This window comes from Amblyomma mixtum, chromosome 4, assembly GCF_055824585.1.
Source record: "Amblyomma mixtum isolate Tamu chromosome 4, ASM5582458v1, whole genome shotgun sequence".
NCBI lineage: Eukaryota > Metazoa > Arthropoda > Arachnida > Ixodida > Ixodidae > Amblyomma > Amblyomma mixtum.
In genome coordinates, this window is record NC_143015.1 from 78,484,194 (window position 1) to 78,628,372 (window position 144,179).

The window sequence follows — 144,179 nt, forward strand, 5'->3', positions numbered from 1 at the left end:
AAAATACCGTCTGAAAATCACTTAGTTTTTCCTTCAAGCGCAGCTCCAACAGCGCAGTAAAGAGGTGTGTTTCTTGCATGGAGGCAGCCTAACCCAACGCTGCTAGAAAAATCAGCGAAAGCATTGAACGTGCTCAAAGTAGGAAGTATTTCAATGAAACAATTAACGCCTTCAACAGGCGCAGCTATAATAACACGAGAGCTTAATTTAATTTTAGGCGCAAATAAGCGGCGAGTCACATCGGCGCTTTCGTAACGTAGCTGTCTGAAATCAGAAACACATACTTTCCCTCTCGCGCAAATGGTATTCGAGAAATCTGTGCACGCGTGAGCGGGATTCATGAACGAACCACTCGGAACGAAATGTAAGCCACCTCTTGTCGAGCCGACCTTTACCCAGCTTTCAAAATGAAGTGCCCGCAAGCCAGCGGCGGCGGCCAACGGCTATGATGACAGACACGGACGAATCCATACGTGTGCAACGAAGGGGAGATGGGATGGAGCTCGTGGGTTCTTCGCGGTGTTAGAGCACGCCGGCCATTCGCGCCGGCAACGAATTTTATTCACCCATCACACTACAAGCATTTCTCCAGCGCCGCTTGAATACAACTTTGACAAACGTCTCGCGCTCCAGTCTATAGCGTTACAAGACACCTTTGCTGAAACGTCGCCGTCCACGACGCGCACCGAGCGAGCCTCCATACGTAGCAAGCAATGCACACCTCAAAAAGAACAGCACTCCATGGTCCAGACAGGCGATAACACAACGATAAGAAAATAAATGTAATCCACCACTGAACGAGACTGTATGTAAGTACGTTTTCGGAGGTGCAAAGTAAATTGAGCTCACACGGCGCTAACTAAAACACAGTTCCATTTCGACCGTTATTCACAGGCTAAACGACATTCTGGCCGCGCATCTACCTTGAAACACGAAAAATCTAGTAGACAGCTCGCGAGGAGCGGCTTATCATCAAGGGCATCGCACAGACTGCCTTTCCGCGCGTTAGTAAAGACAGCGGGACAGAGATAAGCGGCATTAGTCGAGAACCCGATGGCTTCCGCCTTAGAAACGAAGATAGGACGTTTGTAACTGCGCACATAATCTGTTCTGCACACACAGCTCCGCTTAGAGTGGTTTAGGAGACCAAATTAATAAAATATAAACGTGTAGACTTACCGTAAGCGGACGATGAAGCTGGATTTTGAAGAAAACGTAATCCGCGAAAAACACTCCAACGCCTTTGATGCAGCCGCGCACAGGGTTGTTTGCAGCCCGAATGATTTTCCGCCGTCTCGCGGTAAAATGGGTAAAACGTGAAACAGAAACCCATTTCACGGTCGTATCTTTATCGCTCGCACTCTTGCCGTGTGCAGCTTGATCTGATAACCAAGACCACAGAAGGAAATTGGTTTATAAGCTTAAATTCTTCGCTTACCCTCTAAAAATCTTATTGTTTTCGTGAAAACAGAACCGAAATATAACTTCTTGTCGGTATACGCGCCGCATCTCCCACCGAATAGTATGTGGTACAATTCTCAAATAATAATTATAAGGTTGCATAGCATAACATCTTTTTTGCGTGTGTTCGTGTTTAGAAAACTGTTATGCGCCACATCAGCGTGTCATCGGCTCTGAAGCAACAGGTCCAAGGGTAGGAACGAAAAAATACTGGCTTTGTGATTGTTGCGTCGCAGCACTTATTCACGTGAATACAAACTGCAAAGGTAAAAATGGCAGATGTTAATCGCACAGAGGACCAGGCTCTTTGAGATTAATCTAGAATGTTTCTAAGGGATGGGCGCTTCCTTGAATTCTCACACCCGTATTTCCCCCTTTATTTTCAGGACGTTTCAAAGAGAAATGTAGAAGCGTTGATGAAATGTTTCTGATTTCAGCGCGTTGGACAGTAACGATCGAAAGATGGAATGGAATTGTGTAGAGCGATTCCTTTAAGGGACAGCGTATTCGTTCGATGTAGTACAGTTTGCGGGCGCCCTTACTTCAAGAACGGCTGCCTTTCCTCGGCTTACTTGTTAGCATTAAATATCTAATTGTATTGACAAAATACGTCATGGTATAACGAAAAGGAGCTTGTCAATGCTCCTGAAAACAATATACAGGAGGGTGTTGTAATGGCCTTACGCAATACTTTTTAATTTCCGTAATAGCGAAGGAGGTGGGGGACTCCCGACATAGTTGCGGTCACTACCCAGGCAGCACAACAACATTGGCCGAACGTCGCGCAAGTGTTGGCAAAACTTGGCACGAACATCGGTCCTACACTGGCATTTGGGCCGAGCGCTACCACTTCACACATTGGCCTTACTTTCATGCCAGTTTTGGGCCAACGCTCGGCCGATCAAGCGGCCAACGCAGTCCCGATGTTCGTTCTGCAGCATGGACCAGCAAAGGTCTCATACTGGCATCCAACTTTCAAACATTGGTAGCCAACTTTCAAACATTGGTAGCCAGCTTTCGAATAATGGTTTCCAGCTTTCGAATATTGGCATCCAGCTTTCGAATAATGGTTTCCAGCTTTTGAATAATGCCATCCAGCTTTCGAACGCTGGCACATGCAATTAACCCACTTGCCAATGACCGGCACTGTGGATGGATGTACATACATACCATTCTACCTAGCAAATATTCATAAATGAGGTTGCGAAAGAATTCCAGAAAAAAGACCCGTTTATTGCTTTGAGTTACAAGAATCACGCTTCTAGCGCACACAGGATGGTTTGCGCTACCACCAGCCACCGTGGGGAGTAAAGAAAAGGGGCCCAAGAGCATGGTGGCAGAGGCTGTGGGAAAACAATTTATTTTCAAGTTTGGTGAGTGCCGATCAGGTTGGACAAAGCATCTCGGCAAGCTGCTGCGGCACGGCTAAGGCATCCATAAAGCGCTCAACGGAGCTGTCCTCCAGTGAACTGATCAGACATAACCAAAGTAATCGTTGCACTCCACTTGCAAGGGGACTGCTGGACTGCATTCAAACAAATTCCTCGTCCAGTTCTTGCACGATGGCCTCACGAAGCGCCAAGCCTGCAAAGAGATGCATGATGTCATGGTAAGTTGAATTATGGCCATCACAGAACAAAAACAAAAATGATTAAATAACACCGAATTTTGTGAAACACAGTCATCGTGAAGACACTAGCAACATATTTTACAGGATAATTTTTAATTTTTTCTTAAGAACCAGCGCCACATTAGTTGCACAAAGTGGAATTTAATTTACTAAACTTCCCTTATACCAAACGGTTTAATTTAGTTTAATGCGTCGTGTCGCACTCCCAGTAAATATATTCAATGCGAGATAAGCAAATTAATGTGATATTGAAAACAGATTAATGTATTATTTTGTTTTAATATAACTCGTATCTCTAAATTGCGAGGTGATTTTTTATTCCAGTAAATATGCACAGGTTGTAGCGTCTCTTCCACATGGACGTCAAAACAACATTTTTGATTAGTTTTATTTAATGGGGTTAAAAATGCGGCTAGCGATTTTTGACGAAATACGCTGAACGCAAGGAACTCGGGGCACCTTTGTTTTACCTTAGTTGCTTCGCATGCATGCTATAGTTGGATTCGAAACTGCAACTTGAAAACCACACAAAAATACTAGTCTGATAGTCAAGAGTAATGCCCTTTTTCATTGCGAGAGAACTTGGGCAAAAGCTTTAACCAGTAATTGCGGATTTTCTATTGAGTCTGCAAGAGTAGAAGTCAAAAAGAAACACTACGGAAGTATTACACATATCCTTACCAACTAGTCTGCAGTGGAAAATTAATTAAGCGGTTCTGATTTCCGTCGTGCATAAGCGGTAAAGGACATATTCCCGAATGCATCCTATCTCAAGTCATATGAGTTCAAACCCGCTGTTAGCCAAAGTAGTGAATCTTTAGTGAGTTCATCTCACCAAAGACGAAAAATTAAATTCTCACCATTCGGCCACAATTCCACTGCGCACGACGTCAAGCAAGCCATTTCGCAATGAGAGTGGGTACACAGAAGTCGTCCTCGTGCTTTTTGGCTCGCTCTTTTCTCCTGCCTAAAAAATAAAGGCGCATGTAGTCAAAGCAACATTTACTACAAAAACCACTTTAACTTCCAGACGTATATCAAGGTAAAAGAGTTTTAGTACTTACAAAAGATCTTGCAGGCGGTACGAACAGCGTCGGAGCTCTCCTAATATATGAGTGTGGCTTTTCGCGTGCACAGACTATGAACGGTGCTAGCTCGAGTGTGCATGCATTTTCGTCGCGTTGGTTGTGCACGTGGTTGAGCTCCGCCGTGCAGTCAAGAATGTCTTCCAAGACGAGCAGTGGAGACGATGGTGTGTGTGTGGGGGGGGGGGGGGGGTTGGCTGGAGGGGAGAGAGTAATTTTCCTTTACACAGGTTTTGTGGTTCCGAGAAAAGTCCTCGAGCTGAAAGGGGGAGACAGGGAGGTGGAGGAACAGCGAAGCGCGTAGCTGCGTGCGAGGGAAAACAGGTTTGAGAAAGTGACAACCAAAAAGAAAAAATAGCGCTTCGCGGGGTGGGGGGTTAGCCCGCTCCCTGGAAAAGGGCACGGCCGGGAGAACAGGTGGGGAGATATTGGACTTGAAGACTTGAAAGAGAGAGGGAAAGAGGCCAAAACACGTGAAAAGGGTTTGGAATTTTTGGAGAATGAGTCACATGGCCACAGGCAGTACAGAAAGCAATATCTACAAGAGAGAAGTGGATGGGAAACACGGAAGCGTCAAAGTATTGCTACAAAGCTGCAGCAAAAGCCTGAAAATTTTGAAGTGAAAAACTTGGAGCTTCAAGATGCATTTCGCCAAAACGACTTGAGACACTCGCGTATTTTGTGGGGCCGTATGATGTGGCTTCTGTTAGTTCAAGATAGCTTAAAATGTTACCACATAACAAAAATAGAAAGCAAGAAAAATATCCAAGCAGAATGCGCGCTCTTTCATAGTTTCATGTACCGTACATGCGCCAAACAAGCTAGGTTAACATGCGTCTAACACCAGTTGTCAGTCCATTTATTCAGTGGTCGTCGAAGAATCCTCAAATTGATTGTTGGGGTGGAAGTTTCGCGCAAAAAAAGCAAAAACAAACAAAGGCATGTTGAATTGTGGTTCGCAACTACTTTCGATGGTTTTCATCAATAAAGGTGATGTTCGAAAGAAAAAAAAACCTGCGAGTAAATATGCAAAGACGTGAGCAAGAGCTATATAGCCCCCAATGCAAATTACGCAACAGAAGAATAAAATGGTCAAAAACAACAATTTCCAACACAACGATTTGCAGAAAAGGAAGGAAATAGCAAATCAGAAAACACGGGAAAGGCGCGATCACAGGGCAAGACGTAGGGAAGCGTAGGAATCGCTTAGCACGTGTCCGCGTGCGTTTATGAAGCACCCGCCTAATATTTCACGAGCGCAACGCATAATTCGAAATTACGAGGCGACTGCTTCGTTTCTGGACGTTGCCAAAACTGAGCACAATTTCGGTTTAGCGAATGCACTTGCGCTAATCTATTACGTTTGTATCGCGATCTCCCTGAAGCAGACACCAGCTGCGTACTGCGGCAGTGAATTCCTAGAGCGAATAAAAAAAAAAGTGATTTTTTTATTCCAAGAATTTAATCAAATGAAACTTATTTGATTTTTGTTGAAGGCACCTGTTGACAATTTTTGTTGAAGGCGTGTCGGGTGTAATCAGAACGTTAATTCTGATCAACAGGACTTCGATCGCAATTCTGATAAACGTATTATTGCTGCTCACTGCGCAACCAGAGTGCAGCTTTTCCAACGGAATCATGGGCAGCTTTGCTCACAAACTGCAAAAGTGTTCGGTTAAAATATAATAATAAATAAAACCAAATCTTTGAACTCGCATGTTTTAGCGCGTTCGAAAATTATGAACTTTCGATATGGTACTCGACAATAAAAATAATTTTGAACCCATTTTAATGGATGACACAATGTTTACCAACGTTTGCCAGTATACTTTGAACACTGGATAAGCGGTGGCAATCTTAGGCCAATATAGCCAGCTCCCGGAAATGGCATAGCCAATTCTGGCAAAGAGTGGAACAACACTGGCTAACATGGCCCATGATAGCCAGGATTCGATGATGGCACAGCCAGCAATGGCAAACAGTGGGGCAATCCTGGCTAACCTGGCCCATGATAGCCAGGATCTAATTATGGCTCAGCCAATACTGGTAAAGCGTTGGACAACCAGGGCCATTGTTGGATGTGCTAAGGAGTGGCACAACCAATATAGGATGCTCACTGGCAACTCTGGGCCTAGTTAGGGCCACGCTTTGCCAGTGGATTTCCAATATTGGCCCGCTGCCGTGTGCTACCTGGGTAGATGCAGGTCCCCTCAACATGCAGTGCAAAAAGAAATTGACATTGTTCTGGACTTAGCCGAAAGTCAGTGTATCGAACATAGTTAGATAAAATTACGATTGTTATAGACTGGTCTATAGGCAGTAGACTATCTATAGTGTATAGTCTATAGACGAAAGGAAATTGAGGTAGTTGTAGACTGTAGTCTATAGAGAGTCTATAGACCGCCTATAGACGAAAGGAAATTGAAGCAGCCATAGATCGTAGTCTATAGAGAGTCTATAGACCATCTATAGACGAAAAGAAATTGAGGCAGCTACAGACCTTGGTCTATAGAGACTCTATAGACCGTCTATAGACGAAAGGAAATTGAAGCAGTTATAGACTTTAGTCTATAGAGAGTCTATAGACAAAAGAAAATTGAGGCAGCTATAGACCTTAGTCTATAGCGAGTCTATAGACCGTCTATAGACGAAAGGAAACTGAAGCAGTTATAGACTTTAGTCTATAGACAGTCTATAGACAAAAGGAAATTGAGGCAGCTATAGACCTTAGTCTATAGCGAGTCTATAGACCGTCTATAGACGAAAGGAAATTGAAGCAACTATAGACTTTAGTCTATAGACAGTCTATAGACAAATGGAAATTGAGGCGGCTATAGACCTTAGGCTATAGCGAGTCTATAGACCGTCTATAGACGAAAGTAAATGGAGGTAGTTATAGACTTCAGTCTATAGAGAGTCTATAGACCGTCTATAGACAAAAGGAAATTGAACCAGCTATAGACTTTAGTCTATAAAATGTCTATAGACAGTCTATAGACACAAGGAAATTGAGGCAGCTATAGACCTTAGTCTATAGAGAGTCTATAGACAGTCTATAGACAAAAGGAAATTGTGGCAGCTATAGACCTTAGTCTATAGAGGGTCTATAGACAGTCTATAGACGAAAGGAAATTGAAGCGGCTATAGATCTTAGTCTATAGAGAGTCTATAGACCGTCTATAGACAAAAGGAAATTGAAGCAGCTATAGACTTTAGTCCATAGACAGTCTATAGACAAAAGGAAATTGAGGCAGCTATAGACCTTAGTCTATAGCGAGTCTATAGACCGTCTATAGACGAAAGGAAATTGAAGCAACTATAGACTTTAGTCTATAGACAGTCTATAGACAAATGGAAATTGAGGCGGCTATAGACCTTAGGCTATAGCGAGTCTATAGACCGTCTATAGACGAAAGTAAATGGAGGTAGTTATAGACTTCAGTCTATAGAGAGTCTATAGACCGTCTATAGACAAAAGGAAATTGAACCAGCTATAGACTTTAGTCTATAAAATGTCTATAGACAGTCTATAGACACAAGGAAATTGAGGCAGCTATAGACCTTAGTCTATAGAGAGTCTATAGACAGTCTATAGACAAAAGGAAATTGTGGCAGCTATAGACCTTAGTCTATAGAGGGTCTATAGACAGTCCATAGACGAAAGGAAATTGAAGCGGCTATAGATCTTAGTCTATAGAGAGTCTATAGACCGTCTATAGACAAAAGGAAATTGAAGCAGCTATAGACTTTAGTCCATAGATTTTCTACAGACTGTCTATAGACAAAAGGAAAAGTCTATAGGATGGCTATAGAGTCTATAAAAAGTCTATAGAAAGTCTATAGACCGTTTTTATAAGGGTACTACATTCAAGACAGTGAAGTCTGAACTATGCCAACCAGGAAGTAACCTTGCGTCCATCAATAGTGACTTCATGATGGCTGGTTCATATCCCTGAATTACAGGCTAGTCTTGGAGTCGGCTCACGGCTTCGTCATATACTGCGACCTGCGGCTGGGACTGAAGATACTGTTACTGTGGACGATTGTCATCATTACGCCAGGCACCGTACTTTCTGCGACTGAAACGGCGCTCCCATGCTCGGGGAGGGGGCGGGGGAGGAGTTGGGAGGCGTCGTTCTAGCGCAACTCGCTGACGTCAAACAGAGCTTAGGATGTCTCGAGTGGGCGTAGGATTGCGCTCTGCAGCTGCTTAAGTCATGGCTTCTGCTTCCGTTCTGGTCTTCAATGTGAGGGAACCAAGTGCATGATGGACTTCTTCGTGGACGATGTCTGTAAGGGTTGCTTCCTGATGATGTTAAAGTCATCGTAGCAGGCGACACAGCTCGGAAATCCTGCTGGTCGGGTTGGAGGGGTCTTTCGTCGCTGACAATCTCGGCAGGTTTTCACATATGTGCGACATCGGCAGACTCACCGCCAGTAATACTTGACTTGAATGCGGCGGAGAGTGCGAGAAAACCCGAGATGTCCAGCTGTCGGCTCGTCGTGTGAAGCTTGAAGAACTTCTCCGCGCAGATTTGCAGGTACAAAAAGGAGGTAGGCTGTTTTCTTCGCTGCAAAGTTCTTCTTCACGAGGACATCATTCTGTAAACAGAACGAAGATAATCTTCTCTTGAACGAGGCGGGGGGGGGGGGGGGGGGGGGGGCTGGCGAAACCTTGCCTTCCAAATACTCAATGAGGCATTTTAGGTCGAGGTCCAAGCGTCGCTGTTGTGCAAAAGAGCTGGAGCTGATGGCTCCCAGGAGGGCGTCCTCATTGTCGTCCGGCGGCGGTGCATCTACATGGGCTCGTGACAGGCAGTCGGCGTCAGAGTGCTTGCGTCCCGACTTGTAAACGACGGTAACGTCAAGCTCCTGGAGGCGCCGGCTCCATCGAGCGAGGCCGCCGGAGGGAACCTTCAAACTGGCAAGCCAGCACAGCGCGTGGGGATCTCTGACGACCTTGAATGGTCGTGCGTACAGGTAGGGGCGGAATTTCGACGTAGCCCAGATGATGGCAAGGCATTCCTTCTCGGTTGTCGAATAATTAGCCTCGGCTTTGGACAGGGAACGGCTAGCGTATGCGATTACTTTTTCTACTCCGTCAGTTTTCTTAAGAGGACAGAGCCTAGGCCCCCACTACTTGCGTCGGTATAAATTTTTGTCTCGCCTTTTTCATCAAAGTGCGCGAGAATCGGCCGGGACTATAAACGACGCTGAAGTTTCTTGAAGGCTTCCACTTGCGGCGCTTCCCATTTAATGGCACGTCTGCTTTTGTCAGGTGGGTCAGTGGCTCGATCGGCAATGCGCGAAAAGTTCTTGACAAATTGTCGGTAATACGCGCACAGTCCGAGGAATCCGCGCACAGCTTTCTTATCGGCCGGTGGCGGAAACATTGCAATAGCAGCTGTTTTCTGCGGGTCTGGGCGCACTCCCTTCTTTCTAACGATGTGACCTAGAAAGAGGAGCTCTTCATAGGTAAAGTGGCCCTTCTCTGCTTTTACGTTAGGCCGCACGATTTGATTCTGTCTAGTATTGTTCGAAGCCTTTTTAGGTGTTCCACAAAGTTCGAGGCGAAGGCAATGACGTCATCTGAATATACCAAACAAATCTGCCACTTCAGGCCTGCCAGCACTGTATCTAATACACGCTGAAATGTCGCTGGTGCGGAACAGAGACCAAACGGCGTCACCTTGATCTCTAAGTGGTCATCCGGAGTGATGAATGCGGTCTTCTCGCGATCTCTTTTATCGACCTCAATTTGCCAGTAGCCGCTCTTGAGGTCCATCGATGGGAAATACTTAGCGTTGCAGAGCCGCTCCAGTGTGTCGTCGATGCGGGGGAGGGGGCAGACGTCCTTCTTTGTGATGTTCAAGCGGCGGTAATCAACGCAGAATCGAAGTGTGCCGTCTTTCTTTCTCACTAGGACAACCGGTGCGGCCAAGGGGCTCATTGTAGCTTGGATGACGTCGTCGCGAAGCATTTCTTCCACTTGGCCCGGGATGGCTTGTCGTTCTCGCGGCGACACTCGGTAGGGGCTTTGGTGGAGAGGTCGGGCGTGCTGGTGGGTTATAATGCGATGATTGCAATTGGCGTTTGTCGGACCTTCGGCGAGAACGAGAAGCACTCGCTGCAGCTTCGAAGGAGATTGCGGATCTGATCTTGCCTGTTCCGGGGCAGGGCTTGGTTTATGTGGAGAGCGGGCGAGTTCACTTGGTCAGGCGAATCTTCTACGGATGGGACGGAGAGGGCGAAGAAGTCTCGTACGTCGGATATTTCGTCGAGGAAAGCAATCGTCGTTCCTCTTCTAACGTGCCGGTATTCTTCGCTGAAGTTAGTCAGCAGTACTTCTGCTTGTCCTTTGCGGAAATGTGCGATTCCTTTTGCGATGCCGATTCCTCGGTCGAGAAGCAACGGCCTGTTCCCCTCGATAATGCCTTGAGTGTTATTAGCTTCCATGGCGCCTACGCTGACCACGACGCTTTAGCGGGGTGGGACGCTCACTTGTTCCTCTAGGACACTAAGTGCAACGTGATCTTCCGGAGTCCTCATCGACGGGATGGGCTCGTCCGTAGAAAGGGTGATCAGCTTGGATCGCAGGTTGATGATTCGCCTGATGCTCATTTAGGAAATGCATGCCCAAGATCACTACCCGGAGGCGTTGCCACAGCACGAAGAAGGCCGCTGGATAGGTATGCCCCTTGAGAGTCACTCGCGCTGTGCATCGTCCTGATGGCGCAATGAGGTGGCCCCCAGCGGTGCGAATTTCTGGGCCGTTCCAAGCGGTCGTTACTTTCCTCAACTGTGCAGCGAATGATCCATTCATCACCGAATAATCGGCTCCTACGTCGACTAGAGTGGTAACTTTCCGGCCATCGATAAGGACTTCTAAGTCGTATGTCCTAGCTCTGGCGTTGCGCGTCGTCCTCGGCGTCGGGTCATGGCTTCGTCGAGTATGTGAATCGTGGGTGGGGCTTGTGGTCGAAGCTTTTCTTGATGGCGGCGTAGTTTTGAAGGCGGTTCGCTTCGGGGTCGAGGCTGTTGTATGCGTTGTAGGCGTAGTAGGTGCGGCGTCTTCATACGACGTGGTCACTGGAAGATCTTCGTCGTTTCCTCGGCAAGCAACGTGACCTCCACAGGTTACATTGTTTAGTTTGCTGTACGAGGGCTAGGGGATCTTCCTCGGACATCCGCGGCGTAGCTGCGGCCCGGTAATGAAAAACGTGCGGTGGACGGTGACGGGGAGCGGGAAAGACAGCTTGACAACACGTACTCCCCTCTGCGCAGGTAGCAATCGATTTCCCGTGGTCGCTGGCCGGGGAGAGGTCATGGGGCGTTGATGGCGAAGCCTCGCAGGCCGATGCGTCTCTATGGGCAGTGGCGAAGTATGTGCCCGGCATGGCCACAATGGAAACAAAGTGGACGCTTGTTGAGAGTCCTCCAATGGTCGCATTTTCTAGTTCTATTGCTCCGCTCGTAAGAGGGGCGGGCGGGAGCCAGGGGTCGTCGTTCTTGTAGAGCTGGTGCCCGTCGAAGAGCGCTTGGGGGGTCTCGTCGGGGCGGAGGAATGCGTAGTGCGGCGGCGTAGGTCATGACTTTAGCTGCCGTTGGTGTCGTCTGTGACGGGGAGACAAGTGCTTGCTGTATTTCTTCGCGGATGATTTCCTTACGGGTCGCTACTTGAGGCTGGTTGAAAGATGCTAGCAGGCGACGCAGCTCTTCCAGCACAATTTCGCGGATAACATCCCGCTGGCAGCCTCCGAATGCTGTGCCATCCAAGAGGGCAGTCGAGGTCACTTCGGGCTGTCGAGGGAAATGACGGGCTCGTACTTCCAAGGTTTTCTCAATGGTGACTGCTTCAGTGGTGAATTCCGCGACTGTCTTCGATGGATTGCGGGTCAGACCGCCTAAAAGTGCCTCTTTAGCACCACGCATCAAAAGCTCCAGCTTCTACTCCTCCGTCATGTCAGTCTCATGTCAGAACTCCCGCTTGAATGGTGCCTACGTCGTTAGGGAAGCTCCATGGTTCTCGAACCAAATTCTGGCTGGTCCTTCCAGGGAAAAGAAAACATGGCCTAATTTATTCTAGTCATCCCAACTGTTGAAGACGGGGACACGGTCGTACTGTTCCAGCCATTCTTCAGGATCCTCGGGCGGTGAACCGTTGAATGTGGGCGGCAGTCGGGGCTGGTACAAAATAATGGGGGCTGGTGTCGTAGCTGTGGTTGACGTCGGAATTGAGTCCTTCTTTTCTCGCGTGCGGTCCGGCAGTAGTCCGTGTTCAGGTGAACGCCGCTGGACACGACGGCTACTTCGCACTTCGTCTTCGGTTGGGGCGGCTTCTGCAGCTTTCTCGTAGTTTTCTTCGAGACGACTCGGGCTTCTTTGGCAGTTCTCAGAGGGTGAGGGCGATAGGGACATCCGTCAAACCTCCACCACATGTCACGTAGTTGTGACAGCAGTCCTGCGAACAGGAAAACAGCGAGACTCGCTTCTAAACGAAACTCTTTATTTGGGCTGATTTGCGCCCGCAAAGAACTTAATCACTCGGCGGCGGCGTAGCAACAAGCGTGCTCGGTGGTCGTCGAACAGAATCCCCGCCGCTCTGGGCTGTGCTTTTTTTATAGCTGATAGCCAACTCTCGAGATAAAGCTTGGAAAGGTGCTAGAAGACTCTGGAACAACGTAGAGACGGCTCCGCCTGGATGCGATAGATCGAGATAAATCTAGGTGCGTCTTTGCATCGCAAACAAAGCGATAAAGCGGTAAGCCGGCAGCTTTGGAGAATGAACAAACAACACTAGAAATATTCGCGGAAAATGTCCACTCATTCTATCCCTGCATTGCGCTTTTATGAACACATGAGTCAAGTACACGCACGAGAGCTCAGAATCACGCACGAAAGTTGGCAGGCCCTTTCCGGAGACTCTTATCGTGACAGTGTTATAGCCCCCGTTATCCAGGAAATCTGGCGTTGGCGTTGCCGGCGTTGTGAGTCTCAAATAGGGTGGCTCAGGTGGCCACCTTGAGAAGTAACCTTGGTGAGTTAGCACCAAATCTTTTCCAGCGGATTGTAATCAAACTCACCAGCGTTGCATACGGATGTTAAATTAATGATTGCTCAAGAGAGGTTGCTCGGGTAGAGCAACATGGGTCGTACAAGCCTCTCGGGTGGCATCGCCTGCGATCGCATGGCAGGCGCATCGCTTAACCGCTGCACCATTGCTGACTGATTGGTGTGAGGACTCCCAGGGACCTATGACTGTAAAGTTGAGTGATCAATTTCGCATATCTGGCCATTAACTCATTAGCGCTATAGCGTAATATTCTTAAGCCGGAGCTTAAGTGTGTCCTCTAATTTTTCATGCATACCCTCCTCGGTCGCACAGTCTTGCGTAAACCGCTTCAGAGATGGCTATTGTTACATTATTTTTCACGACAGGCCGCCATCATGGCCATGGAAGCTCCGGCCTCGGCGATGGGGCAGGTGGCTGAGCGCAGACATTTCAGTTTACGAAAAGTGACGAGAGGAGAAGGAAAGGTGCGAAGACGCTGAAAATCAAATTTCGACTAGCTAACACCGCTTCTATAAAGCGCATTCAAAAATTCTTCCTGATGGATAATTGTGACGTGTTCTCCTTTAACATCCCAAAGATACCGCAAGCTCATTGCAGCCCCTTGCAGGGCCCCTTTCTGTGCAAAAGTTAACACTCACTGGACATAACTCGCTTATATATACTGAACTTACTGGCCGGGATCGAACCCGCGTCTTTCGGGTCAGCAGCCGAGCGCCGTAACCACTGAGCCACCGCGGCGGGGCCCTTCAAAAGTAACCTTCTACCTAGATGTAATTTCAGTTAATTACTTGCGGGGTGGTCTTCTATTCAATTTAAAGCCTTTGTTCAATTCTGAGTTTCTGCCCGTTCCTGCAGGTTTCTGTGTAATTCAGGGCTGACTGGTGCGATTGCATGCGGGTGGGCCAGCTTGATGGAAAGCACGCGGACAACGTTGAGATGCTGAGCCCGAGCTCTGTACTTAAATGCAACTTTACCTACAGGCTTCATTCATTGAATTTATTCAATTTTCTGCAATTCTGAAAAACAAAATGGTTATTGTTGCCTGTATATAACCTTGTTGTAGAGCGAAAATGTACTTTAAGGGAGGACCCAGCATCCTGAGAATTTTTCGTTTTATGGGTGAATGGGAAAAGGGGGAATGCAAGATGTGCTTCTTGATTTTAGAACAGTGAACTTTCACGTAGGCTGCTTGATTTCGTTTCTTAGCAACTTTGTGCGGTCTCTGTGTTAAGCAGGTAAGCTGGCCAATTTTTCAAAAAGGAAAGTCTCTGCTCCACAGGAAATATCCTGCACACCTTTCGCTGCAGATGTTGATGCATGATATACAGGTACGTCACATTCGTTCCAGTAATGAGGTGCACACGGGACCCTGTACCATCTGTCTCTAGCTATTCGCACACCTGGCTGACACGGTGAGCGGTACACTGCTGACCCTACATCATGCATGGATGTTGTTTTCTCTTGGGTTCCGATCAAATAAAAACCATTCTTCTGCATAAGGGTGTAATGTTCTGTCGTCGTATTTTTAATAATGTTAATCGGTTGTTTTATGTTTCCTTTTTATCTTAGACACAGTGCTTTGTGTTCGACGCAATATGTTTTGCTGAAACTGGTCAGAAATCCTTGCGTATTTGGATTCTGGGCTTTGTTGCCGCTGAAGCCACTACCCTCATGCAGGACAAAATTAATCTGTTTTTTTTTTTTATTGAGCCCTTTCACTAAGAATCTGTAATGGGCAGGCTGCATCGCTAGCAGGCTTCCTCTTTTTCTGCTATTTTACAACTCCTCATCCTCATTCGTATGAATTTTTCGTCATTTTGCTGAGGGGGCGCGCCGGTTAGTGGTCAAAAGCGTCGTGGGGCACACCTCCACGGTATAAGAAGCACTGCTCTCAATGACGTGCGACCGTTTTCAGGAACGCTATGCTTCCACTGCTTCGCCAAATCAGCTCTCTTAAATCGTCAGTTTTTACAGTTATACAGAGCGCCATATTACGCTTAAAATAAATTCTTTCAATGCGACATGCTCGCTTTACACCATAAAACAGCATTATACTACAACGGCACTAGCTTAGAGAGCGCTCGCTGAAAGGATGCCTGCATGGCTTCAGGTCAATTCTGTGTTCCACAGCTTTGTTTCCAGTGCACAGTTTCGAAAGTCATCCTGAAAACTTTTTTCACTGCAGCATCGGGCACGTTCTCTGCAGCAAGTCTAATTGAGATGCAGACATATGCAACGATCAGAAGCGAGGAAGGCACTTTCACCGTGCATGATCGTATTTAGACCTGATATTAGCCAGTCCTGATAATAACATTGTGAGCCACATGGGACTGCAGCCTACTTCACTCTTCTCATTCTCTGCTTTTTCCTTTTTTAAGGAATATAGCTGGACATTAAAAGCACCTACTGACTGTTTTCTAAGGCATTTGCTTGAAAGGCCCTTTCGACAAATATCCAAAACGTCTATATTTGATTGTTCTGTCTGTATTTAATGATGAATCTCGTGATTTGTCCACTTATGCACACTTGTTCCCACTCTCTCTCTCTCATAGATGTCTTTGCTTTCCTTTGTGTCTTCTCGCTCCAAAGTAAATAGCGCGAAAAGTTCGCGCTTCAGCCCCGGATGCCAGGCGATCCTCTCCTGCTGAATATCCGAAAATGGTTCCGATATCAGTTCCCACTGCACGCTAAACATTCATTGCGCGCAAGGTTTTGGTTTTTCAGGACGATGGGAGTGGACTCTACCAGCATTTTTCATTTCACTATGTACATTGCGTGAGTTCGCTATCTGCAGTCTCCACTCAAGGAGGTACTTTCGTTGGAACTCAAGAACTTAGAAGGTGAATGTGTAGGCTAATGTAAAGGTTTTTTTTTTCATACAAATCCAGGCTAGTCCCTTTTTGTCCAACACTGAAACTGATCAAGCCGCAACGTGCCATTACATTTGAAAAGCAAAGTTCTCTCTGTAAAGTTTGTGCCGTAGTTCTCTGCCCTTAATTGAACAAATCCAGAGAGGAGCATCTTCTCTACGTGTACGGTGAGTGGCGTCGCCAGTGACGCGGCAATTCACTGGGAATCTTTTCCTCATGGAGGATATCTCTCCTCGCATGAAGGCATCTCGTCAGTTCTCTGGTGGAACAAAATGAGGTAGAAAAGAAAGCCTAGCAGCTACATGTGTAAAAATGGCATAGAAATGCTTAAGGAAACACTTGCGACAAGTGTGAGTCATTTACACTCCTCTAATTTGCCTACTTATATATACTTTTTTATCTAAGTGCAAATATGTTCTCCAAAACGAAACATAGGACAGAGGTCTCTCTCGATGGGAAGGACCATTGGGAGTTAGACGAGTACGTCAACCAAGAAATTTCCAAGGATGATTACAATTCTGCCAATGCGAAATTTCAGCCCATCTCTGTCGGTGTCTAAAGCACCCCAAGTTAACTGTTTTGCTTTGCAGGGTTGTGGGCAAGTCTGGCGACAATATTAGTTCGTTAATAGCATTATTTGAAGAAGACGACGATGTGCAGTGCACAGCACGAGAGTATGTTGCAGTTTAGCACAAACTTGATCGGCTGCGGCGAAGCCCAGTGCTCTCCTGCAGTTGCCAGCGAAGGTGTCTAAAGCACTCCAGGTTAACTGTTTTGCTTTGCAGGGTTGTGGGCAAGTCTGGCGACAATATTATTTCGTTAGTAGCATTATTTGAAGAAGACGACGATGTGCAAGGCACAGCACGAGAGTATGTTGCAGTTTAGCACAACACTTGATCGGCTGCGGCGGAGCCCAGTGCTCTCCTGCAGTTGCCAGCGAAGGTGTCTAAAGCACTCCAGGTTAACTGTTTTGCTTTGCAGGGTTGTGGGCAAGTCTGGCGACAACATTAGTTCGTTAGTAGTATTATTTGAAGAAGACAACGATGTGCAATGCACAGCACGAGAGTATGTTGCAGTTTAGCACAACACTTGATCGGCTGCGGCGAAGCCCAGTGCTCTCCTGCAGTTGCCAGCGAAGCTGACCCGCTTGCTGCGCTACGGTGTCGAAATGCAGTCGTGGCAATGTTTTTATTTATTTATTTATGGTTTGCTCAGACACACCGACGTCTGCGACATGGGCCAACCCAGGAACGGGCCCATGAGAGTTGCGCTGTAAAAGTGGAAAAACACGACGTTTCATTATCAGCACGGTTCCTTCATCAGGAGTGACTACGGACGAATTGCAATATGTTCTTTTTCTTTTATTATGCCAAGATGATAATTTATCTCAGTGAAAGTCTTTTGTTCAAACTTTGTGCGCTTATTAATTCGTTATCGGGGCAAATAGTGTAATAGGATTATTGGATGTTGTTAGTACTTTTAATCTTGCCGCCTGCTATCCAAAAACTGATCCTTGCAGAAACCCTAGTTTTGTGTACGGAATAGGTTTTTCTGCTAAGTGCGTGCGAAGACATCCGACATTTTATTCTATTTAGTTGCAGTGCTGAGACTTAGACCTATATAAGTCACAGTTGGCGTTTGAGGCAAATTTGGCGGTTTTCAAATTTTCAAAGTTGGACGTGTTTAAAAAAGTACAAAAGAATTTTCGGAATCCGTGTACCCAGTGATGAGACTAACGCGGTACACATTAAAAATAAAACACGCTAAAAAGACTCTTATTCCGTAAAAAAAATCTGTCCTTCAATGTGGAGCTTCTAGGTCGACGTTATCAGGGTCCATGGCTTGTAGTGCTGTCCTCAAATTATTTTGAGGGCTTTTAGTTCAATTTCGAGTTTCTGCTTGTTCCTACAGGTTTCTGTATAATGCAGGGCTAGTTGCTGCTACTGAATTTGGGCAGGCCAACTTGAAAGATGGCAAACAGACGAATTTCAGATGCAGAAGACTTGCAAGGTGAAACAAGGAAAAAGGAAGGGCAAATTTACCCACAGGCTTCATTCGCTGGATTTGTTGAATATTGTGCCATTATTCTTCTCTTTCATTGGTGAATGAAAAAACGGCGGATGTAAGTTGCGCTTGCTGTGAATTTTCACACGAGTCGCTTGAGGTCGTTTCTAAGCTACCATGGAGGATGTCTGTAATAAGTAGGGAAGCTGGTTAATTTTCCGTCATGTATCTCTCTGCTCCCTAGAAAATTTTGTGCAGGACATTGTCTGCAGATATTGCAATATGCTATACGTGACATCCGCTCCACTAATGAGAGACACGTGGCACTGCGTACCATCGGTATCCAGCCCTCGGGCCACCTGGCTGCCAGTGTGAGCACTGCACTCCTCGCCATGCATTAGACGCAGTTGATACGTTCTCTTGCACTTCAATCGAATAAAAACCAGTCTTTTGCGCTAGTGCGCAATGCTGTGCCTAGTATTTTTATTAACTTTACGTCATTCGCTATATGTTTCGTTTTTACCTTAGGGTGCTAGGGTTCTTAGATCGGTGCAGTTTTGTTCGCTTCCAAATCAGAGCGCCTTACGTACACCACGCCTTCTGGGTTTTGTTGCTGCTGAATAAACTAACACATGCGCGACAAAAAAAAAAAAAAACTCGATAAAGGCTTTATCGGCAAAAAAAAGGTTTTAATTCAACCTTTCACAAACAATCTGTTAATGGCAGGTTGCATCATTGCAACATTACTCTGAACTTCCGCGTATATTTCTGTTGGACTATTGCGCACTTTCATTCGCGTAAATTTGTCCCCATTGGGTTCAAGAGCTGAGCGGTTTGAGATCAATGACGTCGTGCTGCGCACCAATAGAATATGGAAAACATTGCACTTAATGCGATTCTCTTAAAAAAGGCTAAGCGCAATTCTCTTCAGAAGCGCTACCCTTGCAGTGCTTCGTAAAATTAGCTCTTTAACATCATGAGTGCTTACAATTATACTGATCGCGATATTACGCTGCAAAAAGGTTCGTTCAGTTAGACATGCTAGCTTTTGAATATGAAATGGCATTTGAGTACGGCGACGTCAGGGTTGAGGAGCAGTTAAATCAAGGATGCCTTCTTGACTTCCGATGGGTTCTGGGATATAGTGACGTGTTTCTGTACACCTTCGAAAATCATGCCGATATGAATCTAAAACATGGTTGGAACACTTTTTTTACTGGAGCCGCGGAAACTATCTCTGCAGCAAGGCTAACTGGTGAACACAGATATGCGCAGAATTAGCAAGGAGATCAGAAGTGACCAAGGCAGTGCCATCGCGCATGACTGGATTTCGAAGTGAAATTAGTTAGCGAGTGAGTACGTTTAACACTGTAAGCTACGTGGACTTCCAGCTTTGTTCACGCTTCTCCATCTCTACTTTTTCCATTTTAAGGAATATAGCAGCTTCTTCGAATTCTCCCATTGAATGGTTTTCAAAGCATTCGCGGGAAAGGCCCTTTCTACAATAACTGAGACCTCTAAATTTGATCGGTCTGACGAGTTTAGAGAGCGTGTTAACCTCGTAGATGGACGGGTCAGGCGATGTGCTTAGGGTATGTATTGTATAATATGTAATACTTCTAGAAAACGACGCTGCCTAGCACATTTCTCACACACAGAAGTGAGGCAGGTAAGCAGTAGGACTAAAAACAGAAAAAAACTAATTGTTAGATTTTTTTAAATATAAGCAAGCGCCCCGCCGCGGTGGCTCAGTGGTTACGGCGCTCGGCTGCTGACCCGAAAGACGCGGGTTCGATCCCGGCCGCGGCGGCCGAATTTCGATGAAGGCGAAATTCTAGAGGCCCGTGTATTGTACGATGTGAGTGCACGTTAAAGAACCCCAGGTTGTCGAAATTTCCGGAACCCTTCACTACGGCGTCCCTCATAGCCTTAGCTGCTTCGGGACGTTAAACCCCAATAAAGCAAATATAAACCAAATATAAGCAAGCTCTCGTAATAGCTGGAACACAATATAACAAAACAAATAATATCCACTAAACCATTTTTTGCCGGCACAAACCGTACACAGAAATGATCTGCCAACAAAATGTTCAAGCACTATGATGAGTTAGTTGTGGTCAAAAGTGCACTAAACTAGACTGAAGAGACGATGATTGCATAAATCATTGCTTTGCCTGATCTGGCCTTTGGTTATTTAGATGTTACTACCTTATGCCTATTTTCTGTGCTGTTCCAGACTTTCCATGAGGAACACTCTTTAACCAGGATGTTGATTATCAGTGCCTAATCCGCGGCCGAAAAACATGACCGTTTGAGTCGCGACGGCTGCAGAGTAATCTAGCTACGGTCAACATTGCTTAGACGTTTTCTTTTACTTTTCATTTGAATCCTGGACCAATGTTCCCCACGTTACCCTCCAGCCCTGTCGTTATAGCCCCGCGACTTTTGCGGAAGAAAGCGGGTGAGCAGAGAACTGCTCCTCTAAGCCCCACCAACAGCTTTAGCCGCATCCAGGCAGCGAAAAGAACAACACCGGAGCCAACCAATCCGGCATTGAGAATAGGAACAGTCGCCGGCTCCAAGAAAGCTAAGCCGGGCACGCAGATCGGCCAGGCCGTACCATATTCGAAGAAATTCCTGACTTGTATTTTGCATTGCGGCGGTCACCATGTATGTTCGGCACTGACACACGGCATACCTTTATATAGGCAAAAAATCTTCAATTTCACGCATGTCAACTAACAGGCCTCAGAAAAAGACCGGCTTAATTTTGTTTTCGTTTATTTATTTATTTATTGAACCTCACAGGCCCCAACGGGCATTGTGTGAGGGGGGTTACAATATCAAAAGGATTTAAGTAAGAAGCGGCAAACACTGGGTATATCAGTATCAAAATAGAACAAATTTCACAAGAACAGAAAACTAAATCGTATCTACACAACGCAATACTTACAGGTGCATACATACATATACACAGAAAAATATGTCTAACATGGTAATACATGTACGCTGTACAAAATAACACATGTACTTAGTGCTAGCAGTACAAGTTTAACACATGTTCACGGAATGACGCAGGGTTAGGTAACGATGCAATTGCATCAGGAAGATCATTCCAGAGTGAAATGGCACGAGGAAGTGCAGATGAATTGAACTCTTTTGTACGGCCGAAGATGCGAGAAAAACTAAGATGATTATGCAAGTGTCGAGACGTGCGCAGTGGATTGCTGAGTGGCAGAGGCGATGGTCTATCTGTGTACACGTACTTCTGTATCAAGCATAGAAGCGCGATTTGGCGGCATTTTTCTAGGGGTGGGGGATCGTGTTCTTTTTTCATTTTAGACACACTTGATTGGCGGGTATAAGGGCTAGAAATAAATCTGGCAGCTCTGTTTTGTATCGATTCTAATTTTAAGTTCAGATAGTTCGGATGTGGTGACCATAACGGAGAAGCATATTCAAGCTGGGGGCGAACGTAAGTCACGTAAGCTAACTTGCGAACATGCGCAGAGCATTTTTTAGGTTACGGCGGAGATAACCAAGGGAGCGAGATGCTTTAGCACAGATGGAAGTGATATGCTCGGTCCATGAGAGGTGCGGTGATAAAAGAATGCCTAGGTATTTGTACGAGGTAGTCTGAGCCACAGGCACGTTGTTCAGTGAGTAGCAGAACTCAGAATTGGAGCGTTTACGGCTGAAAGTCATTGTTTTACATTTGGAGAGATTGAGCGTCATGAGCCACTTTTCACACCACCTAGAAATAATATTAAGGTCCTGCTGAAAGAGGTGATGGTCATCAGTCGATTTTATTTCCCGGTAAATTATACAATCATCAGCAAACAAGCGCACAAGAGAGGATATGTTAGTTGGTAGATCATTAATATAGATAAGGAACAACAAAGGACCAAGAACACTACCCTGAGGAACACCAGAAGTAACAGATGAAGATGGTGAAGAATAATTATTAACAAAGGAAAACTGTTCGCGAAAGGAAAGGAAGTTACGGAGCCATGATAAGGTTAGGGAATCAAGACGAAGTGCTGACAACTTGGAAATTAGACGGCAGTGGGCTACATGGTCAGACGCCTTCGAAAAATCAGGAAAGATACAGTCTGTTTGGTTATTTTTATCCATATTAAAATTTAGATCAGCTGTTAGCTCGAGCAGCTGAGTGTCACACGAATAACCTTTTCTGAAGCCGTGCTGGTTGTGAAAGAAAAAATGATTAGACTCAAAGTGGCGACGAACATTAGAAGAAACAACATGCTCAAGTAGTTTACAACATATACATGTGAGCGATATTGGTCTGTAACTGTCAGGAGAATTTCTATCGCCGCTTTTATAAACCGGAATGACTTTTGCCATTTTCCACTCTGCAGGGAGTTGACCTGTCTGGAGAGATTGCTGAAATATACGACATAATATATCGCTAGAAATCGGCTTAGTATTTTTCAGTACTTTAGAATTAATATTATCAACGCCCCACGAAGTGGAAAGGTTGAGGTTGTCTATTAGAAGTGATATTCCTTCAGAAGTAACAGTAATGGGTTCCATATACGGCCAGTCAAATTCGGGGAAAAATGGTACGCTGGAATGATCTTACTTAGTGAAGACGGATGAAAAGAATTTGTTGAACTCAGAGGGGATACCATTATCAGGAACAGGAACATGTGCGTCTGTACACAGAGAAATGTGATTACTATTTTGCTGCGGCACAATCAACTGCCAAAAATTTTTAGGCGCGGATTTTAACAATGCGGGGAGATCATCAGAAAAGAAGTTATCCTTCGCGTCCCGTATGGCAGCACAATATGATTTGACACAGACCTTGTAAGTCGTCCAGTCATTCTGATTGCTAGTCAGCAAGGCCTTCTTATATAATCGTTTCTTTTTATTTCTAAACCTTCCAAGGGACTTGTTAAACCAAGGATTGAACTTATCATTGCTCACATGGACTAATAGGTCGTGCAAGTCAACCAACCCACAGATCTTTTCCCTAAAAAGGGTCCAGTTTTCATGCACCGTTCTAGAAGAAAAGTGTGGCAGAAATGTGAACCGAAAGAAAGTGTCAAAATCAGTGTTAATCCGAGAGTAGTTGGCCTTATTGTAGTCCCGCATATTTTTAGTTTCACGACCGGAGTGCCTATGACTGATTCTGATTGGTAATTGCATCAACTTGTGATCACTGAAGTCATCAAAATATGTAATATCGCCTATGGAATCAGGAATACTACTAAAAATTAGGTCTAGAGTATTTGAGCCACGTGTTGCAACCATGCACTGCTGAGGACAGCGTGGTATAGCTTCTCATTTCGACAAGTTGCCTATATACGTATTCTTCATGCAGTTCTCGACAGGGTACATAAAAGCGCGGAGTCGTACACTTTTCCGCCGTATTACTCTGGCTGAATGTCATTTGAAAAATGGGTGGGGGGAAACCAACAAAGAAACTGCTCATTCTCAACATCCGTTCTGCAGGCAGGCCCATTAGCAGCGTGCAACGTGTGCGAAATATGAGGCTTATTTCTCCACTGCGGATTTCTGTTAAAACTCTAGAAGTTTTACATTAAAAGCTGATGTACACCACGTGATGTATCGCAAGCTCCTGATAAAGATAGAGATCCTCCGGAAAAAATCTATATGTTCTTAGACTTTTCAAACAAAATTTGCTTTAGCGACCCTGGAGAGAAGGAGACAGGTTAAAATTTAGCAAGAGGTTTCCAGTTATTTGTGATGCTTAGGAAATCTGTGTTTGTTGCCAAGCCTTTCAGTCCTCTTCGAAAGGCTGTACTAGGGTATCCCAGGTGCCCGTTAAAGAAAATCAGCTCTCTTTAGCGCTTCTAAAGACTGCTAGCTTCACTATTTCAAGCAGAAATTCGTCATTTGACATCTTAAATACACTTAACCTCTTTTCCTCTCATTGAATTTTCGCTTTCCTCCTTCGTTCCTTTTCGCTACGCAACAAATATCAGTTCTTCAAACTTCAAACTTCAATCTTCAAACTTTTTCTCAAAGTGGAAATATGACCGTTTTTTCCGCTATGCCAAAAAGAGCAGTGTCTCTCAGGTAACATTTTCTATTCAAACCGCACAAAGACTAATGTCGATCAATGCAAGCAGTCAACAAGGTTTGTCGAATGGCAGAAACATTTTTATCTTGCAGCCTGCTATTTGAAAACTCCTCCTTGTAGAAAGGCAATTTTGTGTATAGTTTACGTTTTTACTGATAATTGCCTGCAAAACCATACGTCTTTTTATTACAGCACATTGCACTGCTAATACATAGACCGGCATAAACGCGAAAGCGTTACTCTCAACTTTAGTTTGTGTGAAAGTTATAGCTGTTGGTATTAGACGTAAATATAGGAGTTTTCAACTTTTCAAAGTCACACATGTTTAAAAAAATACGAAATATTAATTCGAAGCTTTATACCCGCTGACGACATTAATTTGGCACACCTAACGTATCAGGCACGTTAAGAGTAGTTATCGCTCAAAAAGACGCGATGCCTTCAACAGTGACCTTCTACCTCAGTGTTAATTGTGTCCATCGCTTGCGGCACACTCTTCACCTTAATGAAGTATTTTCGTCCATTTAAGTGTTTCTGCCAGTTTCTACATGTTTCTGTATAATTGAGGGCTAACTGATGTGATTGCATGGGTAGGCAGACGTTCTGATGCAGAGGATTCACAAGGTACAACTTGAAGAGGAACTTCAACCACAGACTTCATTCTTTGGATTTTTTAAAAGTCCTACAGTTCATAAACCAAATTTCTGCTTCCTTTTAAATACACCTTCTTGTTGAGCGAACGTATTTTTTAAGTAAGTACAAAGCATCGTCGGAATATTTTGTTTCATCAGAGAATAGGAAAACGAGGGCATGTAAGTTGTGCTTCTTGCATTCAGAAAAGTGATCCTTCACATAGGCTACTTGATGTAGTTTCTTAGAAAAACTGGTATGATGTCTGCGTTAAACAGGTAAGCCAATAAATTTTCCGTTGTGGAACTCTCTGCTCCACAAAGCTCTCTTGCGCAATTTTCGCTACAGATATGGAACATCATTTGTGTGACATCCGTTCCAGTAATGGGGCTCACTCGGTACTCCGTGCCATCTGTCTCCAACCCTGGGGGACACGGCTAGCGCTGCAGCGCTTGCTGTGCATTAGCCACAGATGGTATGATCACTTTCAATCATATCAAATAAAAACCACTCTTCTGCTCTTGTGCAGAATGTTTATTTATATTTATTACTCTTCCCTCCTTCGTTTTTATGTATCATTTTATCTTTTGAGTACTAGGTCTTTGAGTTCAGCCCAATTTCTGACGGACAGAACCAGTTAGAAGCCTTTGCCTACTTCCGGTGTTGCTGGGTATTGTTGCCGCGAAGACACTATCGGCATGCAGACATAAATGCTTTGCTCTTATTGATCCTTTTCACAAACAATCTGTAAATGGCATGCTGCATCATGAAAACATGACTCTGAACTCTCTCTTTGTGCTCTAGCTGGGTGCATAAAGTACGAATCGTACTGAATTTAGAGACCAGCTCGTGAAGAGTAAATAAGGCGGGCCTCAGTTCATTTTGCGGCGAGTGTAGCGAACGCTTTCAATAACAAGGTTTATGTGATACAACTATGACGTCGTAACCTGAAGTCTAACAGGGGAGAAGCATGCCGTGGACGCTTTTTCTACCTGGCACTTCATTTAACTACGCTGAATGCGCCAAAATGAGAAAGCAAGAACACTGTTATCATCAATCCTGCCTACTCCTAGCGATTTCATATTTCATTCGTTATTCAATGTTGAAAGTTCATATTCGATTCGTATTCCATGAAGATGTTATTCGCATACTCCTTCCGACATGTGGTTGCTTTTCTTGTACTTTGTAATCATTTATCATGCAGGCACAAACGATGACGCTGCTAATTTATCACTCACCTATACCATTAATAAAAAAAGAATTCCCCTATGCTTTCCAAGGTTTCGTTAACAGTTGGCTTCTTTAATTTCTGTGTCACAACGAGAACCTCATATCCCTACCCTTGTCTGATCAATGGCTCAAAGAGGCCTCTAGTTCTGGTGTCTTGCCGTTTGCCACTTGTCTCAGTGTTTTGCGCTGATCCATCACAAATGTGTAACCAACATGCCCAAGCTGCTGTCCTGGCTGATAATACGCTAGTATCTTTGTGGAGACAGAACACAGAACCATCGAATTAATTCGGCTAATTCTCCAGAAATGCAGGCAGCCTATATTTAACTTTGTCAAGATATGGCCCAAATATTAGCAGATTATGAGTTCTATTTTCAAATACTGTTTGACGTAAGGGATTGGAGCCCAATTTCTGTCACTTTCAACCCTCTTTGTTTAGGGCATCGAGAGCAGCATTTCTATGTCGCAATATCCTCTCCTAAATTATTTTTGCTCTAAATACTTTTGTTTCGCCACTATATGAAATAAATGCGGTGTACAACGACGAAATGCCTCGCACAGAGGAAGCTATTTGACCTAGAAGGAAGTAGAAGAAAAATGATCATGGTACAACGATGGCTCAAGTGCCGAAAGGTACAGGTTGGTGAAATTATGACGACATTATCCATTTAAAATCCTGCACGCAAGAAATACACGCAGCCCACAGAAAAGGCCTAGCGAGATGGACCAGTGTACGCTAATAAACCATTCATTTAACTTTTATCATCACTGTCAACATTCTGCTTTGGTCCACTGCATGACAAATGCCTGTCCATTCATTTCCCATCAGCACTGTCCTTTGGCTACCAAGGCCGCTTGTGCAGCTAATTTTCTATTCGCGCCTCTTGAATAATAATGGAAAACTCTTGGAAATATTGGAAAACTACGCTACACCCAAGATGTTAGAAGTAGCATAAACAGTATGAGCACCTCAAGGAGCGCAGCTATTAGCTACCACAGTTACCTGAGTGCTGCTTCTCGCTGGAACACTCAGGGCGAGCAGGAGCACGTTGGAAAACGCTTTAAAGGTGCAATCCTTGACAGGTCGACAGAGCGAAGAATATCAAAAATTCTGTCCCATATTGCCATATACTCCCATGTTTACATCCAGATTAAGTGACCGATGTTTCCTCTCTGAGTGAAATAGGTGACTTAGAAGAGGTCACGTCGCGTTACGATGCGCAGCTGACACGCAGAAACAATCACGACTGTCATTGGATAAATACTGTTGGGCGACTGCACTTATTACTGTTGCAATAGCCATGAGCAGTTTAATTGACCCTTGGCTGCAAATGAAAAGCGGGTCGAGCAGATGGAGCTGGCAATTGGAGGGGTTAGCTACAACCATGGGCGCAATAGGAAATAACTAAAAATTTGTAACCGTATATGTGACTAAAAGGAAAAAGAATACGGTCACTGACCAAGTGAAGAAATTTGTGAGACGTTTCGGAACCTCGTACGGGTTCCTCAAACGTCTCAAAATTTTTTTGACTTGGTCAGTGACCGTATTCTTTATCCTTCAACTCAATTCCTGACCAGACGTATATTCGTCGAACTATTGATTATATATGATACTAATATGAATAGCAGCAACTGGTCTGAAAGAGGCACTGAGCTTTCTTTTTCGTTCTGTATCATAGAAAGAATAAGTGACGTAAATCCTTGACGTAAAACAAAGCAAAAAGAATGCATGCGTCGCAGGCTATTCGAGCAACATTCCACGGCGCGATAATAAAGAACTCCACTTCGTATGGCCTAAACCTGTACATCCTACAGGCGAGAGCGAAAAAGAAGAGTAGCACAAGTGAGATGCCACGGCAGCGGCACGTGGCAACGCTAGGCGCTGCAGCTACGAACATTCCGATAAGAAAAGTGCAAGGCGTAATCGAAAACCGCGGCGCCACGTCAGCAACGTAGTGCGAATTCGCCGCTCCGCTAGCGTCGCTTGTGCTCATGATTTTTTTCCTAGCACCTGTACCTAAACTGGCTCAATAGGTCGTGATAATTTCATAAGAGCAAATAAAGAAAAATACTAGAACGAAACGGGGACATCAGGTCTGTGTTCATGTGAAACATGTGCGCAAAAATGAAAGCCCAACAGCAATATGCAATAAAGAACATTTCAGCAGGGTATCATGCAGACTGTATGCCTAGGATACATGGTATCGAGTATAGTTCATTACATTCTTTGGACGCTGCAGGTGTAGGAGTTGTTTTTCAAACAATTTGAGATAAAATAGGCTGCTAAAGGTCTCAATTTCCTTTGCTTATTTTGTGAATACCAACAGCGGCCCAAACTACTTTCTTCGTGCGTTTTCGCAGCAGTGTCAATCAACATTGACTGGTAGTTTCTTCCGACAGCAATGGCGTGGCTCAAGTTTGACGACTCGACGAGAGCGCACCGCTCCTCCCCAAGCGGCGAGCAGCAAAACTAGCGGGGCATAACCAGTGCAGCCGCGGCCCTTCTTGATGCAGAGGCAGCGAGCAGGTGCGCATGCGTTCCTCTAATGTATGGCTTGGCGCAGAAGGCGACAGCACCGCTCCAGTAACACGGTGTGCTCTTTGGAGAGACGCTGTACACGGTGCAGCATTTTAGCGAAGGCCGAGAGTGCGCCACTGTTACATGAGGTTGAGAAGTTTTTTGGCTTCATTGTTATATGGCGGCTTAACGTCCCAAAGCGACTCAGACTATTAGAGACGCCGTAGTGAAGGGCTCCAAAATTTTCGACCACCTGGGGTTCTTCAAGGTGCACTGACATCGCACAGTACACGGGCCTCTAGAATTTTGCCCTCATCGAAATTCGACCGCCGAGGCCGGGATCGAACCCGTGTCTTTCGGGCCAGCAGCCGAGCACTATAATCATTGGGCCACCCTGTAGGCAACGAACAAACCGATGAAATATTAGAGGGCATGATCTGCCTAGGCTGCACATCATCTCTTGGTTATATTTCTTCTTCCATTGATAGAACACATCCAGTATTTCCAGGTAGCTTGTAAAGTATTTACAATGTGTGCGGAAATTTCGCGCAAAACATTTCAGCCTGTAATTGCATCTTGAAAGGACTGGTTAAAGACGGGACACACCGAAGCTCCACCACGTCACCGTCGGAGAGCCCATGAAAGTTTTAACTGCCGGTTACCCAAGGCACTTTTCTGTATCATTTACACTTTTGTGCAAATATAGCTCTTTTGTGGTCTTTCCTTTGTATAGAAACCGCTACTTCAACTGACAAAAATATAATTGTTGAAACAGCAGATGATATAGGACCTCGCCATCAGAATCTTAAAATATGACCTCAACATGAACGGGTAGCTGGGCGAGTTGGTAATTGTCATTCATTTTGGGTGGTACAACGTGAAACGGACGAAATACAAAGGAGGAGACGACACGATACATTTCGTCTTTTACTTTGCCTTTCACTCGTTTCGAGCTGTACCATCCACAGTGTGACCTTAACCATTGTTTAATCAGAAACTGACTTTTGAAGACTTTTCTCCGTACCTGTCTCCATCTTGCGCTCCTTCTTTCTCTCAGAACAGGTTTGGTTTGGTGTATGGGGTTTAACGTCCCAAAGCGACTGATGCTATGAGAGACGCCGTAGTGGAGGGCTCCAGAAATTTCGACCACCTGGGGTTCTTTAACGTGCACTGACATCGCACAGTACACGGGCCTCTAGAATTTCTTCTCCAAAGAAATTCTAGCCGCCGTGGCCGGGATCGAACCCGCGTCTTTCGGGTCAGCAGCCGAGCACCATAACCACTGAGCCACCGCGGCGGCTCTCAGAACAGGCCTGAAAGACTACCAATGTCAGAACGGTGTGCACGTGGTTTAGCGCAACATCCTCTTCTTCGACCCTGTCCTGTGTGCGCTGGAAATTTTCCAACATCTCAAAAAACACCTTGTGTGTTACAATGTTTTGTAACACAACTTGCGGTTATTACGGTGGTTATTAAAGAAACAAACCATCATTCTTTTTGAAGCGTTCATGCAAAGCGCAATGCAACTGCGAGCTTTCGTAAGCTCTATGAAGGAGGGTGTGCAACAAAGAACAAACAATTGGTGGTAGTCGTATTTTGCAGAAGGGCGCCAGTGTGTTCAAAATATAAGTTAGGGAGAACAAACTTTTTCAGCAAGGGGATCTATCATTTTATTTAAAACAATATCCGTTTACATGCTCTTTTAGTGATTTTGCGGACAAGAAAACATATAAAAGCAATATTATCATTGAGTCACTCCTAATTTAACAAGCCAAGTTTTTTAGTTGACACTGTTTCTGTGTTCCAGCTTTCGTACAACTGCGCCCTTTCGCAGATACATTTCTCACGAATCATGGTTTCTTCAAGTGGAAAATTCTATCAGTCTAGCGCGCGGCTTTCTGGTTTTTCCGCTGTTTTGTTGTATTCCTCTACTCCTCTCTTCTCTCCGTGTTTTCTTCTTCCCATCGCATCTTTTTGTACTTCATGCATTCTTCCTCACATTAGCTAGCCAATCAAAGGTGCGAAATGACGCTCGCACGTGTCAGTTGATTATGCTTTAGGGCCAAAATTAAGTTCTTGTTATTCAATGCGGACTTAACGAATATTGTTCATCTCCACGAACACAAATAACGAAAACAGAGAGATTGTGAAACTGGACAATTTGTAGGTAATAAATTTAAGTATGGAAAAGGAGCTTGCATTCGAATTTCGACTGAATGAAGTTAACATCCAGGGCTACGTTAACCGCAGTGTGACAATAAATGTTACCGCAGCTGCAACTCAAAGAAATTGCGTTTTTACTGGGATTGATAAGAAAGATGTTATAGCTGGAAATCACAAATTAATACCCTCATCTACGTGGCCCTTATAATAAACGCTAAAGATAAACCTGAAAAATTTTGGCTTCCTCTCCGTTATTCGTAATGACTAAATTGAGTGGCATATAAGGCACACGGAGATTTGCTTTTAAATTTCTACAGAGACAAGGTAGCCATGTGGATTGGTTGGTGTGGACCAAGCGTAATGTAACCAGCAACAAAAAAGGAACAGAAAAGTATACAGACCACCGCTGTTCTGTGTACCTCTTCATGTATTCCCGTTTTTGTTGCTGGTGACATTATGCTTCAAATCTGTGGCAACCATATAACGAGGAGGATGCGAGAATGAAATAAATATGACTGGAACACGGCGCTAGCCGATGTTCCCCTATATAAAACTAATTGATTAAATTTGTTAGCGCTTTGCACTCTGTCAAACGAGCACGTGGCGAAATCACCAACGCGAGAATGCGGTACATTTTGGCCATTAGCGTTGCTTTTTAGAATAGCCGTAGCGGCGGAATATATTCTTCGAAAAACCGTTCCCAGTTCTACTTGCTTAGAATGTGGGCACGTTGTGTTTGTAGCAATGCAACGCTATACAGCGTGTTTCATCTGAAATATTACACAATTCGAAAAAAAATAGGCTTTTTGAGTCAGAAGTGTGCTTTTTTCGACATAGCATTGGAGACAGTGTAGTACATCAGAATACAACTAGGACATGCTAATTAGCAGGCTGGTTAACAAATACTGAATCGTCAACTTTTTAACTATGTTCGGCTCCTTAATTATCAAAAGCCGTGTAGCCCACCATATGTACTATCCATATCAATTTTTTAGAATTTCAGAAACGCGAGTGGCGCAGTGGCGCAACAAATTTTGGCTACACCGCGCCAAAATACATGCGCTTTCGAGAAGCTTGCAGGCAAAGAACTTCTCCAGTGCACCTAACTCGTCGAAATAGCCACAATTTGTTGGCCCACAGCGCCGAGGATAACCCAGTTTTCGAAATTCTAAAAAGTAATGTCGATATTTCTTATGGTGGGCTACGCGCCTCGTGATAATTAAGGAGCTTAGCAGTAAGAATTAAAACATTAACTATTCAAATCGGTTAACAAGCCTGCTAGTTAAGACCGCCCAGCTGAATTCTGATGTACTACAGCGCTTAGTATGCTGTGCCGAAAAAAATGTATCTTCTAAATAAAAAATCTAAATCAATCATATTTTTAAAAATTGCGTAAAGTCTTATTTTAGCACCCTGTATAGCAGTTTCAATAAAGAAGCTTACTCTATCCAGCCTGGCAGTGAGGCTGCTCAGAACTGTATGTTCTCTGACACGTCACACGTTCTGTCCCACTATTAGAAAGACGAAATTCAATTGCCGTTTGTATTAGCCACTCTACTGCAGTTCTGGCCTGCTGCTGCAGCGTCTCGTATTAAACTCTTGATCTATTGCATAGATCCCCTGCTGTCAGGGTTGGCGTCATTGCTGTCATGCCGACAGAGTTGCGACTGTGTTCCTTAATGAAACATGTGGCGTGTGCCGGCCGTGCGGAAGGAATTATCTGTGAAGTTAAATTTAAAAATTGCCGGGCGTTAACTTTCAGGTGAGTGTGCGACAGACCAACATTCAAAATGTTGTTAACCACAAACAAACGTTCCAATCGCCTGCACGACGGAGGGACTGAATGGGGCCGGAGCAAGTGTTAGCAGTTATTTGTGCCGGAGCTTTGACAAATTATTCCTCCATACCATCGCGAAAAATGAAACGAGGATTCTTACTAAAAGTCTTGCATGCCCCCTCCACCCAACATCTCCTTTACAGAGGTGGATCGCAATGGGGAGTTTATATAAAAAAATTCAAAATTCATAACTCCATGCACATGCATGGATGATCGAGATAGATAAAAAAGAAATTGCTCAATAGCCACAACATTTTTGAGTAGTGTGTGCATGATAACTCTGGGCCATCTCGTAATCCCTGTTCACATATAAGTACGAAACGAAGTGCGGCATCAGGAGCATAAACATTGGGTGAAGCAAAAAGAAAGAAAAGACCTGCGGCTTGAAGCTCGAAGCTGGATTTCATACGCATACGCGCTAAACTATTTCGTGTCTGCCCTTTCCAGAATAACGATGACAGGTGAATAAAACCAGGCTGAAGAGCATGTCTTCCGCTATTTAACAGCACTGCTCCGACTGGTAGTCCGGCGCAGTTGTTTGTACTCCGTAGGTATGCAAGCATCAGTTTTATTCCCTAAGCTCTTGTTTTTCTTTCCGCAAAGCCACTTTGAAATCTTTCCGCTCTGAAACAGCTGTAAGCAGTAGTCACAGAACAGCCCTCGTAAAGCTCAGCAACAATTTATTCAACCGAGGGAAAGAATGGGATTACTTTTTTTCGAAAGCGGAGGCATTCGCCAGTTTGGTTAACCTACCGAAAATATTATGTGTGTAGGAGATGAAAATACCTGGAAAGCGGTGCAAAAAAACTGAGAAAAATGTGCAAAAAAAAAGTGAAATAAACAATAAATCGCAGTCCCGGAAATTTGGTAAAGACGTTAAAGTAGTTGTACGAAACTAGGTTAGAGAATTGATGAAGAGCCAAAGTCCTCATCCAAGCCTTATATAGGTAACGCTGCAGATATGTCTGGAAGTAACCTTTAGCAAGCTCAGGATAACTTTTGAATGCTTCCACAGGAAATGTTATGTCGACTGAAATAAAATGTTTCATGTGCCATATTTTTTAGGCCGGTGTGCCTCATAGCTCGGTTTCCTCCATTTGGCTGAGTTGTTTTTGTGTCGGTTCGCTGATAGGCAGAGAACGTCAACCGGCTGCAAGCAATATACACAGCTGGAACATCACGCTATACTTGTTTTAAGTAAAAATAAAGAGCATAAAAAATTGGGATCATTTCATTTAAACTTTTTTTTTATCTCATGTCTACATTTCAGATATATCACGCTGTTTCTCATCGTCATTCTGGCGGTGGACTCGTATCGACGGCTGAGCCATAAAAATAGTGCGGCGCAAAAGCGGCAAAACCTCTATGGCAAGAGACACGTACTTTCATTCCTGAGAGCCCGACGCAGGGACGTGAAAACGTGAGAGATGGTACGTATGGGATTCCTGGTTTCGACCAACCAATTTTGTGTTTAATTGATTTAAATTACATACATACTTTCTAGTAGTTTGCTGCAATATATACTTTGGGCAAAATTCTACATGCGGTCGAGCGCATAACTTTCCTTCTTAGCGCCAAGCTAATTTCAAACTCTCAAATTATTGCATGTTTCGCTTAAATGACCTGCCGTCTGTATAAGAAGACCAATTAAGAAGATGAGATTACCTTCCATTAAGGAGCGAACAGAATTCCGGGTGTAGACTTCAGGAAGGAGAAAAACACTGAATAAAAGGGAATTCTGGGGCGGCGCTTATCTCGGTACGGTGCTGTGCAAAACAAAAAAAAATATCAGCCTCCTGCACTAACTTCTACATGTTATTCGCTACATTTAGCTATGCGTATTAATATTTGAAGAATTAGTAGGTATTGCTTGTCGCATTTTTACGTTAAATCCGCCCAAGATTGCATTTCTACGGCCCGCCAGACGGAGCCACATTACTGGTACGAAAGTAAAGATCGCCTGTTATGACGTTCTCGAAAGCTCTTCCTTTGTTTTCACGTTATATAGGATGGAGTGTAACCGGCAACAGAAAGACACTGATTGCTAATGAGCATAAACAAGGCGAGGAGAAGGTTCAGGAAAGTGTAAAGCGGCACCGGTGCCGTATATATATCCAAAATAGACCCACTACACAAGAAAATCACCGAATGAGAATAGTAGCAGCTTCACGAAGAGTCTTTGCGATAAAAGTCGTTTGTTCTTTCGTACCACCAAAAATGACTATACAACAGATCGGGACCATGAAGAAAGCTCGATTCGGTGTGATGTACAAGCACATAAAACATCGCTTGTTAACGTGCAGCAAATCGAAGAATACCGCATATCGATTCTGTAGGTTTGTAGCGCAAGACGAACACTTGTGCCACTAAAGGAGAAAATAGTGGAAAAGAAGGTAGGAAATTCAAAGCGAACGTGAATCCTAGCTCTAAATCCTGACTGTGAAATTACCAAGCTTCATGCGAGCCATAGAATTGGGATAGCATTTAGATAGAGTAGTGTAATTTCGTCTACACATTTCGCATCCAGTCTATGTCCTTCTGGGTTCAACTGTTCCTCTAAATATTATTACATTGTCCGCACGCGCTAATTATCAAGCACCTCATGGGGGTAGTCTACGACGGGTACGTAAAATAGCGTTGGGCTCTTTATGCTCTACTAGGATTTAATAAAAATCTATTTAGCCCAAGCTAGAGGTATTCCTCTGAGCGAGAAATACTAAGTTTTATGCGTGAATAGGCCGTGAGTTTTATGCCGAAATTCACGGCATTTCTTGTACGAAGAGGTACATATATGAAGGGTTGATACCTAATGAGCCAGTGGAATTCGCATTAATAGGCCGAGTAAGGTGTTTATTTTGGAACAGTGTCCAGTATTCCCTCGCTCACTTCCTTAATTTACACTGCGGGTTTAAGCAAAGTGTAATTTTGAGAAATTTTTATTGTTCCAAAATGTGCTACTCACTGAGGGCGATCCTAAAGCCGTAGAAACGAATTCGCTAACATTTCTTTGTTAACAGTTATTAAAATAATATCAGTTGATTTGAGAGAAGCCAACAGCCACAGAAACCAAGGGGCACAGGGGTTTTTTAAATTTATTTATTTATTTTTGTGATTTTTGTGGTGTTGATCAATTTATAATATTACTGAATATATTATCGCTTAAAGCTAATTGATTAGAAAAGTAGAAGAAAAAACAACCACATGCCGCCGGTGGGATCCGAACCCACGACCTCCAAATTACGCGTCCGGTGTTCTACCGCTGAGCTACGGCGACGGCTGTCAAACCTTCTGCTTTCGGGGGTATTTATGTTTACAAATAACCTAACGTTTGGAGTGTTCACCAGCGCCACCCACGTTCTTAAGCGGCGGACGTAGCACGTCCTGAGTTACGGCTGATGTGACGTAGAACGTCATCGAACGGCGAGGGTGGAAGCTGTGTGCGAACCCTCTTATGCTTCCTAAGGCATCAACTAGGTCAAATGCGGATATGTGCGATATCTTGATGTGTTTTGGCAGTGCGTTGCTCTACTAGGTTGGGGGGCTCGTTCGCGTTCGTGTTCTCCCAAGCAACACCTGCCATACAACCTGCCTTCTGCCACAGCGCCACTGCTCACCTGCCTACCGGCTGCACATTGGTAAGTAAGCCACCCAGTTGGCAGGTGAGCAGTGGCACGAGGCACATGCTATGGAAGGTGTTTCCATCAGTGGAACTTGGGTTGCTTAGATTAGGTTGCGACCCAGGTTGCTCTTCTCGAGCAACCTCTCAAGAACTAATGGGGATACCGGCTCATACGGGGGAGCGGTTTCCCACTACCCGGTGGGCAGGGAAGCAACCTGCCATAAAACCGGCGTCAGACAAAGAGACCGACCAACAAACAACCTTTAAATGCTGGGAGACCACTGTAAGTCCTAGTGCACTGATAGAAATAAGGCGAGACGTTGAATATTTCTGTCACATTTTTCTTCTCTCTGACCTTCAAGAAATTATTTACATACTGAAACAACAAAAACTCGTTCAGTGTCCTAACTGCGCGACGCTTCCCAACAACACAGCTCGCTGCTATTCCTCTCAATCGGTACCTCAGTGGATGAGCACCGTTTTCAGCGCTCGGTGCCTGATAGGAATGTGTCCAACAAAACTTACCGATGATGGCATACTTTGTGCCTGGGACTGCGCACGTCTCTAGCCATTTCGGGAGATTGCCTGTGACGGAGATAACCGTGATTTCCACTGGCCCCCTTGCGGAAGGATCGAGTTGTTCAAGGCGATAAGCTCGAGGGCATTCGCTGGCGGCGTGATGCGGACTGGAAGGAGCGGCAGAAAGTGCAATAGGCTTTGGGGTACAAGCAGATAGGAAAGAATGCAACATATTTCTTGAAGTCATCGCACCTGGATCTCCAAAACTAGAGTTCGGAGAGTATGCGATAGTCTGGTGATCCCTCAGGTGGCAAGATATTGAACAGTATTGCGCAGTGTGCATACAGTCGACCGCAGGGCATTGGGGACGAGAGGAACCCAGTCATCCTTTGCCGATGAATTGTGGAAAAAACCCAGTTGCAGGCAGCAAAAGAACAGTGAGGCCGCAAGTCTTGCATGACTTGAGATCCTGCTTTGTGAAAACAGGTAATGTTGAGCAGAGTGATATCGGTCCCTTGGGCATCAGCTATCTTCACTACGAAAGATACGGTTCTGACGTTCAGTTGGACTTCGGAAGAAAAATAGGCGTCCACATGTGTAGAGCCGCTGCGATGCAGGACAGAAGTCGTAAAGCTGAAGTTTAATGGTTCAGTGCACAAGTATTGGTGTGAGTGAGGTTCTGCTTCGGGAGCAGCAGTCAATGCAGGCAGAGCTCTCAGAGACTGCAGCGAAATGGATGCCGTTAACAAAAGCGACAAATTTTTCCACCATGGCTGAACTGCGGTGCTAAGAGGAACGCCACCGAATTTTAGCCTCTATGAGTGCGCCGATTGCATACGCGAAGGCATGCTTTGCGCTGTCAGGACCACCGTGAGCTGAAACGGGCTCAATTCGAAACCCCTTTCCTCCTGATGGAGGAACGTCTCGGCGCCCTCGATAAAGCGAGCTAAAGTCCGAGGCTTTACAGCAGCAGATTTCAGATCCTGAAAGCTGTGATCGGAATCTTCGCCCCTGCCCAAAAGCAAGAGATCACATTTTTTCAGGAGAGGATGCCGGAAAGCACTTGAGTATGCAGCTAAGTGAGGAATGAATCTCGGAAGTTGTAACAGAAGCGCAGCATGCTTGGTTATTTGGAAGAAGTGGTGGTTGAGGATACTTCGAGGGGGCGTTAATTTTCAGGGTCTGTCCTTACGCCATCCTTGCTGAAAACGCTTGTTAAAGCCGAAACAACATGTACAGCGCTGCAGCTTGATATTAGCGACCGATCAGGCAAGCAGAACACTGTCAATGCCGTGGATGTGCTTTTCGAAGCCGTGGTTTTACACATCGTCGCGCGTGCCCGACTAAGCCTCGAAGGAGAGCCCCCCACGGCAGCAAGCATCGCTTTGTGAATAGGGAAAACAGGGTACTCCAGCTCGGTAGACGAGCGCCTTAACCACTGAGTAACCGCACGCACTGATCGTAAAAATACGTCCTCCGCTAAGGTCCTCCTGGTTAGTTTTCCGCGTCATCTGCGTTAGTCGCAAGGTCGGTATTTGTATACGAGCTGTTCCGTGACGTGATCAATCCATTGCCACGTGCTCGACAGGACAGTACACCTGAGAAGCTTAGAATGATGCTGCATACTAGAGCGCTTACAATGTAAAAGCCTAAAGCGGTCATGAACCCAGATCCGTCAATTCAAGACAGAGACAGCCGCATTACAGAGGGCTGCTACCAGAGTTACATTATGCTCCACCGGCTGTAAAGACGCGTTCAGTGAAACAGATGAACGGCCGATGAGGCTAACTTGTAAACAGATGTGGGCAAGGGCCCCGTTAAAGTGACGTACAATTTGAGTTGAAATTGTTGGCAAACTGCAGAGGCGCTGGGCAGAAACAACGAGGAGGCTTCGCGTCCAGCAATCACAGTTGCGGCTGCCGGCAGTTCTGTGAGAAGAGCCTTGGCCCTCCGTAGGTGGAGCAGCAAGGCATATATGATCCCTGTCGCCAAACCCTCTGTTCAGAGGCGACGATCAGAGAAGCTGGGTACTTAGACGAAAGGCGGCTTCCGTCTCGAGCGCAGTGGTCAGCGCCGCCTGAAGAATGCTCAGGGCATGGTAGCCGCAGCGCACGTCTCACGTCCAGCCATACAATGGCATCGGTAAACGAGGCCGCAGAAATCGTCGGCACGGTCAGCTCTGGGACACCTGGAAACGCTTTCGTGAGAGCCTCTCGATGTAAGTAGCAAGGTCAGGGGAACTCCTTCGATGTGCTCGAGGCTGGATGTAATAAATTTGCTAGCGGTGGCCGTCGCCAAAGCGCGAAGAAACTCCAGTGCCATCGATGCGAAATCTGGTCCCAGAGTGCTGCCACGCAGGTGAGCTACGAGCGTGGTCAGCTTCTACAAGTCGTTTCGGCTGCTTAGTAAACATATAGCAAAGACATCTGGGAGGTAGGAGTCAAAGTCGGTCGAAGCGTCATACGTTTGGGTCTCAAGTACGTTGACGGCATTGATTGTAGAGCGTGTGGTGAAGCTCTTGGCCGAAGTCCGGTATTATTTCTCCGGGACCATCCTCTGCAGGCGGGCGGCTGGTCGACGATGAGGGCTCCTGGCAATTCGCTCCCGCCGTAACTCAGGCACTTCACGCGTCCGGTCTGCTGTCGCGCGTAAAGAAAAGCAATGCGCAGAGCAGCAGAGAGTACTTATTCTCTTATCCCTAATCGCTGAAGTAGATGCCACTTCATCGTGAATTGCTCAGAGATCAGCAGGTACCTTGGAACAATGTTGCTGAAAGCCCCTGGTGATGCGTACTTTCTGGACTAGAAGCGTCCTTTTCATCTATATAAGTGTAATGGGCACTGTTGTGTTTCACTGCCTTCGCCAGGCGGAGTCGCTACACCAACGAGGGCTAACTTGGTCTAGTCTTTGCTCGGGTTCAGGGTTGGAACATCTAACTTCTGACAGCAAATGGAACGACCAGAAATGAGTTATCGAAGCAGCGGTCTTGTCGTAGAGCGTACACCTCGCAGTGGTGTGGCGCTGGATTCAATACCAACGCAGCCGGGTGCGTACTTGTTTTCTAATCGGCGCAAGATTTCTCCAGGGCCCGAAAGACGCAGGTTCGATCCTGTCGCAGCGGTGGAATTTCGATGGAGGCGAAATTGCAGAGGCCCACGTACTATGCGATGTCAGTGCCCGTTAAAGAACTCCAGGTCGTCGAAATTTCCGGAGTCCTTCACTACGGCGCCCCTCATAGCCTGAGCCGCTTTAGGACGTTAAACCCCATAAACCAAACCCATTTCTCTAGGCCTGGCGGTTTCTTTTTTTGGGGCGTGTCTCAGACCGAACCGTGTCACAAGAAAATGACAGATACCATTTACATCATTCGATGCAGTGCGAAAACACCGGCTTTTTTTGGCAAAGATTGCTTTTACTGATTTTGCATGCACTGAGCTGAGGCACACACATGTTGATAGATTCAGTTTGCGTCTTTAATAGCGATGCCTCTACTGATGCACAAACCCAGCTCAACAGCGCGTTACCTGTCCGCTGTCTGAATTTAACCTTCAACCTAGACAATGTCAAAATGTGCGTAGGTGCGAAAGAATTATCTTCATAGGACGCTGCGCGAGACCACTAGGCTATCGCCAAAGCAGAACACGACTCGCGGTGAACTGCACCGCTCTGTTCCGCTGTGCATTGCAGAGCGTCGTCTTCATTAACTTCCATCTAATGACGATGATGATGATGATGATGTCCTTAGCCTTAATGGCACATACCCACTGCCGGGGTTTGGCCAGGATGCATGTACAAGGAGTGGAGTATTTTGATAATTTTATCTGTTCGGCTACAGTGCCAGCTTATCATCGTATTCTACGTAACACAAATCCGTGCTTTCACAAAGAATGCCACAGCCAAAAGTAGATCCAGCTCCAAAATTTTACCTTGCCCCATTCGGACCAAAATCGATCTCCAAAACCATATCTTATAGCATACACAACTGAATGCCAACCTCGAAATTTTGCCCGGGCCTCTGCCAAAATGCTTTCGCTCGACCTTTCGGCATAAGCGCTTTAAAGCAATAAATTTTTTTGATAGCAAACGATTTTGCTTGAGTCAGAACCGCCGGATTAGTGCTGCGTAGAAGACGACGATGAGCGGGCGGCGCCCCGGGGACGGAGTGCTCACGTTACACTCTAAACAGAGTGGTGTAAAAAGGGAGTAAACCGTACTCTAGCGGACTCTCTTTTTTACAAGAGAGCTCCCTAGGGGACAGTTTACTCCGTTTTTATTCCAACATAGGCGTACTCATGTTTAGAGTGGAGGCACATACTCTGGGTCTACACGCAAGAGACAGTTTTTAAATGCTCTGAACGCCCGGACTAGGGCTCTCGCACTGACAGGGCTACGTCGCTGTTGTCATCTAGCTGCGTTCCTTAGAAAAATGGCTGAGGCTTAACTTGGTTAAGCCTGGAGAATGCGAAGCATCAGCGTGTCGCGTAATGTGGAGGCGCACAACCACAGCGACGATGCGAGGTGGGCCCCCGTTTCTCCACTGTCGTGACGTCATCGTGTCACATGGTGTGACGTCATGTATCACGTGATTTGGAGGCGCACAACCACAGCGACGGCGCGAGGTGGGCCCCCGTTTCTGTACTGTCGTGACGTCATCGTTTCACGTGGTGTGACGTCATGTATCACGTGATTTGGAGGCGCATAACCACGGTGAAGGGCTGAAGTGGTAGCTAAAGTAGTATGCTTCGCATAAAACCGCCGCCGCCGCCGCGGTGGTTCAGTGGCTATGGCACTCGGCTGCTGACCCGAAAGACACGGGTTCTACCCGGCCACGGCGGTTGAATTCCGATGCTGGCCAAATTCTGGTGGCCTGTGTACTGTGAAATGTCAGTCGCGTTAAAGGACCCCAGGTGGTCGAAATTTCCGGGAGCCCTTCACTACGGCGTCCCTCATAGCCTAAGTCACATTGGGACATTAAACCCCATTAGCATATAAACCTAAACCTTAGAAACACAGCTCATTTATCCTCTTTGTCTCCCTTGGGAGATCTCGCATCAACATCCTCGTCCTAATACCATGAGGCGTCATATTTGATTGAAATTGTCCGACAATGGTGCTTCACCAAAACCTTTACCGGCGCACAAATAATTCACGGCTAAATAGAACGATTAACTTTTATACTACTATTCTGCTTTCAGAATTGTTGGAATGGATTGCAGGAAGTCTCTATGACAGTTGCTTGTGCTGGTTCTCGCGGCATTTAAAATTGTTGGTGCCAGCTGAGAGAAGTCGGTTCGTGCAGAAACTATGACGGCCTTCTAACAAGAAAGCCTAGCCTGAGGACGAAGTTCATACATCGTATAGATCCCGATATTCCTTGAGTAATTAGCAGCGCGAAAAACGCAAGGACGAAGGAAGACTAGACAGGACAAGCGCTGTTTAACCCCCAAGCATGCCAGCCAAACAAGTAGTATAGCCTGCAATTGCTACCTGATATTCCTGCTACTCCATACTTCTCTTATTACTAACCATTACTTAGCACCCCAGTGTTTGCGTGGTATTCGAAAGCCTTAGTTTGTGCTCTTGCCTTGGCACACAGACGCACTGCTGTTAGTTGTAACCCTGCTGCTCAAGTTGCGAGTGCCTCTGTGCGAGCAACATAGTAGGAAAAATTAACGGGAACCTTAAATGCGCCCTGCGTGTGACCATGTTCGGATCTCATATTCCATTTTGAAAGGAATGGGGAAGTATAGGCTATCTGGCGTAGAAACACAAAAGGCAAGTCGTTGCAAAAAAATGTCGGCAAATACAAGCACAGAGAACATGGTCGAAGAGCTTATCTAGGTACTAAAATTACAATCTGAAAACTTTTTATCAAGAACTGAAATATGATGGAAGCGGTGTTTGATGCTCGAGCCAGAGGATAATTGGCCCTGTCTCTTCTACTGAACAGGTAGTTGATTCGGCTCGACCTCTTTGGAAGAAGAGCAACGAGGACATGACACAGTTTTAGGCATGGATGCACATACTTGCAGATGTCGGAAGGAAATCCTGCTTTTGGTGTCGAAAGTAGGGCAAAATCTGTTCTTGCGAGAGTTAGAAAACAACAAATATTGATTATTTTCTAAAAATATATATACCTATCCTGCTCTGAAAGATGAAGTGGCATACAACTGACACAGTGAGCCGGGTAGCTCATTTTATGAGCGCCCTCAAAAGAGGAGCAAGCTGAGTGGTTTTTGAACGACAGCGTAAGTTTCCTGCCGGCTCTGATGAACTAATAGGAAAGAAAAGAGGACGTTGAAGTTGCAAATAGTGGTCTCGTGGTGATCGAAACGGGTTCCGGGGTTTTCCGGAGGCAAATACCTCGCCAGAGTTGAGGCCTTTGAACGTCTTGCATTCTATAATGGCCCAACGAGGAGCCGAACAGGCATCAAAAGCTGCAGCGACAACCTGGCAACAGCACCGTGAACCAAAGACATTTTCTGTAATAGGCGGAGATTTCGGGAATGAAATGCTCATCACCTACCATCAGGTGAGCTAGTGGAATCAGCAAGGTTGCACTGCTAAACCGGAGCATGTTACATTGATACTGGAAGTGAGCGCTTAGCGATAGGGCGCATTGTGGTAGTCCGAACCGTTGCCTTGTCGAACTCCGTACGCGCAAACGAAAAGCAGAGCGAGTGCATAGCGTCAGTCATTTAGCATCGGAGGAGCTCAGTGCTCATAGAGCGATGCTGATCTTGTATACGGGGTTTCGAACATTCTTTTCTCTCAGTAGGCAGTTGCGTAGCGGGCTAACGAACTTCATATACGCCTGCTCTCACGCTGTGTAAAGCGAGAGCGTTCAAGGCCGTGCTCACCAGAAGATAAGGTACCGGTGTTGATGGTGTCGGCGTTGGCGGTGTGAGCGACAAAATCACGGGCATGGCTCTGGCAGGTGGTCCCCAGAGAGCAACGTAGGAGGCAGGTGCAGGTCACGCGACCTTGCGACTTTATCACAACCTGCCCATCGGATCGTGAGTGAATTGCCCACCGTGGTGGGTGGCTGTTAAAAAGAGCAACCCGCAACCTGCAACCTGCAACCTGCAAACACAAAGACCAACGCTGCGAGCACTTACCATCGCAGAGAAGTGGCGCATCGCTTAACCGCTACACCACTGCGCCAGGAGGGGTATGAGGACTACCAGGGATCTGTGAATGTAAAATTGAGGATGAGCTTCATCACATACGGGAATAAACCCACAACCCTATCTCGTCAAACCTTTAAGGCGGAGCTAAAGTGCCCCCTCAAATTTTCCTTCGCGACATTTGCCTTCCACTTCTGCATTCTGAAAGACTCGTATTGAATTGTGGTTTGGCCGCCTTTTTTTTTTGATTTTCGAGTGTCATACGATTGTGCTATCCTGAAGTGACAATCTCGGCATTGCAATTTGTTTTTATCACATTTCTAATAGTCTCTTAGCATGTGGTTTTGCATATACGTCTCTACCGCAAGGTTTTCGGTCACTTGTTGCAGGCTACTGGTTCGACAATAATCTACCCAGACGCTGAATGCTACTGGTTCTACAGTAATCTGCGCAGATATAAGTTTTCGGAATGATGGGGCCTGGACGCTGTCAGCAATATCCATCATCACTTGGGGGAGGTGGGAGACATTCAACTCTCTTGAGCCATCGTAAAGAGAAGGAATTAAAATAGGATTCTTGACAATCGAAAACAAAATTATAAAAGGTCGCGGGGAGGCTAAGACCACTACCCAACGTTTCGAGAAAAACTATTGTACCTGGTTCCAGTATAATAGCAACATGAGCCCCTGGAGGGAATGGACGTCAGTGTTCTTTAATACTCGTGACTTGTGGTATATGCTAAACATAAGCACCAGAGTCGGTGATGTCTTGGCGGTTGTGATACAACGGGGCGGTTTTTTTAGCGAAGAGACTTAGGGCTTGAGAAGGTAGACGCCCTTGCTATTCCATGTGTTATTTTCAGTTCTACTTGAAAGTGGAAGAAGAACCACGGTTGGTGGAAGGAAGGAAGGGAAAACTTTATTTACACTAATGGTTTTTCCTGCGGTTTGGGGGCATCTTCAGAGACGTCTTGGTTCTACCCCCAGGAGCCTTCTCTGTCGAAGTCGTCCGCCTCTAATCAGTGGTCGGTTGCCCTCAGTCCAGAGCTCCGCTGGCCACTGCCGCCCGTTGAGCTCGCTGTACCAGACCTTGTTGGTGTTCGCAGCGGTCGCTGGACAGCAGAGTCTCCCACTGCTCCTCACTCGGGTTTTATATTTTAGGGACCACGTCTATGTTTTGGCAGGCCCATGTGATGTGGTATAGAGTAGGTTTTTCGTCGCACCAGGTGCATTTGTTCGTGTATATCATAGGGTGTATTTTGTTTAGTATATGTAGGTTTGGGAAAGAGCCTGTTTTAATTGTCTCCAAGTGACAGCTTCCTCTCTGCTGAGAGATTTGTGCGGTGGGGGATATCGCATTCTTCTGCCTCTATAGTTTTGTAGCATGGCCGAGTATTCCATGGGTGCTGGCGCGAGTTCCGCGGTCTCGTCGGATGCTCGGAAAGTAATGTATCCTCGAGCTATCCTGTCGGCCTCTCGGTTCCCTGCCACCCCCGTGTGCCCCGGTACCCACACAATTTTGTGTCGGGTCTAGTCGTTTTGTTCTTCCTGGTTTTTAATTCTGTCGCTCGCTGCGAGGAGTATACGGAGCGCGTGACGACCCTTCCTGCCATTCATGTAATTTCGGCAGGCTGTTTGAGAGTCCGTGAGTATTGTTAGTGACCGCCCGGCTCTATAGCCCTCCGCCACCGCTAGAGCAACGGCTACTTCCTCGGACTGTGCAGCTGTGCAGCCTCGGAGAGACGCGCTGGTCGTAAAGACGAATCGACCACCGCCGCTACAGCGATTTTGGTATCTCCTCCTCTCCAAGACGCGTCTGCATACACGGTCGTGGCTTGAGGAGCGTATGTTTTCTCGATGAATTCGGCCCTCACTTCTCTTCTGCCTCGATGGAGGTTGGGATCCATGTTTTTTGAGGGTCTTGCGAAGCTCGTCGGGGATCGTTGCCGTTCTCGACATTTCTCGCATCTGCTCGCGGTATCGGAGTCTCTGCAGGAGCGCTGTTCCAGTCGTTGTTTGCAACAGCCTGAGTTTTTGCGACTCAAGCTGCGCCTCTCGTAGCTCCTCAAAGGTGTTATGTAATCCTAGGGCCATGAGTTTTTCTGTAGACGTGTTGCGTGGTAGTCGGAGCGCCGTCTTATACGCTTTGCGTAACAGGGCATCCGCTTGTTGTATTTCGTTTTTGTTGAGGCACTGGTAGGGTAGGCTGTACGTGATTCGACTAATTCTTCTGACTAATTCTTCTGACTAGTTTTAGTGTGTCCTCTTCACGCATGCCATGTCGCCTGTTGGTGATGCGGGTGATCATGCGTGCGACTTGTAGCGTTGTCGCACGGTTGGTGGAAAAAAGTGTTTTCTTTTTAGGAACTGAAAGCCAGTGCTACGCTCCTTGGTGCGCTTGATGCCTTTTTAGCGGTTAATAGTCGAAACGAACTTTGAGTATTTTTTTGGTTCTCAGCAAGGAAAGGGGAAGGTTAGAGGAAGCAGCATTGAAGCGTTTCATTCGGCTCACTAAGCCGCCATTACGTTCCAGCGGCCCTATTTTGCGAATACACGGCAAAAAAGGCAACAAAGCATGTACTCTGTAGAACCGAAACGATTTTTTTAGAGTTCGAGAAACTGAACTGCAAAAGACTTTTAACCTGAAAAACAGTAAAAAGGAAGCGTAGAGTTTTTTTTATAGCGTCATAAAGTTGCTATAAACTTTCACGGTGTGGTAGCGACAGAGACGGGAAGCGAATGATACCAAATGTCAAAAACAATTTTCGCGCACCCTTTATGAACCACGGGAAGTGCTCAGGTGAAAGTTCAGTGAGCCTACAGTTTGTTCAGGCCGGAAACTGGCTTATGAACGACTGATAAGACAGCAAATTTGCAGTGCGGTTTCGAAGTCATGGACTTGTTTTGCAAGATGAAATAAGAGCGCAAGGAACGGGACGAAAACACGAAGGAAGAAGACACAGACACAGCGCCCGTTTCTGTGTCTTCTTCCTTCGTGTTTTCGTCCCGTTCCTTGCGCTGTTATTTCATCATGAATTACCAACTAGCCCGGCATCTTGCACTCTGAACTTTGTTTTGCAAACAGTAAAGAAACGTTCACGTCCAGTGCAGGAAATTTATTTCCCTGTTTCTTATATTTCACTTCTCCGTTTGTTCGCCTTTCTTCCCGGCTATATAGTATTTTGCGGCGATATTACGTTGGGAAAAGGTGCCCAAGATAGCATTCTTCGTAGCTAGCGCAAATAAGTCGATAACCACGAGTAGTAGCTGCGTCTAGAGGATCAGGCATTATTCTACGATGTTACTTGCACATGCTTCGTTTTATTTTTCGATTTTTATTCAAGAACTGACCGCATGAACGCCTAATTCCTCATCGCCCGCGAGCAACAGCCTTTCGTATAGTGAATTAAAAAACTTTGTTTCGTGGCCTCCCAGCCTTGCCAACTTTCATGAGCTCTTGATTCTCCCGCAATAACCTGATTGGTAAATTGGTTTTTTGAGGAAAGGAAATGGTGCAGTATCTGTCTCACATATATCGGCGGACACCTGAACCGCGCCGTAAGGGAAGGTAGGAAGGTGGGAGTGAAAGAAGAAAGAGGGAAAGAGGTGCCGTAGTGGAGGTCTCCGGGATAATTTCGACCACCTGGGGATCTTTATCGTGCACCGACATCGCACAGCACACGGGCGCCTATTGCGTTTCGCCTCGATCGAAACGCGGCCGCCGCGGTCGGGTTCGAACACGGGTACTCCGGCTCGGTAGACGAGCGCCTTAACACTGAGCCACCGCGGCGGATAACGTGATTATTCTTGCACTGCCAATCGTATCAGAGAAATGAACCAGTCAGTAGGTGCGGATATGTGGGTGGCATGAAAGGGCAATATCATTGATATGAAATATGATTGCTGTGCCTAAATCTATCGGCTTAAAACCTTATACCTCCACGCTGTGCCGCAGTGTTTTGAGCGTACCTGTCTGCTTTATGAAGACCGGCTAAGTTCCAATAGTAGGAAAGTAAGGAATACCTCGGTAGTTAGCGCACCGAGAGAGCACCCGCGCTGATCGGTTGCCGTAACTTTTTTTCAACCATAACACGAATTACAAAGCGTAACAGAACAAAAATGAAGTGTAAGGACGACAACAGACAGCGCTACTACTAGGAACTATAGAGACTAATACTAATAATAAAGGAATAATAGAGACTACTAGGAAAGAAATATTACTGTTTGGCACTTTTTGTATTGATTTCGAGTGCTCTACGCATATGTCTGTAGTCCTATACTCCGTTTCATACATAGCTGTCAACGCAGCCAAGGCTGCGGCGCCTGTTCGCGCTCCTCGTCCGCATCGCAATGTAGTGCGTCGAAAGTGAAAAGAGTAATGAACTCAATATTAAAGTTATTGTTGGTTAATATTGCAGTATAATGATAATGGTGTTTTATTTTGCAAAAAGATTGCTTTTTCTTTAATGTTCTTCAAAACAGAGTGCCTTAGTTTTCTGGGTTTTTTTTCGGCTCCTCCTGTATCAGGTTTTCGCAGCTAGGTCGGCCGGCAATGTCGTCTGCTTTCGTCTTTCGGTTTCCGAGTATGCGAAAATGGCACCGCTATCTCCTACTCGCTTGTTTTCTTCGCCCACTGCGGCTTTAAAAACATCTCCTGCTCACATATTCTCCAAGCTGAAGCCTCCGAAAATTTCGAGAGACTGCAAGCAGGTGATTGTCAACGTTTACTGTAGCGTAAGGAAGCGCTTCCCGGAGAAGACTGCGCGTGAAGTTCTCGAAACTGTGGGCGAGGTGACCGGGGTGAGCCCTCGGACAGTTGCGAGGTTCAAGAAAGAAGGTATCTCTACTGGAATAAGATCACCTTGTGTGCCGCATGCTAAAAAGTCGCTCATTGCCCGAGAAAAGCACTTCGCAATCACGTCCGTCGCCAATAGACTACACTGCCTTTTCCCTTCGAAGCAAGTAAAGAGCGCTGTGTTTTTCAAGGTAGGCATTAGAGTTTGACAGTTTCGACTTTCTACCTAATGATGATTTTAATAAAAATAAAAAAAGAAATAAAAAAAAACCAGCCAAGCCGGGAGTCGAACCTTGGCATCTTGTAAAATGAACTCATAGGCGCGCGCTTCGTACCACTCAGCCACGACGCGAGGCGGACGGATACATATTGCTTGTTTTTTGCAGCGGACTACTTTCGTACCTTTGGCAGCGTTGAGAGCTATGTATGAAACGGAGTATACATATATTCCGTGTCATTTTAAGAAATTTTTTCTCTGAGCAGTGCAGCAGTGCAATCTACATTTCTGCTTCTTCCTTCATGGTTTGTCAGGTTGCACACTTAACTGGCTGTTGCGGCTCCTTTTGTTTCTTTTGTTAAAGATGTATCTGCCTTTGTCTCTTTTTTCGAGGACAAAGAAGCCCACACCTCCGGTTCCTGCAACGGCACCATCGAAAATGGAATCGTTAAGCCTGCTCTGCGAGGTATGGATATACCAAAAGTCGACTTCGGGACATTCATGAGGGACGCATGGCTGCAGTATGGAGACAAAACGGCCGTGGTGAGTGTGCAGAGGAGTTGTCACCATTTTTTACTCATGTACCACGTCATGCGAGCGCTGCATCTGTGCATGTCGTGAATTTATCGTTCGATCTTGCGCGCCCCTGCAGGCTATAATTGCGGAAATGTTTTGCAGGCTGTAGGGATACATTACATAGCATGCGCTCAACCAACTGCGCCAAGCAAAAGCATTTTGTTCCTGTCGTGGCTGCGTGATAACTGCTCGATTACTTGCACAAGAATGGGGTTGTCATTGATGAGAATGACTGTTCGTTTTTTCATGCTGTGTAAATACCGACAAGGTGAAGGCGTGAAGATGTCAGAGCCGCAGGCTTGGCTGATAAGCTCGGTATTTTGGTTTGCGAAATACTAAAAGATGTCTCCCCGCATGTCTTCCCGCACCGGTGCAGTGCGTACGAGACTAAAGCGGTGCGCCTAAATAAACAGTAAAAGGTTCAGAAAGGCTGTCTCAAATGCTTATTGTTGCGTAAAAATCTATTAGCATGACTGTGGATATCTTGATCGTTTTTTGGCGTCTGACGTAAAATATCGTGGGATCCATCTAACATCGTACGAACGGGGCTGTCGAATATTCAGCGCATACCTTACTGAATGGGCAAAAAACATGAATTAACACTTTGCTTCTTCAAAAAAGGAAATTAAAAAGAATCATTTCTACGTATCTTATGTATATGTTTTATAGAGGATTAGCTAGAGTTTCGTGACATCCACTATAAATAAAAAGTAGCAGCTCGGTACGACCGCTTCAAAATGCCATCTGCACCTACTGCTCTGAGAAACTGTTCCTTTACAGTGGGCCTTTATACATGTTCTTTTGTTCCAAGCTCGCGTGGATATCACGAATAACCGAATGAACCTGCCTACGTGTCTAAGCATGCGGTGCAGGGTTTTAGGCATGGCAAAATCTATGTTGCTTGAAAGCTCTGAAATTCATTCGGAGCAATAAAAAAACAATTGGCATCCTATAACGGAAAACAGCGCCTTATTCCCACCGAAACGACAATTAAACCGGAAGCTTTTATGAGGTCTGCGGCATTTGTATAGAGGGTGCATAGATATATAAATCTACCTGCAGCACATGGCCTCATAAAGCACATCCCTTTGCATTTCGTCATTGCAGTTAAGCAGTCTAGAGATGTGATGACCTGAAAAAAAACACTCAATTTTGGAAAAAAAAACGTTCTTTTATTTTTTTCCGACGACAAAAAATGGAAAGAAACATCAAAAATTTCACAGTGCAGTTTGAAGGTTTTATGATTGCTTGCTTTCAGTTTAAGTTTTTGTTTTTGCTTTGAAAACCATTACAGCGTGCATAGTTGAACGATTGGAGAGCAGTCGTCATCGCCTGTGCCAGTTAGTGCCTTTAAAACGTTCGTGCTGCGAGTACACGGGTTGATGGCCAGGTCACATATAAGATCCAGGCTTGACTTAGAAACACACTAATAGTTAAACTCACGTGTCAAGTAGAACAAAATGGCTGCAAATTCTACAGCGCGACGCGCACGGCATAAATAACATAGGCTGCTGTGCACGTAAGCGCTTTTAGCCAAATACAAGCATAGCTTCTTGGCGACAGAGATCGGGTAGGACGGCTACTCAGTAACACCTGAAACAATGGTAACACTAAGCGACTTCAAGCGTGATGGACTCGCACTGCCATCTAACGATATGTTGGCGCAACCAAGCGGAACCATTAACTACTACGGCATTAACTACTACGTCTACAGTGGACAGGGCTTCAGAGTGCTGCCATCTGTACTCTGACAAAACAAACGAAAGAACGATTACTCGGAGCGCATGCCACTTCGTTAGCATGGTAGACGGTTCTGGTTGTGACAATGGTTCGCCCGGGGTCGAATGTTTGCGAACACTTTTCTCTGTGGGAAACGTACATTGGCGGAACAGAGCAAGCAATATGCAAGTACTGCAGTGTTCAGCATGGATTTCCAAATGCCACACGTTTTACAAGGCATCTGTTGGCGTGTAAGAAATGCCCACTAGACATCAAGGAAATTTGCAGCAAGTAAATGAACACCAAACATCCTGATGGTGTGTCAACTCAGTCAGCAATTAAAACAAGTGAGTCAGAACTCTGCAAACGCGATGAAGAGCAGCCAGCGCAAAAAAAAAATCAAGAGTATTGGGCCTTTTGTAGACCGCATGCTCCAGAGCAGCAAAGCCAATTCGACACTGCCTTGGCTCGAGCGATCCACTCAAGCAATGTGCCTGTGGCGATGAATCGTAGACACCAGTCGTCGTCGGGTCTCCAGAAATATATTTGGCTGGACACGCTCAGCCGGGCGGGAACTGAACAGCGTTCCGCCGGCCTTGCAGTTAAGCAGCCACGAAATCCAGTCTGCGCGTGCTTGCAGGCGTGCTGGGACTGTCTTAGTCTCCTGCGGCCGGGCCACGATTGCACCCCCCTCCCCCCCCCCCCCCCCCCCCCCCCCCCCCCCCAAGGTGTGAATGGCGAAAAGCGGATGGTCTTAGCGCAAATCGTACGCGACGAGGACTGACACGGTCGGGAGGGAATGCAGTGGCACAGTTTGCGATGACGTCGGTGTCAAGTTGAGCAGGTTTAAGGCGGTCAACTAAGATTGTGTCCTCTCGGCCGTTGATGAGCAGGAGAAAGTGCTTAGGAGCACGCTGGAGCACTTAGTACGGACCATCGTATGGTGGCCGTAAGGGCAGGCGTACGGCGTCGTGGCGAATAAAGACCTGAGTGCACCGCTGAAGGTCGGGGGGGACGTGGACACGACGAGAAAACTGGCGCTGATGTGGGGGAACGACAGTGCTCATAGCGCTAAGTAGGCCGAAGGCGTAATCCGAGACGTCAGCAGGCGTGGGTGGCGAGGGCTTGAAGAATTCGCCAGTGACACGGAGAGTAGTGCCAAATGTTAGCTCTGCTGCACAGGTAGAAGAGTCACGTCGAAGTTCGGTGCGGAGACCAAGCAGGACGAAGGGTAGGCGCTCAATCCACGGCGAAGGAAAAGCGGACGCCATAAGTGAAGCTTTCAGCTGCCGGTGAAAACGCTCAATGACACCGTTGGAAATGGGGTGGCAGGAGGTCGGCTTGATGCGATTGACGCCGAGGAGCCGAGATAGGTTTGCAACTAAGGTGGAGTCAAATTCACGACCACGATCAGTCGTACTGGTGCAAGGGACACCGTAGCTGATGATGCACAGTGTGATCAGTGCTCTTACGATCGACTCCGCCGTTATGTCCAGAAGGGGCATCGCTTCAGGCCATCTTGTGAACCTGTCAATGCAGGTTAACGGGTAGCGGTGGTTCCCTGCAGGGAGGAAGGGGACCGACAATGTCGACGTGCAGGTGGCTGAAGCGGGCGTGCGGAGACGGGAACGTTCCAACCGGAGTCGCAGTGTGTCGATGCACTTTGCTTTGCTAACAGCGCAAGCACGTGGGCGACGAGCGACGAACGTCGACGTTAATGCGAGGCCAGACATAACGAGCCGTGACAAGGCGCTGTGTTGCGCGGATGCCAGTATGGGCTAAAGAATGGAGGGGATCAAAGACGGTTCGTCGGTATTGTGGAGGCACGTAGGGACGAGGGCGACCGCTTGACGTATCACAAACGAGGGGAGCTGCGCAGTCAGGAAGCAAGACGTCCTCCAAAACCAGAGAGGTGTCTCGCGTTCGAAACCGTTGCAACTCGGCATCGCCTCGTTGAGCAGCAGCCGTAGCTGTGAAGTCGACGATTGGCCGTCCATTGTCCGTCGCGTTGACTTCACCACGAGAAAGAGCGCCGGCATCTATGTTGGACTTGCCGCTGATGTGACAAATGTCGAAGGTAAATTCGGAAATGTAGGCGCGCTGCCTGATTTCGCGAAGAGCGTAGGAGGTACTGCTGGATGCGAGTGCGGACGTCAGAGGGTTGTGGTCAGTGAGGATACTAAAGGTGCATCCCTCGAGAAAATGACGGAAGTGCTTCACGGCCGAATATATTGCTTGCAGCTCTCGGCCGAAGGTGCTGTAGCGGCGTTCAGGGAGCACAAGCTTCTTGGAAAAGAAGCCGATTGGCTACCAAACACCAGCGACGAACTGCTGCAAGACCGCGCCGACAGCAGTGTCCGATGCGTCAACCATGACGGGCGTGGGCACGTCACATTTAGGATGAACCAGGAGCGTCGCGTCGGCAATGGCTGCTTTCATGCCGCTGAATGCGCGGTCAGCGGCATCGGTCCAAGCAACAAGAGTGGTCGGCTTGCTGTGGCCCGAGAGAAGGTCATGGAGAGGCTGCAGTATTGCGGCGCAGCGAGTAATGAAACGCCGAGAATAGTTGGCGAGGCGAAGAAATTCAGGCAGTTGTCGGGTGGTGGTGGGCCGGGGAAACTGACTGATGGCGGTGACACGGATCGGTAAGGGGTGAATGCCATGTGCGTTGACGCGATGGCCGAGAAAGTCCAACTCTGCAACGCCGAACTCGCTTTTCGGTCCGTTGGCCACAAAACAAAGCGGTTGAGTCTTGCGAGCACTTGACGCAGGTGGAGCTTGTGGGCCTCTGCCGTAGGGCTGAAGACGAGAATGTCGTCAATATAGGCAAAGCAGCACGTCAAGCAACGTAGTACTTGGTCAACAAAATGCTTAAAAGACTGGGCAGCATTGCAAAGACCGAAAGGCATCCTCAGATATTCAAACATGCCCAAAGGTGTAATAATGGCGGTCTTCGGGATATCCGACGGCTCCACAGGAATCTGATGATATGCCTTCACAAGATCGACTATGCTGAAGATTGTGCAGCCATGTAGGGCCGATGTAAAATCTTTGATGTGGGTAATCGGGTGGCGGTCAGGGACTGTGGCCTTGTTGTGAGCGCGGTAGTCGCCGCACGGCCGCCAGTCGCCGGTCTTTTTGGGCACCATGTGGAGGGGCGACGTCCAAGGACAGGAGGAGGGACGGATCAAGCCAAGCTCTAGCATATGCTCAAATTCTTTTTTGGCGACAGCGAGGTGACCCGGTGCGAGGTGACGAGCGCGAGAAAACACGGAAGGCCCAGTCGTTACAATAAGATGAGTTACGCTGTGAGCGACCGGCGCTTCAAGGGACGCGGTCGGAAGACATCTGGATACTCGGCAAGTATGCTGGACCAAGAGTCGGAAACGGTGTTGTGCGCCTGGAGGAGCCGGCGTGGTGGAGCGCGGCAAGAAACGCCTTGGACGACTAGGCTCGTTTCAGAATCCAGGATGCGGTCTTGCCGCATGTCAACTAGGAGCCGATAGTACCATAGAAAGTCGGCGCCGATGATTGGCGAAAGCACGTCCACGTTGACAAATACCCAGCGAAAGGTACGGCGGAGTCCGAGGTCAAGTGTTACCGACTTCTGGCCGTATGCCCTATGGTGGATCAGTTTACTGCGGTCAGAGGAGTAGAGTCTAAAGGACGGCGCCGCTCAGCCAACGTAGGCGGAAGGACACAGATCTCGGCACCAGTGTCGATGAGGTAGCGGACTTTCGTTACACGTTCAGTGACGTGGAAAAGGTGCCTGGATCGCGGACCGAGAACACCGGTCGCCTTCAGTGTTCAGCTGGACCGTTTCCCGCGAAGGAGCACGGCTGGCGGCAGTGGCGTGCGCGAGAGCCGAAGCGGCGGTGGAACCAGCAAAGGGTCGTGGAATGCGGAGAACGATTGCCAGAAGCACTGATGCTGGTACGGCGGGGTGGAGACATGGAATGTGGCCGGCGAGTACGAAGGGCTGCAACCTCAGTTGTAAGCTGCGCCACCTCCGGGCTAGCTCCTCATGAGCAGCAGTGAGACGGGTATAGCAATCGTCAGGAGCTGGGCTCGATAGCTGAGGGGCAAGAGGGCGATGAAGTGTTGCAGTGGACGTAAAGCCGACATCCATGATCTGATCTGCCAGCGTAGCCGGGGATTCCAGGGATTGGGACGAAGACGCGCTCAGGATCATGCGCACCTGAGGGGGCAGTCGCTGCAGGAAGAGTTCCCGCAGGAGCGCGCTGTCGTGTGAAGCAGCCTAGTCCCCAGCCAGGGCGGTCATGCGACGCAAAAGCTCGGTAGGTTGGCCATCTGCGAGCTCTTATGAGGTAAGGAGCTCCTGCAGACGACGCGGCTCCGTTTCAGAAGTTCGCTGGATGAGCATCGCTTTAATGTGATCGTAAGGGCTATCGGCAGGCAGAGAGCGCAGGACGCTGCGAACAACCGCAGCGGTAGTAGGTTGAGCGCACCAATGACATGGTCGAACGTGGTCACTTGTGACGTGATGCGGTGCCGGCGGAACAAGGCCTCGATGGTGAGGGCCCAAAGTTCCGAGTCCGACGGCCAGAAGTCGGGGAGCTTGAGGGCGGAGACCGCGGACTCATGAGATGGCGGAGTGATAGGCGACGGAGACGGTACATAAGTGGAGGGATCCATGGCCAGGGCTTACACAATGGAAGGTAGGCGGTGTCTCGAGCTCCGAGCAGTGGTATGGCTAGCGAAGCTGCTGACGCAAGCGCAGGGCAGGAGCAGAGAACGAAGGCGCGTAGTCCGTAGTCACCAAATTTGTGGAGACGAATCGTAGACACCAGTCGTCGTCGGGTCTCCACAAATATATTTGGCTGGACGCGCTCAGCCAGGCGGGAACGGAACAGCGTTCCGCCGGCCTTGCAGTTAACCAGCCACGAAATTCAGTCTGCGTGTGCTTGCAGGCGTGCTGGGGCTGTCGTCGTCTTCTGCGGCCGGTCCACGATGGCACGCTATATGCCTCTCTCTGTGCCTGAGAATTAACATTGGAGAGCAGCAGGATGCTTCGACCATTGTAGTCTCGGCCTTCTCCACGCCTTTGTAGTGGAGCTGTTCTGGACTCGAGTACACGCGAGTAAAGCAACACGTCGAGGAAACCGTGAGAAACGGTTCGTGTCTGACACTTTTGACAGATGAATGGACGAACATTCATGGCGAGGCAGTCATGAATTTCGTTGTGGCAACGCTAAAGCCATACTCAGCTGTTGAAACAGGCTAAAGTCGTCACACTGCGGTGTATGTTGCTGCCGAGATCTGCAAAGTGGTTGAATCGCTGGGAAGCGATGAAGTGGTGGCGCTAGTCACAGACAATGCCAGCAACATGCAAGCAGCCTGAAGTATTGCTGCAAGCAAACATCAGCATATCACATGTATTGGATGTGGGGCTCACGGCCTGAACTTGCTTTTGAATGATTTGATGAGACTAAAGATATTAGAGAATGTCCATCATACGGCAAGACAAATTATAAAGTACATGAAGCGTACCCACATAGTAGCTGCGACGTTGCAGGAGAAACAAGAATCAAAAGATGGTAAAGGGCGATCCGAAACGCTAAAGCTTCCGAGCAAAACAAGGTGTGGAGGAATGGCTCTGTCACTTCAAAGCCTCCTGAGAAACAAGGAGGCCCTTCAGCAGACCATGATATTAAGTGACCTCAAAGTAAATAAGTCCGTGAGAGAAGCTGTTTTGGACGAAGTCGGTTTTCGGAAGCTCGTGCAAAGCTTCCTGCTCATCATTACAACAAATGCGTCCGCCATAACCTCACTAGAGTCGGACAATTCTCTGCTGTCCGACGTTCCAGAAGCCTTACATTCCATTAGAACTGAACTTGCAACAAACCTGGCCTCCTTCCCTTTGACAAGCGAAGAACAGATTCAAGCGAATGAAATCATCAACAGGCGCGAAAAGCTTTGTTTGCAACCAGTCCACCTTGCTGCTAATTTGCTGGATGCAATATACAGAGGGAAACACCTGGACGAAGCGCAGATTGCAGACAGCTTTGAGTGGATTTCTCTGCAAACAGGGCACCTATATCTCTGCAAACAGGGCAGCTGTGACCGGACAACGGTAAACTGATTTCCAACGTAGCAGAGTACAGTACATCCGCAGGAGTTTGGTGCAGGACAGGGGTTTGGGACTCAGTGAAGCACGTGGCCTCATCTACCTGGTGTCAAGGCCTTTGCACCAACCAGCCACTATCTCCTCTGGCTTGCCGACTGCTGCAGATACCGCCATCATCCGTCAGCTGCGAACGAAACTGGTCACGTTTCGGAAACGTCCATACAAGGATTCGCAACAGGCTTTCAGGGGAACGCGTTCTAAAGCTTGTGTACGTGCAGTCGAACCTAGCTGTGGACACAACTTCAATCTATGCTGCTGCGAATAGTGCCGCCTCCAGCGACAGTGACTTTGAGTCCGATATGGAGTGACTTATGAATTAGTTTTCATGTTCCCTTTCTCGGTGCAATAGAACAAGAAGGTCGTTCCACAAATATGTTATTTATATCTCTATATTCGCCTGATGTGCAAATCATTATTTATCTTCTCGGAGCAATAGAACAAGAAGTTCGTTTCACAATACGACATCTATAACTGCATATTCGACTTAACTTCAGAGCATTAGTATTGATCGTTGTGAAGTTTCAAATAAGTCTGTTTTTGTCACGTTTTGCAAAATTTCCAATTTTTTATGAAAAAAACCCTGAAAAAAAAAGACGATTTTTTTCATGCCATTCAAAATGTCTTAAAATTTTACATCTCTACTTCCGATTCTAGTGTATGTACAGGTGTCGACAGAAGTAAGTGGAAGACAATATTAACAAAAAAAATTTAATCATAGCCCCCTGAATTCATGCATCCTTGAATACATATGTGCAGCCTAATTGTGATTGTGCGAATTGCAGTGTGCACCAACAGACATGAATCATTATGCTTTAGATTTCAAGAAATTAAATTTGTTTCACAAAGACGCCATTTACTTTTGACGGCGAGTGCACATGTACTTTCCGACAGCCAGGAGTTCCGTAGCCACAGCTGAGGCAATCTATCGCAAACTCTATGAACAACTCTACTAAGTGCCCCACAATTTGCAAAAGCTTTCCTATCGCGTATTGTCCTCTCACCGCACTGGAAGGGGCTCACGAGTGTCAGTCAGGATTTATTAACGCGCAAGCCTTTTTTAAGGCGGAAGCCTTTAATGCCTCATCGTTGTAAGCAGGAGGTGTCGACAGAAAATGTCACGCTTTTCAGTTGGTCGAAACGGTCGTGACGACACAGTGCGCGAATTTCAAACGGGGCCAATTGTACTTCGGCTACTAACCATGCAACCAATTAAAGGGATCGTATAGTGATGCTCCAAGTAAGTTTGACTGAGTTTAGTTAACTGCTTACTTAACCAATTAGACCAATTAACCTTTCTAGTCAGACCAGATAAATAAATAAAACTGAGTAAGAAATTGGCCGAGCTTGGGAATCGAACCCCGGTCTCCGCAGTGGTGGTGGTGAAAAACATTTATAATACAATAAATATTTACAGAGAGGTGATTGGGGTAGGCCCTATTGGCCCTTTCCCCTAACAATACTAGGTGGAGCCCCTATTCCGGGGCCCCATTGGCAAGCAACGCCGCCCGCGTCCGGTGAACCAAGGCCTTTTGGGTCTTTAGGTCCTGACAGCCGAGCAGGGCCGCCTCCCAGTCCTCTCTGGTGGGGTTGGGGTTGGGGGGGATAGATGGGTTTGACTGACACGCCCAAACCATGTGGAAGGTGTCAGCCACCTCCCCACAGAACTGGCACGCGCCATCAAATGATGTATTGAAATGTTTAAGCACCGCCGGGCACAGTACAGTGTTAGTAAGAATTTTGATGAGGAGGCGCTCGTCAGCGCGATCCAGACCCTTACAAGGGGCCGGGTAGCGCCGGTGCTCCTCCTTGTAGTAATCGGTGATTTGTTTGAATGTAATGGCCAGATTGTCTGATTGGGAGTACCCTTCCAAGGACAGGGAGATAGCCCGGGGAGAGAGTGCGCGGGCGGCCTGATCGGCCTGTTCGTTTCCCTGGAGTCCCTGGTGACCGGGGGCCCAAATCAGGTTGCGTGGAGTTGGATCTTCAGATCGACAGCTATATTCCAGTATGCGCCAGGCAAGCGGGGGAGCCCAGCCCAACTCGTAGTTCCGACAGGCCCCTCGCGAGTCGGTGATGATGTGTTTCGACTTGGGAGTAGTGAGAGCAAGAGCAATGGCAATCTCCTCCGCGTGTGTTGCGCTGTAGGCTTTGAAAGTGAGCCCGTTGACTGTGTTTGTGTTGTGTACGACTGCGGCCGTGTACCACACCCCGTGGTGTGGGCCGGCAACGTCCACGTAATACACATGTTGTTGGTTACCATAGTATCGCGCCAACGCTTCCGCGCGCGCCTGGCGACGACCGCTATGGTCTTCTCTGGACATGTTGCGGGGAAGGGGTCGGACCCGGAGGGCGCGTCTCCAGGGTGCTGGCACTCTCTCCCTTTCCTCAATATGGTAGTCATGTTTGATGTGTAGCCGGTCCAAGAGGCGGCGACCGGACGTGGTCTGTGCAAGACGCGTGTATTGGTTGACTAAGTGGGCCTCTCGAAGCTCCCGAAATGTGTTCACCACGCCCAAGGCCAGAAGTCGCTGGTTGGACGTGGTGACCGGGAGGTCGAGAGCCCGCTTGATGACTTTCCGGTGGATGACCTCCAGTTGGTCATCATCATGTTTGCGCAGGTGCAAGTAGGGGGTTGAGTAGAGGATTCTACTCGTTACGAAAGCATGGGCAAGCCGCAGTGCATCCTTGCTTCGTAATCCGCCCCGCTTGTTGGAGACCCGGCGGACCATGCGGCCCACCTGGTCTCCCACCGTGCGAAGTTTGGCTAGGGTGGTGTCGACTCTGCGTTGGTGGTGTATGAAGAGACCAAGGACGCGGATCTCCTTGGACTCCCGGATCGGTCCCGAGGGGAGACTGATGCAAAGCGGGGTTGTGTCCCGAGGGGAGGGACGTATGTGCACAAATTCTGATTTCGACGGGGCGCACTGGAGTCCGCAGTAGGCCGCGTAGTCGTCGACTAGGGTCGCCGCTGCTTGCAGGCAGGATTCCATGTGGCCCAGGTTACCTTGCGTGGCCCAGATTGTAATGTCATCCGCATAAAGAGCGTGATGTATCCCGGGCAAAGAGGACAATTTGGAGGGAAGATGAAGCATTGCCAAATTGAAGAGGAGGGGAGACAGGACCGCGCCTTGAGGTGTTCCCCTCGAGCCGATGGTGTATGGCCCGTGTTCCGCATCTTGTATGCGTATGTAGGCTTGACGGTCTGTAAGAAATTGTTTTATGTAGTTGAATGTTTTGTGGCCACAGTTGGTGTTACTGAGGTGGTCCAGGATTACTTCGTGTTTGACGTTGTCGAATGCGCCTTTAAGATCCAAGGCCAGGACCACCTTGTCGTTGTGGGGACATTCGACAGGATCTAAGATGTCGTGGTGAAGCTGCAGAAGTATATCCTGTGCAGACTTGTGAGGGCGAAAACCGAACATGGTGTCCGCGAAAGTGTGCTGTGTTTCTAGAAAATCGGAGAGTCTGTCGCGCACCATCGTCTCCATCAGCTTTCCGACACAAGACGTGAGGGAGATGGGGCGAAGGTTCTCCACATCAATAGGTTTGCCGGCTTTCGGAATAAAGGTCACGAGAGCCGATTTCCAATCGAGAGGGAGAGGAGTCTCTCCGTCCCAAATGCTATTGATGTATTTGAGGAGCGCGGCGTAGGCTGCGTCGGGAAGGTTGGCCAAGAGCTTGACCGTAACCTTGTCGCGCCCGGGTGCAGTGCCCCGCTTCATTTTGCTCAAGGCCGCCCGGAGGTCGTGGAGCTGGAACGGCTTGTCCAGCTCCGTGTTCTCTTCGCCTGCATACGAGTACGCCGCCTGCCGGGGGTCCTTAGTGGTGCACAGGTAGCGATCCCTGAGCGTGTGCGCTAGTTGTTTTGTCGTTCCTGTAAAGTTGTGCAAGGCCCTATGTAATTGGCGTTGGGTTTCCGTGCGTGTTTGTATTGGATCGATGAGAGCGCGGAACAGGCGCCACGTGTTGCGGCCAGACATCTGGCGAGCAGCCGCGTTGCACCGGTCCACCCAGTTAGTGTCGGCTAGCTGAGTAGCATATTCCGCTGCCTGTTGTGTGAGTTCCAGGATGCGGTTCTTTAGGCGTCTGTTATGTTTCTGTTTCTTCCATCGCTTCGTGAGGCTGCGACGGGCCTCCCAAAGGTGGAGAAGGTGGTTGTCCACGTCTGTTTGTGTTTCTGTAAGCTGTATCTGCTGTTCGTGTTGTGTAAGTGTAGAAGTGAGCGATCTGGACCAGGCGTCGTATCCCGACTGGAGGGGGTCTACAATAGGTAGAGAGGTGCGGAAAGTCGTCCAGTCAGGGATACGAGCTTGTTTTAGTGGGCGTTTCAGGGGACGCATGTAAATGGTTGTGTTGATTATACAGTGATCACTACCTAGAGTGTCCTCTGTATTCAGCCAGTCGGCATGTCGTATGTTGCGTGTAAATGTGAGGTCCGGGCAAGTATCTCGTTGAATGGAATTGCCGACACGTGTTGGGTTGGCGGGGTCAGTGTGCAGGGTGAGTCCAAGTGTGGAAAGAAGTTCCGCAAGCTTCCTCCCACGCCTGTCCTCCCGGGGGTATCCCCATAGCCTGCTCGGGGCGTTGAAATCGCCGACGATTAGGAGGGGATCCCTACCCGCCACCTGCATAGCTTGAGTGAAAATTTCATTGAACGTGACGTTGTTAAGTTTCGGTGGGCAGTAAATATTTAGAATGTGTACAGGTGGGTCAGACCGCTTTAGGGGCAGCACTGAAACCATCGTGTATGGGAAAGACGGTGTTGTGGGAAGTGTGACCTCCTGCGCAGTGTATCGCTTGTGAACAAGTATACATGTCTGCGGGTTGTGTTGAAATGTAGTGTAGTTTGTTAGTTTGGCACCGGCGCCGGGTTCCTGAAGGGCAACCACGGTGACGAGGAACTCAAAGGTCTCAAGATAGAGGCGGAGATGAGTCCGCTTCTTGTGGTCCTTGAGACCTCGGCAGTTCCACTGCGTTAGTGTAAGCGGCTGAGTTGTTCTTGCTCGCGACTTAGGGTTGGGGGCCATGGTCGGAGGCGGAGGGTGGGGTCACGTTGTTAAGACTCCCCAGTCCGCTAGTGCCCGGCGCAGACGTGCAGGAGTCTTCCGAAAAGTCAAACTCATCGGGAATAGCTCTATTGAATTTTGAGGGGCGGTTAGCGTCCCTGATGGGTCCTACGCGTTTAAGGACGCGCGGATTATCTTTTATCCATTTTTGGATAATGTGCGTTACGGCTTGTGTCACCTGTGCGATGACACTCTCCACCTGACGCGCGATGGTGTCATGGATAATTTTGGGGAGGTCAGCCAATTGTGTTTCAATTGCGGTCACCCGGGTCTCCAGGGCCGCTGCGCGACTCTCCACAGGAGGAGGGATCTCCCTGTCTGTTATGTTTTCTGCCTCGTCGCTCGACGCGGGCGGAGTATGGAATTGGGATTTGAGCGAGTTAAGCTCGCTGGCTAGTTTTTCGTTTTGAGCTCGCAAGAGGGCGAGCTCGCGCTTGAGTTCCTGTGTCTCGGCGGTGCTGGTGGGGGAGGAGGGAGGAGGGGAAGGAGAAGAGGCGACCCTCGCCCAGCTGCCTACCTTGGGTTGGTTGCAGGCGGCGCCGCCAGATGAAGCGCTGAGAGCTGGGAACTCCGCTGCTCCGGGTGGTGGCGTTACTGTTGCTGTCTTGCCAGGGGGAGGCATCACGCCACGCCGTGGCGTCTTCTGGTTGTTTCGCTGCCGCCCTCCCCGTGTAGCGCCGGCATTGGCTCCCTTGGGTAGCGTCCTGGGCCCTGGCTGCGGCAACTTGATGAATTTCGCGGTGCATTCGCGGGAGCTGGTGAGGTGCGGGCCCCCGCAGATTAAACAGATAGGATTGCAGACGTGGGGGGCCATCCCCTCAGTACCAAGCCCCACGTTTTGGCCACAAAGGCCGCATCTTTCCTTGACCGGGGTGGGACAGTTGTCCACCCGGTGCCCCAGTGTGCCGCAACGGTAGCACGCTGGCACTGTTTTTTTGTACTCCTTGACGGGAGTCAGTTCTGCGTTATAGTGGACGTAACGCGGAACAGTGCGTCCCTCGAAAGTCAGCACAGCTACGTTTGATTGTCCCAGCTTGCGCACATGAACTAGTTCACCACCGCGCCACTGCACATTATCTTTTAGTGACTCACTGGTTTCTAAGTTGTGAACAGATATCACACCGCGACACACATCACCGGTGAGCTTGAGGTGGCCGTGAAATGCGAGCGATCCTCTGCTGGTGTTAAGTTGAATGTCCGTGAGGAGCTTTTTAACCACTTCTGGGTTCTGCGTGCCACAGACGATGATGTTCTGTTCCCAATTTGGTGAAATGGTGATGGTGTTCATGTGCTGCCTACCGATGAGTTGCGAAATGGCAGCGCCGAGCTCACCTTGCTGGAAGGCCGTCTTGAGGGAGACCGTACTGCGTGGCTGCAGCACGACAACGTAGTCGTCAGGGTCCATCCTGACCGTTGGCTTGGGAGTCCACTTCGAGACTGGTGAAGAAGTCTTCTGTGGAGGTGCAGAAGACGGAGCGCGAGCGTCTCCCGTTGCTGAATTGTTTAGAGGAGTCTTGGGTGTTGCCGCTCCTCGTGCGTTCTGCCGGCGGCGGCGCCGGCTCTCAACGACTTGGAAAAGGGCAGCTTGCTGCGCCGAAATGGTGGATGGGCCGTCCTCTGGCTGGCTTACAGGGACAGATGACCACGACAGAGTCGTGGGGTCGTATCCGCGTTGTTCAGGTAGAGCCATGTTGAGAGGTTGGCCGGCAGGCGTCTCCGCAGCCAGCGGCGGAGGAGCCGGAGCCGTTAGGCTTAGCTCGACCGCTACGTGGTGATGCGGAGGATTGCTCGAAATGGCCGAAAATTCAGCGTACCTGGGTGTGATCGGGTTCTCCAGGATCCTGCTGACTTCACGGTAGCAGTCGCACAGGTTTGATAGGCGTTACATCAGGTTACCGCGGTTCCAGCCGAGAAATCGACGGAGCCGATGCACCACGCGTCCGATCACTCCGCGCTCAAACGCGGCCTCCTCCGCAGTGCGAGTCAAGCACGCTACCACTCCGCCATGCCAACTCGATGGTTGGGAATGAACAAAGGTGCGTCTAGTGATTACAGTAGCTTCGTTCAGTCCCATCTTCCTCCCTTCCCGTTACGGCGAGGTTTAGGTGTCCACCGAGATAGGCGAGACACATTTTCTTTCCTCAAAAAGCAATTTACCGACGAGCAAGTCGTATTTGTCCGCGTTTCTGATTGGTCCAAATTGTCGTGACGTCACCATGCGCGAATTTTGACGGGTATCCACCGAAATATGTGAGACAGTTACTGCGCAACTTCCTTTCCTCAAATACAATTTTCGTCTAGTGTCTACTGAGATATGTGAGTCAGTGAATGCGTAATTTCCTTTCCTCAAATACAATTTTCATTTTCTTCACTACGGCCCCTCTTTCTTCTTTCACTCACACTTCCTGCCTTCCTGTACGGTGCGGCTCAGGTGTCCGCCGAGATGACAGAGAATTACAGCGCCATTTCCTTTCCTCAAAAAGCATTGCGTTCAAAGGGCAAGGCATCGCGCCGAACGGATGGTGGCGTTCCGTGGACTCCCTGGCAGCGCTGCAACACGCTGTCGCGTTCCACTCCTAAAGACGAAGCTTAAGCGTCATTAATGAGCAGTTAATTAATGCACCAACAAAATGGGAAGTGAACAATCGCGTAGCAGAATGCAGCACTCAGGCTTTCGCCTTTCACCACTTTAGCCGCTAAAGTTCCTCGTAATTTTTGGCTCATACTCGCGGACAAGGTCACGTCCGGTGTAACGCTCTCCTCTGCGAATAACGCGGAAACTAATCTGGTTGGAGAAAACGAATGGTAAGACAGATAGAGGGGACAAAGTGTAACCCCGATGCCAAGATTGATGACTGTAGAGTGATTAGTTAATTCAAATCAAATCAAATTTTATTCGTCTGTATGCGTACACATTCATAAATGCTGATCTGCCTAAGTACATGATATGATTGAAACAGCGCAAGGCCGAAGGCCAAAAAAAGAGAGCAGAGGAAAGGAGGAAAAGGACAACACAGCGCTGAACTAGCAACTGACATTTATTTGGCACGCTGCGCGTATAAATACATTCAGGCACGAAAATAGAAAACAACGCATAGAGCAATTCATGCACCAGGATCCCTGCAAGCAAACACAAACTAAGAAGTGCGATTCAGGAAGCGAAGTTCTTTTTGTGATAAAGACACTGATGCAGCACTTACACATGTATCACCAAACTTCTTGATATTCGAAGCCTCGATAATTTCCCGGCAAAGCTGGTCTTTGTTCCTTGCAACAACTCGGCAAAAATTAAACTGTGGGGTGCAGTGCAATCACATTCACGGCAATGCATGCTAAGGTTACGAGACTCTTTGTTATCTACATTGTTGCGGTGCTGCCTGAGCCTATCATTTAAGCACTGTCCAGTCTGGCCAATATAAAACCTATTAGAAGTTAGAGGAATGGAATACACGACATTTTTTTGACACTTCACAAATTTGCATTCATGGTTTTTGGGGCAATCGGGGGAAGTTTTCCCTGGGTTGTTGACACGCGCACACAAGCTTGATAACTTAACGGGGGCCGAAAAAACAACATCCACTCCGACTCTTTTACCGACACTTTTCAAATTATGTGATATCTTGTGGATATAGGGAATGGCTGCTACTCGCTTACTTGTTTGACGTTCAGAACTGGCGGAGCATTTCAGTTTCTTCAACAAAACTTCGGCCACAGAAGAAAGCACGTGAAGCGGATAGCCACTAGCAGAAAGCCTCTCTACCTGGTTACTAAAGCTGCGTTCGGTTAGATGTAGACAGGATTTTGTAAGTGCACTGCTGAAGCTTGACATGACAATTCCTCTTTTAACAAGCTTCGAATGCGCGGAACTGTAAGGTAGCAACGGTTTATTGGCCCTAGGCTCGAAGGACCAGCACACACTGCAAAGTGAAAACTTCAGGCTCAAGTCTAGAAATCTAATTGTGTCCTCTACAGGAACTTCATGAGTTACGTCCAAAGGGGCAAGAACAGCGGAAAATACACCACAAACTTTGGACACTTCCCTACTAAAAGCTTCGCGGTCACAAGTCAGTAAAACAAGATAGTCATCCACAAAGCGACGAACTGCCGCAACAGCTGTGCCATTTAAGCGGTTACTTAATTCTCTGTCATGCATTGCTAAAAAGAAATCACTCAAAATTGGAGCAATGCAAGAACCTATGCAAATGCCCTTCTTCTGGCTAAAAATTCGACCTTCCCACTCTGTATACGTGGATTCAAGGTAGGCTAATAACATTTCCAAAAAGCTCTCGACCGACATGCCCGCTGCGTTTTGAAAGCGAATGGCACCATAATTTTCAATTACGTCCCAAATGCACAGAAGGAGACTGTCATGCGGAATGGAGTAGTACAAGTCCTTTACGTCAATAGAAAAAGCACACAGTTGCTTGTCATGGTAGTAGTCTAGAGTGCTAATCACGTCAAGGGAATTCTTAACCTGGAAAGGATCGTCAACTGGTAGTTGTGTTAGTTTTTCTTTCAGAAACTGTCCTAAACATTTTTGCGCATTCGAAGCTTGTTAAAAGAGGAATTGTCATGTCAAGCTTCAGGAGTGCACTTACAAAATCCTGTCTACATCTAACCGAACGCAGCTTTAGTAACCAGGTAGAGAGGCTTTCTGCTAGTGGCTATCCGCTTCACGTGCTTTCTTCTGTGGCCGAAGTTTTGTTGAAGAAACTGAAATGCTCCGCCAGTTCTGAACGTCAAACAAGTAAGCGAGTAGCAGCCATTCCCTATATCCACAAGATATCACATAATTTGAAAAGTGTTGGTAAAACAGTCGGAGTGGATGTTGTTTTTTCGGCCCCCGTTAAGTTATCAAGCTTGTGTGCGCGTGTCAACAACCCAGGGAAAACTTCCCCCGATTGCCCCAAAAACCATGAATGCAAATTTGTGAAGTGTCAAAAAAATGTCGTGTATTCCATTCCTCTAACTTGTAATAGGTTTTATATTGGCCAGACTGGACAGTGCTTAAATGATAGGCTCAGGCAGCACCGCAACAATATAGATAACAAAGAGTCTCGTAACCTTAGCATGCATTGCCGTGAATGTGATTGCACCCCACAGTTTAATTTTTGCCGAGTTGTTGCAAGGAACAAAGACCAGCTTTGCCGGGAAATTATCGAGGCTTCGAATATCAAGAAGTTTGGTGATACATGTGTAAGTGCTGCATCAGTGTCTTTATCACAAAAAGAACTTCGCTTCCTGAATCGCACTTCTTAGTTTGTGTTTGCTTGCAGGGATCCTGGTGCATGAATTGCTCTATGCGTTGTTTTCTATTTTGGTGCCTGAATGTATATATACGCGCAGCGTGCCAAATAAATGTCAGTTGCTAGTTCAGCGCTGTGTTGTCCTTTTCCTCCTTTCCTCTGCTCTCTTTTTTTGGCCTTCGGCCTTGCGCTGTTTCAATCATATCATGTACAACCAACTCGCCCATCAGCTCGTGCTTTCATGCCTAAGTACGTTTTGCTTGTTGGCTGATCAGGCAGCCGGTGGAGAAATACCTCCATATGCAGACGTTTCTTGTCTAAACAGTCAAGCTAACATAGTGAAAAAAAATGATCACAAAATAGCACATACGAAAGAACTCAAGCTATACACAAAATAGCACATACGAAAGAACTCAAGCTATACACAAAATAGCACATACGAAAGAACTCAAGCTATACACCGGGCAATACATTTGCACATCAATTTCTTATGTCAGTCATCATTCTACGTTTGTTACTTGCAATACATAGATCATCGGGAATCTCATTAAATTATAGCGAAAAACAAAGAAAACAGCCAAATGCGTCGATATAGTGCGGACGTCGATACAGCGACGGGAACGGTGTGATGTCACATCCACCGGAGGTCGTCACACAATAGTAAAAAATATCACAGAATTGGCGGAAAAACGCCGGATATGTGTCAAATTAGATTTAAAATGCGTAATTAAGCGTAATTAGTACTTAAATTTACCGAAAGGTCTATAATTTGGGTAACAATTGCTCAGAAAGGAGTATGAATGGATGGAAAAAACTTTATTGCTGATAAATTTAAAGCGTTCTTGACCCTTACGGGTCAGTGGGCGCCGTGGTCGATCCTTGGTCCAGGATGCCGCACTTGACTGCTGCCATCGTGGCTCGGCGCACAAGGAATCGTTGCGCTTCCTCGTCCTCGCTGGCCAGCAAGTGCTCCCCCTGCATCACACTCGGGTTGTTTATTCTTGGCTCTAAGTCTGCCTTAGGGCAGGCCCATGTGACATGCTCTAGTGTAGGGTTACCCTGCCACCAAGGATTAGGAAAAATAGATGATGACGTCCTATCAGAAGAAAGGACGTCGAAGCAGCGTGATCCGCCGCCAAGCAACACCTGCTGAGGCGCTGCGCATGCTCAGCGTTACGTCACCACTTGCTCTCGCCACGCTGTTCTTCTCTGTCGTGAAATTAATTCAAACGCGGCAAATTCAAATCAGTGCAATTAGCCGCAAACGGCTTTCGCCTTCCAGCACTTAAGAGATATCTGTGTGCCTCCAACAGATTTGTTTCTCCTTCGCTAAGCATTTGCAGTGCTGCAGAGTCTCCTTTCGGTGCTGCTGGGCATAATAAATCGGGGACCTGTCAAGTGCACGGCAGATGTGGAAGACCTCCGGTGGGATGTTGCTCACTAAGGTAGCTTAACGCAAGCGGCGCCATCCGTATATGGTCCAGCTTAGGCTAGAAGTACAACTTAATGCGTAAGATATTTAGGGGGGCCCGGGCTCAGACCCTAGACGCAGGCGAGTTTTTCTTTAACTGCGAAGTTCCTTGTGGAAACTGTATAGCTTTGCTTTTTGAGCAGTATGGTTGGTTAGTTGCCAATGATTAATTACTTCCTTATTACAAATAAAAATTTGAGTAATATCAATAGCGCCTGTAATACTCCTATACATATTTTCCATCGGGCTTCTAGAGCCAGCTCCAGGTTCCCACTCAATTGAACTAAATTTGAAAATTAATTAAAGCGGCAAGAAGCTTCCGACCGTGCTACATCTTTTTGCAAGGCTAGCAGCTTCTTTGCACATCATTTCTATGATGCATCTGCGGAATATTTTAAGATACTCTTACGAATACTTTGATGGCAATGTGTATGTAATGTTTCAATGCATGGTGAAATCTAGCTTTTAAAACTAGTCCTGCGCTCGCGCCTAATACTAAGACTGCTCTTCAAAGCGAATAGGGTGTGTTTCTTACACTACAAAGTAGAAAACGACTAGCGCCCCGAGCAGGGATCCGTGAATATAGTAACCGCTACTTAGCAATCCTATGATATGCCAAAAACTTAGTTCATAAACACATTGCCGTTGAAAAATGTGGTTGTGAGAATTGCTGGGTGAAAACACATACAAGGCATGAGGTATTGATTTGAGTCGAGATAATCTTGACTACCAGGGTTTCTTTACTTGGCGCTAACATTAGCCAGATGAAACGCCTAAGTATTCCGTCACCATTTAAATCAATCTGCAGTTTATATATATATTGTAGCGCAAGAAAAGATAGGTTGGTTTGTTTGGTTTATGGGGTTTAACGTCCCAAAGCAACTCAAGGTATGAGGGACGCCATAGTGAAGGGCTCCGGAAATTTCGACCACCGGGGGTTCTTTCACGTGCGCTGACATCGCGCAGTACACGGGTCTCTAGAATTTCGCCTCCATCGAAATTCGACCGCCGCGGCCGGGATTGAACCCGCGTCTTTCGCTTCAGTAGCCGAGCACCATAACCACTGAGTCGCGAAAAAAAAAAGATATTTCAGATTTGAAAGTTGACTTCTCTTACCGCAGTAAAATTTTGCGTGTGATGTTCGTCGGACCACACTATCAAATTTTTACACAATAGCAACCAATGCTTATCATTGTATTAGGCGACAATTTGTTTCCACAGCAGATTTATTGAAGAACTACTTTCCACGCAGCGTGTTACTCTCGGTAATCTATCTCTATTTATTACAAAAAATTAGGCAACAATTTTAGGAATGCTTTTTCGCCATAACCTAACACATCAGTACTTCACACGCCAGCCTTTTCCGGCAATCACTGATTGATTTCGCCCAAGCATGGAGTCCAGGAAGCTGTCAGCAAACGTCTATCCAACGTTTCGCCACTTTTGCAGGAGTTCCTCTCGTTTCTGCTCGAGGCTTTTTTATTAATCCCATAAAATTTTTCCCTCGGATATTCGATTATTTGAAATTCAAAAAAAATCAGTAGGCCGGCATGCCCACTAAATAAATCCGCCGTCCTCTTCCTAGTTCAATTCTTCAAACGCATAGAAGACGGCTTCGGGTCGTAACTCTGTTGAAACACATATCCAGATCCCGAATTATGGCGTTCCCATTAAAGCCTAGTTATAGATGAAGAATGTAAATATTTTATGACTTTGAAGATAACAAAGCAGAAGAAAAACAACCAAATGCTGTCGGAGGTATCCGAAACCACGACCTCCGTATTTCGAGTCCGGAGCTCTAGCAACTGAGCTATGCCGGCGGCTCTCCCATCTTGTGCTTTCGGGGGTGTTTATGTAAAGTGTAACCAAACGTTGAGAGTGTTCAGCAGCGCCAACCTCGTTCATAGAAGCGGAAGTAGTACGTCCTGTATTAATGCGAGTGACACTTAGGGTGTGCTACGTAGGAACGTACTACGTCCGATGCAATGAACAAGGCTGGTCGTGGTGAATACTCTCAAGATTTGGTCACACTACACATAAATATTCCCGAAAGTAGAAGATTGAACAGCCGTCGCCGTAGCTCAGTTGCTAGAGCAACGGACTCGAAATTCAGAGTTCATGGGTCCAGACCCCACTGGCCTTGTTTTGTCCTCGACACTAATTACATAATTCATTCATCTCGTTACAACCTTTCGCTACAGTTTTCTCGCTATTTAAACTAATCTGAAGTTTACGCTCCCCTTGACCTTCCCTGTTATTACTGCACCAGCCGCGCTCTTCAGAAAGTTTCGCTTGCCTTGAAATGTTCCAGCCAGCCTGCAGCAAAGTTTTGCTAATGACAGCCTCGACGTCTAGCCATCTAAACCACGCGTAGATTCGTTTCATTGGGGAAAAAATGGGAATAAAATTACGGGGTCACTATGGCAGCCTAAAGTGTGCTAGGCGAAAGCCTTTGTCACGCTACTCCGAGTACCAATGACTGCCTATGTTTGCTACGACTGAGACGTCACCCTTCCTCTGTTGAGCCGAACCACCTGGCGCAGGATCGCTGCACCGCTTGGGAGCCATCCTCCTCCACTAGCTGCCGCACACCGACTGCCGACGGAGCAGCGTTCGACGCCGCCGCGCCAACAGCTCCATCTGCCGACGAAGATTATGGCACCTTTTGGCAGCTCCGCTCGTCGATGAGTCACCCCAGGCGCTGGATGTAACGCCGGACGAACGGACGGGAGAACGAGCCATTAAAGGCTTTCGCCTTAATATGTGAATATAGATATTATATGAGCCCCACTACTCTGCTGTTACCGGCCAGCCCTAACGGCCGTGTCGATGAAGCTGGTTCCTCACTTTGCGCAGGTGGACGACATGTCCGGCGAGAGCTGCACTTACTCCGACCTGGATCGTCAGTGCAGGAGCGTGGCGGCTGGCATGTTTAGCTTGGGCTTTAAGCCGGGCGATGTGGCCGCCTTCATCTCCACGAACACACTGGACTTGGTGGTAGCGCTTTACGGCGCTATATTCGCCGGAGCAAGGGTCACCTTCATCAAGACAAACCTCACTGGACGTGAGTTGCTAACCTATAAATATGTACCAAGTCCGACCACCGCATGCCAAACGAGTTTCACGACGGGGCCTCACCAGGGATTTAAAAAAGCATGCCGTGAAGAGGTTAGATCGAGATAGGGTGGTCACAAACCATATTTTCAGTGCAATCTATGTGAGTACGATGCGCATTCAATTTAGTTTTGTACTAAGAGTTATTTTCCCTATATCATCGGTTGACCCAAAAAATTTCCAATTGTTTTAGGCGCCCTCAAAATTTTGGGATAAGCTTTATATAGGAATCCTGCGGCAGCTCCGCTGATGTATTATTCAGAATGACCTGTTTCTAGAAATGGGTCTAACTGAATAGCATTCGTAACCGTAATAAATATAAGGCTTTGTTACTGATCGTATGGAAAAACATTGAAATTATTAGTTTAAGAGACACGGTGGAATGTAATATTCGAAAAGAGGTATTATAACGCCTTTCAGATACAGCGTCATACTAGATGCTTCAGCGAAGGAAGCCATTAACTCTTTCACACAGGTTTTTTGAGGTACAAATACGGCATTTGCATCACAGTAAGATCAGTCTTGATGATCGTGAGAAATAATGCTTATGTTAATTAATGACACGTTTACCTCAATCTTAATAGCTAACTGTTTACCTTGTAGAGAGGTTGGTCAAATGGTTCTTAATCACAATGTGCACACGGAAGGGAAAACCTCATGGTGCTTGCCCACGTTTCGAGAAGAGGATTTGTCTTCGTCGGGGCAGATGAACACTGGCTGCAAATAGTGATCACTAGCTTGTCACTAGTAATAGTCGTCAGTTTTTTATAATTTAGATAACGTGATTGCCCATGGCGTGTGGCTGAAAAGATTTTTGAAATTTCGCTCGTAATTTCAAAATTTCGCGCCGGTGGTCTGCGTCGGTGGTGCATCACTCCGTGGCGCATTTGCCATCTGATCTTTTCCGCCAAGCCTCGGCTGGAGAAACGTGCAGCGGCGAGCACTCTAGCGCGGCGACTTGCAGCGCAGTGACGCACTCAGGTCGGCCTCGTTGTGGCCGCACCGTCCGCGCGAAACTTTGTAGCGAGAGCTACATTGCCCTCAGTCTCGCCGTTTCGCTGTGGCTGCGGTAACCAGTTGTGCGCATGCGCGAGGAGCCCAGTGGTGTGGCTGTCGGTCGCCAGTTCTGCGCATGCGCGAGGAGCCGAGTGACGTCAGAGCCGCGCAGCTGGTGCGCCGCGCGCCGACTGCGGGGCAGACGCCGCTCGCCTCCAGCCATAGAGTTTCTTACTATTACCTAGAGGGAAAGCTGGCGGCGCTGCACTTCAGCCACCATGGACGCTCAAAGCATCATGGGGCGGTGAGCTACTTGTTGCGGCACAGTCGTAATTTTTCAGGAACACGAAGTGTCGTTACTAAGATGTTTCATTCCAAAAACGCTGTTCGTGTGTGCGCAGACGACTTTCGCGCGAACGCAGTGTGCAAAAGCCATAGTAGTGAAAACGCGACGACACACGACGCCAATAAAAGGTTTTACTCTTCCGAAATGCCATTACAAAAACCTCTTAAAGTATCTAAGCAACAACATTTTATTTTAAAACATATTTACTTTTAAAAATGCGCCTGTTAATTACGAAATATTAGTTTTTTTAGTGTTCATCACTTGGCCAATAGGAAAGCTAGTCATCTCTTATTTTGGGAAACTTTGCACTTAAATGATTTTCTGCTCGTTTGTTGCAATCATTAGACAAGATACTTTGACTACGACTAACTACGAATGTTAGGACATTCGTAGTTATCGAACAGCTTTATTTTTTTATTTTTTTTGGCCAAAAGTTGTAGTTCTGCAGTCGGCAGCTCACCGCCCCATGATGCTTTGAGCGCCCATGGTGGCTGAAGTGGTCTCGAGGGGTCTCCATTGAAACTCCCATAGAGGCGTCGCCAGCTTTCCCTCTAGGTAATAGTAAGAAACTCTATGCCTCCAGCCGAGGAGAGCCGAGTAGCCATGACGATAAGCAAATCAACAAGACGTAACTAGGAATATACCATACCTCTCGCTACGTATAACCTGGCATAGCTGAGCTAAGCCACAGCCATTTTTTTTTCAAAGCATCCGAAATATCCAAGATTTTCTGAGCCACACAGCGTTAAATAAAGAATGAGCAGTGACATAGCTGTTACTAATTGCTAGATGTAAATTTCTAATTGCAAGCGCTCCAAGCTGTGCATGCTAAAAAGTTTACTTTTTCCTATTTACTCAATGATGTGTTTTGTAAACATGGTTCACATTTTATTTTGGCGTAAGTCAACACTGATATTGCAATGACGCAAGTGTCATAGTAGTAGTAGTAGTAGTAGTAGTAGTAGTAGTAGTAGTAGTAGTAGTAGTAGTAGTAGTAGTAGTAGTAGTATATCTGATTTAAAAAGGCCGTTTTTTTTAATCAGCGGCCGGCTTCCCTCAAACAGTCGATATATGCGGCCTGTCTCTTTGAAATCCTTTTGTATTCAGAATTATTTCTCACTGATTCAACACAGAAAAAGCATTTTCTCTGGTTCCAGTGCACAATAAAATAAGGTTACAAAATTGTTTTTTGTATACTGCAGTAAGGCTACATGTTGCATTCAAACGTTCTTATAATTATTAATTAATAAGAAATGACGTTAGATGTATTGAAAGCAATAAGCTTTATGCTGAAAGTTAACATTGTCCTGATATTTAGTTTGGAAAAATATTAAACTTTAAAAGTGACAGATATAAAACAACATCACATATATATTTCAAGCACAGATTTATAGAACATTTGGCCATTTCTTGCTTGCAAATATGTTCTTCTAATCGCAGTATCTGGCATTAAATCTCTTGGATTGTAGCTGCCATATTCTGCATGCACAAGACTGCGTATTGCCCATTCACCGCTATTATTCATAGGACACACACCTCCGTAACGTCTATATAAGTTTGTCGCCAGGGTATCCATTCGAAGGTGAGTTGCATGTACTGGTAGTGCTGTACTGTTTACTTGTGCCGCCCCTGCTGTACGTCCTTGCAAAGCTTTGATTGAGTTGTGTTCCTTCACAACTGGCGGGCTTCCACGTTCTCGTAAATTTACCTCGCCATTGAAGAGAAAGATGAGTTAATGTTGAGTAATGTTGATTTACGCCTAGGCGACGTTAATCTAAAGCATGTTCAAAAAGTTGCCGAGTTGTTGCAGAATAGTAATACACTGATGTGTGAGAAAATCAATAAAGTAACACTGAGGCAATATTTTGGTGGCACGGGGGATTTCGTTCTCGGAGAGTGCTCCGCCAAGCCTCGAAGTCAGTTTCTGAAACTTCTTCCAAAGCTTAAATCCAAGCTTATATAAATAAAAATTGTATTAGCCAAATTAAAATTGTTAAGTTCACGATATAAGCTACCCTCCACTTTGACTCTAACGAAGGAATATTTAAAAGAAATAAAAGCTCATCGTTACCCGAGTTTCAAGAACTATTGCCAGAAATGTTAGCAAAGGTCCAAGCCTGAGTCAATAAATGTAGCCAGCTAATTTTCACTAAATAAATTATCCATACAAATGGAATTATTTTCTCATTACAGGTGAAGTTGGCAATCTGTTCAACAAGCTGTGCCCAACCATGGTTTTCTGCGACAGCGATAACGCTGAAAAAGTGAGAGAGCAACGCAATACACTGACATCAGTGAAGGTAAGTCTTTCTATGCTAACTTAGTCGTAAGTTACACGAAAGTAGGTAGTATGGAATAATTGCTCACTACTTAGTTTTAGGATCGAATTTCGTCCGCTCCATGCCACACGCACCAGAGTTTGCGGTCGACCTTCGCAGAATTCCACAAGAAAACTTGTGGCTCTTCACTGCAATCTAGCAAATGACTTTCTTCACTACTACTGCGCTTTCTTCACTGCGCTACTTCTGTCTCTTCTTCGAATGCATGTATCACTATTTTTTATGAGAAAATCTTTTATTGAGACAAAAAGAGCACGCAGATCTCAATAAATACTTTCAACAAATTGGTTGTCTTGCTTATACTTTCTGCAGTTTTCCTGAAATATGTAGAAATACGGTACTTTAGCAGCAGCCAGAGCTGAACTGCTAGAAAAATGTTTGTTTCATACTTAGCTCTTTATTTTCACCCAAAAAGACAGCTTTAAATTGCTTCTTGGCACAACTAGGTTAGTTTCGTGAACAATATAAAAGGCTTCATCGGCTTGATGGGTCATGTAATAATTGGGAGAAGTGTTTGAACTGCAACTGAACCGAAAACTTTAATGAAAGTATTTTTCGGAGCGGAGAAACAGTGTAATTTATCGCGTATTCAGCCCGAAATTCGTATAGACGTGTTCTAGGAAAAATACTAAATTTATTACACAGCTTGGATCATTGCAGTTACAGCCAACCGGTTTTACTGCTGTAATTTTTAGTTAGACGGGAAAATATTTTTTAAGTTTAAACACCACCACCGACAGTGACTGTTGTCCCGTTATACCACTGCGCTGCACACACGATGGCGGCGGTGCTGAAAATCCTAACGCGTTCGTGCTACGACGAACTGATCTGAGGCGGTGGTTGCGCTTCTCGCTTATTGAATGGCGCCTAACAATTAATCCTCGGTTAACGTTTAACCAAGTTTTACCTATTTAAACTGGCATAAGAGAAGGGAAAAACGCCAAGTCATTGCAGCGCAGAGCGATGTCAAAATGAAACGGTGTTATTGCGTAAGCAATACTACGCCAGGATTCAGCCTTTTGCGTAGAGGCGGCGCGAGGCACGGTTGACCTTTATAGCGACTGCAGATGGGCCCCCATTTCAAGCCGTCGGGTAAGGGCAGCGCGAGGCACGGAGGTGCTGCGTCGCCCCACTCTCGCCAGCAGTGGAGTGTGGAGAGGATGCTGGAGAACGGGGGAGGGGGAGGGGTGGTATAAAATCCGTTCGCTCGCTTGCCGGCTCAGTCGTTATGCCGCCTGGTAAACAGAAAGAGGGGCTACGTCGGCTTGATGAAGCCAGGAAACGACAACGGGCTTCGGAGGCAGATGAAGAACGCGAACAGCGTCTTGCTAAGCGGCGCTTTCAAGACGCTGTTAGACGGGCGCACCGCGCCTCTATCAAAACCGAGTTGTCTACAAGCGGTGATGATCCCGAATCGATGCTTACGCTGACTAACAGGTTTAACCAAAACTAAACCCCAGCTAATTTTTGAAAAGCTGTAGGGAAAAGCGGCAGGTGAGCGTCTAGCAACTTCAGATCTTGAGGAGGACTACGCCGCTTTGGGAGCTTCCAAACCTATGTGTAATTTATTATTGCCTTAAGGGAAATTTAAAAAATCCCTATCCGGCTCTCAATGGCTATGTCGGTGTTTTGTCCGAGGTAAATGCACGTTTATCAGCTACAAAATTGGATTTTAAATTCTTCCTCGCCAGTCGATTCAAACTCGTGACTTCCTTGCAGAAAACGAGGGCTTGTCACCGTTTTCAGATGTAAGGCAATGTGTGTCCATCCTGACATCCATCTCCAAGAGAGAGTGCCGATGCATCTATTTAAGTTGTGAAATCGTTCGGTGATGATGACACCTGTATTTAGATTAGCGGCCTTTTCTTGCTTATCACGCCTCTGTTCTGGCCTAGGGTTGTCTTTTTCTAATTTGAATGCAGCCCCCTTTCAACACAGGCGAACTTCGGTTTATCCTCAGTGTTCGTTCAAGACACCAAATTTTTCTTTCCGTGTTTTCTTGTTTTCAAATGACACGTCAGACGTTAATATACGTGGATAACGACGTGGTATTCACCTACGATTACTAATATTGCGTGATTAAATTTCTTCTTTATGCTGCTTCGAGTTCGTTTTCAACAGCCGAAAGATCGCTGTGACGTGTCACGGTTGACCTTAAGGTCACATGAAACATGAGAAAAACGGCAAAATAACTGCTGATGCCTCGTTTATTGTCATTCAGCTGAAACCACAGGCTGGTTTACCTGTGTAGTAATTAAAACTACGAATCCAATCAGGGACTATATTTAAGTATTTTTCGTGGCTCACGTGCCTTAAGCACAAACTACACGTCACAGCTTTTGTTCGGTTGACGAAATGGGAACCGAAAAAAGCATCAAGAAGGAATTGAGTAATACCTTATTTAACGGTCGAATATGTCAAATACGACATGGTTAACCATGATTTTAATGCCTAACGCATCATTCGAAAAATAAAACATGCAGATAAAATTGGTAAATGTGGTGCCTTAAAAGCTTGTCATAGAATAGAAGAATGCCTACATGCAGTATTAATATTTTACAAGTACTGCTTGGTTACATCAGAGAGCTGAAAGCCGTTGGTGTGTTAGCTTGCAATTCTCTAGTAACAAACACTTTCTTGGTGATTTGTAAAATAGGACTGCATTGCTTATTCTTCAGTCAACCAAACAACCAGGCTTACATTCACAACAGCTAGACAGCATTATCCCATATTCTGGCTATTATTCAGGTGGTACAAAAAAGGGCGGAGGCTGTAGCAACCGCTTCCTATATGTGCGCGAGGCGTGAGAAGTTCACGGGGCCCGCGACTTGTGAAACGCGTAAATGTTTCGGAAACAACTAGGCGTACACTGAAGTTAAAAACCTACAGCCTGTCCTTCACGAAAGGAAGTTTTCAGACTCAGTCACTTCGAGGCTATAGCTCAGGCTACCCACAAATAAAATTTTAGAGTGCACCTCTTAATACCTGTTCGTGGAGTGAGCCGCGTCGCTGCCGTCGGTGAAACCGAGCGGAACCATAAACAAATGCATGAATAAAAATAAAATGGCCTGTATCTGTATCTGTAAATGTATTATATGGATCTTTAAACAGTTTTGTGCGTTTGTGTGTGGTACTAGGCTATCGCACCAGCCGATCACGCTTCGCAATGATGATGATGAAAATGATGTCCTTATGTTTAATGGCACATGCCGACGGCGCGGGATTGGTCACGGTGCATAGCGGATGCAAACGCACTCATGCACAAGGAGTGGAGTATTTGGATAAGTTTGGGACTTAGAGCTAGGATTTGTACGACAAAAAATACGGAAAAGAAAAAACAGTGAATTCTAATTCTAGCACAGGAATGTGCGTGATGTAACTATATAGTCGTGAATATAATTGCACACTGGTTTCAAAGCATATCCCTCGGCGCTTGCCCTGAAGGAGAGGAAAATCGGAATAGTACTAAGCTGCAACATAGTCGCGCGCTGTGCACTGTACATCACGAGGCTATACACCGCAGCAGACAGAGAACAGAGGGAGATAACGTCACAGGGTGGTGACGCACGTGATGGAGGTGACGGCACACCGCCCTGTGTCGTCACCTCCCTCTGTCCTCCGCTGCGGTGTATAGCGTCCTGATGTCTCGCCAATTGGCCTACACATCTAACCTCCTAAGCTATAAGCACTGTACATTGTCGTCTTCTTCAACTAACGCTGCTTTCTGACTAATACTTGCATTTCAGCGCGTTAAGCATTGCACGTCGTCGTCTTCATCAACTAAACTTAGTATCGAACTGGTATCATCGCCAGATGTGTCGACGACCCCGCAAAGCAAAGTAATGAGACCACAGAGCCTGAGACACAGACACAGCTGCGCTCAAATTTCGCATTAGGGAAGAATTCGTAACCGTCCTTAGATTTTTTTTTGTCTCACATGCACCTCGGTAACTTTTGACGGCTGTTGTACACTGCAGAGATTACGAAAAGCATTCCGTCCATTTCAATTATTTGCAATCGTTGGAGTTCCCTAGCCGCAAAGGAAACATATGCATTTTTTTAATACCTGCTCGGGACTTCGAGCGATAGAAGTCATGAGGAGAGAGAAGATACTGCCATGTCGGTAATATTTTTCATTCTGTCGAATGCACTGAGATTGTTCCCACCGGTGTGCTGGCTGTCACTTCGGTTCCTAAGCAATAAAAGTTAGGAAACGGCATCTATTGGGAAATGCAAAATGTGGAAGTTTCTTTTGTATGTAATATTTCTTTTTTTTTGCTGGAAATTTTGACGATAGAACATCTAATGTGTTTCAGAACCTATAAAAGACACAACTCCTTCGCAAGGTTCAGTTAATTACATATTTCCTTGAGGATGCGTTTTCAGTCTGAAGGCAAGATAACCGCTGGTCCTTAAGGGTAGCGGAGTGGATTCCAACAGAAGGCAAGCGTAGCAAAGTGCGGCAGAAAGTTAGGTGAGTGGATGAGATTAAGTTTGTGGGGATATGTTTGCCACAGCTGGCAAGGGAAAGGGATAACTAGAGAGACATAAGAGAGGCCTTTGCCCTGCAGTGGGCGTAGTCAGGCTGATAATGATGATGATGATGATGTCTTCAGTCGTGTCTGACGTGGTTCATGGAAACGCTTGGAGTTATTATAGAAAATAATTTTTATTCAAGATGACAGCGCTCCGTATGCTTTTTATTTCCACAAGGCCTTCGTCTCCTTCGAAGAGTGCGGCGATATGGTCTCACTCGCGACGCTGAAGAACCACCCTGACCAGATCCAGCGACCCGAACCAAGGGACCCTGAAGACGTGCTCTTCATATTCTACACGAGTGGAACCACCGGACACCCCAAGCCGGCACTCATCACACACCGCAACTACGTCGCCATAATGTTCGGATTCAAGTAAGTGGTGGACACACGGCCCATTGCGCAGTAACGTTGACTGCGAAGTGGAAAAAAAGAAAATTGGCTGTGGTTTAGCTCTGGTTAACCCTAGTTGAATTGCGAAGGCAATTAAGCGCGTTGTCTCTTCCTCACTTCGTTTTTTCGTTGTTGCCTCTCTTTCGCGCCTTCCATAACGACTAGAATCCACTGAGGTGAAGCGCATGTAATATACCCCCCCGAGGCGACATCTCTCCCTCAACCCCAGCGGGGCGCATCTGGTAAGGAGCGGCGACGGCAGCGGCGTCGACGCCGGCGCCATCTCTTGGAGCGCGGCGGCGCCGTTGCTAGGCAACGGCGGCTCAAGGTCGTTCGTGGGCCACGGCATACGGCTGAAGTGAGACCACGCGACGAGCCGATCTGGCTGTCGTAGTGTTGCTTTCGCAGCAAAAGAAATAGTGCGACAGAGTTGGCAAATTTGGATCATCATCGCGATTGCGCGCATGCTACTAGCTGCGAAGTTTTGTGCATTGTGCTAGAAAAGAGGGTGGTTTTTGAAACGAGCCCTCTTTTTCTCGGAATAAGTTTATGGCGTTAAACTTTCCAAAGCGACTCAGGCTATGACGGCCGCCGTATTGATGGGCTTCGGAAATTTAGACCAACTAGGGTTCTTTAACGTGCAATGACATCACACACTACGCGGTCCTCTAGAACTACGCCGCAGTAAAAATTCGACCGCCGCGGCTGGGATCGAACCCGCGTTTTTTCGGGTCAGCAGCCAAGCACCATAACCACTGAGCCACCACGCAGGCTCCTTCTCGCAATAATAGCCCTAGAAATGTTTATGAATAACGGTAAGTCAACTCCTATAGCGACAAGCCCTTGTTATAAGCTTTTATAGAGCTCGGCGCCCCATGTGGCCGCTTTTTGTTCCCGTGTTTGGGTATCACCAGAGTGATGGAGACCCAATTAAGTTATTTGATTTTGCAACGCGGCAATGAAACTTGCGTCAGGCAATCTTTGCTCCTGGGCAAAAGAGAAACAGACCAGAACCTCCTGAGGCGGAAGTACCATAGCTCTCCGAATTTCATTGTCTTCACCAGATTAAAAATACCAAAAAAATGTGCTCTTCCGGTATTATGCAGTACGAGTTTTTTTTCTGCACTATCTCCGGCACCCCTTCGCAAATGCCAACACCCGAGAAATGCGAAGGTTTGCGGCTTAAGCACGCACGCGGACGAACGCTGTGTATGCCGCAAACAATATTCCTATCACCTGCAGAATGGGGTGTTGCAAGAAATAGCATGGTTGCAAAAATTGATGTGAAACACATTACGAGCATGAACAGTACCTGGTGCGTTCTTTTAAAGAATAATTTTTATTTGAACGGGTGGCATGGTCAATCTAAAAGTCTGCTTAGGAAGAAGAAAGCTCTAGCTTTAGCAGTCGCGAATAAGCTTCTAAAATATTTTAATTGGGAATATAGGGGGGCGATGAATTTCCTAGAGTGCGCTCTCGTTTTTGTTTCTTGATTATTCAATCTTCTTCCTGAGCACCAAATGAATAAGGCGTTGTAGTGTGAAAATGTTCCTTGAACAAAATGTATTGACGTAAACATAGACAAATAAAATGCATCACGAAAATGATTTCACGTAAAATTTAAAAGAGCCATGGTCAAATTTTTAGGGGAATCCCCCAAGGTGTAATTACTCATTGACCAACACTGTTCCCACTTCGAGTTATTGATCAACTCGCTCTAGCCCTACCATAAGCTTGCCTTCCCGGTTAGCTCAATTGGTAGAGCGACTGCTCCGGTGAAGCGGTGGTCCCGGGTCCAAACCCCGGACCAGGACGAATTTTTCTTCAACTGAGAAGTTTCTGAGAAAGCCGTATAGCTTTAATTTGTAGCCGTATGGCTGCGCTTGGGTGGATGTCAATGAGTAATTACTCCCCTTTTTGAAAAAGTCATCTGGGAAGTGCGAAGCTATTAAGTAAGCTACGTATGCATCAATAAAAAATGGCCAGATTTTAAGAAGAGACTATGTAGTGGGTGTCCTGCCTGCAAAATGTATTTCCTTTTCAACCAATTTTGCGGACTGACGGGACTGTCAGGTAGCAAATTGGAGTAACTGCCTCTTGTCACAAAGTACCAGCGACGCAGAGATGAGCAATGAAGAAAGATAGGAGAACGAGTGTCGTGCACATTTCTGTAAAATGGACTTGGAAAACATTTCTCGCCATATTATCCTGGCATTCACTCCAAGAAACTAGAAAAAGGTAAAGACAATATGAGCATGCGGCCTTGCCGTGCAGGTTCATGGATTTGCACACAAAACTCCTATAAACTTCTCTTCTCCTGATGTGATTTGTTTTGGCGTGTCGGTGCAAATAGAAAGAAAGTCCTGCGTAGTGTTCAAATAAATATTGCATGAATATGGCATGCCGCGTGTCAATTTTATGAGATTAAGTGGTATGACGTATTGCAATGGAGCTGGGATGAGGGGTCATCCGAATAACAACTGTTGGGTCTAAGGGAAAATAATTTTTGTGGTCTTTGTTATCAATTCTCATAATTCACCGGAGTGCTTCTTTCATATACAATGAAGCATCTTCGCTACCAGTCTGAAAATAAATTACATTTATATGATGACGGCGGAGACAACAGAATACAGAAGTCGGCGACACCTGGGCATTGATTTTTTGGACACTGAAAAAGATGTTAGCCTGCAAAAAAAAACATTGCTTGTTTGCTATGCTTAGCACGGGGGGCGGCAGGAAACAATCAGTGCACCTTATATTCTGATGACACTTTGTTTTAACAGTGAAAGAAGAGCTCAAAGCAGTAACGTTATTCGCGAGTTTCTTTATCCAGCATGCTCATATGGCCGAAATCTTAGTAATGTCTATTTGTTCAAGCTGAAGGCAGCCGACAAGCGGCTTTGTAACTTTATTACGCAAGACGGGACCAGATTTCTTTTTATTTGTCGCAGTCATGTGGAACCGGTTCTATGCTCTTCGAAGCAGTTGTGGTTACTTTGCACGCCATGTCTCAAAAGTTCGTTGTGAGTTTTAAATTTAGCGATGCCTTCGATGACCGCCGAGCACGCTTATTATCACCGCCGCCTCTGAGTTCCACTCTTTGCGGGCCGCTGGTCAGCCCAGTAAAGAGTGCATTCTAGTGCCCCGTCAATTGCCTCGTTTGAAACGATAGTGTTCAAGCAGACTTTCGGAGGAAAAGACGCTCGCGTTTTCACACTAATTCAGGATTTGACGAAAGGGTTGTGATGTCACACGGCGAGCTGGGGAATGGCACTGAGTAAAGGTCACGTTACATTGTCACTGAGGTCCGAGCATGACTGAAATGTCACTATCACATATAAGGATGTAACGTAAATTAAATACTCCAAAAAGATTCGGGCGATGGGATGTGATTCAAGCCAATGACCCTTTGGTTTCGAGTCAGACACGTTAACGCTATACCAATGAGGCCGGTTTGTTCGACTTGGTTAAAGGGAGACCTGGTTAGTCATGTTGTACATCACACTGTATGCCTACTGATGTATGGCAATGAGCGTGCGTAATTAGAAAGAGGAACATATTGTCACGTCGGTTTAAGACGCGCTAACGCTCAAGGCAGTTTGGAAGGCTCCCAAGAACGTCCGGTGCCGAGTCCGACGGTGGCGAACTTCGTCCTTTTCACTTAATGTCCTCACGTCGTCGTCTTCAGTAGCGCTAGCGTCATTAGCCCCCCCCCCGTTCGATTAGCATCGTCCCGATGCTAAAAGGAAACGAGCGTCAGAGGGAGTGTCACGGTGTCCTTGCGTGATACGGTTTCAGGCGAACGACGTGGACCACCTCGGGGCGCGCGTCGCGTCGTGAGCGTGGCGCTAGATCAGGAATGACTTCATAGTTGAGATCGCCGATGCGCCGCAGGACTTGGGAGGGGCCGAAGTAACGACGTAAGAGCTTGTCGCTGAGTCCGCGACGTCGGATTGGGGACCAAACCCAGACAAGGTCGCCTGGGAAATATTCGACCGCCCGTCTCCGCAGGTTGTACCGTCGGGCATCTTGGTCCTGCTGAGCGCGAATTCGCACCCGAACTAGTTGACGAGCATCCTCGGCACGCCGTAAAAAGTGGGCAACGTCGGCATTTGGGTGGTCGTCGACGTAGGGAAGCATAGCGTCGAGTGTTGTGGTCACCTGTCGTCCATAGACGAGACTGAACGGTGTCATGTTGGTTGTTTCCTGGACGGCGGTATTGTAGGCGAACGTGACATAAGGCAGGACTTCATCCCATGTTTTGTGCTCCACGTCAACGTACATCGAAAGCATATCCGCGAGAGTCTTGTTCAGACGTTCGGTCAGGCCGTTCGTCTGGGGGTGGTATGAGGTCGACCTGCGGTGGCTCGTGTGGCTGAAAGCAAGGATATGCTGCATGAGCTCAGCAGTAAAGGCAGCTCCTCGGTCAGTAATGAGAACCCGGGGTGCGCCGTGGCGCAGGACGATCTGAAGCACAAAAAAATTTGGCCACATCGATAGCGGTTCCACTCGAAAGAGCGGCTGTCTCCGCGTAACGCGTGAGATAGTCTGTGGCGACTATTATCCACCGCTTTCCGGAGCTTGATATGGGGAATGGGCCAAGCAAGTCCATCCCGATTTGTTGGAATGGTCGGGACGGCGGGTCGATGGGCTTGAGGAAGCCGGCGGGCTTGGCAGGAGGAACCTTGCGGCGCTGACAGTCACGGCAAGAGCGAACGTAATGCGTAACGTCATGTCCAAGGCGAGGCCAGTAGTATTTTTCGCGAATCTTGGCTTGCGTTCTAGTGACGCCAAGGTGGCCGGACGCAGGTTCGTCGTGGCAGGCATTCAAAATTTCGAGGCGTAGGTTCTCGGGCACGACGAGCAAGTATTCGCGAATGTTAGAAGAAAAGTTCTTTTTGTAGAGTACGCCGTCACGCAGGCAGAGGGAAGACGAAGCTCGCCGGAAGGCGGCAGGTACTCTGCCACTGGCACCTTCAAGATAATCAATGACGTCTCGAAGGTCCAGGTCGGCGCGTTGTTGGTCAGCAAAGTCGGTAGAGTTTAGGGCGGTCACAAAGGCGTCGTCGTCCGCAACGTCGTCATGAGCTGGTTGTGTAGGGGCACGGGAAAGGCAGTCGGCGTCCAAGTGCTTGTGGCCGGATTTGTAGGTTACAGAAATGTCGTATTCCTGCAGTCGGAGACTCCATCGTGCAAGGCGCCCTGAAGGATCCTTTATGTTGGCCAGCCAACAAAGTGCGTGATGGTCGGTCACTACTTTGAACGGCGACCGTAAAGGTATGGTCGAAACTTGGAAATTGCCCACACGATGGCGAGGCATTCTTTTTCGGTGGCAGAGTAGTTTGCTTCGGCCTTAGACAGTGCACGACTTGCGTAGGCAATTACACGATGTTGATTTTTCTGGACCTGAACTAGGACTGCACCCAAACCAACATTGCTAGCGTCGGTGTGTACCTCAGTGTCAGCATATTCATCAAAGTGCGCCAGAATGGGTGGTGACTGTAAGCGGCGTTGAAGCTCTAGGAACGCCTGTTGTTGCGGCGCTTCCCACTGGAACTGGACATCGGCCTTGGTCAGGTAAGTAAGGGGCGCAGCGATTTTAGAGAAGTTTTTCACAAAGCGGCGGTAATACGCACATAGTCCAAGGAAACGCCGAACTTCTTTCTGATCGCGTGGCGGCGGGAAATTCGCGATGGCGACGGTTTTTTCAGGGTCCGGAAGGACCCCTTCTTGGTTCACGAGGTGACCCAAAAACTTCAACTCCTCGTAACCGAAGTGACACTTCTCGGCTTTTAGAGTGAGTCCAGAGGATTTTATGGCCTGCAGCACCGCCTCGAGGCGACGAAGGTGCTCGTCAAAAGTTGGGGCGAATACGATCACATCGTCCAGGTATACGAGGCAAGTGTGCCATTTCAGGTCCACGAGTACTGTGTCCATAAGCCTCTGAAAGGTCGCTGGGGTGGAGCAAAGACCAAATGGCATGACCTGGAACTCATACAACCCGTCTGGAGTGATGAATGCCGTCTTCTCGCGGTCCCTCTCGTCTACCTCTATTTGCCAGTACCCAGACTTCAAATCCATGGAGGAGAAATACTTGGCGTTGCATAAACGATCCAAAGCGTCGTTGATTCTGGGCAAAGGGTAAACGTCCTTTTTAGTGATGTTATTCAGTCGCCGGTAATCAACGCAGAACCGCAATGTTCCGTCCTTTTTCTTTACGAGCACGACAGGTGCGGCCCAGGGGCTCCGAGACGGTCGAATGACGTCGTTATCAAGCATTTCCTTTACTTGCGTGCTGATGGCGGCGCGTTCTCTAGGGGAAACACGGTAGGGTGACTGTCGCAGTGGTGGCGCCGTGTCGTCCGTAATAATCCGATGTTTAGCGAGGTGTGTCCTGCCGACGCGCGGAGACGACGCAAATGTGTGTGTAGCGATTGAGCAGGTCACGCAGCATGCCTTGTTGTTGTTGCGGCAATGTCTGGTTAATGTCGTACTTGACGTCGACTATGTCCTCTGGATCCGGTCGTGAAACATGAGTCAGGCTTTGTGCGCACTTGGTATCAGTGACGGCATCGATGTAAGCGACAGTCGTCCCCTTGTTCAGGTGCTGGTGCTCATTGCTGAAATTAGTCAGGAGTACATCAACTTTGCCGTCTTCCAGAAACACGACCGCCCGAGGTACTGCAATACCGCGGTCGAGGAGCAAAAGTTGTTTACCCTCGACTATACCTTCAGTGTCTCGAATGGTATGCGAACCGCAGTCACCAGGATACTGGAGCGGGGAGGCACGGTCACTTGCTCGTCAAGAATATGGAGCGCCGACGGGAGGGCATCTGTGGTGTCAATGGCATTCGCTGTCGAAAACTGGACGGACTGGGACTGCAGGTCGATGATGGCTCCGTTGTCCGTTAGGAAGTCCATACCCAGGAGAACATCACGAGAGCAATCAGCAAGGACAACAAACTTTGCAGGGAACGTTTGCCCTTGTACCGTGACCCTAGCCGTGCACATTCCTATCGGCGTAATCAAATGTCCCCCAGCGGTACGTAACTGCGGGCCGTCCCAAGCTGTCATAACCTTTTTGAGCACAGCGGCGAATTGTCTACTGAGCACAGAATAATCGGCACCAGTGTCAACTAAAGCAGTTACGGCTGTGCCGTCTACTGAAACGTCTAAATCGGCCGGTGCTGGCGTCTTGCGGTACAGTCGAGGAGTCCGATCGCGGCTTTGGTGCGTCGAAGGGATGCGGCGTCGAAGAGAAGCGTCGTGGTTACGAAGAAGTGCGGCGGGTTGTCGGCTTGTCTTAACATGCTGTCGTTCGTGGGTCGTCGAGGACGGTGTGTTGCACGGCATTGGCGATGTGTCTGGCGGCGTTGGAGGGTCTTGTTCTTGTCGTCGAGCAGCCGCACCTCCAGAGGCTGCCGCGTCTAGTTTCCCCTACGGGGACTTCTAGACTGGCCCTGGTCGCTGGGTCCCGGAGAACTGTAGCGGCGCGGAGATGGTGATCGCGACATGCGACGCTGGCCGGAGTCCGCCTGGGAGATGTAATCTGCGATCTCCCTTGGTCGCTCTCCAGGCAGCGGACGGGGAGCACCGAAGGGGAACCCTCGAAGACCCATCTCCTTGTATGGACAGCGGCGCCAGATGTGCCCAGGTGCCCCGCAATGGTAGCACAACGGTCGATGGTCCGGGGTTCTCCAGACGTCAGTTCTGCGACGCCTAGGTCGCTGGACAATGTTCGACTGGGAAAGTGGAAGCTGAGGAGCGGCTGGCGTAGGTGCTTCATATCGTTGGGTCGAGGCCGGAAGGAAACGACTTGCGGCGGCAGCATAACTCAGTGTTTGTGGCGGCGGTGGAGTGGCTGCCGAAAGCTGCGACGTACCTAATGCTTGTTCGACCTCCTCGCGAATGACATCTGTAAATGACGCAATCTGCGGCTGAGCAGGGGTGTGCTGCAAAGCCTTCGCCACCTCTTCCCTTACAATGGCTCGAATGACCTCACGCAGCGATTCTCCTGAGGTCATGGATGTTCCCTCAGTACGGGTGCAGAGCATCGATACGTTAGTGCGCTCGTACTGTCGTGCCCGCATGTCGAGTGATTTCTCAATGGACATTGCTTCCTTGACGAAGTCGTTTACTGTTGCGGGTGGACTCCGAACCAGGCCTGCGAAAAGCTGCTCCTTTACACCCTTCATCAGCAATCGCACCTTCTTCTCCTCCTGCATGCTCGGGTCTGCGCGACGGAAGAGGCGTGTCATCTCTTCCACGTACACCATTACACTTTCGTTCGGAAGTTGGATGCGATTCTGAAGAAGAAGGTCGGCCTTCTCCTTTCGAAACGTACTGGTGAACGCCTGGAGAAATTCTGCTTTGAATGTCTCCCATGTTTGGAGGCAAGATTCATGGTTTACGTACCATGTCCTTGCAGAGTCTTCCAGAGCAAAATAGACATGACGCATCTTTGAGTCCCCGTCCCAAGAATTGAATGTGGCCACCCGGTCGAACTGGTCGAGCCAGTCCTCGGCGTCCTCATGGGGTAGGCCAAGGAAACGCGGCGGATCCCGTTGGTGGTGGAGAAGGACTGGCGCAGTTGATGCTGGAGGATTCATTGCAGCAGCGCCGGCACTCCTTGTTGACTTGTGGTCGGGGAGCAGCCCGAACTCGGGAGATAGGCCTTGTAGTCGGCGGCTGCCCTGGTGAACGGGCGTGTCTACCGGGGGTGGTCGACCTCTGCTGGAATCGCGGCTTGATGGGGGCGTCCGGTACATGAAAGATGTACCCAGCACCTCCACCAGATGTCACGTCGGTTTAAGACGCGCTAACGCTCAAGGCAGTTTGGAAGGCTCCCAAGAACGTCCGGTGCCGAGTCCGATGGTGGCGAACTTCGTCCTTTTCACTTAATGTCCTCACGTCGTCGTCTTCAGTAGCGCTAGCGTCAATATTAACAAAGAAAGTAGTAAATAACGATCTAAGCTGTCGCGTCGTAGCGTTAAGGCGGATCTTAATGAAGCGTCCTTGTAATTTTATTCTCTACGAAGTTGTGGCCACTACGTAGCATTATTAAACGTTGTTCTTTTTCATGTTCATGCATACCCAGGTCAGAAGACTCCATGTTCCATGAAATCGCCGTTTACTTGGCACTGTTGCCCTTGGCCCATCCCATGGGCGTGCTTGTTGCCTCCACTATGCTGATCTTCGGCGCTAAGACAATCACTCTTCACACCATGGCCATCGACCGGCTGCTCGCTGCGGCAATGAGATACAAGGTAGAGATGAAGTAAAAGCGTTTAAGCAAAGTTACAGCGTACCACGTGAATTCGAAATGTAAAGTGTGCATGCGGTTTATGGACGATTTCTCAATTTTGGGACAGCGGATAAAGTTTTTTTTTTTTATAACTGAGTCACGGTGTGCCAACATTTTTTTTCTAGCTCATATCATGAGCTCAGTAACTCTCATTAGGACTTTCAGATAACAGGCGGCGGCACAATAAAGTTTGTTCTTTGTAAAAATTGATTTTGTCGGGACATAAAAACAAACCCCTGTCTTTTAGATTCACGACTATATGCCCAGCTTGTCAATACCGAAAGGTTCCCATTGCTCCCGGAAAAAAAATCTTGACAACATTGTGCGTGTTGGAAGTCAGACGAACCGCTACTTCAGTTCCTTAATTAAGGCTTTCAAATGGCATTCTGCCAGAATTGAAATGCCCCTAGCACACTGTAGTGGAAATATGGCTCAACATCTCTATTTTTGGGGATATCACTGGAGATCAAATTAACAATCTTTGCACGATGTTGATTGCAGAATGTTATGTTGCTGCTCTATCCAACCTACGTCCGCTACCTTACTGAGGCGCCGGTGCCAAGAACTTTGGACTTGAGCGAAGTGCGGGCCATCCTCATCGGTGGAAGCACAACTCCGACAAAGCACTTGAAGGAACTTTCTCTCATGTTTCCACGCGCTAATGTAGTGTGCGGTGAGTAAAACCAGCTTGCAGTTTTTCCTTGATGCTAAGCAGAAATTTACCTGAACAGGCCGCAATGCAGTAGCAATGCAGAATAGGCGACCAAATTTCTATAGGAAACCTTAAGCACTAACAAAAGTAAAGCTTCCATATGCCGTCTACATTCCATCTGACTATTGCATATGTATTCCAGTGTAGTTACAATTTTACCTTGTTAAGCATTATACTAACAAGGATAAGGCAAGCGTAGAAATCAAGGGATTACTGGTTATTATCCTGAACCAGAATCACAATTGCGCTAGCACCAAATTGCTCTGGCTCCTCCTTTCCACGACTGAAATCTGACGGAAAAGTTCGCGTATGCCGCGTTGTATTACCCAGACCCAAACAACCAAAAAGTAGAAATGTAATGGTGCCTATGTATTATCGCATCACATGAATCAAACTGAGCCAGACATCATACTCTTTACCTCAGTTACCCGGCTCGTGTATGCACATATTTATTATGAATATAGTACATGCTAGCGTCTGTAGAGCAGTCTGTTTTGCGGACAGTGAGCGGATAAACCACACATTATCTTGAAATTCTTATTTCTATGCAATTCCAGCAAGTAAAAGATAAATAATAAGAGCTGCGGTAAAATAGGTGCCGAGGACGAAGCATAACGCGAACATTGTGACCTAATGCTTCCTTCTTACTGCTATAGCCGAATAAAATTTAGATTTAAGCTTTCCATGATTAAACCTTTCGACTAGTTGGTACGGATTTTACTCCAGCAAAGCCCATTGCTGAACACTCCACATCAGATCGATAGGTAGTCCTGGAACAAACGTCCAGCCATTTATTTTGTCAGCGCTAGGCGCAGCTGGTGAAATTCTTCGAAGTTGGCCGTCTTTCCTATGCCGCAAAGTAACGAGAAAGCAATTTTAAATGTGCACTACTTCAATAGGGCACTTGGCTAGCGGAATGAGTATATGAACACTTCGAATGGGCGCCGTGCGAGGTGAAATGTGGCTTATAAGCCCGAACCTATGTCTGTAGTATTTCCATTATATATTTTTTCCTGTCGAGCGGATGTGAACGCCTACCAAGTGTGTACACCATAATAGTATATCAAAACTGCTCTCACGACAGAAAATTGCAGGGCCCCGACAATATTGTAGCGAGAGCTACATTACCCGCAATCTTGCCGTTTCGCTGTGGGCCTTGGGCGCCACTGAACGCATGCGCGAGGAGCCCAGTGACGTCACAGCCGCGCAGATGGTGCACCGCGCCGCTTGCCTCCGACCGAATGGCCGTGTGTTACTTTACGGATCACCGGGCCGTCTTTCTGCGGTCAATAAAGTTGAATTGCACGCGCCGCCTTCGCCATATGTCCCGTCTTTAATGTCTAAGACGTAGCCATGACGATAAGCAAAACAACTAGACTTAACCAGGAATATGCCGTACCTCTCGCTACCTATATCCTGGCATAGCTGACAATTTTTATTTCACGTGGCATAGTGCAAGCGACCAATTATAAGTCATGGAGATGCTGACGCATAGACGTGCTCCTATGTGGTAACTAGCGCCCGGAAATTTAGGCATTTGCCTAAACATGCCTATAAATGCCTAAACGGGGGATTTTTGCACTTGCCTGCCTTTTTATCATTTTTTAGGAAATACTACCTATTTAACCGCACTTTTTGCCTATAAATGCCTAAATCCGGCACTTCGGCCCTCGGTACCGTTTTTCAATTTTGAGACATCTGTCTATGTGTGGTGAAAGGCGCGCGCGGATGCACGCACAAAAGGCGCGGGTCTCGGCGAACGTTTTTCTCGAATTGTAACTTGAACGCAGTGTAACGAAGTGTTTATCTCGAAGTGTAGCAAGAGGCGAGTATGAAAAGAGATGTGACATACATAGTGCAAACTTCTCAATATTGATGGAAAGGATGACAAAGTTAGAAAAAGCTGGACTCTCAACAGATGAATCGTTGAAGGTAATGGCAGAAGTACCAGCAGCACTTCGGGGACTAGAAGGAAAGGGCGCTACTGCTTCTACGAAGATGCAACAATTGATAGAAAAAATTGGCTGAGGGTTAGCTTAGGGTAAGCCTAGTCAGATGCGAAGCATATTGTCGCCGAGTTGCATATCGAGCACGCCGCTTGGCTAGACGTTCTTCACGCTCTTCATCAGTCTGTGTAGCACGCCGCAACTTTTGCTTCTCATTCCAACCAGCAGCCCTGTCTCCAGGAGGCATCTCTATCCCGTGTACGCCTAGCAGAGGCAGGCGCACCCCCTTGTATACCGCCGCTCCAGCATCACGTGTTCACTACAGTGCACCTAGCGGCAGAAGCAGGAAACACATTGGTCGCGACGCCTCGCGCGACGGCGCGAGCTGGGCCCCCGTTTCTCATCTGCTGTGACGTCACGCACCACGTGGTCATCCTTGGTCACGACGCCTCGCGCGACGGCGCGAGTTGGGCCCCCGTTTTTCATCTGCTGTGACGCCACGCATCACGTGGTATGACATGGAGGTCACGAAAGGCTAATGGTAACGACACCGCCGCGCTCGAGGAGCTGGGTTGGGCTATTTTAGTATGCTTCGCATAAAAAAATAGATGCCTAGAAGCAATTTCCGAAATCAGAGGTTTTCTACGCGGAGACAGTCAGACCACACCACCTGAAGGCTAAGCGTTTATCAACTCTCATGTTTTAGGTTCGCGCCACTAAGTTCATATGATGTCAAAAGAAACCTTTTAAATTACAAAGCTATGCTTAACGAATACCGAATGAGCTTCAAGTTCGAAAACCTCAGAATGAGCATTATTGATTCAGTTGAGGACTGAGTACGCTCCGTGCTTGACTTACAAATCTTGTACTTATGAATAAAGAGTATTATTCAAAGCGCCTATTTTTGCTTTATAGCACCTGTTTCAATATTTTTTAGAGCCTAGATGCCTGCCTATTTCGCGGTTCTTTAGTGCCTAAATTTCCGGGCCCTAGTGATAACGTAACTTCGGGTGACTGTGACTCCTGAAGAACACATCGCGAAAGCATTGCGGCCGCATTGCTAGGAGGCAGCGGAACAGTCACTATCATTTCGGAAGTTGAGCGCATAATGTCATCAATTTTCAGGCAGCCACAGAACTGCTCATTTCTTTTTTCGTTTTGTTCAGGAGCGAATACAATTCCAAAATGGGCAATCTAACTGAAGGATTTAGTACTTTCTTTGAATAGGACTGAGCAGCGTCAACACGAGTCGTCATGCGGTCTTTTGTTATTCAGGGTATGGTCTCACAGAAGTGGTCGCAGCTGCCGCCTACTGCAGACGCCCTTGCAAAGACGCAACTTGCGTCGGCCCGCCCGTTCCTGACGTGGAGATGAAGGTCAGCAATCCTTACACTTTTACTCATCAAATACAAAATCTCAATACATGGAAGGCTTAAAAAGTCCAATGGGAAGAGCTTATGCTTAGAACCGAGTTGGCGCAGCCATTTCTAACCTCCACTACGAAAAATGAAAGCTGTCCTCAACGTTTCAGCTCTTACGCATGCTGGATACCACGTCTCGTAAATTATTTCCCGTTGCATAAAAAGACGTTCTGCGCTCCGTGTGCATCATGTGCGTTCTGAACTCTATACACAGCTGCGACAGAGCATTTCCATCCCCTGTCGCAATCATGCAGCCGTGAACCTGTCCTATTTTTCAATTGAAGCCGGATCCACTTGTGAATGGTATGTGCGTCTCGACGAACAAGCGCCCGAAGGCGTGCACAGTTGAAATTTCAAATAACACCCCTATACTTGTGTGCTTACCTGAATGAGAGTGGCCACCTTTTCCATGCGTGAGCTCGCTGCGCTCGATGTCGTCAGATTGGATTCTTTACAAAAAGAAGCTGTCTAATCGGCGTGTCATGTTCCTGTATACGCCGTTTTCTCACGATACTATATAACAGATACGTTGTTGCCAGCGATTTTTAAGAAGCACTTTATATTTCATTGTATGCATATTCTTGTAATTAAGGGGGGGAACGCCGACCAAAGGTTATTGTTATTACGAAGACGGAGACGTTTCGGCTGCCATACTGAAGCCTTGATCACTGAGTGATCCCTCTCAATGATCACTGAGAGTGATCAAGGCTTCCGTGAAGATGACGAAACGTCTTCGTCTTCGTATTAACAACCTTTGGTCGGCGTTTCTTCCCTTAAATCCATGAGTCTTCTGCCCGACCAGACGAGTTTTCGTCCCACCTTAGATTTTTTTTATGCATTTTTTTAAAGATTGTGTTTTTTTTTTCATTATGTCATACGCTGAAAACTTGCCGTTTCGCCGTTTGTTCGTTTCCCAAGGTAGTGGACGTGACAACAAACGAAATTCTCGGACCCCATGAGTGCGGTGAAATATGCATCCGGGGACCAACCGTCTTCAAGGCTTACATGGACATGCCTGAGGCCACGGCGAAGGCCTTTGATGTTGACGGGTTTTTTTGCACAGGTGATGTTCAATTCCAGCAAAGCCCGAATTTCCACTGAGCATCCACTGGCTACCGCTATATGAAAATAGCACATAATGTACGTTCCAGCAATGATTAACCTACCAAAGTGGTCGTAAAATAGTTTTTCAGGCTTTCATGTTAAGTTTTCCTTTTGCTGAATAATACTGAGCAGTAATTTTTAACCTCGCTAAAAGACAACAGCAGTCAAATTCATTTTCTTCGAAGACGTTACTGTTTCCTTTCATATTGTAGCTGCCTTTACATGCTTCGTGCGTTACTTACGAGCTTGAGTTACATAAAAATTTGTGTGGTAGAAATGCCACGTTTGGGCTGCAATGCGTCGCTCGGAGAATGCACATCCCTGTCACAACACTTGCAAGTGGTAGCATAATGGTTCCCGAAACGGAAATCGGCGAGTGTGGCAGTAAAACAGCTGACTTCAGTCGCGTCTTGGAAGTGTGAAATCCAGCCTTTCACAGGCGGCTTCAATAACACGGCCGTCCAGCTCTAACGTGACAAATCACTTTGTTTCCCCCCCCCAAAAAAAAAAATTGCACATAATTCGGTCACTGATATATGTGGAACATTCAGCATTGACGTCTAAGATCGAATATCATTTTAAAAAATAAAACACTGCCCTTCAACAACCCTCAGTCAGGAGAAGAGTATTGAATGAGGCACTTGGTGACTGTAATACTAAAAAAAAAATATTTTATGCTCGCTTTGATGCAGTCGTAGTGTGTACTGCAACAAAAACACCGCTTCAGTGTATGTATTGCATGGAGCGTATATAATAGTTTGCCGACACCCAACATTTTTTCATTGAGGTTGCTTCATTTTCTATTACCGCTCAAAAGACTGCCTAAAACAGGTACTAATCGCCAATTTTTCCTCTGAGGGTCTGGTGAGATTAGCCGAATAATGCTCCTTTGTGGTTCCGCGAATTCTGAGTTTGACAGCCAGAGTAAAACAAACTGAGCTCAAATTTGTCGCATAAGAATTCGGCTTTATAAAGTGTTGGAAATTTTTTTCAGTGTTGCAGAGTGAGGTTATAGTATCGAAGAGCGCGGTGCAACGCACTGGTGCTGTGCGATCAATGCCGCTATTAATACCACATCATCATTGTTCTATCTAGCACTCTGAGCTCCTGACATCAGTGTACAGCTGCCCACAAACTTAACACGAATGACGGAATGCGTGGCCTGGACTGCCGTCAGCGCCATAAAGCGATAGTCATCGGGTGCGAGATAATTCTCTCGGAATGTTTGCGGTGTCTGACGACAGAAGGTGCGAACCGCGGCAGCTTAGCGGGCAGTTCCTGGCTGCCGCGATAAGCAAACTGCAAAGAGCGTCGCCGGGGCCGTGGAGGCCGAATCGACGAGCAAAAAGCTCTGAAACGCCTCCGAGACTAGCGCGCTGTCTACGCGGCGATCAGGCACAAGCGGAAAAGCAGTAAAAGCGAGCTGCGCACCAGCTCTCGTCAGCCACCGCAAACATATCGAGAGCATTGCCTCGCACTAATGACTAGGGCTTCGTGGCGCTGACGGCAGTCCAGGCCACGCTTTCCGTCATTCGTGTTAAGTCTGTGGGCGGCTGTACGTATCTTGTAGGCACCGCGGTAGAAGGGGAACTTGTTTGCTTTAGAGCACATCTTTAAAGCCTGCCTTAAGAGTGCGGTAGCTCTGTGTTATTCTAGAACCTTTAATACATTACCAACGCGAACATTTCACTTTATTAACCAAATAATGTGGCATTATTGATAATGAAACGCACCAAATGAAATCAAGCATAGTAGTGTGGTAGGAATGAAGTTGCTGATAAAATGCTTCATGGCGGCAGGCTCTTAGCGGCTTGTATTAGAACTTCAGTTATCAAGCTTAACTTTTTTTTGTTCACAACAACAGCGATTTCTATCATCTATATTCGGCACATCATGAAACAGAAAGTATACAATTTTTTGTGCGCCACTAATACCGGATTTTGAACGCTGGTATATATTGCAACCCTATATAGTTTCGTACATTGCCGCGCGCATTCGATAGTTTGAGTATGGTGGTCGTGGCTTAAATTTCATGGCGTGCAGATAAAAAGAGGTTAGCGTCTTCAAGGCCTCAGATTGTCTACACTAAATGCGGTATCGTGTGAGTGACATGGGCGAGGCGAAGCATTATCTGGATGAAGCTGCAAAGCTGAAGAGCAGCATAATTTCTGGTATAGTGACACTTTCGAATGAATTCGAGCTGCCTAACCGAGTGCACGTTCCAGAGCAGGCGCAGGGTAAAGGAAAAGATGCGTGCACTTCCGATCACACGCAAAAAATTTACGTGTCGGGAGAAGCAGATATAAGCAGAAACAATGGGACCATTTCAATTACGTATTAGCAGGTACACATATTTCAAAACAACTTTCCCCAACCTTCGAAATGCAAAAAAAAAATAATGCTTAGCCGCCAGCTTTCAGCATTTTCATGGTGCAACTTTACAGAGGCTGGCAGCTGTTGCTGCCTTGGGTAGACGTCTGCTGCTCCAGATTACATTCTACGCGCCATGACACAGTGAGGCTGGACAGCAAAATGGAAACCGACGCACAAATTGCGAATACCATTCGCAACTGCTCGATTTAGAGCCCAGACACGCTAAACATTACTCCACGCGAGCAGATTTTTTTCTTCATATTTGCTTTAAGCTTTGTGGGAGCAACCGAAACAAAAAGCACTGACCACTAACGCTGTTGGTTACAAGCTCAGTAAATCTGGAGAAACGCTTCTACTTCACACGGCTGCAGCAGCTTTCTGCGCGACGCTGAACACTCAGAATCATCGCAGGAATTAGGGCCTTTTGGCATATCCCATTGGTTTTCTAGGGCCGTCTGAAATAGTTTATGTAAGCGTAGCAAGTACTTTGCAGCGGAGATTTCCAGCGAGGAGAAAGAGCGGCCCATGATATTAACCATGTTCGAGCGCATTCTACCGGGAGTCTCTAAATTCCTCAAAGTCACCATTCTAAAACAAGGCCGTAGAGTTCCTAAGTGTTCCCTAAAGCTGGCCGTAAATGGCGCCAACAGATGCCGCCAGCAGATGGCACATGTCCCTGCTCTTTTAAGGGATACCAGGATGCCTTTGAACACGAGGCTACAGAAAGAAATTTTACCGTGAAGATGACACAGGTGTAGTGCGTGGTAAATCCATATGAAAGATGAAACGTATTTCTCTGAAATGTGGTAAAATCGATACATTTTATATGAGGCTCTAGGATTTAGAGCTAACAAATGTAATATGTATGAATCTGCAATATGGGGTAAACAGTAAGCAACTGGAGGACCGGTGGCTGAAAAGTAGGCCGCTTACATAAGGATGTACGTGGTAAATGCATATAAGGGATGAAACATATTTCTCTGAAATTTGGTAAAATCGATACACCTTATATGAGGCTCTAGGATTTACAGCTAACATATGTAATATGTATGAATCTGAAATATGGGGTAACCAGTAAGCAATTGGAGGACCGGTGGCTGAAAAGTAGGGCGCTTACATAAGGATACCAGTTCAGGATTGAAAAATTCGTCAGACGCAAACGTATATAATTTTTTAAAAGATAATGTGCGATTCTGTGGATAATACCTTTAAGTTTGACAGATCTGTTCGAGAAATAAAAATACAAGAAATTACCGAACTTGGAGGCACCTACCTTGCCTCCGTTTAAACCCACGCACCGAACCACCCACCCAACCAACCGCCCTGCATCCATCCATCCCATTTGAACCCATCCATCCGTCCGTCCGTCCGTCCGTCCGTCCGTCCGTCCGTCCGTCCGTCCGTCCGTCCGTCCATCCGTCCGTCCGTCCGTCCATCCGTCCATCCGTCCGTCCGTCCGTCCGTCCGTCCGTCCGTCCGTCCATCCATCCATCCATCCATCCATCCATCCATCCATCCATCCATCCATCCATCCATCCATCCATCCATCCATCCATCCATCCATCCATCCATCCATCCATCCATCCATCCATCCATCCATCCATCCATCCATCCATCCATCCATCCATCCATCCATCCATCCATCCATCCATCCATCCATCCATCCATCCATCCATCCATCCATCCATCCATCCATCCATCCATCCATCCATCCATGCATCCATCCATGCATCCATCCATGCATCCATGCATCCATGCATCCATGCATCCATGCATCCATCCGTCCGTCCGTCCGTCCGTCCGTCCGTCCAAGAAAGTACCTGATGAAATTTCAGAAATTCAGCCTCACATGAGCAGCAGGTTGTTACCAACACTCGTGGAATAAGTTAATAACGAGCTTCTGTTACATCATCCACTGTGAATTTTGACTATAGGCTCTTTAGATATTTCTCTATTTTTGATGGTAGTTTTGTGGAACTTCCTGAAAATAGGTCAACCATGATTGCTTTAAAAATATTTACCATGCATTCTCTCGTGGCAGTATACGACGCAATTGGGATGCTAAACTCTCGCAGTACATTTTCGTCCCACCGAGTCGGCGAATGGTTAATTCTTGCCGAACCTCACGCGTTTTTTTTTTTTAAACTCATTGAAAAATATCCCAAAAAACACACGCCACCTTGAATTTAGGGCGAGGTGTGAAATTCTTAGCTTCAGATATTTAAAAGAACGATTATGACAAGAGACATCGGATACTTTTACCAGGCTTCTACTATACCTACTCTGTAGCAATATTACATAAAAAGATCATTCCTAATATATGGAGAGTCTACATTCGTCCCGCAAATTGGATCTTTTATAGTGTACGCCCGAACGGGGCTGCGTCGCAAAAGATAAATAACACCAAGGATATCTCTGTCCAAGTCCTGCCTACAAACTCTTGCTAAACAAAGTGTAAAACTTTGCATTTGAGAAATCATATTCCTTTACTATACCCTTCTAAACTGCATGCACAAATTCTGCCACCATATAGTACAGTCAACAGTCAAGCTTAACTTGGTAGTTCCTGCATCACCTGACCTTGATAATCATCCCGGCTATGTTTTCTGGACTGCGTAAAAGAAAAACAAAGCTGGCTAGCTTGAAACATGTAGGAGAAGTTTAGGAGTTCGGTTGTATTTTCTTGGGGCCTACGTTACCTGGAAAACTGTCAGTTGACGGACACGAAAGCAACGACACGGACGTTAAAGGCTTAATAGGGACACGCGAAACCTAACTGCTTTCTTTTTGCCCTACCCTCTGCTCTAAAAAGGAAGCAATTTGTCTGTGGCGACAGAAAGATGTAGACTGCTGGTCAATGGCTTAAGGATCACCGTGAAATGTCATTATAGGCTGTTTAGATACTTCCCTATTTTTGATGTTAGTTTTGGTTTGGTTTGGTTTACTGGGGTTTACGTCCCAAAACAACTCGGGCTATGAGGGACGCCGTAGTGAAGGGCTCCGGAAATTTCGACCACCTGGGGTTCTTTGACGTGCACTGACACCGCACAGTAAACGGGCCTCTAGAATTTCTCCTTCATCGAAATTCGGTCGCCGCGGCCGGGATCGAACCCGCGTCATTCGAGTCAGCAGCCGAGCGCCATAACCACTGAGCCACCGCGGCGGGGATGGTAGTTTTGTGGAACTTCGCCAATATAGGTCAGCCATGATTGCCCTAAAGATATATTTCCATATAAGGCGCCGAAAAAATCCAACTCTTCGACCGCTGTAGAACTAGTTGCGCGCGGCTGCACTGATTCCCGCAATTGGTCGCCGCTAACTATACAATATGATAAAACCGCGATCCGGATGGCTTTGAGCATAAAGCAACAAAGTTAGCGAAGGCTTGCGTCATTCTCAAATGCGTGCGTGACGCAGGGGACACCGGCTACTATACCGAAGAAGGGCACTTCCACGTGGCGGGCCGCATCAAGGACATCATCAAGTGCATGGACCAGCAGGTGGCTCCCGCAGAGCTGGAGACGCTGCTCCTCTCGCACCCGGACGTCAGGGAAGTGGTGGTGGCCGGTGTGCCCCACCCCAAGTTTGGAGAGGCCGCCAGGGCTTTCGTGGTACTGAGAGACGGCACAAGCCTGGACGAGGCCACTAAGAAGAGTTTGGAGGCGTACATAGAAGGTGAGGAGGAAATTACCTGAAGAAAAAGAGCGGTAGATTGGTTTATGGTTTATGTGTTTTAACGTCCTACAGCGACACAGGCTATAAAGGACGCCATAGTAGAATGCTTCAGACAATTTGTACCATAGTGGGTTCATTGATCTTCACTGGCGTCACAAAGGACACGGGCCTCTAGCATTTCTCGTTCATCCAAATGTGATTGCCGCGACCGAAATCGAACCAGTGTTTTTTGGGTCAGCAGCAGAGAACCATAAAACCACTGTGCGACCGCGGCGGCTATGACTGGTAGGAAAATTTGCCTGAAATCTATTTCTGGAAGTTAAATGACTGTTACCAGGCAGAAGGATAATTATAGAGTGCATTTCGTGCGGCCTTTGTAAGTTCCGTAATTGAATTGAGAAGGCCTCTTTACTTCTATGTAGTTTTAATGATCTTCATCTAGCAGCCCACTATAATTTAGGCATATATACCATGTTTACCGTAACTTGATCGAAAGCTTTAAAAGGGGTAAATCGCATTTGAGCAAAACAAAGGACCTCTTCTCTGCCGTCATATGGCACGCTTCGGGGAATTTTTCGCAACGCCTAATAACTAACTGAGACTATTGATGTAACCCTTTTTATTTATTTATTTTAGGGTCAAGTTCGTTCAGTTAAGTTGTAGAGGTGGTTCAAAAAACCCATCGAGTTTTTTGCACCAATGTACTTCGTACATGAACTTTGTTCCATAAGTTTTACACAGAGACTTCAAAAATGAAAGAAATCTTACTGCGCTCTTGCGCAGCCATATGGCAGTGCTCCTAACTGTGTTTTAGAAGAATGAAATGTGCGCTTTGAGCCAGTCCAAGTGAGCGACTACCGCTCAGGATGGGATGCACAACGTTACTAATACATAAAGCACAGGCTACAATGAACTAGTAGACTTGACTGCTTTCCCGTCCTGTTTTTGTCTGAGAGATGGATAAACTGGGTTCCTGTGCACTGCCTAGCACTTAACACTAATCATGGCGCGCACTTTCCATGCTCCTGATGAATGTGGTGGCTCAATTTGATTACTGCGCTGAGAACAATGTCGTCCGCTCATTTCGAGACGATGAGCACGTACGCTGAGCTCGTATCAAGCGTCTATGGCAATGCTACGCACGGTTTTGGCGTTTGTAAGCATGAATCCTGATGTTGATACTAGTCCCAAAGCACTTCCGACATCAGGAGTGCGCCGTTTGGAAAGGTTTGTACCGCTGCAGACGAAACCTGTCGCTCAGTGCCGAAAAATTGGCGACACAAACGAAGCGTGTCGCCGAGGTCTTGAAAAGGCAGCGCGGCAAGCGAAGCATTTCGCGTAGTGCTTGGTAAGGCGCTGGTACAGGTGACGCTGCAGCTTTCGACACAGAGTAACATAAAAGTAAAGAGCGGACACTCGGGCCTTTTCGCGGCCGAGTTCGGCGCTTCCCCGTTTGCGCCAGATGGCACTGAACGTGCAAATAAAAAAAAAGGAAAAGAGTATGGTCTTGGCATGTCTTGGCTTGCAGTGACGTGCGCTGCGCGCCTACGGCCGCAGTTACGTCAGCAACAGCGGCGTTTTTTAAGTGCGTCAAGCCAACGGGCAAGCACGTCCAGGCGGCAGTGAGCGACGGACCGACGGTGTGAGCGGCTGTATTTTTTTGCGGCGTCTGCAAGCTTCGTGGGCACGTCCGTTTTGTGTACTGCTGTGGTGCTGCGACGGTTGTTTCTTGGTAAGACCGCAGTTCGCTATTCTTGCTGTACTGTCTGCACGTAAATATTCCTCTATGTGTCTCGCTAGGGCCGTAGCCCTAAATACGCATATTTCGAACAAGAAATAGCGCATAACTGTAGCATTCGGCGCGAGGGCCGTTTGTTTTATTTACTAAAGCTGCACACGGCGGCTTCAGGACATGTGAATTCAACTATGTATTTGGTTAGCTACGCGTAGCATGCGTTGTGAGAAATTGTGTATTTTGTATTTTTGTTAGTGTTCATTAGGTTTATCTCAACGCAGGAATTTGCCGATGTGCAAAATTGGCTTTTCTATGTTCTCAGGCCATGCCACCGGGAAGTGGGGGCTACGGCAGGTACTGCTGTATCACGTGGTGCGTCAACAATGAAAAAACTCGAAGGAAGCCAGGCGCAAAATTCTTGTTTTCCACGAGACAGCAGGTATACATTTTAATTGCTTAATGTTGCCACTTGTTTTCAACGTAAGCTGAATTTCTGTGGAGATGTCAGTCTGTGCACACATGTGTTATATTTCTTTTCATTTACTTTCAGTTCTACTCGTCGAAAGCATCCACATTCAGTTTAAAATACCGTTGTAAACTTCAAGCGTAGCCGTATTTATTTTTGACGCTGAACATCTTGCAAGTGCACCCATGACGTCTGATAGCTGAAACATCGTCTTGGGACAACTACTGCCTGCTAATATTTTCTACCGATCCAGTGCTGTTTTGGTTAAAATCACGCTAGGTGTCACCTTCTGCCATGTGTTGTGCGTAAATCTAGACATTCTAATCTGTACTTGCACTTCAGCACCACTTACGCCAAATTTGCGGGGATATGTTCAACAAGCGTCAAGCCCGATACCATTGCTAAAGAATAATCTCTCTCCCCAGGGCAAAAGCATGCGTGCAGTACGCCGGGCGTGACGAGCTTTATTCGAGGCCAGCTTCTGCACTCAGCAGGTGCTATTACATGTGCAGCGAGCACTTTTCTGCTCACTGCTTTATGGACCCTGCTCGAACAAAGCTCACAAAAAGTGCAGTTCCCACTGCGCCTCCACTGACGTGCTCTCAAGTTATGCTAGCTCGGGGTAACTTTCATTTTTTAGAATGTGACATATATGTGCATTTGTTTCCATAGGAAAAATTGCTGTTTGTACTACTTTTAAACATTAATAACCGCAGCGGCGACCCAGTGGTTGAGCATCCGCCTCGCATGCGGGTCTGGCATACATTTCCAGTTCTGTGTGGCACTTCGCAGGCAACATTTTTCAAAGATGTAAACACATACTGTCACATATTGTTGTGCTGGCATATACCCGTTTTGTTGATTGCAGCTTGAACCAAGTTCGATTTCTGTCCTTTGTTTCTGCCTTGCAGCCTGAGAGGTTTAAGGCATAACTGTTCAAATAGGAAAATCTTTTGAAAGAGCACAGTTACACAGGTTTTTTTACATTAGTGAAAGCTTATTTCAATCCTAGTTAATTGTTTGCCACCTTGTTTGTCCTATCTGACAGGATTGAAATGCTCTAGCAGATAGTCCATCTTATTTTTAAATTCAGATGCGGTACGAGGCTCAAGTAGGTTATTTTTCTGAGGACCAGTTATATTTGCCAGGTACAGTACAGAATTGTTGCTATCGCTATCCATAATTTCCACTCTGCATTATTTCCGGGCACCATTTCTGCCTGAAATGAACGTGCAGACACTATATTTCCTTTGAAGTTCCTTCTTGTAAAATGATACATAAATTGTTACTATGCATGGTTTTTCATGCTATTTTAACCACACCCACAAAATAATTTAGAATAGCATATTTTTCCTCACTTGACCTCGTTTCACAGTTCACCAGTGACTAATGTCAAAACTCAGTTTAGGGTTATGTAGTCGATTGAAAAAACTGGGATATAACTGGTGCTTTTTCGCTTCCTATCATTTCTGCCAAGGAATGCTCACTTAGCGTTGCAGTAATTAACGACTGAGTAGCGATTCTCTTCCTGTGTTTTGCGTTCTTCACGTGACCTGCGCTGAACTTTGATGTTGTAGTCCTCGCTCGGCTGTTCAATGTAAAACAGGGGAGAGAAGACAATCGGTATTGAATTATTTAGCTGTCTTATGTAAATCTTCTTCCCCACTGTCGTTGGTAAAGCTGATAAGGCTGAATTCAAAGCAGTTGCTTTAAATAACTTGCTAATTACATGACATAACCTCATGAGGGTGTTGCCTGCCATGGCTTCGTTTCATTTTTTACTGCAGGAATATTTTGTAATGCGTGCTCTTTGTATTATATCTTTGCCTCGACTGTCGGTTTTCTTCTGCATTTGTTTGGAATAGTTACTTATGCCTACCTGCTGTTTTGCTTGCTTGTTCTGTGAGGCATTTTTTGTTACCTATCCTTAGTGCATTTATGCAACCTGTTTCCCAGACATCAACAATTTCATTTGTTTATGTACATATATTCACTACACTGCCTTTTTTGTCCCAACTTTTTCTAATGCACCCGCACTCTTTTCTGCTATGCCCGCTGGCCTTGAAGGTAATTAAATGAAAAAAAAATGTCTCCTGCTCATCCATGTGTAACATTCTGATAAGCATCATTACAAGCTATAAATCAATCAAAGAACTGTGTGTCTATTCCTTTAAGCTCGTGAAAACTTGTAGATTAATTTATCAATGTGGTGTTCCTCACTTTTCGTAATGGTCATAACTGAACATTTAGCATATATATATATATATATATATATATATATATATATATATATATATATATATATATATATATATATATATATATATATATATATATATATATATATATATATATGTGTGTGTGTGTGTGTGTGTGTGTGTGTGTGTGTGTGTGTGTGTGTGTGTGTGTGTTTGTGTGCCTCTTTTCACGAACTGTAAAATATGGCTTGGTTATGCCATCCTGCGTGAGCAAAAGCTTCATGCCAATAAGTTTTCTCAAGTATGTTTTTCAAGCATGTTTTGCATAATAAAAACACACCTCAGTCAAGACCATCTTGTGTGATTGTGTCGTTGCATTTACGCTCTTTTGCGTGACTCCAAGCGGTAGGGTAATAGCATGTAATAGCAATGCAAAGTTCCGTCCACGTGACACCTGGGCAAACCTGCACGAACCGACGCTATGCATGCGAGAACGAAACCGAAAATGAAAGTAGAGCCTCCAAGATTCCTATCGAAGCCTCTCATCTCTGAGGCCAGTGCGTTTCCCAGGGTCCGCTAGGTGCGCTGTGCACTAAAGTCGGCCGCTGGGGCCTACGGGAGTGTCCGCTCTTTACTTCTATATTAATCTATGCTTTCGACGCCTCTCGGTTTCGCCGGGGTTATTGCTTGCTCGAAAAAGGCGCCCCCCAGAATTATTCAGTGTTGGGCCGAAATCCGCCGCACAGTTGCCAGAACGAAAAACGTTCAAGAAATTAATGTGTAATACACTAACACATGAGTGTAATCGCGTTTCTTTTTTGTCTTGCTGGCTTCCTTTAAATGCTGGAAATAAGGAACACCTGGAAGATACCTTGCTACAAGAACATGATTCGTCTCTTTCGGGGCTCCGTTTTCGACATAATGCTTTCTGTTCTTTGTGGTTATTAAATATTTTGCGTTGTTATTCTCACCTAATTACCGCTTATTGTGGCATAAAACCACTTAAGCACGCAACTCGAGAGCAAATAAGGGCAGTTAGGTGCACGCAGGTCTTTTTTTTTAAGCCTTGGTTCAGACTCCGTGAAACGACCTGCATATACTCTCGTGACTGAAAATTTACGGCTCGCTGTCTCCGAATGACACGCAACTAACCCCCAATAAATGCGTTTTTTTCCTTAAGGCACGCCTTGGCTTGTAGGTCATACCCGGGAGAGTGCTTTCAGCTGATATTTTCCTGTTAACCACATTCCTACAAAATGAATTTTATACGCATTCTGCCATTGGTATTACTGAGGTCGCGGCCAATGCAAACTGACGTCCACCTCTATAGTGATGCTTGTTGTCGACACTTCAGTTCTTCGTAGTCATTAAAAACATGGCACTTGTTCTGCGTTCCCGGTTAGCTTGCATAAATTAGGACGGTGTATCGGACCCAAGGACGAATAGCCTTCATGGTTGTCAGTTGCGAACGCTGCTGCAGAAAGGAAATGGTGACGTTAATAACTTCATATTTTATATAAAACAAAACATGGTATAGTATCGCATTGCTGACAAGGGGCTGCTTTTAGCGAAACAGAGCAGGACATAGGGTACACGTTGATGTAAAGTTTACCACCTTGAAGCGGCAGACGAAGGCACCGGATTATACGACCATCTGTGCTTTTTTAGGTTAAGCTCGGGATTATATCGAGTGTCTATGGTTCTTTCAGTTAAGGAGAGGTCGTATAGAAATTGTTTGTTATGTCTGCTCTAAGAACAGCCGCTGCGGCCGGGAGCGCACTGCTCTGCCGCTGAAGCGCCATGGTGGGTAGACCTGGATAGACACCGGTTGTACAACAACAAAGGCACTGTGTTGACTTCCGCGAGATTTAGTCTTCAGGCCTGTTCCCTCAACCCACCGCCCTCCGCACACAAAAACGTATCCATAAGCGAACGCATTTGTATCCGCGTACGCCGATGAGTGCTCCTCACATAAACTGATATTCAAGTACAGCGCCAAGTTCCATTTGCCTGTCACACTCGGCCCCCTTTTGTCGACTGTTGGCAAAATTTGCTACTAGAATTTCTGTGTGGTATGCACCGAAAATGGAATATTGATTATTACTGCACCGACATCTCCAGGACTGGTGGCGAACTACAAGCACCTTCATGGCGGAATTGAGTTCCTGGACAAGCTCCCTGTGACCGACACAGGCAAAGCTCTACGGCGAGAGGTCTGCGAAGCCTACCTCAAGAGGATCACGGCAGCTACGTCCAACTGAAGCATTTAAAATATAAACCAGCTCGGCCAAATATCCCCTGCCTGCAATACATTAGGGGTTGCTTTGGCTTTGGTCTACCAATTGTCAATGTCATTATTCTGCTCAGGTGCATATTCACTGTGGATAAATAAAGACAAAATTAGAGAAACTCCCCGGCCGCCCTTAAAACAAGGAAATAGAAAACGCCGGGAAATATCTGCGCGTTGTGTAGTGTTCGTGGTGTTAAATTTTGACCCCAATGGCTGCTGCGACTGATATTTCGCCAAGAAATCTTAGCCTGTTCTCAACAAAAGAAAAAAAAGAGATTGAAACTGGGCACCGCTCTCAGAACAGACAACAAGAGACAATAGTCAACGCACCCTCTCATAACACAGTGTTTAAGATTGCCAGTAACTGTAATAACAGCTGTAGAACGGTAAATTATCCAATCATATCTAGAACAGATTTGACAGGAATAAAAGGGTTTCCTTCCTTAGGTGTATACATTTGACGTCACTCCCTTATATTTTCTACAAATATGAAACACCGAGAACAATAATTATATGGTAATTCCTATTTTTATTGACTTTTATACACGTTGTTACACCTGATACTTTGCACACTTTTGAAAAATAGGTTTTTTCAATCAGAAGAGCGCTTTTGTAGACATAGCAATGTCAGCAATGTAGTACATGAAAATACAAGTAACGTATGCTCTATAGCAGGCTACTTAGTTAACATTGAATAGTTCGCTTTTCAACTACTACTGTTAGAGTCCTTAAATATTGAGAGGCGTGTAGCCCTCCTCAAGGAATATCCATATGCTTTTTTAGAATTTCGAAAACGAGTTTACCTTCGAGGTTGTGGCCGAACAAATTCTGAATAAATCGCACCAAAATACATGCGTTTTCGAGAAGCTTGCAGTGAAAGCAACCTCTATAGTGCATATAACTCGCCGAAATACCTAGGATTTGTTCGGTCACAGCGCCGAGGATAACATCACTTTCTAAGTACTAAAAACTGATACGGATATTATTTTCGGTGGGCTACACGCCTGTCACTAATTGCGGAGGTTAACGGTAGTAGTTAAAATGAAACTATCAAACCCTGCTGTTAGCATGTATTAGCTGTATTGTGATGTACTAGGCGGCTGACATTGCTGTCCGAAAAAAATGTGCTCTTCTAACTCAAGAACTCTATTTTTAAAAATTGTGCAAAGCCATAGGCAAGACACTCTCTATACTCACAGTAGTCAGGAGAAAAAAATTTTCCATTTTAAAAATTCAAAGATGAAGCCGAAGATAATTCGGACCCCAAGCATTGTTAACCACGTCAGAGCGAAGTACAAACATTGAAAATAAAGGGCTTTTGCATCATAATCATTGCATTATTTCATATTCAGTTGGTGCAAGTAAATTAATGAAAGGTGCGTTGCACGGTATCGTTATTAGCAATAATACCGTGAGCAAAGCAGACTCGACCTTCTGACTGTATTCATGAAAGAAACGCGTCAAGATATGCTAATAATAATTTCAACAGCGCATGCTACACACGGAGGCAGGACGAGAAAACACTCACACGAGCGCTGAATTCCAACTTTTTTTGAGAAAGGCGCCAACCTCTGTATATATACCCTCGAGGAACCGCCCACCAAGGTACTAACTAGAATCACAACACGTGTCAAGCCACAAGGAAGAAAAAATGTTCAAAAGTTAAGCATACAGTAGACCGCAAAAAAAAGAAGAAAGATAACAAGAAGCAGCGAGAAGAACTTATTTCACTTGCCTTATTTTCTGCGTAGGTTGGCGCCTTTCTCAGATAAAGTTGCAGATCAGCGCTCGTGTGTGTGTTTTCTCGTCCTGTGTCCGTGTGTAGCATGCGCTGATGAAATTAACATGAATGACCAACTAGCCCGTCAGCTCACTCTGTTCAAGATATGTTAGCTGGTCCTTCGATGCATCTTTTATTGCAAAAGCAACACTGTGCACAGTTTGAGCCCTTCAGCGTCGTCCCGGCGGTGTAACCACGTTTTACCTTTAGCATGACCTCCGCTGTGACGTCACGCCAGACGGAGAGAGACAGCCCCAACTCAAGCAGAGACAAAACGAACTGCATTATCTTTCGGGCTAAAAATAAGGCGATTGACACTAAAGTTAAACTTGTCTTCGAGGGGCAAACATTAAACCGTGTTAGCACTCAGAAATTTCTGGGTGTACATTTCCACGAGAACTTGAACTGGACACACCACATAAACTGTTTGACTATAGACCTCGCGAAAACTATTGGAATGCTAAATGGATTTAAGTTTATGCTCCCAGTGTGGTTCAAACGCCACCTTTATTATACCATGTTTAATTCAAGATCGCAATACTGCATACTTGTTTGGGGCACCACTACCGCAGGTAATTTGGAACGTCTTCATATTCTTCAAAAGAAATGTATCCGATTCATATAAAATGCAGCGTTGCGAGAACACACAGCTCCCCTGTTCTTAACAAATGAAATACTTGCAATTACAAGTATATTTCAACAGCGCTTGGCATTGAACACATTCACTCATATAAAAAGCAACCTAAATTCATTTCGTGGGAAGTACCGACGTCAAGAATACGGCTATAATTTTAGGGCAAATCCATTTGCCAAGAAAAAAGTCAGAACTTCCTATGGTACACAATCGTTAGACTACCAGATTCCTGTCCTTTTAAATTTGTTTCCAGAACTTATTGACATCGCAGTCAATGTAGACTCACCGTATACGTATAAAGCATGGATAAAAAATGTACTCCTGGTAGAAAAAAAAATGACCTGTCTCTTTATCTCATTTAGGTTTGTGTTTCGTTTGTATTGCTGTGTTCCTTGTTAGGTTATTGAAATATGTCGATAGAAATCTTGCTTTTCTTGCTTTTGACACTGTAATAATTTCCTGGTTAGGAGCTAACCTTTTGTTGAGATATATATTTATGCAACTGTGGTTTTTGCCTTTTGACGCAATAATAGCTTAACAGGTTGTGATTTAAGCTGTTTTTTTTTGAAGAAGAAAATTTCTCTTGCTTTCTGTAGTACTCACGGTTTTAATTGCATATAATGCCTGTTCACAATGCTTCTGTTTTCTGCACGTAATGAAAGGTGTAATATATTTTTTTCAACGGCTTTTGTAGCATAGAGAGTGCAATGCTTCTCGCCAGGAGGCGAAGCCTTGTCAGGCGTAGATAAAACGCCTTTTCCCTTGTCTTCCTTGGTAGAATATTCCTCTTTTAAACTCTCTTGCTCATGATGTACACTTGCTTTCTACCAGAAATAAAGTGAATTTGAATTTGAATTCTACCAACAACTGTCAGCAGATAGGCTGTTTCACCCCAGATTTTACGCAGTTCTTAAAAATAGGGTAATTGAGTTAGATGATCACTTTTTCGGAAGAACATTGTCAGCAGTACAGAACATAAGTACACAGCTAAGATTCTTAACTGTATGGTTAACTAGTATTGGTGCGTTAACTTTTTAACTATAGCTGTGAGACTCCCCCATTATAGAGTGGTGTGTGTGGCCCACGCTAAGTTATGTGCATGTCAGTTTTTTGAATTTTGAGAACTCGGCACTCTAGGCGCAGTTTCCTGAAAAATCGTGGCTTCATCAAGCACACAATCAATGCCCTCTTTAGAAACTTGAAGGAAAGCCACCTCTTTAGTGCGCGTAGGTGGTCAAAATAGCCGGAAGTTGTGGCTGTTCATGCTGTTGTGGTGTGCAGCTAGTTTGTAAAATAATTCGACAACAGATCGTGCTGAGCCCGCCTTAAATTTCTTCGCTTGATTGTGCTTCGTAATCTGCGTTCAGGTCTCACGAGGTGAAGAAGAGCGCAGGCAGCATTCGTGGGTAATGAGAGTGCAGCCTGCACTCTTACGCATAGAAAGAAAGAAAGGAACATGAAGTAAAAATAATTGCAGGCCAGTAACACATTCGAAACTTCGACATGTGTTGCGTTGGGGCAGGACGTATAGTACGCATGAAACATGGCTCGACACATTTGCACTAATATGCGCACTGCTTTGTTTTGAAGGTGACGGTCGGAACTTGATACATACGACCCTATAGACTTAAACATCGCGGCGTACGTGCACACGAGCCGATTTCTTCTTGCCGCCTCATTTTTGGCAGCAGTTGTTTTTGTTCTGACTGTACCAGTTCGGAAACCAAGCTGTCAGCATCCATGATGCGTTTTCTTTTGTCCGTTCTTTCCACAGCGCATCAATTTACCCTAGGTGAACAGAATTCTAGAGGCGACTCTAAAATACGAAGCAATATGAGCAGAGGAAATTCCCCTCGATAAGGTGCTTATAACGTGTGCAATATCAGATCATTCATTTTAGTTGTGCATTTTGTCAGTATGTTTCATCTCCCTTACTGTTCACCTGGCCAGCAGAAACAGCAGTGTTAGTCACGTTACCATGGAACCTAACGGGATCAAAAACAGCTTGACGATTACTTCCGTCGAACCTTCTCTCCCTCACGCAGTAAAGAGCGGTGTGTGCCCGGCAATTAGCAGGCACCTCTTCCATTTGAACGGTTGCAGCTCTTCAGGGGTTCGGAGGGCTGGCGCCGCGAGGACGGCTCTGGAGCAAAAATTGCTGGCCACAGGAGCACGCGCTTTCCTTGAGAGGGAGACTTGATCATGCAGGTACCGGACAGAAAGCTTAGAGGTGAGCGAGTCAACCAAGAAATACGTCAGGATAAACTAATATGCGTGCCGTCTAGTTAAACGTCACCAACATCTTGTAGCATTTCTTTCTTCAAATTCCGAATGGACGGTAATAAATTGTGGATTGTGTAATCAATTTTCGCAGCTGCTCGGCTGAGTCAGAACTGCAGAACATAAAATAAAAGAAGCTCGTGGTCACGTTTGATCTCGAAGCGATATATAATGTAAATGCAGAGCAGACTGTTGATTTTCCTACAATTTGGTCTCAGGGGCGGAAAATATTTCTATTCTTGTTCAGATAACTGCAGTAAATTCTATGTGACGCTGTCATTCCGTCAAATGGCTCATGGCACCAGCTGGACGCGTGGGATGCGACGTCTGATTACCTGACGTGTCAATCTGCAAGCGGAACCAGGGCGGGAAGCTTTGAAAAAAGAATATATTTTTTCCTCCATAATGAACACCGCCCGCTATCGAACAGCTCACCGAATTCTGGATGGTGTGCGATAAACTTAATCCTGAAGTGGGCTTTCTTTTCTCACATTTTCCTCCGCGGCCACACTTCCTTGCTTAAAACATCCGTGCAGGGTGAAATGACAACGATGTGCCGAAGAAATGCAGCCCATTAGCCGTTCGTGGAGGCATCGGGGCGATGCCTTCGGAGGAGGTGGCTAATGAAGCCAGCGCTCATGCAGACGAAAGCGCCTATCAAGAAGAGGAGGAAGTGTGTTGGTGGCAGTGTTCTGGAAGCGCACGTCCTGGGCTACGCCACTGTTGATCCTCGGCCTGTTATTACCAACGTGACAATATCATGTGCGCATTTATTACGCTCTCATTTTATTGTTGTTGTTTTTGTTTTTCCAGAAAGGCAAGCAACTCCTCAATTTGCTTTGGAGTCAAACCACCTCCTCCTGCCACCAAGGCAAGGACCTCTGAAAAGGAAAAAGAAATTTGAAGGAAGACGTAAGAAACACATTTAGACCGTTCTGCACTGTTAGGCGCGGCCAAAAGTTTCCTGGATGATTAGAGCTTCGGCTATTACTTAAAAAGTACGTGGAACGCAAAAGCACTCAGGCCTTTTATGGAAGTGGATATTTCAGCACGAAAGATAAATTCTAGCGAAAACGGAGATGTAAAAAGGTCTGAATAGAAAGCAGGAAGTTAATGAGTAGGGAAAAAAATGCAATCGGTTTCCTTTCTTTCTTTAACCCTGCATTGTTGATGATTAATGAGACTTGATTAAATCAAGTTAAGGCTGGTTATTTTTATTAGGGGGGAACAAAGTTATTTTTAATGAGCAGAAGTCATTCCTCTATGTTAAGCACTGAGTAACAATCACTTCTGTTCCAGGCTGCAAGTACTTTCTTGAAAGGCGAAGCCTTCTTAATGTCAATATGATTTTTTACAGATACAAAGAATAAAGTATATTCCATGACACAGGGTCCATAATCGCACCGCGAATGTCGACTTGGGTTGGGCTGTAGGTGTGTGAAATGAGCGGGGCTCTCGTTCACTGTGCGCCTCTACGCTGCTCACAGACGCGTGAGAATGGCAACTGCCAAAGAGAAGATTCCCGTGCAAGATCTCGTTGTGAATTCTGAGCCATCGACTCCCTTCATTACTCGTCACTGGGAAAGAAACCAGCATCGTTGCTTCCTCGTCTCCGCTGAAAACTTTTGGCAGTTGCCCTTTCCTTAATATTAGGTATGCGATATAAGAGTCTGGCTGGAATAAATCGGTTTCATTTCTCCTTAGGGGACAGAAGTGCAATCGATAGCCTTTCTCATAGGTATCACTACTGATGTCAGTGTGATGAAGAGTTTGAATGGAAGCACAAAGTAGAGCTAAAAATGATCGTATGATTGTTGATTGTCTCCAGCATGATATCGTTTTTAGTAGCATTGTATGCAAAATATTGTATATCACGCAAAGGATAGGATTTTAATATATATACTTTTTTATTGTGTCCTCAAAATTACATTATCGTTGTCTTTCCGCTAGCAGAGCAACCCTACAAATGAAATCTTGCGCCAACTTCACTCGGCAAGTTATATTTTTCTCAAATGAGCACACTGGTAATGTCAGTATATACTGTATTTTTTATAAGACTGACCTCCTATTTCCTTACGCTTAATTGATATACGCAGTACTATTTCAAGCTTGTCCTTCACAACTCTACGGTATCTTTATCAAATCAACGTAGCACTAATATTTTTTTGGAAGAGAGACAGAGCCTCTGTGTCTTAATTCGAGTTTATTACATCGTTGAAGAAGCTCAGAAAGTAGCTCAGCTAAGAACAGGCAATATTGCTGTGGCCATCTTCAGAGCAGATATATTGATCTTTGGGCGCCTTTCTATGCACTTTCAAATCTTCTTTCTAGAGCGACGTCTCTAAATTAATGCGGAAAGGAAAGTACCCTCATTTTGAACATTTTCAAGGGTCAGTTTATTTAAAACTGAGAAATATCTTCTTAAAGTTACTTGAAATTTGACCTCTTCACCGCTTAATATATAGTGCCGGGTCTCTTAGTGCTGCAGAACGCGAGTAAGAACCCATGAATCGTAGCATACACTTGTAACTTTTAACATGCGATGAATTTCTAATATTGATCATCAGATTCTTTTAAATCGGTATATAACAAAAATTCTTTATGCCCCCCCCCCCCCCCGCCACTAGCATAGTCTTTGACAAGCCATTTCTGCTAACTCTTTGCTTCTATATTTCTTAATAGCCTACTATGAGGAATGATTATACGTAAAACTCGAGTGTTAAGCCGTTCCCTTTTAGTATCAATGTGAATCCTGAACATCTTATACGGAAGAACAATTTTTTTTATGCCAACCACAGTGAATATACATAGGTTCGCAAGTTAGTTTTTCAATTTTTGTAGTATTCCCTCCCCCCCCCGAAATAACTTTATCACTGATGTATTTGGCATGTTTTTTGTTATATCTTTCTGGCTTTAAAAGTGCTGAAGGTGGCACACATTTGCGTGAATATTGCTGATAGTAGCACTGGGGAGAGCTAGTAGGCGTCCCTTGTTTCCATGGTTATACGTTTGAGTTTTAATTTTAAAAAATATTTATTCCTAAAATGGTGTGTTATTCTATAATCAGACATTCAAATCATATTGCAGAAATTTTCCTACGAAAATGTGCAATAAAATACATATATTAGATACATTATACAAACTGGTGTTTAATTGCACAATATTTATTGTTAAAGTTGATGGCAAGCTCCTCGTAAGAGTGATGCAGCATCATGTCCTCTGGCGAGCACCTTTGCTCAACTCTAAGTGCACTTGACTCCACTTGTATGCTAGCGGGCCTCGGTAGAAACCGCGTCAATTGCATCCTCATGTAATTTGAATGCAAGAAATCTCGCATACAGGGAGCATTTTGACGGGCATGAACCTTTGACGGGAGAGGTTTTCCAGACGATTACCAGCCGGGGTTTCTACAAGACGTTCAACTGGGGCTAGTTGGTAAAAAATCATGGTGACACACAGCGCTCTCTCTCTGGTTCCTCTTGTTTGCGCTGTGCGTCACCATGGGGTTCCTACTACCGACAGTGCCAGTTTCTAGGTAGCTTACGAAAAGAAGGGCAGTTTGTAGGCAAAAATTTCGTGCGAGCGTAAAAAAGGGGGCATGGAGTGGGACTTGGGTAATATGGACTGGAGAAAGCGCTGGAAAGTACTGCCAAGAATAGAGTAACCGAATGGCATGAAATCCCGACAAGGCTAATTACTGAGCTATCGAGCTTTGATCAGAGGATGATAGCTTTCAAGCAAGTCCTTTAGAGTAAGGAGGTAGCGGAACATTGATTGAGGAGTGTACTAAGTTGTGCACACAGATGAAAAACAGGCAAAGCTAAGATTCAAACAGACACAAGAACTACACAGAACAAGATCTACACAGCGAAATGTCACTAGAGGAGAGTCTAAAAAAAGAGGAGTGCCGCCAAAGCCCTCAGGTATTCGTACGGTATAACCTGGACACGTGGCGAAGGAAAAGGACCAAAACGCTCACACAAGATAGAGGAAGGTAAGTAGAGGAAACTGAGTAATAACGAAAACTAAAAACTCGGGCTGCGTAATCGAGTCCTCTGACTGGACGAAAAAAGTTTGAACAGAGAATCACAAAGAACCAAAATGCACGAAATACGGAATTCAAAGCTGCATGAAAAGTCCAAATAGGAACCGGCAGTCATCTTGGTCAACGGGACCAGCAGCTGCAGCCTGACTACGCCTACTGGAGGCGAGAGGCCTCTACCCTGTCTCACCAATTCACCCTGTCCTTTTCCAGCTGCGGCCACCATAGCTTCACAAACATCTTAATCTCATGCGCTCACCTAACTTTCTGCCGCCCCCTTCTACGCTTGCCCTCTCTTGGAATCCATTCCGTTACCCTTAAGGACCAGCGGTTACCTAGCCTTCGTTTTACATGCCCTGCGCAAGCGCCTTTCTTCCTCTTGATTGCAGCTAGCATGTCATTAACCCGCATTTGTTACGTCGTGCACTCTGCCCACTTCCGGTCACTTAACGTTACACTTACAATTCTTCTTTCCATAGCTCACTGCGTTGTGCTTAATTTAAACTGAACCCATTTCGTTTTCCTCCGCTGTTCTGCCCCATAGGTGGATGACAATAAGTTTCAGCTGTTGTTTAATATACTGTGAATATATACAACTGGGTATCAAGGGGCCTATAGCGACCTTCTCAGTGGCTCTGAGTATAAGGAACAATACAGTAAAATTTTACTCTTCAGCAGTGGACACAATCAAGAGAAGACTGCATTACCATTGTCGTAAAAGCAGAGTGTAACAGACAAATGAAATACAAAGCAAATTATTATCATATAGATCAAAACTACTTTGATTGGAAAATGAAAATAAATCTGGTTTCAATGTAAAAAATAAGGAAAACAACAAGTAAACAAAATAACCAAATAATTCATTCTGCAACATTAACGCACTGACAAGGCAAATAATTTATATTTTGTCTTGTATACCTTCTTCTTTAAGATTACAATTTATATTTTCATATAATGCTCTCTCAGCATTTTATTGCGACTTACTAACGCAAAAATATTTTTAAATTGTGCACCTGCTATGTCCCCTTTTATATTGTTTTGTTGAAACAATGCTGATGTTATTGGAGAAAGTTAGTACATACCGAACATCACCAGTACCAGCAGCAGAATTCCACCTACTCGAGACATTATCGCACGTGAGGGATGGCGCTAGGAAATCCAAAAAAAGACAAAATTAGTGTGTGCGAAAACCCTACATACGGAAGTCACTTTAAAGCCGGCACGTTGAAGCACCTTAGGTCCTTACCGAAAAAAAAAATTTTGAGAACTCGGCACTCTAGGCGCAGTATCCTGAAAAATAGTTGCTTCATCAAGCATACAATTAATGCCCTCTTAAGAAACTTGAAGGAAACCCACCTCTCCAGTGCGCGTGGGTGGTCAAAATAGCAGGAAGTTGTGGCTGTTCATGCTGTTGTAGTGTGCAGCTAGTTTTTAAAATAATTCGACAACAGATCATGTTGAGCCCTATTTGATTTTCTTCGCTGTGTTGCGCTACGTAATTTGCGTTCAGGTCTCAGGAGGTGAAGAAGAGCGCAGGCAGCATTCGTGGGTAATGAGAGTGCAGCATGCACTCTTACGCATAGAAAGAGAGAAAGCAACATGAAGTAACAATAATTGCAGGCCAGTTACACATTCGAAAACTTTGACATGTATTGCGTTAGGGCAGGATGTATAGTACCCATGAAACATGGCTGGGCACATTTGGACTAATATGCTCAGTGCGTTGGTTTTGAAGGCGGGGGGAGGAACTTGATAGATACGACCCTATAGACTTAGACATCGCGGCGTACGTGCACACGAGCCGATTTCTTCTTGCCGCCTCATCTTTGGCAACAGTTCTTTTTGTTCTGACTTTACCAGTTCGGAAACCAAGCTGTCAGCATCCATGATGCGTTTTCTTTTGTCCGTTCTTTGCACAGCGCTTCAATTTACCCTAGGTGAACAGAAATCTAGAGGCGTCTCTGAAATACGAAGAAATATGAGCAGAAGAAATTCCCCTTGATAAGGTGCTTCTGACCTATAGTATCCGATCAATCATTTTAGATGTGTATTTTGTCGCTGTGTTTCATCTCCCTTACAGTTCACCTGGTCAGCAGAAACAGCAGTGTTAGTCACGTTACCATGGGACCTAAAGGGATAAAAAACAGCTTGACGTTCACGTCCGTCGAACCTTCTCTCCCTCACGCAATGAAGAGCTGTGCAGGCTCTGGAAATAGCAGGCACTTATTTCATTTGAACTGTTGCAGCTCTTTAGTGGTTTAGAGGGCTGGCGCTCGGAGGACGGCGGTGGAGCAAAAATGCTGGCCGCAGGAGCACGGGCTTTCCTTGAGGGAGCCTTGATCATGCAGGTACCAGGCTGAAAGCTTCGAAGTGAGGGAGTCGACCGCGTAATACGTCAGGATAAAACGAATATGCGTGCCGTCTAGATAAATGTCATCATCACCTTGGAGAAGTTCTGTCTTGAAGTTCAGCACGGACGGGATTAAATTGTGGTTTGCGTAATCAGTTCTCGCACCTCCTCGGCTCAATAAGAAATGCAGAACATAAAAGAAGTAAGAACCTAGCGGTCAGCAGTGCTCTTCAAGCGCTATATAATCTCTATGCGGAGCAGGCAGTTCATTTTCCAATAATTTGATCTCGGGGGTGAAAAATATTTCTATTTATATTCAGATAACTGTAGTAAATTATACGTGACGCTGACATTCTGTCAAAAGACTCATGGCGCCTTCTGGATACGTGGGAAGTCACGTCTGATTACCTGACGTATCATTCTGCTAGTGGAACCAGGAAAACAAGCTTCAAAAGAATTATACATTAAGGCGAAAGCCTTTAATGCCTCATCGCTGTCGACAAAAGGTTGTCAGCAGAAGGATGTCAGCAGAGGTGTCACGCATTTTCTAGTTAGACCAGAAAAAAAACCCTTTGTGCATGATGGAAACCGAACTCCCATCCTTCCTTTCCGCAGTCGAGCTTGCTATTCGCTACGCCACTTCCTGCCAGCGAACATTTACTTCTCCTTTTATAGGACACTGGATAGTGTTTGCAGAAATGCGTCGAATCTGACGGATGCCTCCCAAACGCCCTCTAGTGTCTCCAGTTTTTAAGATTCACAAACGATTATATGCTTAAATAACATCTTAACCGCACATTAGTGACACAAGCAGCAACACCGCGCTAAAAGATTTCGCCTTGCAGCACTATAGGTCAACAAAGTGCCTCCCTGAATTTTTTTTCCATATTTAAGACAGGCCGCTATCGGAGAGCTCTACGACTTCAGGGTAGCGTCCGATGCACTTAATCCTGGCATGGCCTTTTTTTCCGACATTGTAAACCACGGCCAAATTTCCTTGGTTGAAATATCCGTGCAGGGTCAAGTGACAGCAAAGCTCCGCAGAAATACAGCCCATTATCCGGTAAGAAAACATTAGGGTTTCAATACTTTATATTAAGAATGAAAGGTCGAAATAAGTTCGATTGTATTTCTACGGTAATATCGTTTGATTACACCGTCCTGCTAAGCTGAGCGCCACATGCTACAGCTATTATTTTTGGTAACTTTTTAATTTTTTTTCTTTGATCACACTTGTAAACACGACGATATATTTTTCGCTTCAACGCTAAGCTTGGTTGGTTGGTTAGATTATGGTGGTTTAACGTCCAAAAGGTACTCTGTTTATTAGGCACGCATGAAGGGCTCTGGAAATATCTTTCAGGTGCGGTTCGTTAAACTGCAGTGTCATTGCACAGTGCCCGGGCCTCTACACTTTCTCGTCCATCGAAATACGACCGCGGTGGCCGGGATCGAACCCGCGTCATTAGGGCCAGCAGCGGAGCCCCACAACGACTGAGAAACAGCGGCGACTGCGCAACCTAGTGCTTTCGCCGTTTCGGTTTCATGTTTAAAACCTGAACAATTTTTTTTTGCGTGATATGTACATTTGGCAAAGCACCATCTTTACTCCAAAGAAAATTCGCGCGCGCGCGTGCAGGACATGCGCTGGGAGATTTTCTCTTGACATGTAAGAATTTTTGCACTCAACAAAATTTCTCGACGCGTGCTTGCCAGCGCTACTTTCGGTGACCTTTAGCGGTGACAACAATGCACATCTGGAATATGTTTACCAGGTTTTACAGCTGTATTCGAGCTACGTTTTTGCTGGGTAGGCTACACAATAGAAAAAAGGAGCATGTAATATATCCAACATCCTGCCCAGCATATAGCGATTTTTAAAAACTCCATCCGGGGTAAATGCTTTTTTTCTCTGATCAGCACTGTGGTTTATCTTCTCAGCGCAGAGCCGAAGATAGTGTGCGAAAACATGCCAGGTTTTTTCACTCATTCTACAAGCGATAAGTCGAGCCAAAGTTCAGCAGCCGCCAACATTTTCAGAAGTATTTTTGCCCTTGTGCTCAAAACAATATCCGACGGCAATGCTGCACGCAAAGCAGGAGTCATTGACCTCGAGACAACTTCACAAAGTTATATTTAATAGGGCAATGGAATCCGCTTTGGCACTATTGTCGAAACAAATATGGAAAATCTATTTTCTCAATTTGCGCCTTGAATAGTTTTATCGAATTCATCACATTACGCCTGTATATTTCACACGTGAAAATCAACTTCAAGAGGTATGATAAGACACGTTGTACTTCATGTGCCGAAAAGAAGTTCGGCTTTCGTATATACATGCCTGTAGAGTGAGAGATTTTCGCCTAAAAACGAAACTTTTCAAAGCTGGCCTTGTATTGCATGAACTCAAATAAGGGTTAAAATGCTAGTGGAGGGGGTTCTCGGTTATTACCATGGTGATTTCAGAAAAAAATGGCATCTTGCGATTATGAGTCAGTCAATGAGTCAGTATCCATGCTGCGTTTTCTTTCGTCCGTTCTTTTCCAAGCGTATCAAATTATCCTAGGTGAACAGAAATCTGAGAGGCGTCTCTGAAATACGAAAAAATATGAGGACAGGAAATTCCCTTCGAGTGGTGCATTTTGTCGCTTTATTTCATCCCCTTACTGTTCCCCTGCCCAGCAGAAACGGCAGTGGTAGACACGTTGCCACGGAACCTAACGGGATCAAAGAGAACTTGACGTCAGCGTCCGTCCAACCTTCTCTCCCACACGCAATGAAGAACAGTGTGTGCCCGGGAAATAGCAGGCACATCTTTCATTTGAACTGTTACACCTCTTTAGTGGTTCAGAGGGCTGGCGCTCGGAGGACGGTGGTGGAGCAAAAATGCTGGCCGCAGGAGCACGCGCTTTCCTTGGAAGGGAGACTTGATCATGCAGGTGCCGGACAGAAAGCTCCTAGATGGGGGCGTCGACCGAGGAATGCGTCAGGATAAAACGAATATGCGTGCCGTCTAGATAAACGTCACCATCACCTTGGAGAAGTTCCGTCTTGAAGTTCTGCACGGACGGGAATAAATTGTGGTTTACGTAATCGGTTTTCGCAGCTCCTCGGCTGAATAAGAAATGCAGAACACAAAACAAGAAATAAGCTTGCGGTCAGCTGTGCTCTTCAAGCGCTATATAATGTCCATGCGGAGCAGGCAGTTCATTTTCCTATATTTTTGTCTCGGGGGTGAGAAATATTTCTATTTATATTCATATAACTGTAGTAAATATACGCGACGCTGACATTCCGTCAAACGACTCATGTCGCCATCTGGATGCGTTAGAGGTCATGTCTGATTACCTGATGTGTCATTCTGGAAGTGGAACCAGGGCTGGAATCTTCGAAATATTATACATTCATGCAAAAGCCTTTAATGCCTCATCGTTGTCGACAAAAGGTTGTCAGCAGAAGGTTGTCAGCAGAGGTGCCACGCATCTTCTAGCCTGACCACAAAAAAACCCAATGCACGATGGAAACCGAACTCCCATCCTTCCTTTCCGCAGCCGAGCTTGCTATTCGCTACGTAACTTCCTGCCAGCCAACATTTACTTCTCCTTTTTTGGGACGCTGGATAATGTTTGGAGATATGCGTCGAATCTGACGGATGCCTCCCAAACGCACTCCAGTGCCTCCAGCCTTTAAGATTCACAAACGATTGTACACTTAAATAACATCTTAACCGCACATCAGTGACACAAGCAGCAACACCGCGCTAAATGATTTCGCCTTGCAGCACTTTAGGTCAACAAAGTGCCTCCCTGAATTTTTTTCCATATATTTAAGACAGACCGCTATCGGAGAGCTCTACGACTTCACGGTAGCGTGCGATGCACTTAATCCTGGCATGGCCTTTCTTTTGCGACATTGTAAACCACGGCCAAATTTCCTTGGTTGAAATATCCGTGCAGGGTCAAGTGACAACGATGTTCCGCAGAAATGCAGCCCATTAGCCGGGAACAGAACATTAGAGTTTCAGTACTTTATGTTAAGAATGAAAGGTGGAAATAACAAAGTTCGATTGTATTTGTGCAGTCATATCGCTTCATTACACCGTTCTGCTAAGTCGAGCGCCACATGCCACAGCTATCATTTTTGGTAACTTTTTAATTTTTGCTCTTTGATCAGACTTGTAAACACGATGCTATATTTTTCGCTTCAACGCTAAGGTTGGTTGGTTAGTTGGAATATGGTGGTTTAACGTCCAAAAGGTACTTTGTTTATTAGGTACGCATTAGTGAAGGGCTCCGGAAATTTCGATCAGGTGCGGTTCGTTAAACTGCACTGTCATTGCACAGTACCCGGGCCTCTACACTTTCTTGTCCATCGAAATACGACCGCGGTGGCCGGGATCGAACCCGCGTCATTAGGGCCAGCAGCGGAGCCCCACAACGACTGAGAAACAGCGGCGACTGCGCAACCGAGTGCTTTCGCCGTTTCGGTTTCATGTTTAAAACCTGAACAAATTTTTGTTTTGCGTGATATGTAAATTTGGCAAAGTACCATCTTTACTACAAAGAAAATTCGCGCGCGCGCCTGCAGGACATGCGATGGGAAATATTTTTGCGTGATATGTACATTTGGCAAAGCATCATCTTTACTACAAAGAAAATTCGCGCGCGCGCCTACAGGACATGCGCTGGGAAATATTTTTGCGTGATATGTACATTTGGCAAAGCATCATCTTTACTACAAAGAAATTCGCGCGCGCGCCTGCAGGACATGCGCTGGAAATTTTTTTTGCGTGATATGTACATTTGGCAAAACACCTCATTTACTACAAAGAAAATTCACGCGCGCGCCTGCAGGACATGCGCTGGGAAATTTTTTTTGCGTGATATGTACATTTGGCAAAGCACCATCTTTACTACAAAGAAAACTCGCGCGCGCGCCTCCAGGACATGCGCTGGGAATTTTTTTTGCGTGATGTGTACATTTGGCAAAGCACCATCTTTACTACAAAGAAAATTCGCGCGCGCGCTTGCAGGACATGCGCTGGGAGGTTTTCTCTTCACATGCAAGAATTTTTACGGTCAACAAAATTTCTCGACGCGTGCTTGCCAGCGCTACTTTCGATGACTTTTAGCGGTGACAATGATGCACCTCCGGAATATGTTTACCAGGTTTTACAGCTGTATTCCAGCTACGTTTTTGCTTAGTAGTCTACACAATAGAAAAAAGGAGCATGTAGCATATCCAACATCCTGCCCAGCGTATAGCGATTTTTAAAATCTGCATCCGGTGTAAATGCTTTTTTTTCTCCGATCTGCACTGTGGTTTATCTTCTCAGCGCTGAGCCGAAGATAGTGCGCGAAAACATGCCAGGTTTTTTCACTCATTTCACAAGCGATAAGCCGAGCCAAAGTTCAGGAGCCGCCAACATTTCCAGAAGTATTTTGGCCCTTGTGCTCGAAAAGATATCCGGCGGCAATGCTGCACGCACAGCATGAGTCATTGACCTGGAGACAACGTCACAAAGTAATATTTAATAGGGACATGGCATCAGGTTTGGCACAATTGTCAAAACAAATATGGGAAATGTATTTTCTCAATTTGCGCCTTGAATACTTTTATCTAATTCATCACATTAAGCCAGTATATTTCCACGTGAAAATCAACTTTAAGAGGTATGATCAGACACGTTGTAGTTCATGTGCCGAAAAGAAGTTCGGCTTTCGTATATACATGCTTGTAGAGCGAGAAATTGCCGCCTAAAAAGGAAACTTTTCAAAGCTTGCCTTGTATTGCATGCACTCAAATAAGGGTTAATATGCTAGTGGAGGGACTGCTCGGCTATTACCATGAATATATGAGAAAAAATGCCACCTTGTGATTATAGTACGCATCAATAGCAGCGACATCTATGGGCTTTTCAGTGAGTTACGTCGGACCCCCTTCTACTCCTCTGGCACTTCCTTACGACAGTGAGTATCAGGCAAATACTTTATTTAGACGAGCTATAAGCTTCGAAAGAAACTGCGGCGCATGACTTCGACGCCGCTCAAGCGATGCATATGCAGGCACGGTTTGATGCGCATGAAGTGTTACGCAGAGGCAGAGATGGTTGCTGCTTGATCTCTCCTAACGACAACGGTCAGCGGGCAGGCTGTTTCATCTAAGATTTTACGCAATTGTTAAAAATGGGCTTTTTGAGTTCGATGATCCCTTTTTTGGCATAGCATTGTCGGCAGAGTAGTGCATCAGTATACAGCTAAGACTTGCTAACAGTATGGTTAATTAGTATTGGTAAGTTAACTTTTTAACTATAGCTTTTAGGCTCCCTTGTTATTGAGAGGCGTGCGGTCAACGATAAGTTATATGCGTGTCAGTTTTTAGAATTTTGAAAAGACGGCACCCTGGGCGCAGTTTCTCAAATAATTCTCACTACGACATGCACAAAATAAATTCCCTTTCGAGAAAGATCCAGCCAATTCACCTCTCCAGTACGCATAGCTGGTCAAAATAGCCAAAATTTGCGCCTGTTGATGCTGTTGTGGTTTGCAGCTTGCTTGAAAAATAATTTGATAACAGTTCATGTTGAGTCCTCCTCGATTTTCATCGCCGGGTTGCGCTTCGTAATCTGCGTTCAGGTCACAGGAGGTGAGAAGAGTGCAGGCAGCATTCATGGGCAATGATAATGCTGTCCGCACTCTTACGCGTCCAAATAAAGAAAGCAACATGAAGTAACATAACTGCAGGCCAGTAGTACTTTAGAAACATTGGCCATCCGTTACGTTAAGGCAGCAAATATAATACGCATTAAATATGGCTGGACAAATTTCCACGTATGTGCGTAGTGTTTCGGTGTAGTACGTTCGTGTTGAAGGCGGCCATCAAAACTTGACATATACGACCCTATAGACTAAAACATCGCGGCGCGCGTGCACACCAGCCTATTTCTTTTTGCCGGCTCATCTTTTTCAAGAGTTGGTTTGTTCTGACTTAATCAGTTCGGAAACCAAGCTGTCAGTACTCATGATGCGTTTTCTGTCGTCCGTTCTTTGCACATCGCATCAATACCCTAAGAGAACAGAAATCTAGAGGCGTCTCTGAAATGCGAAGAAATATGACCAGAGGAAATTCCCGTGAATAAGGTGCCTGCGACCTATGCAATAGCAGATCATTAATTTTAGTGGTGAATTTTGTCGCTGTGTTTCATCGCCCTTACTGTTCCCCTGGCCAGCAGAAACAGCAGTGGTAGCCACGTTCCCGCGTAACCTAACGTAATAAAAAAGAGCTTGACGTTCGCGTCCGTCCTACTTTCTCTCCCTCACGCAACGAAGAGTGGTGTGTGCCGTAGAAATAGCAGGCACTCCTTCCTTTTGAACTGTTCCAGCTCGTTAAGGGGTTCCGAGTGCTCGCGCCTAGAGGACAGCTGCGGAAAAAAAATGCAGGTCGCCGGAGCACGCGCTTTCCTTGAGAGGGAGCCTTGATCATGCAGGTACCAGAGAGAAACATTCGAGGTGACAGAGATGACCAAGGAATACATCGGGATAAAACAAATATCCATGCCCTCTAGTTAGACCACAAGAACAGATTCCAGAAATTCTGCCTTGAAATTCCGCACGGACGGGAATGAACTGTGCATTGTGTAACGAATTTTCGCAGCTCCTCGGCCGCATCAGAACTTTGAGAGCATAAAAAAAGAAAGGAGCTCGCGGTCAGCTATGCTCTTGAAGCGCTATATAATGTCCACACGGAACAGACAGTTGATTTTCCTATAATGTTGTCTCAGGGGTGGAAAATATTTCTATTCTTGTGCAGTTAACTGGACCAGGTTATACGTGACGGTGAAATTTCGTCAAACGAATGAAGGCGTCATATGGACACTTGGGAGGCCAAGTATGAATACCGGACGTGTCATTCTGCTAGCGGCAACAGGGCGGAATGCTTCGAAAGAAATATATATTAAGGCGAAAGGCTTTAATGCCTCATGGTTGTCTACAGAAGGTTGTCAGCAGAAGGTTGTGTGCAGAAGGTTGTCGCCAGAAGTGTTACGCATTTTCTGGTCAGGCCACAAAAAAAACCTTGCGCACGATAGAAATCGAACCACTATTCTTCCGTTTCGCAGCCGAGCTCCTTGTTGGCTACCCTACTTCCTGCCAGCGCATACGTAGTTATCCTTGTCTAGGACGCTGTATAGTGTTTGCAGGAAGCGTGGAATCTGACGGATGACTCCCAAACACCCTCCAGTGTCTCCAGCATTTATGGTTCAAAAACAATTGTGTACTTAATTAACATCTTAACCACACACCAGTGACACAAGAAGCAACATCGCGCTGAAGGTTTTCGCATCACAGCACTTTAGGTCAAGAAAGTGCCCCCCCCCCCCCCCCCCTGAATTTCTTTTCTATATTGAACACAGCCCGCTATATAAGAGCTCACCGAATTCTGGATAGTGGGCAGTACACTTAATCCTGGCTTGGGCTTTCTTTTCCCACTTTGTCACCCGCGGCCACATTTCCTTGCTTGAAATATCCGTGCAGGGTCTAATGACAAACAAGTGCCGCAGAAATGCAGATAATTAGTCGGTGAGAGAACGCATGTGTTTCAGTACTTTATATTAAGAATGGACGGTGCCAATGACAAATGTTTGTTTGTGTTTGTGATTTAATATTGCTTGACTACACCATCCTGCCAAGTTGTTGCTACATGCCGGAGATATCATTTTTGGTCACTATTAAAATCTTTCTATGCCAATCAGACTTGTAAACATGGCGCTATATTCTTCGCTTCAACGCTAATGTTGGTTAGTTAGTTAGATTATGGTGGTTTAACATCCAAAAGCGACTTTGTTTATTAGGGACAGAGTAGTGAACGGCTCCGCAAATTTCGACTAGTTGGGGTATTTAACCTGTGCTGACATTCCACAGCACGCGGGCCTCTAACATTTGTCGTCCGTCAAAATACGACCGTTCTAGCCGGGATCGAACCCGCGTCTTTCGGGCCAGCAGCCGAGTGCCATAACCACTGAGAAACCATGGCGGCTGCCACCAATGTTGGAGTGGAATTGTGCGCAACCTCGTCCTTTCGCCGTTTGCGTTTCATGCCTATAACGTGAACCGTAACTTTTCTGCGTAATATGAACGTTTGGATAAGCACCCTCAATACTATAAAGAAAATTCGCACGCGCTCGGCAGGACTTGCCCTGGGAGATTTTCTCTTGTTATTTAAGAATTTTTACGCTCAACAAAATTTCTCGACTCTGCCATTCAAGTGCCGCTTTCGATGACCTTTAGTGGTGACAACGATGTACATCCGGCATATGTTTACTAAGGTTTGCAGCTGTATTCCGGCTACCTTGTTGTTCGGCAGGCTAGACACAATGGAAACGAGGAATTATGTAATACATCCAACATCCTGCACAGCGTTTAGCGATATTTAAAACCTCCATTCAGTGTAAATATTTTTTTTACTGAGCAATACTGCGGTTTATCTTCTCAGTTTATAGCCGCGGATATTACGCAAAAAAAACATACCAGTATTTTGCACTCATTCTGCAAAATAAGAGATGAGCCAAAGTTCTGGTTCTGACTGCATGTCCCGAAGTATTTTGCCCTCGAGCTCGAAAACATATCCGGCGGCAATGCTGCACGCAAGGCGTGGGTCATTGACCTCGAGACAATGTCAGAAACTAATGTTTAATAGAGACATGACCGCAGGTTTGGCATAATAGTCCAAACAAGTATGGAGAATGTTTCTGCTCAATTTGCGCCTAAAATAGTTTTATTTGATTCATGGCTTTACGCATGTATATTTCCACTTGAAAACCAGCTTGAAGAGGTATGATCAGGTACGTGGCAGTTCATATGCCCAAATGAAGTTCGGCTTTTGTATACACATGTTTGCAGAGTGAGAAATTCACGCCTAAAAAGAAAAGTTTTCAAAGCCAGCCATGTATTTCATGCACTGAACTGAGGGTTAAAATCTTAGCGCATAGAGTGCTCGCATATTACCATGATGAGGTACGAAAAAATGGCATCTAGTGATTATGGTACACATCAAACCAGATATCAATGTGGGCTTTTCAACGAGTTAGGTCCGACCACCTTCTAGTCGTGTGGCACTTCTTTAGGGCAATGGCTCTAGACAAATACTTTATTTAGATGAGCTATGACATTCGAAAGAAACTGCGGCGCATAACTTAAACGCCGCCCAAGCGATTGCTATCCAGACACGGTTTGATGCGTGTGAAGTTTCACGTAGAGGAAGAGATATTTGCTGCTTGATCTACCCTACCAACCGTGGGCAGCAGACAGGCTGTTTCACCTAAGATTTAACGCAATTCTTAAAAAAAGGCTTTGTGAGTTAGGTGATCACTTTTTGGCATAGTATTGCGAGCTCCGTAGTACGTGAGTATTCAGCTAAGCCTTGCTAACAGTATAGTTAACAAGCATATGTTCGTTAACTTTTTAACTAGAGCTGTTAAGCTCCCTAAATATTGAGAGGCATGTGGCCCACGCTAAGTTATATTCATGTCAGTTTTTTTTTTATTTTGAAAACTCGGCACTTCCGGCGCTGTTTCGTAAAGAATTGTGGCTGCATCAAGCCAACAATAAATCCCCTCTAAAGAAACTTGCAGAAAAGCAACCTCTCCAGTGCGCGTAGGTGGTCAAGATAGCCTAAATTTGCGGCTGTTGATGCTGTTGAGCTTTGCAGCTTGCTTGCAAAATAATTTGATAACAGTTCAAGCTGAGTCCTCCTCGATTTTCCTTGCTGAGTTGCGCTTCGTAATCTGCGTTAAGGTTTCGGGAGGTGAAGACGAGCGCAGGAAGCAATCGGTTGTAATGAGAGTGTGGCCAGCACTCTTACGCATAGAAATGAAGAAAGCAACATGAAATGAAAATAATTGCAGGCCAGTACCACATACGAATGTTTGGACATGTATTGCGTTAGGGCAGGATGTATAATACGCAATAAACATGGCTGGACAGACTTGCGGTAATATGCGCAGTGTTCTGTAGTGCTTTTGTGTTGAATGCGGCGCTCAGAACTTGATACATGCGACCCCATAGACTAAAACATCGCGACGTACGTGCACACCAAACTGATTATTCGTCAGCTCATCTTCGCCTCAGCTTTTGCAGCAGTTGTTTTTGTTCTGACTGTATCTTTTCGCAAACCGATCTGTCAGTATCCGTGGTGCGTTTTCTTTTCTCTGTTCTTTTCACAGCGCATGAGTTTACCCTAGGTGAACAGAAATCTAGAGGCGTCTTTGAAATACGAAGAAATATGAGCACAGGAAATTCCCTTCGATAAGGTGCTTATGACCTGTGCAATAACGGATCTTTCATTTTAGTGGTGCATTTTTTCGCTGTGTTTCGTCTCTATTGCAGTTCACCTGGACAGCTGAAACAGCAGTGTTAGTCACGTTATCATCGTACCTAACGGGATAAAAATAGCTTGACGTTCGCATCCGTCCAACCTTCTCTCCCTCACGCAATGAAGAGCGGTGTGTGCGCCGGAAATAGCAAGCACATCTTTCATGTGAATGGTTACAGCTCTTTAGTGGTTCGGAGGGCTGGCGCCGGTAGGTCGGCCTAGGAGAAAAAATGCTGGCCCCAAGAGCACGTGCTTTCCTTGAGAGGGAGACTTGATCAAGCGGGTGCCAGACAAAAAACTTCGAGGTGACGGAGTCGACCAAGAAATGCATCAGGATGAAACGAATATGCGAGTTCTACAGTTATGCTGCACCAACCGCTTCGAGAAGTTCAGTCTTGAAATTCCGCATGGATGGCAATAAATAGTGGATTGTTTTCTCAATTGCCGCAGCTCCTCGTCTGAGTTAGAACTTCAGAACATGAAACAAAAGAGGCTCGTGGTCACGTTTGCTCTTGAAGCGATATATAATGTCGATGCACAGCAGACAGTTTATTTTCCTATAATTTTGTCTCAGGGGTAAGAAATATTTCTATTTCTATGCAGATAACTGTAGTAAATTATACGTGACGCTGACATTCTGTAAAACGACTCAAGGTGCCATCTGGACACGTGGCAGGCCACGTGTGATAACCTGACGTGTCGTTCTGCTAGCGGAACAAGGGCGGGAAGCTTTGAAAAAATATTATTTTTTTTTTCCATAATGAACACTGCACGCTATCGAAGAAGTCACCGATTTCTGGGTAGTGTGCGATACAATTAATCCTTAAGCGCGCTTTCTGTTCCCACATTGTCATCCGCAGCCACACTTCCTTGCTTGAAATACCCGTGCAGGGTCAAATGACAATAAGTGCCGCAGAAATGCAGGCCATTAGCCGTTTGCGGAGGCACAGGGTCGATGGGCTCGGAGGAGGGGGCTAATGATGCCAGCGCTCATGTAGACGAAAGCGCCTATCAAGAAGGCGAGGAAGTCTGGGTGTGGAAGTGTTCTGGAAGCGCACGTCCTGGGCTACGCCGTTGTTGACCCTCGGCCGCTTATTAACAATGTTACAATAACATGTGCGCATTTATTACTCTCTCTTTTTATTCTTGTGGATTTTGTTTTCACACAAGGGCAAGCAACATGTCAATTTCGTCTTGAGTCAAACTCGCTCCTCCCGCCATCAAGACAAGGACCTCTGAAAAGAAAAAAAAATTCCGCGCCGTTAGGCGAGGCCAGAAATTACCGGCTCTTCCCCTAAGAACTGCGTGGAACGAAAAACACTGAAGCATTTATGGGAGTAGAAATTTCAGTACGAAAGATAAATTCTTAGCGAAACGGAGAAGTAAAGACGTCCTATTAGAAATCAGGGGGTTACTGAATGGCCAATAAGTTTCCTTTCTTTCTTAAATTTTGAATGTTGATGATTAACGACGCTTGGTTAAAGTTGAGGCCATTTATTTTATTAAGAAATAAAGTTACTTTTTTTAAAGAGCCCAAGTCCTTGCTTTGTGCTAAGCACTGTGTAAAAATCACTTCTGTTCCCGGCTGCAGGTACGTTTCTTGAAAGACGAAGCCTTCTAAATGTCAGTATGATTTTTTGCAAAAGCACGAATTAAAGTATGTTCCCGTGAAAAGGGTCCATAATCCCACCGCGAATGTGGACTTGGGTTGCGCTGTAGGTGTGTGGGATGAGCGGGGCTCTTGTTCACTATGCGCCTCTAAGCTGCGCACAGACGGGTGAGAATGGCAACTGCCACAGAGAAGATTCCCATGCAAGATCTCGTTGTGGATTCTGAGCCATCGACTTCCTTTATTACTCGTCACTGGAAAGGAAACCAGCATCGTTGTTTCCTCTTCTCCACTGAAAACTTTTGGCAGTGACCCTTTCTTTAATATTAGGTATGCGTTATGAGAGTCTCACTGGAATACATTGGTTTCCTTTCTCCTTAGGGGCAGAGGTGCAATCGATAGCCTTTCTCATCGGCATTACTACTGATGTCTATGTGATGAGGAGTTTCAATGGAAGCACAAAGCAAAGCTAAAAACGATCGTACGAGTCTTGATTGTCTTCAGCATGACATTCTTTTTAAGTAGCATTGTATGCCAAAATATTGCATATCACGGAAAGAATAGGATTGTAATATATATACTTTTATATTGTATCCTCAAAATTACGTCATCGTTGTCTTCCCGCGAGCAGAGCAACCCTACAAATGAAATCTTTGGATTCATGACTGTTGACGCCAACATCGCTAGCCAAGTTGTATTTTTCACAAATGAACACTTTGGTAATGTCAATATAAACAGTATTTTGTATAAGACTACTCTCCTATTTCTTTAAGCTTAACTGATTTAGGTACTAGTGTTTCAAGCTTGTCCTTCGCAACTCTATGCTATTTTGATCAAATCAACATCGCACTAATAATTCTTTGAAAGAGAGACAGAGCCGCTGTGTCTTAATTCAAGTTTATCACATTGTCGAAGAAGCTTACAAAGTAGCCCAGCTAAGAACAGGCAGTATTTCTGGGGCCATCTTTAGAGCAGATGTATAGCATTCTGGTATTGATCTTCGGGCGTCTTTCTAAGTACTTTCAAATCTTCTTTCTAGAACGACGCCTCTAGATTAATGCAGAAACGACAGCACCCTCTTTTTGAAAATTTTCAAAATTCAGTTTATTGGAAAACTTCGAAATATCTTGAAAGAATTACATGACGTTGACCTCTTCACCGCTTGATATATTGTGCCGTGTCTCTTACAGCTGCAGCACGCGAGTAGGAATCCCAAGAATCGCAGCATACACTTGTAATTCTTTACACCCAATGAATTTCTAATTCTGATCATGAGATTGTTTTAAATCGGTGCCCCAATGACATATAACAAAAATTATTTATTCCCGCCCTCCTCTAGCAGTCTCCTTTACAAGTCATTTCTTTTAACTCTTTGCTTCTATATTTCTTAATAGCCGACTATGAGGAATAATAATACGTAAAACTCGAGTCATTAGCCGTGCCCTTTTAGTGTCAAAGCGAATCCTGAACGTCTTGTAACGAAGACCAATTCTTTTGATGCTGACCACAGTCAGCATACATAGGTGCGCAAGTTAGTTTTTCAATTTTTGTAGTATTCCCCCCAGAAATAACTTTATCACTGATGTATTTGGCATGCTTTTTGTTATATCTTTCTGGCTTTAAAGGTGCTGAAGGCGGCACACACTTGCTTGAATATTGCTGATAGTAGCCCTGGGGAGAGCTAGTGGGTGACCCTTGTTTCAATGGTAATATGTTTGAATTTTAATTTTAAAAAATCTGTATTCCTAAAATGGCATGGTATTCTATATTCAGACATTCAAATCATATTGCAGATAGTTTGCTACAAAAATCTACGATAAATTTTCTAAATTAGATACAAAATACAGATTAGTAATTATTTACAGAATGTTTGTTGGTAAAGTCGATGGCAAGCTCCTCGTAAGATTGATGCAGCATCATGTCCTCCGGCGAGCACCTTTGCTCAACTGTAAGTGCACTTGACTCCAATTGTATGCTAGCGGGCCTCGATGCAATCGATATCAATTGCATCCTCATGTAATTTGAATGCAAGAAATGTCGCATGTAGGAAGCCTTTGACGAGCATGAGCCTTTGACGGGAGAGGTTTTCCAGCCGATTACCAGCTGGGGTTTCTACAAGACGTTCAACTGGGCTTGCTGGTAAATAATCATGGTGACACACAGCGCTTTCTCTCTGGTTCCTCTTGTTTGCGCTGTGCGCCACCATGGGGTTCCTACTACCGACAGTACCAGTTTCTAGGTTCCTTTACGAAAAGAGGGCAGTTTGCATGCAAAAATTTCGTGCAAGCCTAATAAAAGGGGCAAAGAGTTGGACTTGGGTAATATGGACTTGAGAAAGCGGTGGAAAGTATTGCCAAGAATAGAGTAACCGAATGGCATGAGATCACGACAAGGTTAATTACTGAGCTATCGAGCTTTGATCAGAGGATGATAGCTTTCAAGCAAGTCCTTTACAGTAAAGAGGTAGCGGAACATTGATTGAGGAGTGTACAAAGTTGTGTACACAGATGAAAAACAGGCAAAGCTAAGATTAAAACAGACAACAAGAACTACACAACACAAGAACTAAACAGCGAAATGTCATTTGAGGAGAGTCTAAGAAAAATTATTGAAGAGAGGAGTGCAGCCAAAGCCTTCAGGTATCCGTACGGTATAACCTGGACACGTGGCGAAGGAAAAGGACCAAAACGCTCACACAAGATAGAGGAAAGTAAGTAGAGGAAACTAAGTAATAACGAAAACTAAAAACTCGGGCTGCGTAATCGAGTCCTCTGACGGGAAGAAAAAGTTGAAACAGAGAATCACAAAGAACCAAAATGCACGAAATACGGAATTCAAAGCTGCATGAAAACTCAAAATAGGAACCGGTAGTCATCATCCTCATCGGCCCCAGCAGCAGCAGCCTGACTACGCCTACTGCAGGCGAAAGGCATATACCATAGCTCTCCAATTAACCCTGTCCTTTGCAAGCTGCGGCCACCATGGCTTCACGAACATCTTAATCTCATGCGCTCACCTAAATTTCTACCGCCCCCTGCTACGCTTGCCTTCTCTTGAAATCCACTCCGTTACCCTTAAGGACCAGCGGTTATCTTTCCTTCGTTTTACATGCCCTGCGCAAGCGCCTTTATCCTCCTGATTGCAGCTAGCATGTCATTAACCCGCGTTTGTTCCGTCGTGCACTCTGCCCACTTCCGGTCACTTAACGTTATACTTACTATTCTTCTTTCCATAACTCACTGCGTTGTGCTTAACTTAAACTGAACTAATTTCGTTTTCCTCCGCTGTTCTGCCCTATAGGTGGATGACAATAAGTTTCAACTGTTGTTTAGTACACTGTGAATATATATATCTGGGTATCAAGGGGACTATAGCGACCTTCTCAGTGGCTGTGAGTATAAGGAACAATACAGTCAAATCTCACTCTTCAGCAGTGGACACAATGATGAGAAGACTGCATTGCCATTGTCGTAAAAGCAGAGTGGAACAGACAAATGAAATACAAAGCAAATTATTATCTTATAGATCAAAACTACTGATTGGAAAATGGAAATAAATCTGGTTTAAATGTAAACAAAATAACCAAATAATTCATTCTGCAACATTAACGCACTGACAAGGCAAATAATTTATATTTTGTCTTATATATCATCTTCTTTATCCTTACAATTTATCTTTTCATATAATGCTCTCCCACCATTATTATGCAACTTAGAAATGTAAAAAAAATATTTTTAAATTGTCCACCTGCTCTGCCCTTTTATATTCTTTTGTTGAAACAATGCTCATGTCATAGGAGAAAGTTAGTACATACCGAACATCACCAGTACCAGCAACAGAATTCCACCAACTGGAGACATTATCGTAGGCTAAGGATGGCGCTAGGAAATCCATAAAAAGACAAAATTAGTGTGTGCGAAAACTGAACATACGCAAATCAGCTTAAAGCCGCCACGTTGAAATACGTTAGGTCCTTGCCGAGAAGGGTAGCGTTCCATTCGATTTAAAATGAATGGCAGTGTAAAGTTGCTTGCTGGATGTACACCAGGAAAACAGCGTCTATGACAGCATTTCCTTTCTAAAATCAGCCGGTAAATTAGACATCTGTATTTCAAGGTTCGGTCTTTTCTAGGTTATGAAAGCACCTTCTTGGCGGTAGTTGCCTTTCTGCTCTCGAAAGCTGGCAGCCTAATGATGCAAGCCTACTTCTACATTTTTCGCAGTTACTTTAAACTATCATTAATATGAGTTAAACCCTGGCCATTTTTGCGCACCACCGCAGCTGTGGTCTAAAAGAACACCCGTTCCGCCATTGCGAACGAAGCTTTTACCCCAAGCCATTTGCGAGTCTAAGAGTTATGCATTATAGCTTGGCCGCAAGCTTCCTGAAAGCACAATCTCGTTTTGGGCCAGTGTTCCGCGCTAGAAATAATCTCCTTACTACCCTATTGCTCAATATATATATATATATATATATATATATATATATATATATATATATATATACATATATATATATATATATATATATATATATATATATATATATAAACAGTATTCAAGCTAAGAAACAAATTTTGTCGCCCGCTTGGAATGCGGCCGGGATTCAAGATATGCACGATAATTTTAATTATGCAGCTTACGCAGTGTACCATTAGACCTGAGCTAAACTGCCCTTTCAAGTACCAATTAAACTACCTTGTCAAATATCGTAATCTCTTAAGTTTAAGGTGAAGTGCACATTGGTGAACATGATTAACAAAGACTAAACACCGAGCTTGCATCTAGAACGTGTCTTAGCTAGAAACTAGAAACCTCATAGGTACGAATGCTTCAGAGGAAAAAACGTACAGGGCAAGCAAAAGTTTACAAAGCTTTAAAATTTAAAATTTTCTTCTGCGAGTGCTGGTTGCTTGCCTTCGATTGGGTGTTGCAAATAAAAACCAGTGTGCCGTTGCAGCCAGACTACAGAGCGTGAAAACTCGCCGTGTACTGCCGTGCCATAACGCCGTTCGGGCGGATTTTTATAGTAACTCTCTATGTGGGCGATACTGACGCCACAGATGCAGCATGACGTTACTCAACAACAACAGAGATGAATGAACTGCTAAACATAGACACGGAAATTGCCTTCCGGCCATTCTACCGGTGTTAAAAGTGAGACGTGTATTTGAGACTTGTGATTGCAAAAAATACGCGCATGTGGCGAAGGACAACAGAAGTTTGCAAGCTACAATAGACGACAATAAATAGACAGCCAGTACTGGAAAGATCAAATATGAAACTGTCTTAGTCAGATGCCGCCCAGAAATTGATATAAAGTACTGATTATTCATTGGGGGCCAAATTTCCATAATAAGCGAGGTTAAGGCGCGGATGCACTACACTAGGTACGCGCCCTCCCACCATGGAGCCGTGATGCACACTGATATAATTAGGCTTGATCAACACTGTTGTGTGGATCGAAACAACAAATTCAAGTAACTGCGGTTTGCACACTACACAAAAGCTATATATTTACACACGAAGAAAGTTTAAACTTATTAAAAATAAGAGAACATCAAGTTGCAAACCTGTAGGCATGAACTCGCAGGAATGATTACAATAAACTTCACGAGAAGGTAATGACTAAATTTACAGAAGTACATGGGCAAAAACAGTAAAGAGCAGCGAGGAAGGAAGCAATTATTAAGATATATTTTCAAGGGAAGAAAAGATGAAGCAATCGGCGTTGACGGCGACGCTCTAAAAAAGGGTTTTGTAGGATTGTCAGCGCCACATCGGATCCGCGGAAGCCGCCCGAGAAGCTGAATTTCTCCGAAGTGCACTGGCACGCAGGGACGAAGCCGGACTCTCCATGCCCTTCGTCTAGATAGCGCGATGCGGTCCTCAAGGCCACCACCTCCGTTTGAATTCTCCGAGGAACCAGTTGGAACACCTGCGAATGTCCGGGTGGGTCCACCCTATTTTGCGGGATATAGGAAGACGCCTGCGACACATGGCCTGATATTCTATTCTTGAGTACCTTCCTTCTGTAGAGAGGTAGGCGCCTTCCTTTCGTCCAAAGTGAGCGTACTTCCTCACCCGCTGCTTGAAGGTGAAATGGTAGGGCGAATAACAGCAAAGAGTCGGCAGTCACGATATTTCATACCTACCTAATTCCAAGCGTAGTACCCTGCTGCGAGCCGCAGTGGTTTCCTTCTAAGCTGTGTTGTGAGGCTCCTGGAGCAATTTCGCGAAATCTACTCAATGAAGTGTGCAGAACTAGAATTGTTGTGCAACACACGGCAGGTGGAATGGTGGATACGCACTACGAAGAACGTAAACATTTAAAAAGGTCCGCGCACATTCCCAGAACGAAAGCTAAACTGAGTAGTAGAAAAGGTTAAAAATCCCAGCACCCAATTTACGGCCTTCTTAGACCCGTCATTGGGGTTCAATGCACTGTTTTGTATGTGGTCTATATTTTTCATCATAATGAAATGGCTTTTTAACGAGGTGCATATGTCAACACGATTAAATTTTTGAATTCATATTACGGTTTCTACAGGGTTTGTATAGGAAGTAGGACTGCATATACACATTCCAGTTGATTCCATCACGCGTGTCATCAACGACATTATTGTCCGCAAGAACGAATTCCCTCTTCGGATCTTAAATTTTACTGCCTTACAACTGTAATGCTCATCCGAGTCAAACCCGGCGCTCAGCTCTACGCGCAGAACCGTAGCGAAATGCTTAAAAAAATACATACTTATGATGAATGTCGGGATTCGCAGTCGTGGCGAAGCGAAGGGCTAATCCTTGCTCTCCAAGTCGTTTGCGCACTTCGCCATCGTCACTTTTCTTCTGTTATTGCCAAATCTGAAAACCAAAATGCACCGGCATACCAGAAGCGCATGTGGAAACGAAGCGGTTGACAACCATGAAAGAGAACTTAAAATTCTGGCAATGAATGTGAGGCGTCAATTCTTGCAAGCCATTCTGCTTAAGCCCGCTGTACCTTAGTTGATTCAGTACCCACAGCGCCCGCAGGCAATACAGCGGGGGGGGGGGGATACAAATTTACAAAGCAGACAAAATACACGTGAGCTCGTGCCACACGGTTATGAAATACTCTTTATACGCAAAACAGTAAAACACAATGAACATCGAGAAAAGATATACTCAGAGCCACAGTCCACGCTCAAGTCAACATCGAAAACAATACATCTTTCTATACAACGCTGACAACAGCGCGACGAAACTAGTTCCACTCTAGAACTTTTTTGGGCAAAAAAGACGTCCTAAATAAGTTTGTACGGGAAGAAATTGCGCGCGCTTTTAAAAGTTGGTCGGTAAGTTCAGAGACATAGTAAGGGCGCTAAACACATTTATCTTTTTCTGACTTTGCCAGTGAAAGCTATACACCATGAAATAACATTGATCGTAATTTTTGTCGTCTAACGTGCAGCAGTTTCCAATCTATTTCTCGTGTTACTCTTGTAGCGCTGAACTGCCATTCGTAATTTCCAGTGATGAAGCGTGCAGACATGTTCTGTATACGCTCTAATTGTTGTTTACCTTGCATGGTAAGTGGATCCGAAATAGTGTGGGTATATTCTAGGATTGATCGTACATTGTCCTTATAAAGGAGATCCGTACAGGCTAAAGGAAAATTTCGTGTTTTGCGGCGGAGAAAGCCCAATGCACGACCTGTCTTGGCTACAGTATACTCGACATGGCGATGCCAATTTAACTCTCAAGTAAAATACACACCTAGATACTTGTACTCCAATACACGGCTTAACAAAGAATTATTGAGGGTGCAGGTTCAAATTTGAGGGTTCCTTTCTTTATATCATAGAAACTGTTTTGTTCAGGTTAAGTTTAATAAGCCATTTTGCAAACCATGAAGATATTTTGTCCAGATCTTGTAGAACCATGTAGGTGTTTATTTCGGAAGGGATTGTCCCGCAGAGCACACAGTCGTCCGCAAACAGCCTCATATGGGATTCAAATCTGTCACTGATGTAGTTAAGGTGAAGCAAAGATAGTAGTGGGCCCAAAATGGGCCCTTTTATAACGCGCGCCGGTTGTGGCAAGTACTCTCTGACCCACCATATTACATGAGGATTAATATTGTAAGCGTGAATTATTTTAATAAAAAAATCATGGAGTACAGTGTCCTTCAGCCCGGCTATTCTCCCCATCCCCAACCCAACCCGGGAGGACTGGGAGGCGACCCTGTTCGGCTGCCACGACTTAAAGACCCAACAAGCCTTAGTCGGGCGCGCCCGGGCGGCGGACCTCCACCTAGTGTTTGTAAGGATCGGTCCCTTTCGGGAACATCCAGATACACCTCCTGTCCCTTCTAAATAAATGTTTTCACCACCACCACCTGAAGGTATTCATTTGTGTGTTTTCCTGGACGATGCTACCTCGAAACGTCCGTATCGATTAGAGGCTTTCGTCAACCATTAGAAGTCGGCGTGCTTAAGGATATCAGCGGCATTGTTGCATACCAGATGAGTCATCTCTGGCTTTTGAGATTCAGCACCCAGGGAGTGAAATACGCTGTACTTACGACCGGAGGCCTGAGTGTGAAAGGCAGCCCCTGTCCCATTATTGACCCCTGTCAAAAGAAGATCAAAGTGAAGGTTCACTGGGTGCAATTTCACACAACCAGTGAAACCCTTCCGGAGACCCTAACAGACAAAATGCAGCGGGAAAGTAAGGAGGCCCTAATGAATGAAGGGTTGTTCGCTACTAGCATCGCCGAATTTCGCACTTGGAAAGCTTGATTGTTAAGTGAACCACGGATGAAGCCCTGTAAATGCCAAACTGGTAATAACCACTTGCATCCTCTTGCATTTGTTTTGTATAAGAACAGAACCAAGAATAATCTGAAGAAGTGCTTTTCACAGTGTTGCGCTGTCATAGTAAGATTGCATCATGATATAGGCTAAGAACTGCCGGCCCAGTAGTCAGCAGGCAGGAGAAAGAACTATTGCATTTTAGGGAGGTATACAGCGCGTAAAGCAGGGAGAACAGTTAGTGAATTTTCAGAAAAAGCATTTAGTATCTGAAATGGGGTTATGCTGCTGTGGTTTCCAGCAAGCCTGCAAAATAATTTGACAGCAGCTCATGCTGAGTCCTCTTTTATTCTCTTCGTCTGGTTGCGCTGTGGTTGTCTCTGTAAGTTAAAAAAGCGCAGGCAGCATTCATGGTTAATGAGAGTGCTGCCTGCACTCTTACGCGTACGAATAAAGACTGGAACACAAAGTAAAAATGATGACAGGCCAGTAAAATATTCGAAACCTTGGACGTGTATTGCATTGGATTAAACATGGCTGAACAAATTTGCAGTGACAAGCGCAGTGTTTGCTGTAGTGCGTTTATGTTGAAGGCGGCGGTCGGAATTTGATTCATAGCGATCACAAAAAAAAAAAACATTACGACCTACAAGCCCATCAGCCTATTTCTTCGTGCCGTCTCAACTTTGGCGACAGTTGCATTTGTTCTGACTGTATCAGTTACGAGACCAAGCTGTCCGTATCCGTGATGCGTTTACTTTCGTCCGGTAATTTCACAGCGCATCAAATTACCCTAGGTGAAAAGAAATGTGGAGGCCTCTCTGAAATACTAAGAAATATGAGCAGAGGAAATTTCTTTCGATAAGGTGCCTATGACCTGTGCAATAGCGGATCATTCATTTAAGTGGGGCATTTTGGAACGGTGTTACATCACCTGTACTGTTCTCCCGCCCCGCAGAAACAGCAGTGCTAGTCACGTTACCACGGAACCTAACGTAATAAAAAAGAGCTTGACATTCGCATCCGTCCTACTTTCTCTCCCTCACGTAATGAAGAGTGGTGTGTGCCCGGGAAATAGCAGGCACTCCTTCGTTTTGAACTGTTCCAGCTATTTAGGAGTTCGGAGGTCTATCGCTGGGAGAACGGCAATGGAGCAAAAATGTTGGTCGCAGGAGCACGCGCTTTCCTTGGAAGGGAGACTTGATCATGCAGGTGCCGGACAGAAAGCTCCGAGGTGGGGGCGTCGACCGAGGAATCCGTAAAGATAAAACGAATATGCGTGCCGTCTAGATAAACGTCACCATCACCTTGGAGAAGTTCTGTCTTGAAGTTCTGCACGGACGGGAATAAATTTTGGTTTACTTTATCAGTTTTCGCAGCTCCACGGCTGAATAAGAAATGCAGAACATAAAACAAGAAAGAAGCTTGCGGTCACCTGTGCTCTTCAAGCGCTATATAATCTCCATGCGGAGCAGGATGTTCATTTTCCTATAATTTGTTCTCGGAGGTGAAAAATATTTCTATTTATATTCAGATAACTGTTGTAAATTATGCGTGACGCTGACATTCCGTCAAACGACTCATAGCGCTATCTGGATACATGGGAGGTCCCGTCCGATTACTTGACGTGTCATTCTGCTAGTGGAACCAGGGAAGCAAACTTCAAAAGAATTATACATTAAGGCGAAAGCCTGTAATGCCTCATCGCTGTCGAGAAAAGGTTGTCAGCAGAAGGTTGTCAGCGGAGGTGTCACGCATTTTCTAGTCAGACCAGAAAAAAAACCCTTGTCCACGATGGAAACCGAACTCCCATCCTTCCTTTCCGCAGCCGAGCTTGCTATTCGCTACGTAACTTCCTGCCAGCCAACATTTACTTCTCCTTTTTTGGGACGCTGGATAATGTTTGGAGATATGCGTCGAATCTGACGGATGCCTCCCAAACGCACTCCAGTGCCTCCAGCCTTTAAGATTCACAAACGATTGTACACTTAAATAACATCTTAACCGCACATCAGTGACACAAGCAGCAACACCGCGCTTAAGGCTTTCGCCTCACCGCACTTTAGGTCAACAAAGTGCCCCCCTGAATTTTTTTTCCATATTTAAGACAGGCCGCTATCGGAGAGCTCTACTACTTCAGGGTAGCGAGCGATGCACTTAATCCTGGCATGGCCTTCCTTTTCCGACATTGTAAACCACGGCCAAATTTCCTTGGTTGAAATATCCGTGCAGGGTCAAGTGACAACGATGTTCCGCAGAAATGCAGCCCATTATCCGGTAAGAGAACATTAGGGTTTCAATACTTTATATTAAGAATGAAAGGTGGAAATAACAAAAGTTCTATTGTATTTGTGCGGTAATATCGCTTGATTACACCGTCCTGCTAAGTTGAGCGCCACATGCCACAGCTATCATTTTTGGTAACTTTTTAATTTTTTCTCTTTGATCACACTTGTAAACACGACGATATATTTTTCGTTCGCTTCAACGCTAAGCTTGGTTGGTTAGTTGGGTTATGGTGGTTTAACGCCCAAAAGGTACTCTGTTTTTTAGGCACGCATGAAGGGCTCCGGAAATATCGATCAGGTGCGGTTCGTTAAACTGCACTGTCATTGCACAGTACCCGGGCTCCTACACTTTCTCGTCCATCGAAATACGACCGCGGTGGCCGGGATCGAACCCGCGTCATTAGGGCCAGCAGCGGAGCGCCACAACGACTAAGAAGAAGCGGCGACTGCGCAACCTAGTGCTTTCGCCGTTTCGATTTCATGTTTGAAACCTGAACAAATTTTTTTTTTTTCGTGATATGTACATTTGGCAAAGCACCACCTTTACTAGAAAGAAAATTCCCGCGCGCGCCTGCAGGACATGCGCTGGGAATTTTTTTTTGCGTGATATGTACATTTGGCAAAGCACCATCTTTACTACAAAGAAAATTCGCGCGCGCGATTGCAGGACATGCGCTGGGAGGTTTTCTCTTCACATGTAAGAATTTTTACGGTCAACAAAATTTCTCGACGCGTGCTTGCCAGCGCTACTTTCGATGACTTTTAGCGGTGACAACGATGCACCCCCGGAATACGTTTACCAGGTCTTACAGCTGTATTCCAGCTACGTTTTTGCTGGGTAGGTTATACAATAGAAAAAAGGAGCATGTAGTATAACCAACATCCTGCCCAGCGTATAGCGATTTTTAAAAACTCCATCCGGTGTAAATGCTTTTTTTCTCCAATCTGCACTGTGGTTTATCTTCTCAGCGCAGAGCCGAAGATAGTGCGCGAAAACATGCCAGGTTTTTTCAC

At 45.9% G+C, this 144,179-nt stretch overlaps 1 protein-coding gene across 1 annotated transcript; it reads left to right on the forward strand.

The window, feature by feature from the left end:
- The first annotated feature begins 43,112 nt into the window (after positions 1 to 43,112).
- LOC149347143 (uncharacterized) lies at positions 43,113 to 107,991 on the forward strand. Its single transcript, XM_089585501.1, has 11 exons — positions 43,113 to 43,241; positions 49,241 to 49,390; positions 71,930 to 72,137; positions 75,723 to 75,829; positions 80,582 to 80,778; positions 89,894 to 90,062; positions 90,602 to 90,773; positions 94,034 to 94,134; positions 95,098 to 95,242; positions 101,074 to 101,331; positions 107,852 to 107,991. Exons 1-11 carry the CDS (start codon positions 43,113 to 43,115, stop codon positions 107,989 to 107,991), a joined length of 1,776 nt encoding a protein of 591 aa, XP_089441627.1.
- The last annotated feature ends 36,188 nt before the right edge of the window (positions 107,992 to 144,179 follow it).

What these genes read in the sequence shown, in the direction of transcription:
- LOC149347143 (XM_089585501.1), top strand. Translation starts at nt 43,113, where the DNA reads ATGGCCCAACGAGGAGCCGAACAGGCATCAAAAGCTGCAGCGACAACC. An exon ending in ACGCGCTAATGTAGTGTGCG is followed by an intron (nt 90,774 to 94,033) that starts GTGAGTAAAACC and finishes TTTGTTATTCAG; the next exon opens with GGTATGGTCTCACAGAAGTG. An exon ending in TTTGGAGGCGTACATAGAAG is followed by an intron (nt 101,332 to 107,851) that starts GTGAGGAGGAAA and finishes CGACATCTCCAG; the next exon opens with GACTGGTGGCGAACTACAAG.